Source organism: Hermetia illucens, chromosome 2 (genome assembly GCF_905115235.1).
Source record: "Hermetia illucens chromosome 2, iHerIll2.2.curated.20191125, whole genome shotgun sequence".
NCBI classification, from domain to species: domain Eukaryota; kingdom Metazoa; phylum Arthropoda; class Insecta; order Diptera; family Stratiomyidae; genus Hermetia; species Hermetia illucens.
Window position 1 is genome coordinate 6,436,764 of NC_051850.1, and position 144,179 is coordinate 6,580,942.

The 144,179-nt window shown below is 43.3% G+C and overlaps 1 protein-coding gene, 1 long non-coding RNA gene and 1 other non-coding gene across 3 annotated transcripts; 2 read left to right on the plus strand and 1 right to left on the minus strand.

Moving 5' to 3' along the window:
* Positions 1-18,638: 18,638 nt before the first annotated feature.
* Positions 18,639-87,031, minus strand: LOC119647893. Its single transcript, XM_038049192.1, has 2 exons — positions 81,404-87,031; positions 18,639-18,852 (listed from the first exon to the last, which is right to left on the minus strand). The coding sequence occupies exons 1-2, from the start codon at positions 85,567-85,569 to the stop codon at positions 18,789-18,791; spliced, it is 4,230 nt and encodes a 1,409-aa protein (XP_037905120.1). The 5' UTR covers positions 85,570-87,031; the 3' UTR covers positions 18,639-18,788.
* On the plus strand, positions 36,039-36,111 carry Trnar-acg. The gene has a single exon. It is a non-coding gene; the product is annotated as a tRNA-Arg (tRNA).
* Positions 87,032-88,951: 1,920 nt separating the features above from the next.
* On the plus strand, positions 88,952-89,579 carry LOC119650282. The gene is made up of 3 exons (XR_005249253.1): positions 88,952-89,084; positions 89,162-89,222; positions 89,293-89,579. It is a non-coding gene; the product is annotated as an uncharacterized LOC119650282 (long non-coding RNA).
* The last annotated feature ends 54,600 nt before the right edge of the window (positions 89,580-144,179 follow it).

A 144,179-nucleotide genomic window follows, 5' to 3' on the forward strand; every position in this document is an offset into this window, starting at 1 on the left:
TGAAACTTTCTACGACCCACGGGTCGCAAAAATTGGCAAAAATGCAAAATCGTCGAATTGTGCCCGGCAATGCCTCGTTTGAACGGGGAGACGTCTCCAAGGTCGAAAAAAACAGTTTGCTAAATAATTTGCATGGTCTTAGGTGACTGGAATAGGGTACGGATTAGGAATTGTCTGAACATTCAGACGTGACAAATTAGGCTTGGGGACCAGATGGAGTGAGAGTGAACAACAGCTGTTGGAAGACCTATGCATATCCTAAACAGGGTTTGGGGAGCTAGTAGTGTTCGTGTATGCTGAATATCATCCTTAACTGACTGCGAGATGCTACATCCGGCGATAATGTCGCGGTATTTCTGAAGAAGTGCGTGAATGCACGAACCGGCTGACCGTTGGCCTGAAAAATAATGGAAAGACTGTTGTTGTTTCATCGGGTTGAAATTTTCCCTGACGAACGAGGAGTGGTTGTTGGAGCTACCGGGGCATATGCTGCTTATGCACAAGCAAACTACAGTGGCTAAAATGGGGCATCGCGAAAAAATCCAACACAAGCCTAGATTTGCCTATGGCAATAAGTTTTAATTGGAACAAAGTTTGCTCCCGCTAATTTTAACTAACGCGGAAGAAATTTGTTGTGTCTGACAAACAGGAAGAGCGAGACTTCCGCGTCTGTGTCCCCTAGAAAATTGTCTCTGCTGAGAGGGTCGTATACTAATAAGTGACATTTTGCTTTGCTTCGAGTAGAGGGCGGTTCGTCCCCCAGCAAACTTTTTTTTGTCTTGCAATGCGTGCATGTGCTCCTGCCTTCAACAGTTCTCTATCTGAACCTGCGATGGTACCAGTACAAGCCAGACTTCGATGTAGCTTCACTGGGCTCGCGCTCCTATTCTAGTTGTCCGCGTTTCTAGCTTCTAGTTGCCGGCATATCCAGCGGACGTCATATAGATTTGGTTTTGGTGAGTAGTTTCTGAGAAAGGCCCCTTAATTTAAATGACCTCTTTATGACCCCGTCACTCCCCCGTTTCGCAATTGGCTTCAAAACTAAAACCTGATTTGGAGAGTGCCAATCGAGGTCTTTCATTTGAGAACGCACATGACTATATTCAGTGAAAAAAAAAATTGACACTCCTTTTTTCCTACACGGGGACCCCCTTAAGTTCCACAACGATGTAACTCACTGCATGCATGGGTGTTCACAGTTCCCAAGATTCCTTCAATTATGCCTCATTCGCGGCAATTTGTGATGCGGCAAGACAGCATGGAATCGAACCGCTGCTAATCAGTTGGATCCTTCACATGCTAGAGTGGAGAAAAATCCACAGGGAGGGGTTCTCTCTCCACTCTTATGGCTCTTGATAATGGATACCCTGCTGTGGCTCCTGGAGGACAAAAAAGTCTTCGCGCAAGCATTTGCGGACGACCTAGTCGTAACAATTACCGGCAAGTTCGCGGACACAGTATGTGACCGCTTGAATGCACCTCTGCATGTAATCTACAGCTGGTGACTCCGCAATGGACTCACGGTGAACCCTAGGAAGACTGGACTAGTTATGTTCATTAGGAACGTCAGGTGGGGCAGCTATACCCTACCCACCTTGGCAGGGGCGGAAATCCAACTGGCACAAACAGTCAAGTACTTAGGAGTACATTTCGACTCCAAGTTAACGTGGAAGCATCATATCCAGGAACAATATCAGAAATCCTGCAGTTTGTCTGGTGCTGTAGGAATGCGATAGGTAAGACCTGGGGACTTTCACCCAAACGGATATACTGGATGTATACATCCATAATAAAACCCATTTCGATGTATGCATGCATCGTCTAGTGGCCAAGACTGAACTTTGCTAACAGCAGGAAGCTGCTAACGCAGATTCAGAGATTTGATTGCCTAAGTATTACTGGAGCAATGAGTACTACGCCGACTGCGGCACTTGAAGCTATCCTAAATTTACCCCCATTCACTTTGAGGTGAAACGGAAAGCAGCCAACAACGCATATAGACTCGATACCATTGGGGCGTGGAAAGACGGCCAATCACACGGTCATGCGTCTATCTGGAAATTCCTTCAAAAACATCCGGTGGCCCTGATACCGACCGATCATATGGTTTCCAGGTTCGTCTTTGAAAAGACATACATTGTCGTAATCACCCAAAGAGAAGAATGGTCGACAAATGGCCATGAGTCTTTTCAGATTACAGACCTAATAATCTTCACCGACGGGTCAGTAATGGAGGATGGATCGGGCGCAGGGGTGTTGTCGGAGAATCCGATTATAGAACTGGCCCGACCCCTCGGAAAAATGATGACCATATTCCAGGCGGAGATATATGCCATTTTATTGGCAACAGAAGAATGTCTGCGACAAAAATGCAGGGTTCGCACCATTCGAATCTGTTCCGACAGTCGGGCGGCATTATCAGCACTAAATGGAAACGTATCAAGCCAGTTGGTGTCGAGTTGTCATCAGGTGTTGCTGAAACTTGGCCGACTGAACGAAACATTCCTGATGTGGGTGCCGGGGCACTCTTACATCGCCGGTAATGAGGAGGCCGACAGACTGGCTCGCCGAGGATCTGGATCCACAATGGTGGGGCCAGAACCAGCTCTTGGAATCCCACCATCTGCTGTCAAGTCTACTCTGAAGGGTGAAATTGGAAGGATTCACGCAACCGAGTGGAGAAATTTGGACTCTTGCCGTCAAGCGAAAATTCTTGTGAAAGAGCCTAGGGCCACTAGAGCGACATTTCTGTTGTCCCTTAAGAAGTGGGATATGAAAACCATAGTAGGGCTTTTGACGGGACATTGCTCCTTAAACTACCATATGGAAAAGATTGGGGTAGTGGTTTCGGCTATGTGCAGCCAATGTGAGAAGGAGGAGGAGACGGCCCTGCACTTTTTATGCAGCTGCCCGGCATCCTCAGATCTCAGACGAAGACAACTTGGCAAGGTTTTCTTCAAGGAAGAATCTGCACACTCTCTGCCTCTGGAGAATGTTCTCAGATTCGCTAAAGCCTGCGAACACCATAGGCGGGAAGCAATTGAATAGGCAACTTACGGGATAGTACAATGGGCCTAACAGTGGCCTGAGTGCTCGGAGCTGTGGCTCCCCCCAGTTAACTAAACTAACTCCTAAGTTTCCAACCAAATTTGGTGTCAATGGGTACATCCATTAGCTGCAAATAGATCTGACGGGTGAAGGATGAAAGTAGGTGATTCCGGACGAGTCCGTGGATTTCCTAATGGTTGAAACAGAAATTTTATTGGAATAGACTGACTACAAGGGGCCCCAGATAGTTTTCACTTCAGGCCCCAATTTACTCTCTACGTCTCTGGCTGCGACTATTCGAAAAAATAGTGATTAGACTGCAGAATGAGAGTGATATGACGTCATGATAACTTAATCGTTTCCGAGCCAATTAAAAAGCTTTAGGCTTGTATAGGAAGGATCAAATATCAATTCGGAGGTTGCAATCAGCTTTCAGAAGCTAATGCTGTTTGATGACTATCTTAGCTCAAATTTCAAGAATTTACGGGAGTTCATTAGCATGGAGAATTCGAAAGCCGAAATTAATTGCTAAGGGGATTTGTTAACAGAGAAGAAAACAAAATACTCAGAAATGATTACAATCGTCATTAGTGCTGATAAGAACCTGTTTCAAATTTCCAAAAAAAGAGATAAAATTTCAGAAAAGATTTAAAGTATAATTCTTCAGTTTTTTGGGAAAGTTTTATTATAAAAAGTTCTATTACTATGGAAAGTAATTAGTAATTTGCTATCCCTACGAAAATTTGTAAGCGCCTTTGAAAATAAAATCCTAACAACCATCCCCTTGTTTTCCAACCCATCTAATTTGTTCAGCCCAGTTTTGCCTCCCTCTCAGTTAATTATCGTCAGTCACGTTTCCGGCATTGACACCCAATTGTTCCACATATATAGCCTAGACATGAATAGCAAATCACCCATTTAATGCTGTCAATACGTTAAATCTACGAACATAATTTACATCTACTTGGAATCAACCGGCCTAAATCGCCACTAATCCACATAATCGAAGCGGGGCTCAGATCATGTTAATCACCTCCAATAAATCATAAGAGCAATAAATACGTTTACTCATTATCTTCTAGTCTAATTACCAACAACGATCGATTCGGCTTTATCTTGTCCTACCCCCATATGCCTCCCACCCTTATATTATAGTTTTCAAAAGATATTATTATACTTAACGCCCACACTTAGTCATAGCCTACTAAACTCTCCGTGTTTGGCCTCAATTTATTTGAAAGATGATTTCTTTGTTTTTATTATTTTTGTGCAAGCAGAGTGAGGATGACCTCAAAATCCTATTTGTTGTCCTTGTAATTTGATTATTATTCAATAGATTTGTTTAAAAAGAGAACAAATAGGAACACATATCGTGGCAAGCGAGGGCCGAAAAATTTGGGCTAATATAAAGATATTAGTTAGAAACAGAACAAACAGCACTGAACGGCAATGAACGTACGCACATGATAAATGAGACGAGCATTCTTATAAATACATTTCAAGGTAATAATAAACGATAAATATGTTAATTTATCTTGTCTTTTTTTTCCAACCAGAACTATGTGTGCAGAAATCATCAAGATAAAATTTTGCTTCCTGGAGACTTGATTAATGCCGAATTTCGCTTCCTATAAAATGATTAGTGACTATTTGCATGTACACGACTCCAACCTCTAGTTAAAAGGAGAAATTTGAGACGTTGCGATAAATAGCTTAATATCAAATTAACATAAACAAATTAAAAACCCACGCTCAAAGTTGATGGTTTAAATTTCAAATTAGCTTTGCGTTTGCAAAACAGGAATTTAGCACTAACACCAGGATTTATGCATAGAAACTTAAAAGTGCTCAGAGGTTCTGTCCCATAATTAGTTTTCAGGGTTTTCCAGAAAACAAGACCTTATTAAGATCCTTTATTCCATACAATCTTTTTTGTTTGTCCATTTGTGTGAGCTACGTAGCGAACTAAGAAATATCTGTATCTATCCATATTGCAAATTTGATATTGAGGCTAATATCGAACAGCAGGGAAACAAGTCGGTAAACCGGAAGCCTCCTGTACTTCTACAAATACCTAGAAATTCTGCAAGGAACCCATGCTCGAGATGGTGATCTGAAGGAAGCTCTGCTGTCCGAATTCCTGCGACGTGTAAAGCTGGTGCTGAAATCGCATCTCTCGGGGAAGAATAAAATAAGCGCGTTTCATGTATTCGCTATCGCTTCACTGGCTTATGCATTCGAAATATTGCCGTGAACGAAGACCGACCTGGAAAACGTCCAGCGGCGGATACGGACAACTATGTCCAAATTCCGAATGCATCACCCAAAATCTGCCGTGGAGCGGATGAACCTGCCTCGTGACATCGGAGGTAGGGGCGTGGTTGACGTGGCGGCACAACATCATTGCCAAGTCGACTCGCTGCGCGCTTATTTTTACAGTAAAGAGCAGGCGAGCCCCTTGCATGCAGCTGTCTGTAAGACAGACTGTGGACTGACTCCACTTAACTTGAAGGATCGATCTTTTAATCCTCTGAGTGGGGTGAAGTCGGACCAGGAGCAGATCGATGAATGGAAGTCGAAGGCAATGCACGGTAAACGCGTGAATTGTCTGTGGCAGCCATTTGTCGATTTGCATCTGTCGAACAGATGGCTGTGTGCTGGGGAGCTCTTTGCTGAGACGGAGGGGTTTATGTGTGCCATTCAGGATGGCGTGGTCGCCACCCGAGCTTATAAAAAGCTCATCATGAAAGGACGGGTGGAGAACGACCAGTGCAGAATGTGTGGTTCGGCGCTAGAGACGTTGGACCATCTCATTTCTGGCTGTACTGTTATGGCACCGGTACAATACATCATCAGGCATAATGCTGTATGTAAGGTTATCCATCAAAACCTTGCATACAAGCATGGGCTGATCACGGGGACATGTCCGGTTTACCGATATGAGCCGCAAGCAGTACTTGATAGTTCTGCTTACAGCATGTATTGGGACCGGCAAGTTCTGACTGATCGCCATACCGTACACAACAAGCCTGACGTGCTGTTAGTTGACAAGACGGGTCGCTCCGCGTATATTATTGATGTTGCTATCCCCCATAATAGCAACATTGAACGGAAATACGTGGAGAAGAAGGTGAACTATGAGCCATTGGCTCGGGAAATCAAAGAAATTTGGCGTCTCGAGCGGGTGGTTGTAGTTCCCATAATATTGTCAGCTACAGGTATTGTACCTAAATCCCTGACGGCTTCCCTTGATGTCCTGGGACTTTCGCACAGTCTGGTTCAAACCATGCAGAAGTACACCATTCTGCATACGTGTTCGATGTTGCGGGGAGTACTCGACGGATTCTCCCACTGACCTACCACCGGCCACCACCACCAGTGCCCCTTTTAGTTTTTAAGTAGGTAGGATCGTCCGAGCCTAAATGCTTGGCACTTAGTGCTAGTATTAGGTAAAATCCGGCATCTGCCGAGATTGTGATAACTCAAAAAAATAAGAAAATAAGTCAAATATCGATCAAGCAACAAATATATGGGATGCAGGCCCCTTCCTTTGAGAGCGCTTCAGGGGAGTAAATGAAGAAATGAATCGTCTTTAAATTTCAAAGAAAAGATGATTCTTATTGGAAAATTATACTTTGGCATAGTTACCACACTTCCTCAGATCAATACTTTAAGTTTGTCCCCAAGCCAACAAAGTTTATGTCCCTCGGAAACATTTTTCCGGAAACAACACTATCTGTTTCGAGCAAGAGATGTTCACTTGAATAAAATTCGAAGCTTTTCCCTTTTTTTCAATAATACACATTCATATGACCCAACAATGCTCAATGCTGAATGAATGCTGCTGTTTCCCCAATACGTACGGTTGCTAATCAGCGGAATCCGAAAGCGAAATCTGGTGCGAATCACCTATCAACGATAAAATAAAATTCCTACTTATGCAATTTCTATCTTTTATATATGCGTGTTCCCGAAAACTTTGGATCCGACACGTGTCCGTGGATCACAAGCAAAAACAGACAGGGAAAGATAAGGGCGTTAAAATGGAAGAAAAGGGGAGAATATTACATAGAAGATGCATTCCTTTTTAAAGTTTTGTGTAAAACAAAACCTTATTAAAATCGATTCAATGTCTGTCTGTCTGTCTGTCTGTCTGTCACACGCATTTTTCTCCAAAACGGCTAAACCGATCCGAACGAAATTTGGTGGACAGATGGGAACTATGAAATCCCACGCATACAGTGAGTGGCATAAATTTAGGTGGAGTTTAAAGGGGGGCTCCCCATACATGCAAAGGGGGGATTCAAAAATGTTTTTCACCGGATATAGTTGTGTAGGGTATCAAATGAAAGGTCTCGATCCGAAACTGATATTAGTTTTGGCATAAATTGCAAAGTGCGTGAGTAATGAGTCAAAATGTACGCACTTGAAGTGAGACAGGACTCATTTTCGGAAACTACCCAACCTAAAAATCCGGAAAAAAATCGTAGTGGTGCGCCTAGATGAAACCTAGGCCTCAAAATATGTCCCATCCCGATATCTGCTCAAATAAACTTACTAATAGTATATTACTGCTTTTTAGAAATTTACTGAAAAGCCGAATTTTGTACCAGCATGGAGCACAATATTCCGTATATAGCTGCTAAATTTCGCAGAAATCTGGCAATTAACGCCAAAGTTATAGCAGTTCAAACTTAGCAATTTCGCACGAATTTACTGCTTCCAAAGTCATGCAAATCAGATGCTGACGTCATAATTACCCGGAATAATTGACATTCGCGTGAAATATTAAAGTCGCATTTATGAAGAATCTACTTATCTGCAGCCCTTATGTGAAATCTAATCTTCGAGAGATGTCCTATTCCGGTATCTGCTCAAAAAATTTACTAATAGTATATTATCAACTTTTAGAAATTGACCCCCATACATGCAAAAGAGGGGTGTAAATTTTTTTTTCATCAAATATAATCATGTGGGGTGTCAAATTAAAGGTCTCGGTTAGTACTTTTCGAAGCCGGTATTAGTTTTGATTTTTGCGTAAAGGTGGGGAGTGCGGGGGGTTGAAAGTGGTCATTTTTTAACGAACCCATTCTCAGGAACTACCCAACCGAAAAATCTGGAAAAAATCAGGGGGCTGCCACTATATGGTGCCTAGGCTCCGAAATACCCTCCATATCGATACCTTTTCAAATAAAGTTAATAATAGTATATCACTATAATTTTTAGTAATTGACAGGAAAACCCCCCTTAAGTTCACCCTAGAATCACAAAATTTTGCAGCAATATAGGCTACAGTATAGATCATGATCCTGCCAAATTTGGTGAAAATCGCACTATTACTAACAAAGTTTTACTAGGTCAAATCTGCGCTCCTCTGAAAATTCAAGACTATGAATGTCAATATCAATATTCAATATTTTCACATAATATATGCATATTTTACTTGCTACATGCTAATGGGACAAATGCGCACCCAAATCTCTTTATAAAAGAAATACACAAAACCTTTCATACCTGAAGCGTCTAGCTTGTTGTTTCCCGACTTTTTTTATATTTGATGTTGGTTAAATTGTTGGCATTTGCTAATAATATTAAACTCAGAGCGTGAAGCGTATGATGTTGACCATTATCAATACAGGGCTTTCCATCAAATGATTTATTTAAATCGCTTGCTAGAGAATTGAGGGCAATGGAATTTTCCGCTATATTACAGGGAGCTGTCGTGCACTCGTCGCTCCTCAAATCCTTTTCTTTTTCTTCAGCCTTCAGTTCACAAGCGGAATCGGCTCGTGGTGATCGGTTTCGCCATTTTATTTTATCAAATGTCTGATCAGGATGTAATCGCGAGACCTTTAAATCCCCGTCCAGCGTATCAAACCACCATTCTTTTGGCCGGCTTTTTAATTGCTCACCATTGTTTTCGATGTTCTGACCAATACTGGTTGTTGAATTCTCGTTAGCGTGAATTACGTGATCACACCATCGGTAAACGCCTCTCGATGCAAACCTGTATCGATCGTGGATATTCTCACTTCAGACGTAATCAAAGCGTGTCACGCCACCAGTGCAATGCAGCATCTTCGTCCCCATTACCGCAAGACGCCGTTCATTGTCCTTTACAGTCGGCCAACACTCAGAACTATAGAGAGTGGCAGACGGACGACATTGCAGTAAATTTTAGATTTGGGACGTGCGCTGATACGTCGATCTCAAAGAACACCAGTTGGGGATGCCACTTCGTCCAGGTTGCATTAATACATAAAACAATTTCATTACCCAGTTCTCCATTGGCTGATAGCAATGGCCAGAACCTGCCTTCGAGATAGTTAAATCGCTCAGTAACCTGCCCAGAACTAAGCGATTTCAATATCTCGGGTCAATGCTATAAACCAATGGAGAACTACGTTATGCTCCTCACATAGGGAAACACAAAACCTTTTATACCTGAAGCGTCAAGCTTCCGGTTTCCCGACTTGTTTAAGGTTGTCTCTAGAAAAGGCGAAGAAAGGACTGCAAATGTGATAAAGACACGGACACCACAAACACGTGAATAACAATGACAAAGAGCAACACTTAGGAAGATTTTTTGTCTATTTCCTAACCCTCATTATTCCGGACTGAATTCAGGGAATCCATAGAGAGATTAATACTAATCTCACGCGAGTATCTGATTAGATTTGATTTGGATAGTTCGTGTTTGTATCACGGAACATACTGAAATTTATTCTTTAATTGTCCCAGACTAATACAACGAGGGCGAAGGTAAACGGTAGTCCCTGAAGACAAGGGCATACCAGAAGAAATAGAATCACCCAACTTAAAAAGAGGTAAATAGGGTATTAAGATTGTCCTTGAATTGATAGATAAGTAGCTTTCTTGAAACTACAATTTTTAGTTTTTAATGTAGATATATATTTCGGGAGCAGCTTACCCCCTTCATAAATACAAAGCTATTAAAAACAATTGCTATTATACGGTTCTTTTATACTTCATTAATTACTTAAATTACTTTCAAAAATTGTTTGAACTATCAACCTAATTACCTGTTAATTACCGCGGCGAGTCTTATTAATTTTGAGGGGCAGTTACCTAAATCTGTGTTTAATAACCGCATCGCGTCTTCTCTCAAAATTTCTAAACCTTCCCAAGGGTCCAAGATTGTCGTTTGCTTTGTATGACGCAAGAGCTCAAGATTTTCCCATTGAATGACATGGGCTTCTTGGATTATGTGCGCTGCCAGTGAAGCTAGTGTGGTATTCCTGAAGATTGGGCGACTCCGAATGCCTAATCCTGCGCTTCCAAGAATCAGATGCCAACCGAAAATCCAGATGGAGGGGGAAGAGATGTGAGAAATCACATGACTCGAATTCACCGATGTACAACGTCGCCAAGTGGTTGAGCAATGAGTGCCAAACCCTTGAGACGACGAATAGTAAGTATTCAGTTGAAAACTCCCATGAACTGCAACGCATTAAGAGGATGGGTGAGAACGAGGTGATGGTGTCGTTCAATGTGACGGCATTGTTTCCCAAGACGTCAGTGAAAAAGTCAATTTTCGAACTCGAGGGATGGCTGAGCCAGTTTGGATCTGGCCCGGAATGGAGAAGAAAACTTCATATCTATGCAAACCTTGCCAGGCTATGCATGAACGAAAATTATTTTAATTGTTTCGAAGGGAATGATGCCTAAAGTATAGTTTAGGTCGGTTGATGACGTATTTACGATTGTTAGAAGAGACGATATCGAGGGGGTCATCTCCTCTATAAACAAGCTTCATCATAAAATCGAGTTTAGACTAGAGGCAGAAAGGGATGGAGCTCTACTCTTCCTAGATCTAAATATCGTCAACTCTAGCGGGTAGACTCGGTATGTTAATTACCGCCTAATTAGATTCCTTCATCAATCAGTGTTCGATGAAGGCCTGCGCTAGTAAAGAGCACCATGCATACCAGTTTTGTACTGAAGTCCATAAATCCCAGTAGCAAAGTAAAAAGATAAACGTGTCCCCTCTGTGCTAAATGCAACTTAGGAAGCAAAGGGATACATCCTTTGGAGCAACATCGGTCATAGCACATCAAAGCCCCAATAGCTGGCACTGTGTCTAGCAAATGTTTTCCACACGGCAAGCTGGTCAGAACTAGTAGGCAAAACCTCTGAGTCACAAACCCACGACATCATTATGGAATGACTAGTTATGTTGTGAATATTGTTGATAATTACATTCCCTCTGAGTTAAAACATTCCTAGAGTGACAAGATAAATAGGACCAGGATTCGGACTCAGAGCAATAAGATCGAGGGGCTAACGTTTTACCTCTTCAGCCATGGCTCCGTTAAAATTTCCATTGAACATCTTACATTTCCCGTCTCTGATGCGCATAGAAAGAAAGATTCCTTGAGGACCATGAAAGGATATTTCCGATACATGGACCTGCTGGTTCTGTTTCGCTGGTAGGAATTAGGTCTTCAATGATTTGACCGATTTGCATTTTCAGATTCTTCCAGTTGTTTCTTGAGTCCAGCCCAATGGGTGAAGGATAGGCTTAAACTCTGGTAAATTTTGGAGAGTTAGTCCACCAATTTTGCAGGAGGTCCTTTATCACTTTCTCGGAATATCATACATTAGCGGTGGATGTAACTAACTAACTTTTCTTGATCGACGGATTAAAAGAAACACTTTCCACAATCTTAAGGTCTAATGAAATTTTTCTCGTCTTTCCACTTTAGGTTGGAAGAAGAGCCCGGTGGTATAGCCCTGGCTTGAATATCTCGAAAAAATCTTTTTTCGTTCCTGCTTTTCTTTTTGATGTGAAAGATATGCGTATTTTAAGTTTTTCCTTGAGTATATTCAATCACTTATGGGGATAAAATTTATTAACTAAATTCCACCGAAATGCGAAGATACAATCCGCTGCAGAGTCTTTATATAAAAAGACCTATTTTTGCATTACCTCTATTTTATTTGAAAAACAAAAAAATTATGATGAAGTATCTAATTAATTCTACACGGAACATTTGCTGTCTCCATGCGCTTTTTATAAAAAGGATTTATAATCCCAAAGAAATTCAGTTGATGTCTGCTGTGCGACGCTTGCCAGTAGTACATTTGTACGAAGAAATTAATACTATCTGATGCGTGCTAGGCCGAAATGACCTCGATAATAATTCATTCAATTCTATTTATAATTGTATCTCAATACAGTCTATTTAATAAATAGATTTAATTTCAAATTATGTGAAGAGTCGTTGATTTAATGCCATTCGAAAAACAGATCATTACGACCACTTTATCGAGCTATAAATGTAGCTGAAAATAACATTTTTACATGGCAAGGGTGAAGGGTAGTAGGTGCGCCTACGAAAGTGTGGATGTAGCTGTTATGAAGAATCGAGGATAGAACGTCATAATTGTAACTTGAGTAATTATCATTCGATATTTTCATAAATAAGAGATGTGCGTTGTGATTGGATATTTGGTACTTCGTGGGAATGACCTTTCGATGAAGAAAATGTTGAGAAGGCAGTTTTAGATCGAGGGTATCCAATTTTCACGTGGGGTCTACCAAAATTAGAACTTTACTGTCTTATAGTTGGAGACTTAATTCGTATCTGTGGGAACATTAGCTTGAAGGAGGTTTGTAAGCTAGTGTTCAATGGAATGGAAAAAATTCAAAAAAAAAACTTCGGGTTTTAGTTCAAATTCCCTTATTAATATTTGGATTTTGGGAACCAACTATCCCTTCAGTAGTGTGCTTCCTAAAACGAATATGATAACGAAGCACTTTGAAGGAAGCGTACTAAGAGAGACCAGTCTTCGAATGCCCTCATCTGGGGCTATCCAAGAAATTCTCCAGAATTTAGGACTGCATTGAAAATTTAGCACTACGAGTTCCTGTATTCTATCACTACATAGGTATCAGTCAAGTCATTCCTTTATAGAACTGCTGCCTCCTCCTCTGATTGCATTGAGATTTTCACTCTTAGGGCTCATACGCACTTAAGGCTAACCGCCTGGGGTTTGGGGTTTGATCCAAATCCAACCCTTTTGACATGAACATAGCCCCAATTTGAAGTGCCATCACTTTTTGAGGAGGGAAGACCGCACCAATTCTGTAACGAGATTAGAAAGAAGAAACTTCAACTTCCTTCTTCATATCCTGCTTATCCTCCCTTCTTCCCGGGGTAAGGTTGAAAATTCATTCGCTGCCTGGCGTCCATTCACTGAATGCGTGAGTGTTCACGGTTTCCACGTTTCCATCAAATTCAATGTCAATCACTATAACCGTTTCCGAGAAAAATGCGTGTGACAGATAGACTGACAGACAGACTCCTCGAGCTTAGTCCTGGGGATCGAATTATCACTGGACAAAGCAGCGGAGGTAAAAGTGAACCACAACTCAATGTTGATTAAGTGCAAGGACCTAGATGAGATCACCACAAAAATAGAGATCCACGAGACCTTAAAGACCCAATTTGGGCTAGATTTAATCCTTCAGTCCAATGTGACCAGACTATGTAATGCATATGGTGGTACCAAGACGGCCTTGTCATTCGCTTTAGCTAGGTCAGCTATCGACTGCAAGAACAGATATCGCATAAGAGGTGTTTCAAATGCCTAGAATTTGGACACATTTTGAGAAACTGTACATGCGTGAATGATAGGTCTAAGTTATACCGAAGATGCGGAGAGGAAAGGCATATTGCCAAAAAGTGCAACGCGAATCCCAAATGCGTGCTGTGCAGAGAAACATAGGAGAATAACATCGCCCATGTCACAAGCAGTTACAGGTGTCCGGGGTTGAATTTGAACCATTGTTAGATCGCTGCTGTCCCAAAGCGTACTTGCAAATAAAATTGGCGTTGCCATCATACGTGAATATTACACAGATCTCCACAGTAATATCAGATAGAAGCGGCAAAGAGGCAATCGAGACCTGCGGAAACCGAGCAACCGAAAACACGAACAATAGCCCAGAAAACGGATTCACACTAGCTAAGGTTCAGTTGCTACCCCAAGCCTCACGCTAGATTAATCTGTACTGATCATGGAAAGATTAGCTTCCGGAACAAGCCGCTAAAACCCAATAATAATATTTTAACACTTTGGCCGAAAATTGAGGTAATCGCGAAACAAATGCACGCTATTCCCGCATTGCTTGCAGTATTTTCACGTCTGAATGTCGTTCCAATGGCAGCTGAGCGACAAATGTACGCCCAGTGACCATCAGGCCATCATTTTCTAGATGGAGCGTAAAACCGGAGCAAAACGTATCAAAGAAACTGCAGTAGCCATTCGGGCATCCAAGGAAGGCAAATATTTGAGAAAATATTTCTGCAGGGAGCGATCCCGATGGGAAACGCAGGAGAAAAGTCATCTTTTCTGACGGGTTCTTGGGAGGACACAAAAAGCATGTGACACTTCCATGCCACGCCACAGTGTACTCAAGAAATGAATGGCCAACTTCTGGTGGAATGCCGAAAACGAACGAACGAACTTTGTAAAGTTTCCTTAAAGCCATGAGACACAGTCAGGGTAATAGAAACCGGCCTGAATCTGGGTTGCATAGTTGATATGAAAGTCCTGGGGGTTCGGACACGGATTGATTTTGGGGCTACAATCAGAGCCCCGCCATGCAAGCACAGCGGTCCTGGTTTATACTGAGTGCAGGCTTAGCATTCATACCAGTGGATGCGAGGCCTATCTAACACCTCTGCCGCAACTAAGGGGTACGGCGCCCGAGTTGTACAGCGCAACTCCACGCTTGAGCTCCGAGGAACTCTGCCCGCGATGTAGGCATAACCACAACCGCCATGAAACTCCCACTAGGGGGCCAACCGCAAATAACCGGGCCAAGAACACATCCTCCAGGAATTCTCCTGGAGCATATGCTCTCAGAGGACCGTCCCGGTTCTCATGGTACCAGATAACCTCCAGTGAGGCTTCGTGGCCGAAGCCACTTCAGATGAGTCCCTTGCAGACTCGAGTCTGATCGCCCTCCTCGAGTACGTGCATAGCTGATATAAAAAGCCAAGGAGAAAACTGTAAGTGACCATCTTTAGAAATAAAACTGAACACTTCAAGAAGTTATGCAAAGAAGCGAACTCCGGCCGGCATCAATCAAGCGCAGAAGGTCACCACTGATTACCAACCCTGATTTGCTGGGGGATATAATAAGTACCCTCTTTCGACAACTTTCAAATAAATCGAATCTGCCCACTCTCCAGATAAATCCCGATGAAACTGCCGATGCGTTCAATACTGCAAAATGGCGCAAAGGAGTGACAATCATTTGCTTCGCAGACAACGTCGGAGTAACTATCGTGACACAAGATATTGAGGAGATTGAAGTCCTCATAAATGAGGCAATTTTTGAAATAAGATCTCGGTTAAAAGATATTGGTCTGACGCTCGAAGTAGTTTTGATCACCAAGTGAAGGAAGCAACCGTCGATAAAGATTAGAATTAGCGAACCCACTATACATTCGTATCCAACGCTTAAATACTCAGAAGCCATGGTTGACCAAAGACTAAAATTCAAGCCCAATTTTGAGAATTTAACAACAAAGGCTTCCGGGATTGCAACCCCCTGTTGACAAGAATGTTACCGAATGTAGGCAGCCCTAGACAAGGCTTCTTATCCCGAGAGCTGGCAGCTCGAGTCTGGGCATCGACATTAAAGCTAGAAACAAATACAAGAAAAATCGCAGCTCCATATCGATTGAGTGTACTGCAAACGTCGTGCGCTTTCCGTACAACATCAAACGAAGCAGCATGTATGATTGCAGGCATGATCACCATCGAAACCTTGACGAACGAGGGTCGACGTCACTATGACCCATCATATGCAATCAGCGAGTCCTATACCTATCTTCGGCAATTAACACGAAGTGAAGCAATTATGGAATGGCAAAAACTCCTGGCTCATAGGATTATTCCAGATGTACAAAAATGGATCAAACGAAGGCATGGTGAATTTAGTTACGACCTAACTCAATTCCAAACCAGACACGGAGTCTTCACACCCGTAAAAGAAGCATGCATAATTTATTTCACCAAATATTGCCATGTGGGGTATCAAATGAAAGGTCTCGATTAGTACTTTTTCAGGCAGCTTTGATTTTAACATTGATGAGAACGGAGGGAGTACGGAAGTCCGAAAAGGATTAATCACATGGTTCTTAACAATTCCTATACCGAAAAATCTTGAAAGAAATGTGGTGGGGCACATGGTACCTAGGCCTCGAAATACTCTCCGTGATGATATCTGCGCCTAGCTTCCAGATTCTGATTTGTTTACCTTTAAGGTCAAAGTGGGTTTACTCTTTTAAAGTTTAAGCTGAGTTGACAAAGGGATTTCCTTTGTAAGTGGTAGTGGAATCTCCTAACAAGGTTACTTTAACAAATAAAATCCTAGAAAATTATGACATTTCGTTTCCCATCTAGAAAAGAGAGCAGATCAGCCATAGCTTGGTCGAAACCTATCATTGAGATAAGGGGTAGGATATAAGCAAAAGCTACTCTGAATTCGGCTGTTGGCTGGTAGTTTCAGCAATAATAATGTCAAAAGGCGGGTTTCGAAGCCTTGCTTGGTCAAGCCTTGACTTGATAATATATAACCAGGACCCCGTGGTATCCAAAAAAAAAAATATAATTGCCAATGCCCATTTCGTCGAAGGCTATCTTGTTTGGGAGGAAATAAATTCCTCCAGATTATCCTGTTTTCTTCGGTTTTGATTAGCGCACTTCGAATCAAGTCATTAGCCGATACAGTAACCCTGACCACACCATAACCGGTTCAGTTTCAATGATGTTAGCTATGTCGAGGTCAGCAGTCAGCCGAGGCTATGATATTGGAGTACTGTTTGAGTTGAGCAGTATTTGGCTTTTTTGAAAATTTTGGACTAGAAGACGCTGGACTGCCCGTGGAAGTCCTTGTTTGTTCTAGCTCCTTCCTTTAGATAATCTTGCCTTCATGACCTTAGGTTCCGGATCGAAAACCAACCAAGAGATCTTCGACACTTTTACATAATTCCATTAAATTTGGGTTAATTCATCCCCTGTTTTTTCAACTCCATGTGAAAAGCGTAACTACTTGACCCTTGCCACCCTTAAGAAGGAAACACCATCATACCAAACAGCAAGATCGAAGTTTACTGGGAATGTTGTCTGGTGTCACTTATACCTAACGTGTCCAGTTTGAAATCCGGCGCTTTTGAGAGTGATTCCTGGTCCTCCTGGTGGTCCTTAAATTTCCCTGAAAGTTCACGAGCTCCTAACAGTTTCACCTCCTAATGATGTGATTTGCGGCTCTATAATGATGTGGTTTTAGAATTCTGTAAGGTGGGAGGGCATTCAAGCTTTTCATTTGTGTAGATGATAGAGAGGGGCGGAGAATCTGATAAAACCTTCTATACCAGAAATCTAGATATCAGATAAAAGTTCGAGACTTTACTCCTTTGAATAATTATCACTTTGGCCAGAGAAATCCCAATCATCCCAATTTTAAAATTACAGTTTTACAAACTGGGGGTGTTTATGAAAATAAACGCCTTCTCTTGTTTCAGATTGTATCTTTTTATCGTGTTGGAAACGCTAAATAAACGTGCTTTATATCCTACGATGATGCTTTGTATTGTATTTAATAAAGTTCCGCGTTTGTGATGTATCACATCACGGTCTATTGGATTGACAAGCGCTAAGGGCATGCCTCTTTCTGGTTATATGAAAAAAATTTGCATATAAATTGCTCTTTGTAAAATAACTGAAACGGAAGGAACACAAACATAACGTGCCAATATCACTTCTACCCTAGCTACCCTTGAAACCATCAAAATGAGCAAACAGAAAACATTCAAACTCTACATTTCTAGTGAAATGTTTCAAACTAAAACGTACGCAAACACAAACCACCTCTAATGATAACCACCACCACTAGTGGTACTACTTGCACCACTAACCCCGCTATTCGTATTATTACGATAATTACTATAATCGTATCCAAATAACGGATAGGGATGGTGCGAGTACTGACTATTTCGTGATGAACTACTATTAGTTGTTGTTGAATGCATACCTTGTTGTTGATGGTGAAGGTGATGCTGTTGCATGGCCGCCGTCGTACTCGCCGAATGATGGTGGTGATGGTTGAATGATGAATGATACATGCCGTTGGTGTTGTGCAGCGCTGCAACTGATGAATGATGCGATTGCATCATGGAAGACTGTTGCTGCTGCTGTTGCTGATGTTGTTGGTGAATACCAATGGTTGATGAAGCAGCTGGTGAATAGCCGTTGTGATAGAAATTGTGATGTTGCATTGAGTTCAAGTTGTTGCCGATTGTTGAATGGCCGAAACCATTGTTGTAATCGGCATTGTTGCTTGCATGGTTATTGTGTTGCTGTTGTTGTTGTTGCAGTAATTGTTGAGATTGTAGTTGATGCTGTTGATGATGAATACTGTGCTGTTGGGCTGAGTTTCCGTACATCATGTTTCCATAGGTTGTACTTGTTGAATCAGAAGTAGACAACTGGTGACTTTGTTGCTGTTGATGAAGGCTGTTGTTGTTATTGTTGTAGACAGGAATGTTATTGTTGTTGTTGTTGCTGCTGCTGTTTTTACTGCTGTTGTTATTACTATTGATGATAGTATTGCCATTGATTTGACTAAGTGAATTATTGTTATTGTTGATATTGTTGTTACCACCACCATTCATTGAGGGCTCTTTTCGAGCCCCTATATGTCATTCGCCGGTCGCTGTCACGGTGGTCCATTGCCATGGACTTGTGTAGCCAGTCTTTTGATTGCTGTAACAGAGATAATAAAAGAAATTAGATTACACATAATTTATGAGAAATTTGTCAAGGTAATTGCTACTTTAAAATATATATTTAACATGGTTACTATCCAGTATATCACTCAATCAAAGTATTAGTTACTCGAGGAAACCCACCGTCAAACACTGGTTCAGTTTTCCATAGGTTCTTCGCGATTGATTAACAAATAACCACAAGCGAAGAGTCATTAACATAATCCTCGAAAGTGACATAAGTCATACTACAAATGACCCAACTGAGCAAATATTACCAAGGCGGTTTGGAGTCAACAGATTCATAAATTGCATAATTAATCAGGGTTTACAAAATAACAGAATTGTTCGAAAGCTAAATTCTATTTTTTTGCGGTACATAGGGTCACAGTGTAAATATGAAAACAAAAATAAACATTCTAAGCATGGTTACCTGGAAACCTTGTTTCAAAGTTCAATTTTTTTTGTTCAAAAGTCCATTATCAACACATGCCAATTTCGTTTAGTTGATAGCTGTCTTCAAGAACAAAAACTCCAACCATCACACATCACATCAACAATTACCAGAGGTGTTATACGAAACTTAAACGCCGCTCACGAGCCACCAAGTATACGAAGCACGCTCTGTCAAGGCTTTTCGAGATGCTTGAACTCATTCTCCATTGTTTTGCGCTAAATAGTACTAGGTTGACCTACTCATTGGCTATCATGAAATAGTAGATTCCACTGCATGGCATGGCAATATCACTACTTCTGTTTTTGACAGTTTTCCTTAAGCTTTGTCTGCCTCGTACGTCACTTGGCACACCCAGAACGAAGCTTGTTTGAACTCCATATCGCTTGTTAGCATATAGAGAAATGCCACCGGCAAATTGTCCACTAGGTCGCTTTCGGGATACTCATCCTGGAGACGAGAATTCGAGCTGTTACCTCAGTTACTACGCTCGCTGAAAAAGTAAGTTGGTGTAACGAATTTGTGTTCTTTGCCAATTGAGATCCCTATCAACTGGCAGACCAATCGGCTAGTCCATACTCGGGTGTTAGGACGCATAAAAGAGGCCGAATTCGCAAGCAAAGGTGGCAACCCACATATAAAGTCCGAGGTTGCCAAAGATGCAATAGAATAATGACACCATTTGTCATTGGATAACGCCGATATATCGCAGAAAATAAACGACACTAGGAAACTAGACTCATAAGAAAGCCTCTATATTTCGAAAATACCTCCGGAAAAAAAAGCTAAACAGGGACATGGGCAACCATTTTTCTGCTTTTGTTGAACTCTTAGGGAAAAACTCCGAGAAAGCACATTCAGATAATTAGGATATGATTGTTACAGAAATAGCTTTAAAAAATCCAAAATCATACCACAAATTTCAGAAGATAAAACATTGAGGAAGGGGAACAGTTGATCCCAGAAATACTGTATTTGCATTTATTTTACATAATTATTAACTAATAAAGGAAACTATCTTCCAAATCAATCATATCTCGCTAGTTCCAGACGTATTCCGATGCTGAGACAAGCGGGGGACGACTAACTATAATCAAACATTCAGAGGTCCTATAATATATGGCATAATTATCATATGCTAACAACACTAAGGCCATAACTCACAGCCTACGAGTATACTAGTTAACAGTTAGTCTTCCAGCCTAACTATCTTGTTCATCGTAGATCCTCTTCATTGGGCGTGCCTTTTAAATAGCCTCAAAAATGACGTTATCAAAAGTCTCCCTTTATCTCTGGAAGTGGGGCAAAAGTTACCTCAGCCATTCCTCTTCATTTTTCAATGTCGCAGCCAAAAACGTATTTCGGACTCCACACTGCCTCGTATTGCGGCGTCGCTGTTCTTTTCCTGCCTTCTAACCCAATGTGGACTCGAACCCTGAGTATCCAGACCCGATTAAATGAGTGGAGAATGTTCAGTATGCTAAGCCATTCCCATACCAGTTTGAAAGAAAGAATGTCAATTTCCCTTTCATTTAGGCAACTCCCCATCTCACTGGTACTCTCGGACATTGTGTGGCGAATCCATGCCATCTTATGACTCTCAGGTGATCAAGTTCACGCCTCCTAGTCAATGATGCTATGGTGGTTTTGGCGGGATTGATATGCAACTCCGCCTTGTTGCATCAGGCCCAATTATCCCTTAGTCCAATTTGGATTCTATCATATAAGGTGTCCTCATATTTGCCCCTACAGATTAAAACCATGTCATCAGCATAACCCTGGACGTGTATTCCAGTATTTATTAGCTCTCCCAGAAGTTGATCCACTATCATACTCCACATGAGCGGTCCCACCCTGTGGAGAACCTTGAGTAGTTTTCATAGCAATACAAACAAAGATGGTAAGTCAATTAAAACAAGTCGAGAAACCGAAAGCTGGACGCATCAGGTATGAAAGGTTTTGTGTATTTCTTTTATAAAAACATGTAAGCATGACAAATGTAAACTTGTCCCATTACAACTTCACATGATATATGCATATATTATGCGAGAATATCCACTTTCGCATGAAACTGACGTTCAAAGTCTTGAATTTGCATAGAAGCGACAACTATGACCTTTTATAACTTTGTTAGTAATAGTACGATTCCGAAAGTTAGGCATATTGCCGTTTTCGGAATGTTTTCGGGAGCTATAAGCATTTAATGGTGCGCCTTCACTACGCCGAATGTCGAGAAAATCACAAGGTATCGGTCTGGAATCGTCCGGGCATTCGCCATTCGGCATTGGGTTTTAGGATCATGTGAAATGGCAAAGACCAACAACTGTCTGAAGATCAGAAAATGCCCTGCTTAAGCAAACCATTGAACTATCTCAACACTCAACAGCGAGCTTCTGTAATGATAATGGACGCACTTTAGAAAAGGTTGGGTAGTATTGATGTGAAGCTGAATATCATGCTTGATGGGTTCAGAGAGACTACGCTCTGTGGGGATGTTGTGGCATTTTTAAGGAACTGCGCGAATACGTGGATTAGCAACGTCTTCGAAAACGATAGGGGATTGCTGATGGGGTGAGGTTATGGGGTCAATGACAACAGAAAATCTGCACATAAAATGGGATTGCTTATGTCCGCGGTAATGAAACGCCACGAAAACACTCGTCAAAGTCCTAGACCTGCCTGTAGCCATTGGTACGAATTGACGAGGAATTTACTGCAGCCAGTTTCAACGATTATGGTAATAAATTTTGACCGACACTTCAGCTCCTATATCGACTAGGTAGTTACAATGGCTCATTGGGCGACAAGTAGCCGCCGCCAGACTAGTTTTGTTGGTAAAAAAGTGCTGAGGCTGGTACATTTCATACCCTTTCCGCTAACCTACAATGACACCCGCATGCCCAGGAATTGGTTGAAGATCCGAGGACCTGCTACCTTATCCCCATTTCGAAAGGTGGATCTAGACCTTCAAATAGTGCTGCTTCCCAATTGCAAGGCAAGGACGGGCTCTACTAACTCAGAAACGGTGATTATTAATGTTGCCACCATCTCCTGGAGTGAGGCTACATGGCTTGATATGTCACGAGGCACCTCGCCAAAAACGGGTCGTACTTGGACATCATGGATTTTTCCAGCAGAGACAGCTAATGTATCCAGACACCGAATTCGCACATGCCAGAATTGCCTGGGTGCTCTCTGGAAGGCTAGGTAGCTACATACTTAAGAAGCTTGGTGCCGACTTTGTCACCACAAAACTACTTCATTTCACACAGCAGTTGGCTTAACACAAGACTACCTAGCGTTAACTTTATTAGTAACTGGTTAAGTCTGGTAGCCCCACTTACTGACAGGCGTTTTATGAACTGCTCTTTTAATGTTTTGCAGGAGCAATCCTCGAGAACGTCGGAGACAGGCTCCATTGTCTCTTCATCTAGCCCGACCAGCGCGTAATCGAAGCTAGTGACTTCCATTGTGATGCCAGCCAAAGCAAATTGGGCTCCGAGGTGGCGATATCATGCTTTTGGGCTCTTACGCCATAAAGGCGGTGTCCGTACGACCACGGTAATTGCCGAGGAATTTGCCTTTATTGACTCTCCCACTGACATCGAATAAACAATTTTCGCTGTAAAAAATTGTTTTTCGATTGCGTACAGTCGACACGTATGCTGGTCGCTCCACCACAGTGGCAAATGTCCTACTCTACAAAGGAGATCACGATATCAAAACCTTTTAAATCGTCAGCATCTTTCCACATTTGAGCTGGAATTTTGGTGGTGAAGGTAAACATTGTTTCCGAATAGTAGGCTCCCTATATTGCTAGCTCCATAAGTATCCCGATTCTCGCAGGTTTGACACCGCATTGCATGCTAAGATAAATGAGAGAGGACGAACTATATCATAGCTCGCATCCTACGAGTATACCTCGACCAATTGTTATTAAGTTTCCTCAAGATTTCATCCATAACTAATGACGAAAAGATTGGGGAAATGCTTCTTTCTAGAGACGTTTCTCTACGGAGTTTTCTAGTTAGCCCCGGTCTCCCAACCTAGATAAAATTATCTTGTGGCTCATAGAGTGAACAATTCCGAATTTTATTTTAATTTCCCAAATAGTGCAAGCCAGTATTGAACGGTATAAACGTACATTTCTTTCATTTTGTTGTTGTTTTCACAATGCAACGCTCCAACATAGCTAAGGGATCATTGTGTTGTTGGGTGCATTCACTAGCCATTCTTTTGTATCTGAACGAGGCATCGGGTGTTGTTGGTGTCGCTGAATGACATGAGATTCTAAGTGCAAGACAATGTTTATCGGAATCAGGATGAGCGGGACCAAGACCGGCTGATGGATGGACAGCTGATCAACTGGACCTGGGAGTTCATTGGGTGTCTTGGAGATAGTTGGGGATGTTTTTCTTTTGTGAAGCCCCCTGAGGACCTTAGGAAATTGTGTTGGAACTTTTGTTGCTGTGAGTCTAATAGAATATCCGCCGTGAGTTTCTAAAAAGGGAATAAAAAAATTAAACTAAATAGGAAAATCATTTCCGTCTTTAGTTGTGGACGAGGGGAGTTTTGGCCGTGAAATGGGGCTCAAAAAACTTCTCGGGATTCAAATGTCTGCATCCTAGTTTAATGGTATCGATTAAACGACCATAAAGTAGAATTAGAAGAGATTCAAAATTGGCTAGAGGATTTTCAGCGTGACCGAATTGTGCTGGAAAAGTGCAGGTTTTCAGCTGTAAAACTTGGAAATTAGAAATTGGGTTTCAATGCGGATAATGGCCACACAATAACTGCAATTCAGGTCTGTTAATTGTTGCCTTTGTTTAAATGAATCTTAAATTCCCTTTAACACTTATGGAAAGGGCATAACATTTCTACAAGGAGTTGGGACCAGAAATAAGTATTTTAGTCAGGAAAACCACAAATGAAATGAATACATTTTGATGTTCCTGCGCAAGCCAATAAAATCTTTTTGAGTAACTTCAATGTAATTAGTAAATTATTCGCATGACAAAGCCTTAAAAATGCCACAGATAATCATGAAATCACACTTAAAAACTTCGGAGATGATTCAAAAAATGACACAATCTATTCAATACTTAGATCGTTTTGACTCATCGAATGGCCTCATTATTTCACAAATTTCGAAATATTTTCTCACTTCAGATACAATGTTGATCGTCGTAGGATTATTGTAAAATGAAGTGTGTTCAGAGGAAAATAAGGGAAGTAAGGCATACCATGAGTCATCTTATAGTTAGTTGTACGAAAGATAGATTTTCAGCCTTTTTTACTTCGTTTTGCTACTTTAGACTTATGGAGGCATAGATACATTTTCTTTGTTTTACTATGCGTGAAATCTTGCAATCTCTATGAATCATTCTATGTTGCAATTGCAAACGAATTTTAAAATGAAAATGGAGATGATGAAGACAGGAAAGTGATTGGAGGGTTGACAGGAGAAAGAAGGTTCAAAGCGTATTGGGGTATATCCGAATAACTTCGAGGAAGAGACTTGATAGGGTAAGTATTAATTTTAGTAGTAAAATTAGGGATTTATCAGGCCTATGCATCCTGGTTCTGACATAAGTCAGGTCAATAACTCTTATATGGTCCTTTGTTGCGTTGTGAGCTTCTGATTAATTAAGATGGTCTGCGGTACAAAGAAATAAAAAGACTTCCTTCGTGAAGATTATCAGGAAAGCTGGGATCGGAAAGATAAGAATTCAGCAATCCTTAAGACTGCCGAAGCCTATAAATAGTGCCCAGACTAGTGCGTATCATGCGACCTTCAATAAAAGAAGTTCTGCCAATTTGGCTTCAACGTAAACACTTTGAGTCGCCAAGTCAGCACTTTGCTGTTGATTGTGTCACTACTGCAATTAGACCAACAACTTAATTCCCTCGAAAAACAAAGTAACCTAATCCAGTCCCAGCAATATTACACAACACAACAACATATTTTCCCACCACCCTAGGAAGAAGTCAGCCTTGCTTTCGTGAACCGAAAAATCATGATGGCGTCAGAAATTTAAAGAAAAAAAAAAAAACAGCAACAACACACAGACAGTTGTTGCGTCGACCTCGCAAATAAAATCTGCTTATAGATGTCCTTGAACTATTTAACGATCAAGTACTTTTCGATACTTAATGTGTGCACAATATGAGCATACAAGTAACTCACATGTTGCATGGCCACCGTGTGCCATGTGATTTTGCGTTCGCGAAATCATTTTGCACACACATGTGTTCCGCAGTAAGTGGTTTATCTCAATGGAAAATAAAAAGAAAAAGTCAAGAAATAGAAAACTGGAAAGTTATCGCGATTTTTCCTCGACACACCTCGACGATGTTAGGGATGATAAGACGAGTCCGAGAATCGGTTCTTATGATTCTATCCATGATTGGTGAAATCACACTAGAAATGACAGTTTGATAGGTTAAGGATTTGTCATTCAATTTAAAGATTGATTGATTCATTTATTAACATCCTTAGAAATTTGGATAACCTAGAAAGCAAAATCGGCCCTTAGTGGCGACTTTTCGTCTCCTTATCAATGGCGCCCAATGTGGGTAAAGCAAAGATGTTGACTCCTGTCATCTTAAAAAAGATAAAACTCCTGACAATTATGTTAATATCTCAGGACAGCTAGAAATTACGAAAATAAGTGACAATTTTCTCTCCTTTTCATTTATTGCAATAAGATTGTTTGGAAATTTAGAAATTAAAATTATTCATTGTGTTCAGAGCTTCCTTGCTAATACCGGCATGTCTTCCGACCGGAACAGATCTAAATTTTGTTTAGGAATCGACGGAGTCCTGAGCTCGCTATCTATTCGCTTACGGACATACAGCACTCACCTCAATATGGCAAAAGAAGCTGCAGAATCGGGTCTGCCAATCGAGCAACTTACCGCGAAACTACACCGAGCTTTTGAGTGTGAAACTATAAAGAGACGCGAAGTTGTTAAATAATGGTCTTTGTCTCGTTATGGACAAAGTCAAATATGATCAGGCTGTTGCTCGGAAACTCATCATCATCAACGGCGCAACAACCGGTATCCGGTCTAGGCCTGCCTTAATAAGGAACTCCAGACATCCCGGTTTTGCGCCGAGGTCCACCAATTCGATATCCCTAAAAGCTGTCTGGCGTCCTGGCCCACGCCATCGCTCCATCTTAGGCAGGGTCTGCCTCGTCTTCTTTTCCTACCATAGATATTGCCCTTATAGACTTTCCGGGTGGGATCATCTTCATCCATACGGATTAAGTGACCCGCCCACCGTAACCTATTGAGCCGGATTTTATCCACAACCGGACGGTCATGGTATCGCTTATAGATTTCGTCATTGTGTAGGCTACGGAATCGTCCATCCTCATGTAGGGGGCCAAAAATTCTTCGGAGGATTCTTCTCTCGAACGCGGCCAAGAGTTCGCAATTTTTCTTGCTAAGAAACCCAAGTTTCCGAGGAATACATGAGGACTGGCAAGATCATAGTCTTGTACAGTAAGAGCTTTGACCCTATTGCTCGGAAACTGGCGAGTGGAAATTTATTCGAATCGCGAGACAACCCGCTTCCCGAATCTATCAAAAGGGTTGATCAAGCATTGAACGAAGCTAGTGCGGTCTTCCCGACCATTGGGCGATTCCGAATGACAAATCCTGCGCTTCCAGAAACCAGATGTCAACCGAAAATCCACAAGGAGGGGGGCGAGGTGGGAGAAATCATTACCGATTCGAATTCACTGACATACAACATTGCGAAGTGGTTGATCAATGAGTGCCAGGTCCTTGGGGCAACGAGCAGTAACTATTTAGTGGCTAATTCCCATGAACTAATACAGAAAATACAACGCATTGAGAGGTTGGGCGAGAACAAGGTGATGATATCGTTCGACGTGACCACATTATTTCCCAACACGCCAGTGAAAAGTCAATTTTCGAACTCGAAAGTTGGCTGAGCCAGTTTGGATCTGAAGCGGAATAGAGAAGAAAAGTTCGAATTTATGCAAACCTTGCCAGGATCTGCATGAACGAAAACTATCTAACGTTTCGGGGCAGATTCTACAAAACCAATTTGGGAGTAGCGATAGGGAATCACCCCTCGCCGTTGCTCACTGAAAATTTCATGGCATCAATCGAAGAAGAAATTGAGTCGAAAGGAATAATGCCTAAAGTATGGTTTAGGGATGTAGACGACGGAGTCTTAGAAGAAACGATACCGAAAAGGTCATCTCCTCGACAAAAAAGATTCATCATAAAATCAAGTTTACACGGAAAGCTCGAAAGTTCGAAATATACCGTAAGCCAACAATAATCCAGAGAACGATACCAGCAAATTCACATCATACATTTTCCAAAAAAATGGCAGCCTATAACTGCATGATTCACCGACTGATCACATACCCTCTTTGGGAATACGGTTTCAATTAGGAGCGACAGCACCGCTATTAAGAATGGGTATAATCCTCAGACTCTTAAGAAGCTGTTCGTAAGGAAAATCAAACAATACAATAGGCTTGCCCCTACAACACTATTTTCGCAGCATTAGGAATCCACCACCGTGTTCCTACCTATTCAACCTCATCAGGAATTGGATAAAAAAGTTTCAACTTGAAGTTGTAGGTTCAAGTCAGTCGCCTACTTTGAGATATTTACTGAGAAGCGTCGAGGATCCTTTGGCAGCGGAGGAAAAAAGCGGTATCTACCGAATAACATGCACCGATTGTAGCAAAATATATATAGGACAGACTAAACGCCTGATAACAGCCAGAGTCAACGAACACATCAAGGAAGCGATAAGTAATGTCCGGAAACAAGTCGTGCATAAAATCATTAATTGCAGCGCACATAGTCGAAGAAGGTCATACCATTCAACGGGACAATTTTGAGCTCTTGTGTCATGCAAACCGAACCACAACATTGGACTCCTGGAAAAGTTTATGTCAGAACTTGGATTTGGCAAAACAGAGTAGAATGGCAAGGGTGCTACCCAATCGTGCTCTGTAATCTGATTCAGCCGCTGATTGGAATCTGTACAAAGAAGCCCAAAAGGCTTTAGAGAAAAGAATGAGGTCGGCTACAAGATGATCATGGAGACACTTTTGCGAAGAGACTAACTCTCTTGAAGCAACCTTAAAACAGAAGCGGATTCTTGTCAAACAACGTAGCCAGAAGCTGGCAAATAACGCAGCACCATTTTTACAGTGCAGGAGGTACATATCAAACGGTGAAGAAACATCAAACCGACTTGAATCTGGCATGCAGAGTCGTTTCACAGGAACGAGGGTCTGGTCCACGCTTATATTCTAATTAACTGACACCAAATCACGTGGCATCTATTCCTAAACCAGAGAAAGTTTCTGGCCGATCAGTGTAATATCCTTTCTACTAAAAGGACTGCAAAGGCTAGTAGATCGATTCATAAGGGAAACAGAAATTTCCAGATGAAAAGGCAAATCCATAGAAACAGTACTCCATAAGCTTACAATAGAAGAAACTATGTCCGAAAAAGGGCGCATCCTAAGTGCATTCATGGAGATCAAAGGTGTCTTCAATTATACCTCATTCATGGCAATTCGTGAGGCGGCAAGACAGCATGGAATCAATCCGCCTTTAACTAGTTGGATCCTCCTTATACTGGAGTGGAGAAAAATCCACGTACTAGTCGACCAGAAGTCTATTGAGAGGTTGCCCGTATGGAGGAGTTCTCTCGCGTCCGTTATGGCTCCTGGTAATATACACCTTGTAATGACTCCTAGAGACCACAAAGGCCTTCGCACAAGCATTTGCGCACGATCTCACCGTAATAATTACCGGCAAGTTCGCAGACTCAGTATGGAGCCACTTGAATGTAAGTCTGCATGTTATCCACAGTTGGTGCTTCCGCATTGGACTCACACTCGGAAGACTGGACTAGTTATGTTCACTGAGAACGTTAGGTGAGGCAGCTGCACACTACTTACCTTAGCAGGGCCAGAAATCCAGCTAGTACAAACAGTCGACAATTTAGGAGTATATTTCGACTCCAAGGACCATATTTAGGAACAATATCAGAATCCTACAGATTTCTCTGGCGTTATAGGACTGCTATAGGTAAGACCTGCGGACCACCGCAACAGATTCAAGGGATGTATATATCCATAATAAAACCCATTTTGAAGTATGCCTGCATCGTCTGGGGATTGCGATTGAAATTTGCTAACAGCAGAAAACTACTGCCCCAAATCAAAAGGCTCCATTGTTTACGTATTACTGGAGGAATGAGTACTACGCCGACCGTGGTGCTCGAAACCATCCAAAATCAACCGCCCATCCGTTTGGATGTTAAACGGCAAGCAGCTAACGACGTATACAGAGCTGTTACCATTGGCGTGTGGAAAGGCGGCGAATCGTACGGTTATGCGTCTATTTGGATATTCCTTGACAAACATCCAGTGACCCTAATGTCGGCCGACCATATGGTCTCCAGTATTCTCGGGAATGCCGATTATGGAACTGGTCCGAACCCTCGAAAAAATGACTACCATATTCCAGGCGGAGATATACGCCATTTTATTGGTAGTCGAAGAATGTTTGCAGCAAACATAGCGGGGTCGCACCATTCGAATTTGTTCCAGCAGTATCCCGACCAAATTAATAAGACTGACTACGCTGACCCTGAGCAATGTGCGAGGCCAGATAAAAGCAGCGGGATCACTCTCAAGACCATTCGACATCAACAACGGTCTACGACAAGTGGATGCGCTATCATGCGTCCTCTTTAACCTGGCCCTCGAGAAAGTGATACGTGATGCTGAGGTAAATGCAAGAGGTACGATCCTCTTCAAGTCCACCCAACTACTGGCCTATGCTGACGATATCGACATCATGGGAAGAACCACCCGAGATGTACAAACTGCCTTCATTAAGATCGAGCAGGCGGCGCGAGATCTTGGGCTGCACATCAATGAAGGCAAGACAAAATATATGGTGGCAACGTCAGCACCGAAGACGAATCAACCAACATCATCAAACGGCACTGGTCAAACGGGGAGAATAAGGATAGGAGAATACAACTTTAAGACCGTTGACAATTTCTCCTATCTAGGGTCGAAAATCACAACCGATAACAGCTACGATGATGAAATCCCCGCACGGTCAGCCAATAGAGCCTATTTCAGCTTACAAAGACTCTACCGCTCGAAACGTCTCACCATAGGGTCAAAGCTCTTACTGTACAAGACTATGATCTTGCCAGTCCTCATATATTCTTCGGAAACTTGGGTTTTAAGCAAGAAAAATTGCGAATTCTTGGCCGCCTTCGAGAGAAGAATCCTCCGAAGAATTTTTGGTCCCCTACATGAGGATGGACCACTCCGTAGCCTACACAATGACGAAATCGATGAGTGATACCATGACCATTCGGTTGTGGATAAAATCCGGCTTAATAGGTTACAGTGAGCGGGTCACTTAATCCGAATGGATGAGGATGATCCCATCCGGAAAGTCTATAAGGGCAATATCTATAGTAGAAAAAGAAGACGCAGCAGACCCTGCCTAAGATGGAGCGGTGGCATAGGCCAGAACGCCAGACAGCTTTTAGGGATACCGAATTGGTGGACCTCGCCGCAAAACCGGGATGTCTGGAGTTCCATATTAAGGTAGGCCTAGACCGGATACCGTTGCGCCGTTGATGATGATGACGAGTAGTATATCAATCCAGTTGATGTAAAGTTCCCAACAGATGCTGTTGAAACTTGGCCGACTAAACGAACCATTCCTGATATGGCTAGCACTGAAACATCGCTAATAATGAGGAAGCTGACAGCCTGGCTCGCTAGGCGTCTGGATCCACAATGGCGGGGGCACGAGCCGGTCTCTCTCAAGAGTAAAATTGCAAGGATTCACATAGCTAAGTGGAGAAATTTGAATTAATGACAACAGGCGAAAATCTTTGTGAAAGAAGCCGGGGCCGCTAGACTGGCATTTTTGTTGTACCTTAAGAAGTTTGACATGAAAACTCCAGTAAGATCCGGATTTGTCAAGAACTGCGGAACTGCGGAACTAGTCACGCCATATACGCTACGCGATTACTCATGTAGACGCACCATGAGAAGCATCGCCCTCTTCCGAATCTAGAGCTCAGCTAATGGAGAACTGGGTATTGAGGCACAATTACATATGAGGCCAGTCAAAATCTTTTACTAGAAAAATAAAAGGGTAGTCCTGCAATTTTGTTAGTCTTGTTGCCATTAAAGAGGAAGGGGCTTTGGAATACTGCAAGGTAATTTTACCAGATCCTACATCATATTTTGACATAAGTCTAGTCTTGTATATTAAGAAAAACCTCTGTTGACTAAAGAGTCTGTTCCGCCCAGCAAGGGGTTGCCAGATTGTTCCACCTTCCGCAAAAGATTCTGCTTCCTTGCGACCGTTTCGCTTTCTCTCGCAGTGCCTTCGTTTGCCGTTGGCTAGATGCCTCCCTGGATTCACGATGTTGGGGAGATGGATAGATTTGGGCTGAAATGGGTAAACTGTAGAAACGGCACTTATCTAACCTTTCGCAGTTTTAGTCTTGGGTTTCGGGTGATTAATATTGTAATCTAATCGATAAGTAATCTTTGATGTGCAAAAGATACAATCATAATCTATAAATTGTTTTGCATTCCAATGGGCCAAAGAGATAAACTGGCCCGACTCTTGGATGTAGGAGATCTACCTGTTCCATAATATGGCCCCCACCGAACAATCGCGATAGTGTACTTCTTATCATTCCGCCTCTTGACTGACTCTTCGGAATAAGATTATTATAAAGGATTAATTTCGTGGAACCACAATACTTTACCCCCAATCACCAGTTTCAATGGCCATCAAGCATAATGACGCAGACATACTTTGGGTTGGATTGATAAACGTGCAATCTTCGGATCTATAATACATTGAAACTTATCTCATGAAATTGATCAAAAATAATAAAAAATAAAAGATTTGGGAGTACTGGGGGGTTTTGCCACCAATTGTGTTGATTGTGAAAGCCCAAACGGCATATCACCTTTGAAACCATTTCTTTCGATATTTTGTAGGATCGGCAAAGCGTCAAATGGTCCGACTATTTTTTATTTTGTTAATACACGGTAGTGCAGATTTGATTTATTTATTGTTTAAGAAAATTAGATGTTAGATAGTTTTGACTGTCAGTCGTTAGCCAGCATTGATCGAATGCGTTTCGCATAAGTACACGTTAAACGGGTTAACGCTATTATTTTGCTATGGAAACAAATGGCTCAGTGGCTCCAACCAAACCTGCTAACAAACAGCAGGCTCCAGCGTCATTTAAGTCGCAACAACAACCGTCGCAGGCATTTCAGAGGAAAGAAGTGAGTACCACGACTTGGTGAAGCTGCCAGTCGCAATGACATCCTGCCGCAAAGCATTTCCCCTCCTGAGATAACAAACGTCCTTGCGAATCACTTCCTCGAAGCCCATAATTCCACCCTCCACATGCGTGACCAATGCTTGGAAATCGAAGTTAATACATCAATTGCTTCTCTTAAATCCACTTCACCATACTCCCAAACAAGCAACCAATCCGGTCTATTCCAGCATCCACTTTTTCCACCCAAATTCACTGGCTCTATCTCACCGATTAACTACGTTAAACTGAAAACAGTCGCAATGTTCATTCAGCAGAATAAAAACGAAAAGCCGTCTACTGTGCATGTTACTGGTAACATGAACTCTAGAAATTCAAGGTTTAGCGGGACCGGCTGACCGAGAGGCAGCTGATGGGCAGGGGAGATCATTTTTGACTGTTGAAATGAGTATGATTTGACAGTTGTGCTGTTCTCTGTGTCGACAAAACGATGAGGAGGATTGACCGCGTGAAATTACAGTTGGAAGTGAAGGAAGCAAGATTTAACTGAGAGATAACTTCACGAAGATGTTAAATTTCTGTAGTGGCAGATATTTATTTCGGATCGTTAAGTAGCGGTTAGGTCGTCATCCTTTGTGAAGTCGAACTCTCTGATCTATAGGAGTATCACAGTTGAAGCGGGAAATTAACTCCAAATTTAGAAACGGCCGACTAGGCCAATCGTAGTGTTTTGCGGTCGTTTTTTTAAGAGTTATTGTTCGTCCCGAAAATAAACAGAAGCATGGAAAGCAATGCTATTTATGCCTCCATGTGCGATTGAACCGTGTTTTTTTTTATTATTTTTCAGGTTTTAGCTAATGTTTTGGTTTAACTCATTAGGCCTACGCGAATGTGGTTATTTTCCAGATTCGGTGTGGACCGACGCTCTGGTATAGACAAAAAAGGACCTTCCACATTCCCGAGCCTGGCTAGCCCTGAGGCAAGCAAGCACTAGTCGACCAAGCGCTCCGACGGAGCTTCAGTATTTGCGGGCGGACCTTCACGATCAATTTCGCCAACTTTTTAGGTTTTGGGATGATGATCGTTTGACCATAGAAATTCCTTTAGTTCAGTACAAAGTTCCTATCAAACCAAATACTCTATGATTCCTCCCATGCGCCGCGCATCGATGTCGTGATGGCCAGATCGTGGTCAAAATCCTGGAAAGATTCAATCACGTCCCCATTCCCTAGTTTCCGAGCGTCTACGGATCGAAATCGATGAGGAATACTTCCTTCATATGAACCAGTTCCCGCAACTCCTTATTTCCTGTAACAGTGACAACCGACTGTTTGACAGAGAAGGTAGAGTAGTTCTCTATACCGGTCCCTATTCCCATTCTCAATATGTACCTCCAGTCAAACAAAACGGCTCCAAATATTCCTAATACACTTCCCTTCCTATTCCCAAAGCCTTCCCATCCCTTTAATCCCACCTCCTCAACCCTCCCATCTACAACGATTGGAGGTTTTTGGGTAATCTTTCCTCTTTCCTTCCTAACTACGGTACAAAAAACCCAATCAGATCTTATTAATTTAATTCCATAGCTGTAACCTTAGATAAAGTTAGCTGCTAAGGGGTAGGGTAGGTAGGAAGTGGGCTTTGTTGCGCCGTTTTGATGCCACAAACTCCAAAGACCGTGACTGTTGTTATGGGAGCAGGGAAGCAGAGTCCATCCGGCTCGAATCTTCAGAGCCAGCCCGTAGCATTCACGAAGGAAAGCAGCTCTCCCACCCTGCAGCTGGAAATCTCTCCCCAAAGAATGGTTTACCCAGTGTCCGCAGCCTGACTCTAGCCAGAGCTGGGCAATCGCAGAGAAAGTGCATGAAGGTTTCCCTTCCTTCTCCGCAGCTTCGGCAATGTGAATTGTAGGGTATGCCGAACCTAGCGGCATGGCCCCTATGGGCCAGCGCCCCGTGCAGACCGCCGTAACCTTGAATGCATTTGCACGCGTCTGGCACAGCAGCTCTCGTGATCGGGCTATGTTATAAGCGGGCCAAATTCTCCTCGACTTGGCACAGCTAGTAAGCCTTCGCCATCTTATGCCCGCGGCTGCTAGGTAGTGCGAGTAGACTCGGCCCCCGACAGCCGCCAGCGGAACATCGACCGTATTCGCCGAGGGACTGCCAAGAGCAGAGCCCGCTCATTCCCCTCTATGTTCCTATGCTGGGAACCCAGAGGAGAGTGACCTTGAGCGTGCCGCCCAGATGATTGAGCGCGTTTCTGCACTGCCCCACCAGCCGAGAAGATGTCGTCGTTGAGTACAAGACCTTGATGGCCGCTTGGCTGTCGGTCAAAATGGCTATGTTCCGCTTGGGGCTCGAATCAGGCTCCAGTCATCGACAGAGTTCCAATATCGCCAGTACTTCCTACCCTGGTTGGAAGGTCCACAGCAAAGTTTCTCGTGAAATTCAGCTTGCGTGTCACATAGTCCGTGGGGGATGCCAGATTTCTCGAGGTATTTCATCTAGGATGTTGCTGTGGTCGTAAGACTTCGCTGTCCAGCATCCGGACTCGCGTAGTCTGACGGCACTGCACGCTGCAACATATTTGATGTGGAGGTCTAGGGGGAGGAGATGCAGGAGTACTAAGGGGTATTAGGTTAAGTACTTTTTTCAATTTGTTGTGTCCACTATTTATAAATAAAAATGTTGTTTCCATGATTTTGATTGTTTCAGGACGTTCAACTGAAAACATCCGTTTGAAGTATCTTCTAGTTGCTAACTGCATCTGTTACTAGTCAATCGCTTGATACCCCCTCGCCACATTACATGAAAGTATCGATAGTCTTTTCTCATTCCTATCTCTAGTTGAGATACTTTTATTTGTAGTTTTCCCACACAAGCTAGAATACATACGTACATACAACATTACTAACTTTATCATTTCAAATGAAGGTCAGTTTAATTAACCGATAAAGTGCAAACTGACCCCTTTTGGGCCTTCAAAACTTTTAATTGCTTATTAGACACGGAGAAAAACCATCGCCAGATTAAACGAGAACATCTAATTTGGCTAAATAATTATAAAACCGTGTATTCATGTCACGTATAGATGTATCTGTGCGAGGAGAAAATCAGATGCACATGTAAAATTCGAAAGCTGGTGAATTGTAAATATTCAGTGAGGCTGGGTTCCAGCATTATCACTCGCGGTATCCGAATATGAAGTGAACTCCGGGCTCAATTGTCGATGTCACCGCCTTTATAGATGTAAATTATATTCTTTGTGAATATGTATGTACATACTGATTATAGGGTGTGTGTTTCTAGAATGGAAAACTCTTGATTTTCCGCTGCTTACTAGTAATGTGGTTGAAGGGAGTTTTCCCATGGGCCCTGTGGCGCAATGGATAACGCGTCTGACTACGGATCAGAAGAGTCCAGGTTCGACTCCTGGCAGGGTCGTGGAGTTTCGTTTTTTAAAATAAATTTTATAAAATATATTTATTGATATTTCAATGAAAATACCAACTGTAAATGTTTTCACAAAATCAATAAGAAATTCTGACCTTGATAAAATTTTTTAATGTAACTAATAACGTGATCATATAATAGATAACATAATATTTGGGACGGTATTTCAATAAAGTATATTCAGGGACGACCTTGGAAATAAATATAGATTGGGAGAAGTGGAATTTTTTTAAGATTAACGATTTTAAGTTTAAGGCTCTGGAAAGTCACAAGTAAAAATCAACTAAATCAATTTATTTATTGATCGATCTATGTACTTAACAACAAATAGATAAGAGCTAATTGGCTGATAGATTGGCTCCTTTGTATGTCAATCATTCACTTAATCATCATAATTTCACTTTCATTGCCGTGAAAAATATTTAAGATAGCCAATCATAGTGTTTGGGAGTGACGTAAGGTCCATATTATGCAGTGATTCTCACTAATTGTCTTGATAATATAAAAAAAAAATCTTTTTTAATTCAACTCATAAATATTACAACATTTTGATAACCAGTGTGTAGAAAAGGTGTTAGCCATATATACATTACTGGAAGCTTCCAGCTGCACAGAGGTAAGTACATATTCAGCGTAAAATGCTTGGAATACGACAAAATTTAAATGAAATAACCAAACTAAAAATCTATCATGGAAAAAACCCTTTTTGCTCAAATTTATTTAACTTCTCCTAACGACCTTGAACCTTTTCAAAACAACTTTCGCATAAGAGTTTGGCTTTATTCAATATCTTGGGAAACAACTTTTCTGTTATGCCCCGAAAGCGTGTATAATGTCCGCGGCCTACCAATAAGCCAATTTGACCAAATAAACTGTCAATAATGTCTAATAGTCTCTTTATCCTCACATTTTTTCTTCGACTGTAGTTCCCCAATTATCATTCTTTCTTTCCCAATCTGCATCCCGTCCTTCATTTAAATACAACACTTAACACTTCAACTAATTAAATTTTCTTATATTTTAAACAATCAAACAACCGGTCCCTTTCCCTTAAATTTCATAGTTCAATTTCACTTACATCATTTCAAATTCTGTTTTTAATAAAATTACTTGTATTGCATATTATTGAGTGCAGACAGGCGAGGGCAAAGACCTGCCGCACACTTTAGCAACAGTGTATGTTGCTGTTGACGCTGAACGGGCATAGACTTTTAAGTCTAAGACTGGAACGAAATTAGCGAGACCGAGACCGGCTAATCGATGGATAGCTGATGAGCTGGACCGGCGGTCGTCATTTGATAAGCGAGTCTAGTGAGTGCATTGCAGAGAAAGTGCGCTGTGTGAAAACTTGTAATTCTGCGAAAATACATCCGTGAGTAAAAAGAAGTGAAAACTTTCATATTCATGCGGTCAATGCGGGAAACAGATCGGATCCAAATTTCTGAGACCCTATCTAAGGTGAACATACATTCTGTGGAAAATATGCCACATTGGTTGGTTTAGAACCCGGTACCATGGATTTAGTGCATAGCCTGAATGCGCAACAGGAAACGTTCGTCTGCTTATGCTTGTATTTGCTGTGCTGCTCGCTTCCAAGACAATCTGCCCTTGGCTCCGTCCAGGGCCAGTACAGGTATGAGCTCGACGGAACCATTTATTCATAAATAATCCACCCACACTCATTCCACTTCTTACAGCCAGAAGTAGTGCGACCTAGGTAGTTCCGCATGGATCGCAGAAGAAATCACAGTAGCGGAAGGACTCGCGAGGAACAGTTTAGTCTGGCAAACCCCATACAACTGTGTTGCTAGATAGACTCTTTCGCGTCCATTAACAGCCGGGATACACTTTGCCCTGACCCTTTTTTTGACATGTGTCCTGCTGAATTCACATTTTCAATGAATTCCTTGGAGAAGTGGAAAAACAAGAAAAAGAAAGAAATATTGACGTATCTTCCGGGCTGTAACCCCAGCGATTCAGATTGAAATCTCCAAGTTGGAGTATTAACAAGTGTGTGAATCCTTGACTTATTATTTTTTTCTTCTGCTTATTGAACACTTTTCACTCTTTGGTTTTAATTGGTTTTTCATACACGTCACATCGAACAAATTTATGCGAGCTTTTCCGAAAAAGTTCACCGCCTTGTAGGACGAGATTAGAAGTTGGAGGAGACGTTATCGCCAGGACTCTCGAATGGGGTATTCCTCAAGCAGATTCTCGAGCCACACAGATTTTAGGGATGGCTACCAGGATAGCACTTATTGTCCTAAATACCGGTAGCACTCCAACATTGCACCAACCTGGTTGCGAGAGCACGATCCCTCTGACATAACTTTTGTTACGGAGTCCTTAATGTCAGCAGTCCAATTATGGTGCTGGAAGATTTCACGGCCAGTGATCATCAGTACATTTCCTTCGAAGTGAAAAAGCGCTCTTCCCAATGTTCTGCGGCCCGGAAACCACCGACCGGGTGAAACATCGGGAAAATCGACGTGAAAATATTTGCGGAAGCACTTTCAAGAGGAGTAAATCAGCGACAAGATACAAGTGCAGACAGAAAAACTGCAACTGAATCGCTAGTGCATTCAAAAATCAGATTTATTACCGCAGCTTGTAATGCATCGGCTCTCACAAACGAGCTCCCGAAAAATGACCCGCGTGCTGAAATCGCACGTCTACGAAGAAATTGTTCCCGACGTCCACAGATTGCTCAGCGCGTAAGAGGCCAAGACGAGGTGACGCTTCGAATCGCAGAGTATAAGACTGGGAAAAAAAACTCCGCCACGAAATCAACAGAGAGCATGGAGCCTTGGGTATAAGTGTCCATCCATCGCCCTGTTTGATGGAAGCAGCGAAGATGGAAGAAATCGTACTGGCTGTTTTTACTGGCCACCCCATTCGAACTGATGCTGTCGATGAAGGAGTGTGTACTGAGGAACGCCCACTCGTCACTGCAAAGGAACTAGAGAAGGTGATCCTATCTATGAAGGACCAAAAAACACCAGGACCTGATGGAATTCCTAGTGAAGTATTGAGACTGGTGTGTAAATACAAGTCGGACTTGCTACTCGGTGCATTCAACACATGCGGGACGGTTCAGGGATCTTTGGAATGCCTTTTACGATAGCCTTCTCCGACTCGAGATCCCTCATGAATCGCATCTGATCGGATACACGGACTATGTTGCGGTACTAGTTACTCTACGCAGGGTTGAGCAAGCTCAGCGCACACTGGGAATGGGTAAGCAGATGGATGATTGAGCATGGATTGTCCCTCGCTCTGAAGAAAACTAAAATCGTTGTGCTGACCAAGGAGAGAGTTCCCACGTTCCTCCCTATTCAAGTTGGTGAAACCATGGTTTTGTTGAAGCCGGCGGTTAAATACCTGGGCATCATGACAGAGACGTAGATGAACTCCTTGGAGCAAATTCGCAACACCGCTAAATGTTTGCGATTTGCCGGCTGATGTCCAACTTCGAAGGCGTCGCTTGCTGATGAGCGCTTTTCAGTCCGTCTTCCTTTACGGTTTCGAAATATGGACTGACCCAGCGCAAGTACAAAGGCGAGAGGCTCTGCGCGTTGCGTCTGCCCATCGTACTGTTTCGGAGTGACCTGTCATTGTAATAACGAGAGTTATTCCGCTGGCTCTCGATGCTGCCAAGGGGAGGCTTATATACCTTAGAAAAGGCGAATGAATTAGGGAAGCTGTCGCTTGTGAAGACAGAGCTCGTACTCTCTGCACATGGCAACAATCATGGAAAAGAGAATCGAAAGCACGGTGAGGTTAACTATTACCTAAACCAGCTGCTCAGCCGAGACGGGTATTTCCAATCTTACCTGCACACAATCAAGGAATCACGGTTACCCGACTGTATTTATTGTAAGGGCGTGATGGTTGCCTGCTACACTTTTTTCACCTTTTGATTGAAGGATGTCCCCGGAAACCATAATTGAGGCTACGCTGCGCTGATTGGCACTTTACACTCAAGGCATTCTTAAGATGAAAAAGACGAGGAAGGTAGCTGAAACTTCCTGAATCAACAGGGTTTTGCTCCTATACTGAATCGGCCTTACCTGAGGTAATGTGTCAAAAGGTTCCGAGTCAGAGTCCTGGATTCTCCAGGGAAGTGTTTTAGCCGCTAGTCTGCTGAGGCAGGAGTCTGGCACTTTATGGGTAAATGGATTTCACCTCCCTACTCCGAAAAAGGTGGGAGAGCGGGAATGGTAGCCGGCAGTAATGTGACAAACAGTCCCAGAAAAGTTCTCTGATGACCGGAAGGGACTTAGTTAGTAGTTCGGCGGTGCATAAATACATTCACCTAATCTACTCTCCAACCATGCCCACCATGAATTCCAATCGACCTGTTTCAATAACTGCCAATCATCATTCTAATCAGGTAATGTGTGTTCACATATATCGACTTTCAAATATTACATGCAATTCCTGGAAGGCAGTTACTGAACCAGAAAGATGACATGAAGCCAAAGGGAAGAAGATATCAGAGGTAACACAATGAAGTCTGGTATACCCAGGCAATGGTTGAGTAATTTACGACCTCAATTGATTTTCTCGTCACTTTGATTTCCAATTAAACTTTCTTCTGTTCGATACTGTTGGCTCATCAGATACAAACCTTCGTTAAAGAAAATGCGCATTAAATATTGTTTTATTCGATAAAAAATTAAAACAATTCGTCATGTTATGCCTGTTTAGATACAAATATCTGTCTATCCGTACTTGCTCTATGTACAACCTTGACTGTTTCCCATACTATTAACCATTTTTAACCCAACATTAATGTAATTTTCTCCATATAACTCGGTTTTTGCTTTTTTCGTCAATATAATGTGAATAGCGAATTAATTGAAAATATCTATTGTGTTCGTCAAAGTATCAATTTAGTATTTGTACGTTTTATATGTCATGGATTCCATGAATTTAACAATATTGCCGAGTGGTAAAAGACAAACACTTGGAGGCGGGGGAGGGAACTTAATTGAGGTATTGTTTAGTATTTCGTAATCTGGGGCCCACATGAATAAAATAAGAAGGTTGACAAGCGTAGTCGACTAATTGTGCGACGAGATGAGGTCATAGTAATTCTGATTTCAACATATTTGGAAAATTACAAATGACCTGAATAGGTTGGATACAGTTGGGTTTAATCGATTTGACATACTTCGTTTTTAGTTGAGGAGGAACGGAAAGAGTTTGGTTTACTCAATTGCCTTGAAATATCAACTTAAGAAATAAGCAGATATCTGAAATGCTGGTAGGGGGAATATGTTTTCCAAATAGTTTGCTACTTCATATGAGAAGATTCTTCAATAAAATATCTTAAGGGTGTGAATTCTGACTACCACAATCAGAACTCCCAGATACCCCACGCTTGCGTCAAGATCTTCCAGTTGATTACACCTAAAATGTTCTTGGCATTTTAGTACATGTCCTCATCTTACGGCAAGCCAAACCTTCCCCGCTTTACTAGCCCCTATAGGGAAAGGGTGAGATTCCCCCGGACTCAGAGTTTTCTCGGAAGCTTGAATAGAAATTTCAATGCAAAAAAGGGATAATCTGTGGCCTAGATCATGTTCACCCTTGCGCCGTATAACCTTCACCTCGGACCCAGTTCACCTAATTTTCATCCCGAGATTTCCACTCTACGCCTCTGCCTAGAGTCTTTCCGAGCAGAGTCTTCCGCGTCCATTTGGACTAAGTGACCTTCTCTTCTACTAATACAAAGACTCAATAACTCTTGAGAATGATGCATGCATGTACACCACAGAAAATTCTCTTACCTGTATGCTGAGAAGAAAAAGAAAAAGTGTTTTAAAATGTGATTAAATTTTTACTCGCAACCTCTCACTTCTAAAAAGATGTAAATCCACAAGTTCAACTTCCGCAAAGCCAATTTTGACGGTCTGAACTCAGTTTTAGCGTCTTTCAACTGGGTACATACAATCTCTCCCTTTTATCAGTCTCGCTAACTCAGCTGCCAACTCCCCACAACAATCCTGCGACCTTCTCTGCACCTACTTCTCTTCCGTGTTTTCTCCCTCGAGCTCTCCACCCTCTATACTTCTCATAACTGCAGACTGCTCCGAATCTCTGCCATTGGTAATCTTGACCCAAATGGCGGACCCAGCCTCGACGCGGTTCTTAACCTCTTCCTACTTCCTAGTAGAAAACTCATTTCCCTCCCCCTGAGTATAATCTACAACAAAATTCTAGATGAATGCTACTTTCCCCGTCCCTGGAAAGAGGTCCTTATCATCCCTATCCTCAAGAGCGGAGACCTTTCTCTTGCTGTGAACTACCGCCCCATTTCTCTTCTCTCCTCTTGCTCCAAAATCCTAGAAAGATACGTCAACGCCTGGTTGACCGCGCACTTCGGTCACCTCCTTGTCAAAGAGCAGCATGGTTTCGTGAAACATAAATCTACGGCTTCAAACCTTCTGGCCTTTAATACCGTTGACCATAACATTCTCCTCTCTAAACTTCCATTACTAGACTTCCCTCCCTCAGTCATCTCCTGGCTTTCCTCCTACCTCTCATACCGTTCATGCAAAGTTTCTTTTCATGGTTACTCATCTCGTTCCTTCTCCTGATATTCCCCAAGGCTCTATTCTTGGCCCGCTACTCTCCCTATTTTTTATCAATGACCTCGCCTGCCCGTATTTGCTTTACGCAGACGACTTTAAATTATTTGCCTCTGTTTCGTATCCGTTGGACTGTGCTCTCTTACAGTCCAACCTTGATAATTTAGTCCGTTGATGTTCGATCAACAAGCTAACACTGAATGTCAACAAATGTCACTGGATGTGCTATTCGCTTAAACCCGCCCCAACATCCTTTTTCTTATCTCTCAGTGGAAAATCCCTTTCACTACTGACCTCCTTCCAAGACCTGGGTGTAATATTCGACGACAAACTTCGTTTCAATTCCCACTTCGTTGACATCATCAATAGAGCTTCCAAAATGTCTGATTTTATCCTACGTTCCTCCTCCGACTTTACCCCAATCCAGCCCTCCTTAACACTCCCTCAATTCCCTTGTCAGAAACATTCTTGAATATTGCTGTGTAGTCTGCTTCCCCTTCCGAATTCGTGACACTGCCGCGCTCTTGAAGTTGTACAACGGAAATTCACCCGGACCCTCTTTTACAAAAAGAACCTTCCACGGGTTGATAATCCGTCACGACTCTGCACCCTTAATCTCCCCTCCCTACAGCAACGCCGTATGATATGTGTACTCTTTTCAAACTCTGCAATTTTCTGATGGACTGCTCCGCCAACTCGGATATCACTTTCCGTTTCGTCTCGTCTCATAAAACAGGTAGTGCGGACATTTTTGATGTACCCTTCGAGATTTACTTCCACGCTCCGATACCGAGGCTATGCCGGTCCTACAACGTCCTACAGCTAGGGTCAACCAATGACTTGGTTTATGCTATGTACTAACCGACCGAGAATACTGGTGAACCATTTTTTCCAGAAATTCTGCACCCGATCCAGACCAGGACTCCTCAAATTCTTCCAACTGTTTATGGATCGTCAAAGTTTCTCTTCGGTAACATCCGCAAAATTCATGCCCGACGTAACATTACTGGTGCCTTCGGCGGTAATCTTAAATTCCACCCCAATATTCTGCTGGGCGGATAACCCTCAAAATCCACCTCAATATTCTTTCATTTCCGTTACGGACGCTCAGTTGGGATTCGTTGGTCGATTTGAGAAAGTTCCGCTGGTTCCTCTGATACGTTCCATTCTGAACACGTCTGAAGTCACTTTCGCTATATCGTCCCAACCGACAGCATACAACAGAAAGTTCATGCCTGAATGTGTCCAGAACTGCAATTACACGTATCTGACCGACAATGGCCTAGTTCCGGTGAATCCTCTGCACTTTATTCTTCCTGATTCTGCGAGTTGTCACCATCTCGTCAAATGGCGGATTTTACCTAATCATAGCACTTAGTGCCAAGCATTTAGGCTCGGACAATCCTATCTACTTTAAAGATAAAGGGACGCTCGTGGTGGTGGCCGGTGGTAGGTTAGTGGGAAAATCCGTCATGAACTCCCCGCAACATCTGGCGCATATGCAGAATGGTGTACTTCCCAGCACACCAAGGGAAGCGGGGGGAATTTAGGTTCTCCTTCTTCACCACGTATTTCTGTTCAACCCTGTTATTACGAAGGAGAGCAACATCAGTCATATACGAAGACCGACCCGTCTTGTCAACTAACAGTATGTCAGGCTTGTTGTGTGAAATGTGGCGATCAGTTAGAACTTGCCGGTCCCAGTACATGCATGGTTTTTTCAGATCATCTTACATACAGCATTATGCCTGGTGATGCACTGCACCCAGTGTAAACCAATGCAGCTAGAAATGAGATGAACCAACGTCTTTAACGCCGAACCACATATTCTGCACAAGCCGTTCTCCAGCCGATCTGTCATTATGAGCTATTAGTAACCTCCGGTAGCAACAACGCCATCCTGAATGGCACACATGAATCCCACCGTCTCAGCAAAGAGCCCCTCAGCACACAGCCATCTGTTCGACAAGACAAATCGACAAATGGCTGCCAAAGACAGTTCACGCGTTTACCGTGCATTGCCTTCGACTTCCATTCATCGATTTGCTCTTGATCCGACTTCTCCCCCAATCACAGGATTGAAAAATCGGTCCTTCAAGTTAAGTGGAGTTAGTCCACATGCCTTACAGACAGCCGAATACAAGGGACTTGCCTGCTCTTTGCTGTAAAAATAAGCCTGCAGCGATGATGTGTGCCGTCACGTCTGCCAGGGTCCTACCTCTGATGTCACGAGGCAGGTTCATTCGCTCCACGGCAGAGTTTGGATGATACATCCGGAATTTGGACATAGTAGTCCGTATCCGCCGCTGGACGTTTTCCACTTTGGTCTTCGTCTACGCCAATATTTTGAATGCGCTTATTTTATTTTCGTCCCCGAGTGATGCGATTTCAGAACCAGTTTTACACGTAGCAGGAATTCGAACAACAGAGCATTCTTCAGATCACCAACTCGAGCATGGGTTCCTATGGAGGCCACCAATGCTATGTGCGGCATGCGGCTTGTGATGACCTGTATGGATGGCTTGGATCCTATATTGGACACTTGTCTAATCCAAAATCCCATTCGAATATCACGGCTAAACATGTCTATTATTCGCAACAGACTTCTAAGGTGATCGTCAGTACCAGCATACAACTTGATATCATCTAACTCCATTAAGTATGTTAGTGCCCACTTGGCACGTAGGCCATATTTGATTGCAAAACCATGACCTTTAGTATCACTCAGTAGTCATGAAAAGAGTTCAATGCCATGCAAAACCAAATTGGACTCCACGAATCTCTCTGGAAGATGCCTCTCCGTATATGGATAGGCTATGAGGTGTTGGCACCCTCAGATAAACACACTGAGACATTGGTATGCCACCCTTTCATAACTGTCGCCAAAAACTTTTTTAGTTTTGGATGCAATATAGACGTAGGACTTTGATTAGCTAGGTATGCGGGACGCTGTCGAAAGTTTTGGCATAATTGTAAAGTCGATAATGAGTTGCTTTTTGCAACCCCTTGAGCCAACTCGGTAGTCTTTCTGTTCCTTGAAGAGAATGTTGTTAGTCTCAAGGTTCGCATTGAAGTTAAGGACTCCCTTCTTTTCTGCTCCTCCTTAACCCCGCAAAACTCTTCCTTTAAAGGAAACTTCGAACTTCTTCCTTTAAATGGAACTTCGAAGCCCGCATTTCATCTCACATCTAAGGCAGGAGGAGCATTGATCGAGGATATGATTCGTGGTGGATCCTCCCTTTCGATTGCGATACTCGAGTCTGGAGTTTCACGACTCCATGCATGTGGTCGAGCCATAATTTTCTCTTTGACTTTTCCGATTTAGCTCGCGTATTGGTCATTTGGTAGGCTCGTGTGAATCCTCTTTTTGTTTATTTTTCAGGATCCACACGTGGGTTAAAGTACACGTGATTTTCTGTAAAACGACATGTGGAGGATCGAAGTGTTTGAAGGAATATCGCCCCCCCCCATATTTGCGAGCCTCGCTAGTAGAGACACATTCAAGCACAGCAAAGATAAATTGAAAGAGCTGTTTCTGACAAAGGGTACCAGAATAAATTTCTGTGCAGTACGCTACCGCTTCTGAAGATTTACCTGTGCCCTGGTAAGAAACCGTAAAACCGTCTTTGCCTAATAATATTATAACTTCAAGTAAAAAGTTGGATAAAAGTCTTATCCGGAGGTTTCTAAGATTTTTAAGATCAGTTTGGAAGAAGGAGACGTTCCTTGATATAAAATAAAATCGAATCATTATTAAGATTTTAAAGAAAAAGGAAACTGCCGAAGAATAGCGATACCACAATTGTCTGGTTGTGGAAAAAATCCGTAGGCGGGTGACCTAGTCCTTTTGGGCGAGGATGATTCAGCATAAAAAGTCTATAAGGGCAATATCTATGAGAGGGAAAGAAGACGTGGCAGACCCTTCCTCGAATGGAGCGATTGTGCAGACCAGAACACCAACACATTAAGGCCTTGTATTCAGCGACGACATCCTGCAGCCTGATGGGGCAGTGCAGAAACGCGCTGAATAGTCTGTTCGGCATGCTCAAGGTCACCCTGTCATAGGAACATAGACAGGAATGAGCGGGCTTACGAATTGGCCAGGAAGCACTCTATTCTTGGTAGTTCTTCGGCGGTTACAGTTGGTGTCTCGCTTGCGACTGTCAAGGGCGGAATCTACTCACACTAATTAGCAGCCTTGGACCTCAGATGGCGAAGGCTCACCACCTGTGGCCCGCTTATACCAAAATCTGATCACGAGAGCCCCTGTGCCAGACGCGCGCAAATGGATACAAGATTAGGGTGGTCTGGCGAGGCACTAACCCATATGGAACCGCCAGACTCGAAATACCCTACAATTGGCATTGCCGAAGCTGCGGAGAAGAGGGCGAAACCAGTAGGCACTTCCTTTCCGATTGCCCAGCTATGTCTAGAGTCAGGCTAAGGACACTAGGTAAATCATTCTTTGGGGACCCCAGAGAGATTTCTAGTGCAGGGTGGGAGAGCTGCTCTCCGTCGTCAATGCTACGGGTTGACCCTGAAGATCTAAGCCAACTAAACTCAGACTCAGCCTTCCAACTCCAATAACAGCAATCACGGTCTTAGGAATTTCTGGTACGAACCGGAAAGGATATATTGCGATATATTGGGGCTGTTGGGTGAGTATTTTGCTAGACCTTTGTGAAACGAAATAGATATGCAAAGTTCCGGGAACGAATGTATTATAAAATCTGAGAGTAACGTTAAAAATTTACTTAAGAAGCCACGAAGATAAAGTTTTATTGGTCAGCATTCAAATCCTAAATATTCGACATGCTGAACTAAATAAAAGATTTCTCAAAAAGTTGAAACTAGGTCTTGGTTGCGTTAATTTGAATTGACACCGCATGAAATAAAGTTAATATTCTGTACGTCCCATTGTACCGTATTTTTTACATTCCATAGTAACAGAGAAGGTCTCAGTTACATACAATCTACACTTACATCTACCAACTATGTATAGATACTTTTCGAACACATCACTTCAATGGAAGATACAAATATCTTGTATCTAACTACGACGAAAATGTGTAGGCGTAATGGGTAGAGCGGAGAAGGCCCATGGTTTCTTCAAGTATACTTCCGGCATTCTTTCATTGCACATTTGCGTCACATTTATTTGAAACGTTCGCTTTACTGTGCGCAATAAAAGTATGTATATAAGAGTGTAATATTATGTACACGAACCTTCCCCGTGGTTTCCGCATACCTTCCGTAAGAATGGCAATTGTACACAATCGCATAAATATTTGCATTGAGCAAGTTGAATTTTGCTATTAAAAATAATATAAAAAGTTTGTTTTGCAAAATATTAAATTTCAGAGAGAAAACTTTGGATATTTATTTTTTTATTCTGTTTCTTTTCATTTATGACCGTGGATATGAATATTTAGCACAAGGTGACATCAAAGCGTCCATTCCGAATTGCAAGTAACAAAAATCTAGTATTGGCGACACAATTTTTTTTGGCGTCAGATCTCTATCAGATAAACTCAATTTTCGATAATGAGAAGTCAACCAATCTGCCTTTGTGCTCATCCATTGTCTGTGGAAGTATTTCAACGTTTACACAGTTATACTACGTATATATGATGGAATGTCAACCCAAATCACGTATTTCGTCAGACATTCCATCTTCATTACTAGAAATAATTAAAAATAGTAAATTCTGAAAACTAACAGTTTCAAGATATAGTAACAGATGTTCGTAATCAGTAACAAAATCTACAAATTAGTATTTCATCAATTAGATCCTTATAATTTAGTTGAGTTTCGATATCGAAGGCCGAAGAGAGTGTAATTCATAGAATCTCTCCCGCCCAACCATTTTCCCGTGTATCATCACTCAAAAGAACTATATACAATGCCTCAACTGTTCACCTAGTTAGCCGTATTGCCAACAACAGCACAACAACAATGAGAAAAAAACCCAGAAAATATAGTTAGGCAAATATTCGATTGGGAAAATTTTTAGAATTAAAATAGCAGCTTGAAAATTAGAAAAAAAGGATTTTGGTTAATTCTATAATAATTTCTTATAATTTTTAATTTCCTACGCTATTAATAATAACAAAAAATATGGTTCTGCGACTACATTTCAAAAGAATTTCTGATAAGATTAATTATACACATGTATTTATTTAAATAAAGATTAGAAAACGAAAAAATCATTTATTTTAGGTTGCCAGGTTTGGCAGACCCGGTTTTGTCCCTAACATTTTGTATGGCAATAATTTTGGATTCTGATATATATTTCTGCTTGATAGATTTAATTTTCTCTGCATGTTAAATTCCAGATCTTTTGAATCACATTTAACTTTTGGTCCCTCCAGTTTTCGACTGGAGTTCAACCAAACTCAGCCGTTTGCCACAAACGCAGACTTGATGCTCTGAATAATGCCGTTTTTTTTGCAGGACGAAGCGGATCCTGATACAGCATTAATTTCATTCGAGGACGATTGAATGGGACATGTCTCGTCCAGACTGTAAAGGAATACGGACTCTGGAGCCAGGCTAACGTTCCTGCACCTAAGATGCGACGAAAATATCATCGGAGTAAACTTTGCGTCGGAATGACTGATCCTGTCGGTGGACGGGTGGCGAGCTCTGGAAGACTTATCTCCAAATGACGGTCAATTCATCCCATTCCAATTTGCTGACGCTCTTTATCTGCGTTCACCAGACTGGCGCTCTCCCTGCGCGTGGAGTATTGTAAAGATGGACATCGTTGAAAATCTTGGAACAGACAGAGCTGCGCTGGATCGGGAGGTTGTATGGTGTAGCTGACATTGTCGTAAATTCAGTGATGAATCTGATAACGGTGGCCTGTAGAGCTTCCATGCTCGCCATGACAAGCAGTGAAAACTACCGACCTTCGGAAGAAGTGTCATAGCCTTTGGCACAACGTTTAAACGCCCGGGAGGAAGCATACCCACAATGACAAAGTATCATACATATCAGCTAATATGTCGAATAGATGCACCACATCGTTCGGGCATTATTTCCCAAATAGTTCGTACGGGTTGATGACAACTAATTCCCTTCTTTTCACCATTGAAAAGCGTTCACTATAAAAACGAAGAAGACGCCAAGTGCTGATGGTATCGCGGCGAAAGTATATAAACTTGTGTTCTACCAACGGTCAGGCCTACTTCCACCTGAAAGCGGGCATTTTCCTTATCACTGGAAGATGGCTAGACTAGCGCTGATCAACGAAGGGAAAGGAGACCACTGCTGTCTGCATACCGACTACTGCGTATTCTTGACATGGCCACAAAACCGCTCGAAAAACTCGTCTGGAGTAGACTCGCTGAAGCAATATGTGCCGCCGGGGACTTCTCCCCAAGGTGGCTCAGAGCAAGGAGATCAGCGGTGGATGCTATTTTGGAGGCTGTGAATGGAGTTCGTCAAGCTGAGGCACAGAGCATCCAATCTTGACGACTAGTGTTGCTGGTAATACTTTATGTCAGAAATACCTTCAATTCGATAAGATAGACAGATATGCTAAACACACTAGAAAATTAATTTCACATGCCCAGCTATCTCTTGCGGATATTAAAGGATTATTTGAGTAACCGCTCCCTGATCACGTCACGGCTAGCACCGGGATCCACTCTAGGATCGGACAATTCTTACGATAGCCTGCTAAGAATTGATATGTCATGTCTGGTCGGTTATGCAGATGCTGTTAGGATTTTCATTGCCAGACGTATTGATAGGCAGGCACAGAGGAGCTGGGCATGTTGATGCAACGCGTAAACGGTTGGATGACTGCTCATGGTTTCAGCAATACGCCAGGAAAACACGGAATCAAAAAAAGAGAATCCCAACCTTGCGAGCTAGGAAGGTACGATTGACTGACTGTGTGTTCTGCAATAAAGTTGTGAACAACGTCGACCACATCTTTTTTTTTTGTGGAAGGTGGGATGGAATTCGTGAATAATTATATGCAGACTCATGGGAAGTTCTCCCCAGATAACATTGTCAGAGTAATGTTGAAGAACACTGGTGGATGTAGCCATGTTGCGCATTATGTTCGGGTTCTTCTTCTTGCGAAGGATATTCACCTCGATCGTTGGGACCCGATAGCAAGGGGTTCTTTGAACGAATAATGACGATTTGGCGATGGTTAAGCCAAACTCCTAATTAGGTTATGACGGCTGACTGTTAATATAATCAGCAGTGTTCAGTATAGCCTTTGCAATATCTATCTTTTCAGGTTCTCTGGAACTAAAGCGCATTGGGACGTGAATGAAGTGCCATTATTGACGGTAACGTAATGTATTTCTTCATATAGAGTCGCTCTCCTCTAATTTACGGGAACAGAGGACCCACCCGTTCGTATTGATGGCAACAGCGTGAAAGGCACCGAGGATTGCCCACTGGAAGAATCAGTCCTTTCTGTGAAAAAGAAGAAGGCACCAACGCCTTACGGTATCCCGCTCATTTTTCATTGTTGCTGGAGACCCTGCACTGCCGTATACATACTGATCTCCGTCTCCTTGACATAGCCCGAAAAATGCTCTAAAAGCTCATGAGGGAAAAATTTGCCGTCGACACATTGCGATTTTAGAGCAGAGAGATCCATAGTGAATGCTGTCACGGAAGTCGGGGATGCTGCTCATTGAGCTAAGGCGCACAGCCGTTTACCCCAACGAGTTGTACCCCTTTTAACGCTTGATATCAGAAATGGCTTTCAATTAAGTACCTTGAATTGACGATTTTCGAGCAAATCAAAACAAGAAAGAAGAAGGCTCCAACTGAAATTCGGTTTTAAATCGGCTGATGAAAAACATTAGGTGTACTTTTACCTCCATCAGGAGGCGTCTTTTCATGACTGCAACCCAGTCCGCTGTGCTCTATGGGGCGGTGCTCTTGTCAAGTAGGGGTATCACAAGCCTCTTACGCAACTGAAGAGACAGGGAGCTTTGCAGGTGGCGTTTGCCTACCGCGCTGTCCAGAACCGCCTGTGTTGCTTATCGCGGAAGTTACCCCTGTTGCCCTCCCCCTCAAGGAAGGAGGCTGCTAGTGACAGACGCCAACATATACTACATAAGTGGCAATTCTCTCGGCAGTAGGACTGGGTGGCTTATCGACAACTTAGATCCGTGGCTGAAACGAAAGCATGGTCAGATTGATTATTTACTTAATCAACTTCTAAGCGCGCATGGAGGCTTGCAGTGTTACTTGTAGAAGATTGGGAGAACAGATTCCCTGACTGTCTGCTATGGGGTGGGGGGCGACGCTGATCATACTTTTCTCTTGTGGAAGGTGGATTGGAATTGGGCACCAACTTTATGCTGATACAGGGAAGACCTTTTCAGACAACGTTTGTCAGATACATGCCGAGAAACGCTGACAGATGGGTTTTTCCTCTCGCGAAGAGGTTTGAGCTCGACCTAACAATTCCCTTCCTCAACTCCACTTGCCTTGGTGAATGGAATTCCCTAAATTGCAGGCCTACTAAAGCGGGAGGGCTAGCCCGAAATAATGTGTGAAACGGTTTTTGGCAATTGCTTTGATAACTGAGAGGTATGCAGCTAATAGTGCGATGGCTTACCGTTGCATGAGCTCAATCTCAGTGCGTAAACACATTCACCTACCATACCAAAAAAAACCGCGAAATAAAACATAAGAAAGTTTCTTCGCCTAATATGATAGCAGCCCTATAGACAAATTGTGGAGGGAGGGGTTACTGTAATTCTTTAAAATAAATGCTATAAAAATATCAAATTAGGAAGAAAGTGGGGAAACTCGGGGTTGGAGATAAAGAGAATCAAAAAAGAGAAAGGACAAGCAGGAGAATAACTAGACCTGCGTTTTAAGCAACAAAGGAACAGGGTGGGAATCCTTTGCATGTTATAAGAAAACAGCGCATAAATCATTCTGGAAGAATTTAATGTCGACAATGAATTGAAATTTTTGGAAGACAACTAAAAATAAAGCCCTGAAAGCATTGAAAGGATTTAGTTGACGAAGTCTGCGGTGAATTACTTCAAAGACTAACAAAATGAAAGATAGAAAACATCAAATGGAACACTTAATATGTATGGATAGCGAAGTTGCCTCTGAACCTCAGGTCTCTGCCCATAACGAAGCAAGTCTGTCAATTTATCTTCCGTTAAGTAATTTTCTAGCCTATTGCCAAGCAAACCCACAGCTTTTTTGTAACTGTTGAAATTTTCGGATGGATTTTACATTCGGTCTCAGATCAGTTCAAGGATATCCCAGTCTTCTAAAGAGTCCTAGAACCTCGAAGGCCCCCAAGGCAGGGGAACCATTGATTGAGGATGCGATCCGTCGTCCATTATCCCCTCCGATTACGGCACTCGGGTCCGGAGTTTTAGGGCTCCACGCGCGAGGTCAAAATGTTGGTAATATTTAGGAGTTAAAGCTTGTTGTTGACAGAAGTTGACAGAACTCTCTTTTTAGATGTGCCTTTAGCGAAAATCAGGTTGCCAGGGGTCGGTTCAATACAAATTTCTCCCATAATCTGATCAACATCGATATGCTACTGTCCTCCTCACCTTTAGAATCGGGATTTCTAACTCGGCCGTCAGAAATGCAGTCAACGTCTCTTCAAATTTGCTCCTTCACTCTTACCATATACAACAATGATTTATTTATTTCATGTAGTAATAATATCTTTATCGTTTTAACTGTTTGAAACTGAAAAACTTAAAATGCTGAAATTATATTATTAGTTGCTTTTTACAAAAACTGTCCAAATGTTGTTACAACATTGCAAATTTCATCTCTTATTATGGATCATGGCCTTTGTGCTTGTTTACTATTATTTTCCTACAAAAACCTTCATTAGTAATAATGATTCCGAAATTTCAGGCTCACTGCAATTTCTAGCTTTGTTAAATCGATTAAGTATATAATTTGGTTACCTCACTCAAGTGCAATTCTACTTGATTGCACAGATATCCACTCGATATGTGATTCAATTATTTACAATTGTATCCATTTTTAATTAAGATAATGATATATAATGTATTTCCTTCAATAGTTTGTAAACGTGAATCTTTATTTTCTCAATAAAATAAGGGGCTGTTGCCAGATTTGAATATCTTTATTTTTATTTCTGATTTCATTTAATGTTCGTTTTGTATTATCACAGAATGTCAGTACCACATCAAACAATCTGAATATTCTGATATGCATCATCAAAGCATCTTCAAATCACCAGAAAGTATATTTCAAACCACCAGAAAGTTGATCTCAAATCTCAACCAAAAATCTTTCAATCAATCGTTAAAGTTAAGCGTTGTTAGAAATAGTGAGTTCTTTGTTTGGGAACTTTTTTAAGTTTATCCCTAATTTTGTTTTTTAGCTTAGCTTTTTGGAGAGTGTCAGAATTGACAATTACATACACCACAGTATATTTCAATTACAATAACTAAAAACAAATTTATAGGCTGAAATCTGAGATGTTAGTATTTGGAGACCATTATATATTTTTTAATTTCAATTTTGCAGTATCAGTCAATTGTAAAGTAGATACACTTCCACGAGAATAGGCAAAAGCACATACATTAAAATGATAAATAAAATACCTATTTTTCATCTATCTTTTGTACCTATTTTAAAAGCGAAGTTCTTTAAATGGTGGTTGAATGATAACTTTCATAATGGACTGGATCTACGGCTCCCCAGATTCATCATTTTTTAACGCCTTCGATGATCTGCCCGTTAATGTATTATAAATGGAAAGACTGCCATGTTACGTTGCCAACCTACTCCTTCAAATCTTCATAGTGATTCGAAGGGGTGTGGTCAGCACAGGAAGATGCAGAACGGAAACCACCTTGCTCTCTGCCTATCAAACCTTCAAGGTGCTGTTTGACACGTCCCGGGAACATTTAGTTACAATCTTGAAAACAGTAAGAAGCCCGAAAATACCACTCTAGTTGTTGATCTCAAGATAGATGCTCTTCTTCAGAGTCTTAACGAATATCCCTTTCTTCCACTTGCTTAGAAAAATTGTTGATACCCTGGAATGACAAATAAGTGAATGTAGCAACTTTTCAGAGTCTGCAAGACTTGCATGGGAAAGCTGCACAGAGAAATCATAAAGCATGATGACTTTACTTTAGCTGTGAACTTCGCTGGCCGAAATGAGTCACTCTTGTTTGAAGGAGAAGTCCTCATCTATATTTTATGATGGCTGAGAGGTCGAACTTCATCGAATGTTATATGATTCACAATCATGGTGAAGCGCTCCGTCCTCCATTTCAGCTACTCTTCATCCTGGACGAGAAGATGGCCATAAACGTCCTCACAGGACTATTGAAAGATTATATCCACCCGCAAACTCTTTCCTGATGCGATATACGATGGTGAAATCGTTGATGTTTGCTTCTCTCACCAATGAAATTGTGAATTTTCCTTTTTCGTGATAGCGAAGCTCCCATGTGTCACGATCAGAACTTTCAGCCGATTATGATCATAGATTCGTCTTCGACGTTCACTGGCGGCCAACTGAAACCCATCTTACCCTCTGGCAGTCGCTTTGTTCGAATATTGTGCCTGCTATAACGAATGGTGAGAGCTGCAAATCTATAAAGCTTTCACAATTGTTATTACGGTCGTCAAGACCATGACTCCCTACCACATACCCGAGGGAGGTGTTATCAGACCCCACCCACCCACTATCATCACAATGTCACTGTCAATAAGTTTTCTTCATATCGCGGGAACTGCGGGATTAGATCAGCGAATATGCAGGCATTTAGACGAGCAATTAAGGTATTCTTCAGCCCGGCGGCTTGTGGAGGGTTGCTGCATGAAGGGGCAACTAGTCCGTTTTGCGCACATATACCATTCATGACTGACAGTTCATAGTTAGATTCTGCCCCAAAAAAAGTCAACGTCATCATCCCCAGGAAAGCGGAAGCTTCTTCAACGTTCTTATAGTTTAACTTCGGTTTGGAAGTAGAGACAGAAAAACTCGCTCGTTGAATTCAGTATCTAGCTTAGCCCCTAAAGCAAAAAATCCACTGAATTTACTATGTCTCCGTTATTCCCCATCAGAAAATCAGAAGAAATTGATTTAAAAATTTGTCAGATAACCATTTACCACTTGGTAAGGCGCGTCAACCACACCTACGCATCACGATTCGTCGTTTCCTGAAATGCGTTTCACCTAGATAGATCGTTTGTAAAATCAACGCGTCAAAGGTGCAATTGATTGATTAAAAATCGATATTACTTCTGTCTGTCTGTCTGTCCTTCTTTGTGAGCGCATGGTTCAGTGGTTGCTCTCCTCTCTTCCCTCTCCATTTTCTCCTCTTTCCCTTTTCTCCTCTCCGATCCTCTCCTCCTCCTTTCTTCTCTTTTCCTTTCCTCTCTCCTCCTATACTCTCCTACTAGTAGAGTATAATCGTTGCTGGATATCGGATACCAGTCGACCCAGCTGTGAATGAATACTTGACTCAGAATTAGGGTAATAATCACAGGCAAGCGCAATGCTGACCACATTGCTGTCTACAGGGTACCTTAACTTTATAGTGGACCATAACAGTCTTGAATGAAGTGCTTTAATACACTTCAAGACCCAGATCCAATTTGACCCTCACATCAACGATTATTATTATTATTTCTATCTATGCTGGCTTGAAATTGGGTGCCCATTCACCCTAAAATACCTCGTTCAATAGCCACTCTCGTATGTTGAAAGACTACCCTTAGAGCTCTGACGGGAGGGCGCGGAGTCTCACTTGGGGATTGAAAGGAGAAATGGAAGTTTTATGAACTCTTTTATTTAAGGATCAATTTTCCTTCTCCTCTTAACACACCATGAAATCTGCAGCACATTAAATAGGCATCCTCAATAGTTATGACCAGAGGATGCGAAGGTAGGGTGAGAACCCGAAAGGGCATTCCTCAATAAAATGTGAGGCAAGGGAAACATCGATTGAGAATGCAATCCATTGTGGATTTACCTTCTAGATCGCGACACGAGAATTTTTATTTTCCATTTTCAGCTTTGCGTTCGTTTCCGTTTCAACTTCAGGGGAGGTTCCACTTTTGTATTTCAAGCTTGCATGTACCCACTAAATGCTGTTATGACGTGTAACCTACAATCTAGTGCGATCGGACTTTTGCTGTCAATTTCGCTATTTTTTAGGTCCCAGGAAGTGCAGGTTTCTTGATCGTAGCGAATGGAAGAAAGAAGTTTTCTTTTTTCAGAAAACCTAAAAAAATAATTGCAATTTATGGTTAGGAATAATGAACCTCCCCCCACTAAAATCCATTAATCTTGAATTTTTCTGTTAACCTAAATGCTATTAATTATACGATTGCAAACATTTGGTACCAATATGACCAAAACTAGCAATGCTACATACATTTTCATGCTAGCGCACAATTACATGCATTTCACCAAGCGAATCGGTGTAGCCAATCGTGAAATATTCATGAATGTAATGAAGTGGATTTGTCGGATATTCCTAGGAATTTTTTTTCCTGTTTACAGAACCCGAAAGGTTTAATCGATTGCTCAAAGGACCAGAATTTTAGCATTTGCTTAAGGCAACTAATCGGTTTCTTCACCTGATTAGGAGAAAGTTTTTGTACCAAAACGTGAGTAGAACACAAACCAAGCATTACGCTGGCGTGCGGGGACCAGTGTTAAGATCTATGGTCGTTGGCGCATAAAGGATTCTCCACGTCAAAGTTGTTATCACAATGTGATGCTACCCCGTTCGGAACCTCAGGAGTTAACAGCGGCGGAGTTAAGTCAACAAACTGAGATGGACCGATTCTATTTAAGTGAAGTACCCATGGGATTCAGGAAGCATGACGATGGACAAAGCACCAATTATATACGAGGTTGATTCGAATTCTCCAAAAGGCTACTCGTTTACGGAGTTTACCGCCCCCACAGGACAAAGAGGGATATAGTCTGCCGCGGAAGTAACTACAATAAAAGGCCGACTTCCCTCGGTAAGTTATCAAAGTTTAGTAGGTACATTTGATCAAAGCAGATGAGGGGAGTTGTCCTGAGTTGAGAATTATAAGAAGTTTGCTGCGGATGTGATAAGCAGAGCTCGTTTGTGAAAGCTGACTTCATGTGATACTCGCGACGTATGGTGTCTGAGTTGGGGGAGAAGCAAAGTCTCTGCGCCTTCAGACCGTGGTGGGCAATTTTCCTCAAACTTTTTTATTACCTGCCCCAGCTCAAAAGAGGGTCGTGAAGTAACGGGAACCTACCGTCCTTGAGTGATAGTGATTGATATATTTCCCATGTGCAAATGTGCCTCAAAATAACAATATCATTTTTGGCGCCCAACGTGGGTACTTTTCAATGACATGTTATCCACTTGAATTTTTGCGGAAATCCTTCAGGAGTGTAGGGACCCCACTGTTTGTCTATCTGCTCGACATACTCTGCCGCGGAAGTAAATACAATAAAAGGCCGACTTCCCTCGGTAAGTCATCAAAGTCTAGTAGGTACATCTGATCAAAGCAGATGAAGGGAGTTGTCTCGGGTTAAGAATTGTAAGAATTTTGCTGCGGAATTGATAAGCAGGGCCCATTTGTGAAAGCTGACTCGATGTGATACTCGCGACACTTCAAAAAGCGGGGATACATTTTGAAATTAGCACGCATTGTCGCATGACCGTAGAGGAGCTGAAGTATCCAAAAGACCCCCTCTCCCCTCTTTCTGAGCGTGCCTAACACAGATGTCGAAGGGACACTTCAGCACGGATCAGCGATATCAACCTTTGACACTTTTCTTTAGGCTCTTGGAGTATTTCTGTCCTTTCTGCCCCTGTCAAAGTCAATCCGGACGATAAGTCCGGCCCATCTTCTACATACGTTATACACTTTCTATTGCATCTTATTACGAAAAGAGTCGACAGTTTCGAAACCTGGTCATATTTGTTCTGAAAAACAGTTTCAGATACTTTTGCGTAACATCAGATAAATAGCAATTGCACACTATAAAATCCGCAAGCCATTACCAAGCGTCAATTCAATTTTGAACAATAATTCGCCTTGAGACTTCCTCACCGATTTTCTCTCCGCACATTATATCTGAAGGTTGTTTTTTAGCAATCAATTAGTAAATGAATTAAATCAATGAACGCATAAATAATTGAATACTCGGATGTTTACTCTCGGTAGCCATCATAATTCAGTGCTTTATATTCGTCGACCCACGGTCTGTCTCGAATAAGTTTTTCCCCAACTGCGTGGATGTTTTGAAAATTTTGCTGCCAGTCATTTCGAAACAGAGACATCATGCCTGGATCAACTGTGAAGGTTCTGCACACTCTCAAGGAGTAATTCTTGTCTGTTTTGAGCATTACCGTGGTCGGCAATTCACCATATATTGATAATATCATAAAGAAGGCAATCACAAAGGTTATTTGTAGTCCCATTCAGATGCAGCGGATTGTGGAGACTCTGTGCTTTGGACCTCGGCGTCAGAGTCTGGTGAGGACCGAATGTGATGACGGGTGGAAAGACTAAAGGACGGTGGGAAACTCTTTATGGAAATCCCATCTTTAAAGTTGAAGTACTGTCTGGGTTTACAGATGTTCTGATTTTATAATGTTGGATATTGACTATCTCATCCTCATGTTAGTATGCAAGACCAAATGGTTCTCTATTAGATCTTTCTAACCACGACATTTAGGTTGGACATTAACTACGTTCTATCTAGTCTGCAAAACTTTCACCTCAACACGATCCTACAGTCTTAAGCTCTTTAAGGACCCAGCGAGTCTACTAATCTATGACTCGCTATACCACACACCGTACCATTCTGTCTTTGCAGACCTTCGTGCCCGCATTCACCCACTAAGATTTGAATAAAAACCATTGCAATCCCGCAAAGGCAATCACGTCTCCAGAGAAGTACTTTTGCTGGTTGCACTTCATGAGCAATGCAATTCAGATTCATGCGACATAACCACGACTCATACTCATACATGCAATGATGCCACCATCCTCTACCGCAACAAACAAATTGTTGTGGGAAAATTCTCATTCGTCGTTGAAGACCGTTCGACTGAAGCGCAATGTTCTTGGCCCCTTGAACATTCATAATGGACACCCTTCGTCAGTTCTGTCTGGTTCTGTTGTTTTTTCGTTGTTTCCCTTCTTTACTTCAGCCATTTCTTGGTTTTTCCTCTAGAGTCATCAGAAATATCGTGGGAAAATGGAAATTCGGAAAAATTCGATAGTCATGGAAGTTAATTAACTGTTATCGGTTTGAAAAATGATTAGAGACTAAATTGAATTCTTATCTCTTCCAATTGTCTTTGAGTTTAAAAGAATTGTGCGGGAGTAGAGATAGGTTTGTCAGATAAGGAAGATGTCCCTGCGAATTTATGTAACGCATCGAGTACTATAGAACGCATAAATAAAGTTGGTTAATGGATCATGGAATAATAGACGTGGTCCTCGTTGTTAGAGTGAAGATAGCTACAGTCATGTGGGCTCTCAAATACTTCTTGCTTCTTGGAACTTGAAGAACTATTGAAGCTTCTCAAAAGAGAATTGATCAATGAATGCAAAAACAGGGTTTTCTTCGAGCAAAAGAAGCTGTGAGAGACACGATCATGATATTTAATCAAGGGTTGTTACTGCTGGAGGGAGCTGACCTCTGATCACTCAAACCGTGGTGGTCCTTGAACTTTTTACTCAAAAGACGGTCGTCAAATAACGCGAACCTAGTCTCCTTGAGTGATAGTGATTGGTACATTTCCCATATCCGAATGTACTTCAAAATAACAATAACAATTTGGCGCCCAACGTGACATGTGTATCCACTTGAATTTTTGCAAAAATCCTTCAGGAATATACGTGCCTCACTGTCTGTCTATCTGCTCCTCTACGAAATATTTTCTAACCTCAGGAGACGCTTCTAGGTGTTAGAAGAAGGAATGAGATGGAGGGAACCAACCACCTTTTCAAAGCCTCAAGTTAGATCGAAACTGGACAGAAAGACGGACGTCAAGTAACACGAACCTAGCGTCCTTGAGTGATAGGGGTTGATATGTTTCTCATGTGTGAATGTGCTCAAAAATAATAATTATATTTTTGGCGCCCAACGTGGGTAGCTTTCAGTGACAGTGTATCAATTTGAAAGTTTGCAGAAATTTTTCAGAAGTGTACATGAGTACTCCACTGTCTGTCTATCTACCCCTTTAAAAAATATTTCCTAGCCTCAGGAGACCCTTCAAGGTGTTGGAAGAAGGAATGAGATAGAGGGAACTAAAGGCCTCTCCACAGCTTCAAGTCAGTTCGAAACTGGATAGAAAGACGGACGTCAAGTAAAACGAACCCTGCGTCCTTGAGTGATAGGGATTGATACGTTTCCCTTGCACGAATGTCCCTAAAAATAACAATAACATTTTCGGCGCCCAACGTGGGCAGCTTTCAGTGACATTTATATCCACTAAAACTTTTACGGAAATCCTTCAGGAATGTATGTGCCGCACTGTCTGTATATCTGCTCCTCTCAGTAGACACTTCAAGGTGTTGAAAGACGCAATTAAATAGAGGAAACAAAACGCCTCTTCAAAGCTGCAGGATAGTTCGAAACTGGAAGGAAGGCATCGAAACCCAGCCGAACCGAATCTGCATATATGTAAGTCCAGCTCTTAGATGACATCCTTTTATGTCCTCCGATTCATACCGAATCACATCAAACGAATCTACAGCAGTCTACAATTTTCGCACCAAGAGCATCAGTTCTTTATCACTGGCAGATGCGTTTCCCTTCAATACGCCTCTAAATACCAAACTTAGCCAGCCCATTAATTGGGCTTCCAAGGAAATGATACAAAATTAGCTAGACCGAACATACTTCCATCTTTCAGTCCTTGTCGATTTGTGATATCCAGAGTTAAAAAACCATAGGGACTGCCTGAACTAACTTCATCTCTTACCAAGTCGACAACCATGTTTGTTGCGTCCATTAACAAGTGGGTGCACGCAAACCCATACTCTCTTTTGAAGGGACCATTGCAGTTTTAACCGATGGGTAGAAGCCTGTTGTCAGTGATTCTTATTGTCATCCTTCCTACCGATCCAGCGTTCAAATAGGGCAAGGCGATGCTTCACCCACCTAGTGGGACAGGGAATATCTCTTCTTTTAAGCATGCCTTAGTATTCGCGAATAGGGCTAGCGTAGTCTCTGCTGCCAGCTTCAAAGAAAAAGGCGGGGTCTATTATCACTGTTTCCCCCATTTTTCTTGACTTTTTCAAAAACAAAAATGCTGACAAGGTACTTGCAGTTTGTTTTCGCGATCTTTACATTACAACCTGGTGGGAAGATCCTCAAAGGTTGCTATTAGCTTCCCAATATAGCATGATATGTAAGCACCACTTTTTCCTCTCCTAAGCCACTGGTAGGAGCATCCTGCGCAAAAGTATTCGACTTAAAACACTGCTATTTGGCTACTTCACTAGTAGTTTAGTTCGCATCTGGAGACCAACAGCTTTCTAAGCGTCACATAGATATTCGAATAAGAGTCCCGCTGGCCAGTCTGGCAATGGGAATTCGTAGAATCCAGCAAAGCAGTAACACACGCCAAATTCTTTAACGATAGGGGAGAGAATTGCCTTTTAACGAATTCCAACCCAAGACCTAATTTTGCTGCCTATGAAAGAGCTAATAATTTTAGAAGGGTTGACTTTTGTCAGCGTTATTTTAACTTACAGCTGAGGCATCTGGTCATGCCAAAGACACACTTGACATCCACACTACTGGATGAGAGTCCCATCTACCGGAAGCCAGTTAGAAGAAAAACTAACTCTAAGTCGAATTCAAAATGGCTTGAACGTGACCTGCTAATATAGTATAAGTGAAATAAGGGTGAATCCTCCTGCGATATTTTTCCCCAAAAAAACAAGAGGCTACATTATCTGGTAGACGGTGGTGATGGAAGCAAGTAGTTAGAAAAATGACACATTCTAGTTATCCTACTCTTGAGTGGAAAAGTTTTGTTGAAGAGCAGACCGGCAACATCTAAATTAGGCCCGGGGGCCACAAAGCCATGGAAAGCCTCCTGTGTATTTGTGTACGCTCCAGAATGACAGTACAGGTCATGGACGACTTGCGGTTTTTTCCAGAGCAGAAGTAACTCAGCAGACGCTGTCTCTACCATGGGGGCAGCATGACAGAAGTGATGACTAGGTATCTAAAGGCAGCGTCTGAGGAGTTGCCTCTGCCTTGGACGAAACCGCAAGATGTCTAGTTTTGAACAGGGACGTCCGGGGATTAGAAACCGAGAAAGAAGGTGTCGCCATCAAATGGATGGCGAACCCAGGAGTCCCTCATATTCTTAAACAAAATCTAGTACAGGCCAGCTAGAAGGAAACTCTGCAGCAAGATAAATAAAAGCAACGCTTGCTGCTGACTGAAGTTAGTCGACGAGGTGGATGGTGATCCATAGGCACTTTGTAATAAGTTGGTTTTCGAAAAAATCGGGCTTCCGCAGAAACCTTGTTCCCTCAATGTCGAGCAGGTATATTGACATTATTCTTTGTCCAATCCATTCGGGATGATGACAGCAGCGTAAAGAATGCCAGGGAATACCCACATTTTACCATGAAAGGATTTTCCTATGAAAAATAAGAAGGTGCTACGGCCTGAGGACATAAGTTCTCAAACTGGTGTTTCATTATCAGCCGGACCTACTGCATGGCGTATTTAACGATTACCCGAAGGGAAGTATTTTTCCTTGTGCTTGGAAAAGGAAGCCCTAAGCTACCGTTACCATGCCGTTCACTTCGCATGCTTGACACAGCGGGGCGAAGGTGCTCGAAGAGCTTTCCGAAGCGAAGGTAAAGCAGTTTTGTTTTAGAGCGGAGAGATCTACAGTGCCATGGAAGCTGCGGATGTAGGTTACCGACCTCAACAGGTAGTATCCGTAACGATTAGATATGTTAGGTACACTAAAAATTGATTTTCATCTGGCGAGCTTCCTCTTTGGTATATTAGGGGGTTACCTGAGAAACAACTCCTTGCTCCATGATACCCTGAAGGACCAGAAAAGGACGGAGGATTGCATCGGGGTTGGCACAGTAGGCCATTTTTGAGGTGGGTCTCTAAAACGTTTCCGAAGATAATCAACTAATATTCAACATGCCAGAAGAGTCACGCCTTATTGATAATGCAGATGATGTTGCAGAATTGTTTGAACATCGCGCCCATTCAACAGGCACAAAAGAGATAGTGCTTATTGAAGCTATGAGTGAGCGGAAAAATGACTGGTTTCAGCCTTGTTACAGGAAATAATCATCCTAATTAAAAAGAGAATTCAGACCTGCAAGTGATCATAAAGTCAGGTGATCATAAGGATTGACTCTCGACTCGAAGATTAGTATTTTCTGGCAAATCGTAGCACCAGAAGGATGTTTCAGGAGTGTCGACTTTAAATCGGCTAATGAAAATGTTGGAGGGCTCTACATTCAGTAAGAGATGCCTTCTCATGGGCGAGATTCAGTTTGGTTTACTCTGTTCTGCTAAGGTATGGGCTGATGTCAACGGTAAGGAGGTGTATCGTAAGCAACTTCCGTAAAAACAGAGATGGGCAGCTTCGTGTATGCCGTCTACCTGCCGTACGATCTCAGAGCCACCTGTAATTTCAATCACCTTATCACCCTCCTTGCCAAGGAGCACAAGACCATCTACAAGGAGAGGATTCAAGAGAGGTAGTTGCTTATTAGTAATGGCGAAATACACTGGATGCATAGCAGCTCTCCTTGGAAAAATAGTCGATGGACCACGTGGTTCATTGGAGACTTATGTCAAGTCGTAGCTGCACATACAACATAATGAGATTGACTAATTGCGTAAGGAAATTTTTAAGTGGGCGTAGAGGTTGAGCGTCCTCTAATAAGGTGGTGGACGACGCGAACAAATCTTTTTATTTTGTTTGGAGTGAAATTGAACTCGGCTATAACAATATGCAGATATAGGTCAGCTGTTTTTGGACAAAATTGTCTGAGACATGCTGAGAAGCACTAACTAAAAAGTATGGCAGACAGGAACAGACAGGATAGGAGTTACCAGATCTTCCATCAGGCGCACATCGCTTTCTAGAATACTCATAAGAAAAACGCAGAAAAATGGGCCCAAGGGAGAACGATGGGCGTCAAAAGCAGTAATGGCACCAACCACATCCAAGCGTAAGAGATTAGGGGAAGCTACGCAGGATCGAAAGTTAGATCCGTTTAGGAGAAGCGGAACGATTATGAGATCTCCTCCAATATCCAAAAGACCTGTTTGATCTGAAAGAGTTATCCTTCATTTTGCTTAAAGCAAAAATTGTCGAGTTTACGGAATCTATCAAAGATAACGAAAGAATTGGAGGAGAGCCCCAAAATTGCTTAACGCAGGTGACACCCGACCATATACTCGTCAATGGGCCAAGGAAAAAGAGGGTTCGAGAAAATGAAGACCAACATCCGGGAAATCAGCAGGTTTCCAAAAAACAAAAGGGGGTATCACCCACTTTGAGGAAGCAGCCTAACACCTCTGTAGGCGGAAAATAGTACATAAAACACTAGCGTCACCACAGTAGGATTAAGGACTCAGCCTGTAAAGAAGGAAGGGAAAACAAGGAGCCATCCCGAGGCGGTCATCATCTCAAGGACGGGTAATATATCCTACGCAGACATATTAAGCAAGGTAAAATCTGGCCCCCAAAGCTGGATCTCAAAGGTTGGGGGGAAATCTAAGCAGGATTCGAAGGAAAAACTGGAAAAATCCGAGCAAAGTCGAAGGTTTCAGTAGCCTAGAAAAAAAGCTACTGACAGAAGCAGCGCAAGGAGCACAAGACCGCAAGCTGCTAAATATCGGGAAGGTCCGTATTAGGTGGGTGGAAGGAATGCTTCATATGTCTCTCGTACGGACAACTAGCGAGAGTATGCCCAAGTGCAGTTAATCAGTATGATCAATGCAGACGTTACAGCGAAATGGGTTACATAGACCGGGAATGTAATAAGGATCCCAAAAGCATATTGTACGATGAAAAGGAGGACCTGGACAACAAGCACATTGCCGGAAGTGGCAAGTGTCCTGAATTCGAAAAGGCGCTAAATGCTGTGGAAATAAGGTTGATCCAAATCAACTTCAACCACTATAGGGTCGCTCAAGGCTTGTTTTCGCAGACTACAGGAATATGTGAGGCAGCCATGCGGGGTTCGTATGGGAAAAAATAGACGGCATATGCGTCTATGTTCCTCAGAATCTGACGTTGGCTGAATTCGAGGACATATTAGACAGATTTGTTTTGGACGCAAAAGGACAGAAACGAAAAGTCATCGCCGGTGATTTCAATGAATGGGTCACAGAATGGGCAAGTTACGTCAGTGAACATACACCCATAATGATCATCAGGCAATAGTCTTCGACCTGAAGAGCAAGTCAAGCGGCTGGAAATCTGCTCGTACAAAAATGAGGAGCATGTCAGGCTAGTCTGCGAAAGTAATTGACGAGCAAACATTCATAGATGTGTGGTTGGACCAGGACAGTATTTAAGGTACACCATTAGAAGAGTACTCCACATCACGAAGTGTATCCCGAAGGCATGCGACTCGTCAATGCCGAAACGTTATACTTTCCCCAGTAGAAGGCCCAACTGCTGGTGGAATAGTGAATTGTCAGATCTGATCGGTCGGTGTACCATCGGACCAGACGAGCAGCTCAGAAAGCAATGGATAGAATTGACCAGGAGGTGAAACAGCGAGTTTAGAAGGAAGGCCGAAGATATTTGAAGTTGGCTATACAGCGAAGCAAGAGGGACTGCTTCAAGCAACTCTGGGCAGAGGCGGATATAGACCCGTGATGAAGCGCCTACAGGGTTGTGATGGGGAGATTTAGACGTCAGGCAGCTCCACAAATTACATGTCCCGATCTCCTATTGAAAATCGTTCAGGGTTTGTTCATGGCGGATACCGTAAACACTTCTATAGGTTTAAACAAGACAGTTCAACTAACTGTCTCAGCTGCGATGGAATTCTGGGCGACTCGGTGTATGTTTTTTTCCGTTGACCTACATTCGCAGAGGAAAGAAAGAGAGCTATTAAGAGGAGCAGTAGCACCGAAAAATATAATTAGGAGAATGCTTGCATTCCAGGCAACTGAAATGCGGAAGGAGAGGCTAGAGCCATGCCCACTCCGTGACGAAATACTTTGCGGTGGTTCTGGGGGCAATAGGAGAGGAGATAGAGGTGGTTTTGGCGGGTGAAAGTCCCACACGCTGGCACATATGTATCACTATGTTTAGAAGATTTGGATTTAGATTGCTTGAACTAACAACTTTCTTCCACTTGTCCCTTTCCGTTAAGAACTTGAAGCGGTTTTAGATGAGTTCTTTAACAATGGGGAATTCTTTGGTTGGTAGTCCGGAGGTGTGGCGCTGCGAGAACCTAACTGTCAGCGCGTAAACACATTCACCCGCCATATCCAGAAAAAACCCAACTAAATTGAGCATATGGGGTTTTCCAAAGCAACCCTAATTGAACTATAAAATGAAGTAGCCCGGAAAATCTATCAAAAAGTCAATATGAACTTTGGCAAGTCTATCGAAGCAGTGGAAGTAGACCTAGCTCGGGATGCGGTGTCTTTCGGTAAGTGTTATGCGATAATAGCGCTTTGACACAACTGGGTGTCTCTAGGCTAGAGACACCTAGCACCTAGCTCGACAAATTACCTGTCAAGGACACTCGTATGGTACGAAACGCATGGGGACCGAAAAAGTATATTGTTATGCCACGAGTTTCTGAAAATTGCATATTGGCGCCTCGTTTTTGAAGCCTGATGTACGACGAAATGCTTGATCTTAACATACTGTACGAGGCATGGGTGACTGATTAAGCTAGGTTCCGCAAGGATAGAGACAAAAGGGGAATTGGGGTGGTTCTAGTTTGTATGAACTTCACACGCTGTTGCAACCTGACCCAAAAATATATTTCCAAGATTTTCATCTTTATTCATTAAAAATAGGTGAAGCTCCAAGGAGCTATTTTTTGGGTGGAAACGATTATTGCTACGGTGGAGTATTGAATCACCGGTAAGTAAGGTGACCCTGGATGAGTTCCAGTCCTTCATTTTTAACTTGCTAGGGATCGAAATAATTATAAGAATCGAGTGGGAGGGGGAAATATTTTCCAGGGCAAGGGTGTCCTGGGGGCTCTGTGTTTCAACTAAAGGCACACCTACAGACGAATGCATTGGTGCCTAATGTAGAAGCATCCCTTTGATATATTAATGAAAACTGTAGACTTCGAATACCATCCCCTTGTAATGCAGTTCGGGTTCAGCCTCTAATTAAATTTACATCAACGACATGAATAGACAATCCAGCCTATAATCAACTAACGTGCGTGATAAATTTTTTGAAGCTATCAAAGTTTTATAGATACAAATGTCTATTTAATTTGTGTTTTGGATATTATTTGCTATTAATTTAGAAGCGCGAAACACTGTTACATAGTCAAAGTGTACACACCATGTTTGTATTAGATTAGAATATCAAGTGCTGGATCGATAGGCCAAGAGCTTTGGCGTGATATAACGAATGACAAACAAATAAATATTCTAATAGCAACCATTTTTGTTTACATAATGATAGTTTGCGTTCTACCAATTCCCAGATGAAGTGAGCAGTGGAGCATGTGTCGTACGACACCGAGAGCCAACAACAAATGCAAAGTTCTGTTGTCTTTTTGGAAACAATACAAAAGTAAATTGTATCTAGTTTTCGTCGACAGGGAAAATCCCGGGGAAGTATCTATTGTGCTTTGTTGTCTTTAAAACAAAAGATAAATGGTTTAATTTTGAATATATTACTCAAGCGTTGGTGTTGATAGAGCCATTGAAACAAAATTGCTTCCAGGCTTGAAACCTTGAATTCCGCCAACCTGAAATGGGGGAATACGAAATTATTCAGTTCAGATTCAAGGTTCAACGAACCCTAAGGACAGACTCAATAAATCTGAATATTCCGCCTAAACAACTGTTCAGTGTCACATTTCATTGAACCTGTCGTTTCCTAGAATCCTCATACAATTTTCGACTGCGAAAATCCTTAATTCCAGCTTTTTATACAACAGAACAGAACATCTCCCCGAAAATCATCGCAACTTCAAAAGCAACCCCAATGAGACATTATCAATTCGCCCACACATTGCATCACTTTGCCAAGGGAACCGAATCTCCAGACAAAATATCGATTACGTCCTTTGCAAGGATTCCAGCATCCCCCACAAGTTATTACTCATAGGTTGGAGGCGTCTCTGAATTGATACATTCACGAGACTCAGTCGTAGTGGGTTTCCAAGAAGAAAAGTCAAATGATGGGGGGCCTAAAAATAAAACAGGCGAGCGAGCTGTGAAAATGTGGGATTTGGACAATATGGAAACGTTTAACTCCTGCAATAAGTGGCTAAAGGGTTTGCAAGGGATCCTGGTTTTTGATTGAGTGTTAGGATTTCCGGGTGGTTTAGGAAGGAGTTTATCCTTCAGGTATCTTGCGGGTCGGTGGACACCATATGGTGGTTGAGGACTATTAGGATATGATAGTCACCAGCAGATTATCTTACGCAGTCATTTGTAAACAATAAGATTTTTTGCAGGCATCCTCCTGAGGAAACAACTTTGACCTTTCTTTTCAGTTTGAATGGTGGAACCCATTGTTTCCATAGCATCCAATTCCTCATAAAAAGTGAAGTCAATCGGTCAAACAAAGGAGCTCCGCACAACCGGGAGCCATTCAAGTCTGCGGTTCATCTGGCTCAATTACAAAGTGTTTAAAAATCCCCGAACATAAAAGGAAAGTCTAGACGGAAGTCAATATTGCAAAATGGTTGCTGGGATGCTGTGCGCTCTATAAGTTCCTCTCAATATTCAATTCGCATCAACGCAGTTTCCCTTCCTTCATGGTTCGCTCCATATGTTGTACTGCTTCCTGTTTTCCACCGGGAAATTGGTTAGCTTTTTTTTTCACACTTTTCTCGGAAGAGCCTGTGAACGAATTGTGGGTTTCACGGACATTCAGGGGGTTGAGGTGAATCATCGACTGGAAATGACTGGAGTTCTTGTTTTTACCACGATTTGACTTTCCCCATCCAAAGTATCTACTGTTTTGCATGCTACGTGTTGAACATGTGACGACTTGGGAAAATGGTGGGGAGTTCCGCACGCAATCAGAACATGTAGGATGCGAAGATAAAATTTAATAAACAAAATGCGGGAATTAACCCGAACAGTAGATAAGACGATGTTTTGATAAATTGCTCACGTTGAGGGAGTATCTTGTTAGATTAAAGATGAATCATTGAAAACAAGACAAATTGTGAGATATTCAGCTCCTTGTATTGGGCATCTAACAAAAATAGATATTGGGAGTGAATGCTGAATCTGAGTCAGATAACAGCATTGAAAAAGGGAAACGGCGACCTGAAAGCACACTTAATAAAGTGCATCCAGCGGATGTGATGCAGATGGCTTTAGCTCCCATGCCCGTAAAATATATGCATATAAGCTTCCAACTTCCGCTTGTGATGCTATGAAAAGGAAATGCGTGCCTTCCTACTCAGAGGACAGAGTGTTACGAATAACCTGTGCTATTTGTTGACTAGTTCAAAAACGGATGCACGGAGGAAATGAGGAAGTGCACTTGAGTGATTGTGGAGAAATGACTAATGGAACTGAACATGCATCCTCGTATATCTGAGATCCTTTTTAAGGCTTGTTAGAAGATTGAGATAACAATACCAGCGATTTGTTTGACAATTCTTTCAATCTACATGTTTACCCTTGACAACTCGAAGGAATGTTCAGGAGGAAACTGCATCACAGTCCTATGGAGTTAATATTTTTAGTTCGAATAGACTTAATTTTGGAACAGATTAAGCTCTCGAACTAGTTTAAAAAAGGAAAGAAGACAGCAGAGCTAAGAGTCTTCACTTCCCGCTTCTGAAGCGAGAGTCACAGTTCGGCGCTTAATATTGGGTTGGGGGAAAAGAAATGTCGTATTTGTGATCGAAATTTGACGCTTTATTTAACATACTTAGAATTATCCGATTTAAGTCAAATATGCGCCATTTTGCTCCCAAACTTGTTGCCATTTAGAAGCCCCCCCCCCCCCCCCCTCCTCATTTGAAAAAAAACTCAGACAGCAAGCCCCTTTTGAGGCGAAAGTAGCACCAAGACCGTTTTGCATGGGCCGGAAGAGGTGGTAATCATTTCATGCCAGGCCGGGACTATACGATGGGTGCGATAGGACATCTCATCCGAGCTCCCGTAGCTTCTGGCGGGTCATCAAGGATGTGTCAGGCCGAGCCTTGTCCTGGTGGAACAGAACACCATTCCTATTGACCAATCCTGACCGCTTCTGGTCAATCGCCTGCTTCAAACGGTCAAGTTGCTCACAGTAGAGGACCGAATTGAGGGTCTGACCATAGTTGAGCAGCTCATAGTAGATGACTCCCTTCCAATCCCACCAAACACACAGCAAAACCTTCCTGGCCGTGAATCCGGGCTTGGCGATGGTTTGGTCCGGCTCGCCGCGCTTCGACCACGATTTTTCGCTTGTCGTGGTCAAACGGTAGTATAGGTCCCAGGGCGAAACGTGGATTGGTACCAACCATGTGCTCGGAGTAGATTTCTTAGTCAGCCAAAAAATGAAACCTGCTGTTATCGGTTTTGAAAACATAAACGAACAGCTATGCACTCTGCGCTTGCGAGCCAAGTTTAGAAATATAAGTCTCATTAACGTTCACGCCCCTACAGAGGAGACTGCAGAATCGGAGAAGGATACCTTCTACAAGGCAGTAGAACGAACCCTTGAAGCCTGTTCCAGATATGATATTAAAATCATACTTGGGGATTTTAAAAGCCAAGTAGGGAAGGAGCCCGCATTCAGGCGATACGTTAGCTCCCATAGCTTACACGAAAAAACAAATGATAACGGACTGCGGATTATTCAATTATCAGGGTCACACGAAATGGTTGTTGGAAGTACCTGGTTTGCGCGGAAAGCGGTTCACAAACATACGTGGGCCTCTCCAGACGGGACCACTTTCAACCAAATTGACCACGTGTTGATCGAACGCCGCCACCTCTCAGCCTTGATGAATGTCAGAACATATAGAGGGGCCAATATAGACTCGGATCACTATCTCGCTGGCACGGTGTTCCGAGCTCGAATAACAATACCACCTAGAATCCCCTCTGACAAACAGGTCAGAGTGAACACTGAAGCCATCCACAACACAACCCTCCGCGACACTAATAAGAGGGAAATGTATGCCGCAATAACCGCAGTCAACAGAGGACCTGGAGATGAAGCATCAACAAATGATCTTCACAATCACCTGAAGAACGTTATCATGGATACGGCCTCAAACATACTTGGCCCCAGCCGCAAAAGGAGTCGATACGGCTGGTTTGACGATGAATGTAAGGTAGCAACGGAACGGAAGAATGCTGGATACCCAGTAATGTTTCATTCTCAAAGAACGCGGGCACCCGCAGAGACTTATCACGAACTCCGTCGAGCGGAGAAGCGACTTCACAGACGGAGAAAGGAAGCCTGGGAGGACCAACGAGTCTGTGAACTCGAAAAGTACAGGGAGCAACCGCACCAGGTGCGGAAGTTTTACCAACAAGTCAGCAGGATGAAGCCTTATACACCTCGATGCTCATCCTGCCGAGACAAAGAGGGAAATCTGATTTCGGACAGAATGGGCATACTAGAGCGATGGGTTGAGTACTTTGATGAGCTACTGAACAACCAGAACATCGACGAGTTGGAGGTCCCGCCAACTGAAGACGACGGACAAATACTGCCACCACCAAGTTTAGGAGAAACAGTCCGTGCAATTCATCGGCTTAAAAATCGTAAGTCGCCAGGAGCAGATGGAATTACAGCCGAATTGGTTAAATATGGAGGCGACCAGTTACACCAAGTGGTTCATCAACTTGTGCTCAAGATATGGGACAGCGAATCAATGTCTGACGATTGGCAACGAGGCATTATCTGTCTCATTCATAAGAAGGGAGATATCACACAGTGCAGCAATTATTTAGGTAACACGTTGCTAAGTACCATCTATAAGACATTCTCCGCTATCTTGCTAGGCCGGATAGCCGCATACGCCCAGAACATCATCTATCTATTCATCGACTTTAAAGTCGCCTATGATAGCGTAGCCAGGGTAAAAATGTACACGGCCATGAGAGAATTCGGTATCCCGACGAAATTAATAAGACTGACTAGGCTGACCCTGACCAATGTGCGAGGTCAGATAAAAGCAGCAGGATCACTCTCAAGACCATTCGACATCAACAACGGTCTACGACAAGGGGATGCCCTATCATGCGTCCTCTTTAACCTGGCCCTCGAGAGGGTGATCCGTGATGCTGAGGCAAATGCAAGAGGTACGATCCTCTTCAAGTCCACCCAACTACTGGCCTATGTTGACGATATCGACATCATAGGAAGAACCACCCGAGACGTACAAACCGCCTTCATCCAGATCGAGCAGGCGGCGCGAGATCTTGGACTGCACATCAATGAAGGCAAGATAAAATATATGGTGGCAACGTCAGCACCAAAGACGAATCAACCGCACCAAACCGCACTGGTCAAACACGAAGAAGAATAAGGATAGGAGAATACTTTGAGACCGTTGACAATTTCTCCTATCTAGGGTCGAAAATCACAACCGATAACAACTACGACGATGAAATCCGCGCACGGTTGTTGTCAGCCAACAGGGCCTATTTCAGCTTACAAAGACTGTTCCGCTCGAAACGTCTCACCATAGGGTCAAAGCTCTTACTGTACAAGACTATGATCTTGCCAGTCCTCATGTATTCCTCGGAAACTTGGGTTCTTAGCAAGAAGAATTACGAACTCTTGGCCGCGTTCGAGAGAAGAATCCTCCGAAGAATTTTTGGCCCCCTACATGAGGATGGACGATTCCGTAGCCTACACAATGACGAAATCTATGAGCGATACCATGACCGTCCGGTTGTGGATAAACTCCGGCTCAATAGGTTACGGTGGGCGGGTCACTTAATCTGTATGGATGAGGATGATCCCACCCGGAAAGTCTATAAGGGCAATATCTATGGTAGAAAAAGAAGACGAGGCAGACCCTGCCTAAGACGGAGCGATGGCGTAGGTCAGGACGCCAGATAGCTTTTAGGGATATCGAATTGGTGGACCTCGGCGCAAAACCGGGATGTCTGGAGTTCCTTATTAAGGCAGGCCTAGACCGGATACCGATTGTTGCGCCGTTGATGATGATGATGATAGATTTGATTTTGGAACAGATTAAGCTATATCAAAGAAGACGCCGAACTAATAGTAATAATGAAAAGAAAGACGAAGACGGCTACGGTTTCGTGCCAGGGCAGAAGCAACTCATCAGACGCTGCCCCACCTCTGCCCTAGAAACAGCGTGACCGAAGCGGCACGCAGGTGTTGTACGCCCTTTTTATAATTCGTAAAACACAAGGGTACGAAATATATTCAACGTAAAACCGCCAATAGTTCAGACCAAAGCTTGGCCGAAGCTAGACAATTTTTTTTAGGAATTGAGAAGTCCTTGGTCCGCATCCACTTCATGTCGGACCAGATCAAATGGAGAGCAACTTGCTCCCTGGTACGAAACGGTAGCCATCTTCGTCCTTCTTTTCATTTTCGAACTTTTGATGTTAACCCAAAAAGAGGAATCCTTGGACCATAAAGAGTGGGAGCAAGTTGCTCTCCATTTGGTCCGGTCCGAAATCCAGTGGATGCTAGGTCTGCTAGGTCAACTCCTCAATCCCTAAAAAAATATATAATAATAATCGTTGGTGCGACCATACGGTTGCATTTGCACCTTGAAGTGTAGTGTAGGGCAATGCTCAATATTATGGGTATTACCTGCAGGAATATTTTAAAGACATTTTGGGATAACACGGTATGTCTTGGGGAGTGTTGACCCCGCAGTCTGTCGGCTTGCTCTGGAACACCCGAGAGCCCCATTTGATTCTCCATATCTTCCTGGTTTCGTTTTGTGCATAAAATCTAGAGGTACGATTCCCTTGACTTAAAGATCTCATGCGTCTATTCCCTATTTGGTTCCATGATTAAGAAAATTAATTTTTAATATTGAATTTCGAAATTTTTGTTACCACTGTGTTATGCATTGTCGTAATGGCATTTAGCATGATGCTTCAGGTACAAAAGGTTTTTGTGTTTTCCAATGTGAGGGGCATAACGCAGTTCTCCATTGGCTGATTGATTCAAATCACTCAGTTCTGTCAGCGGTGGTGACCTGCCCAGAGCTGAGTGATTTAAATGTCTCGGCTCAATGCTGTCAGCCAATGGAGAATTGCGTTATGAAATTGCTTCATGCATTAACGCAACCTCGATGAAGTGGCGTTCCACAACTGGTGTTCTTTGTGATTGACGTATCAACGAACGTCTCAAATTTAAAATTTACCGCAATGACGTCCGTCCTGACGCTCTATATAGTTCCGAGTGTTGGCCGACTATAAAAGAGAACGAACGACGTCTTGCTGTAATGGAGACGAAGATGTTGCGTTGAACTAGTGGACTGACACGTTTTGATCACAGCCGATATCCGCGACCGTTATGAGCTTGCACCGATCATGGAAAACTTGCGAGAGAGGCGTCTTCGATGGTATGGTCACGCAATTCGTGCTAGCGAGAATTCACTTGCCAAGATTGGTCTGAACATGGAAGTCGATGGTAAACGACCAAAAGACAGGCCGAAACATCGGTGGCTTGATACGCTGGATGGGGATTTAAAAGCCTTGAGATTGTACTCAGAACAGGCATTCGATAGAACCAAGTGGCGAAACCGATTACGACGAACCGACACCGCTTGTGAACGGGACAATGGCTGAAGAAAAAGAAGAAGAGTGAACTTAAGATTTCCAGTTCTTCATTAAATCTCTATAATCCAGGCTTATGTTGCACTGTGGATGACCTCTCACATAAGTCCCTAGGAACTTATTAGATTTTTGTTACTACTTTTCAGCTTCTTTGGATCACCTTCTTTGTGCGAAAGATTCATGTGGTCTCATTTAAAGTATATTCGATATTACAATAGGGCTTGCGCTGAATACAGAAAAGAGGACAGAAAAACTCATGATCATGAAGGACAAGCATCACAATCTTTCAGTATCTCAGAAAATGAGTAACACAACTTCTCGAGCTTTTGGTGTACTTATGATTGTCCTTACCCTTCAGCCTCCCCTCCTCTGTCATGCCTGTCATTCCCAACGGATGAATCCTTCTTAACTGAAAGGTTGGAGGCTCATTAATGTATGAACAGTCAAGAATGGATGGCTAAGCAGTCCTGGAGGTAAAAAATACTCGAAACTAAAGATTGAATTTTTCAAATTTAAGTGAAAGAAATAGAAGCATACGCAAATAGAAACGGTTTAGATTATAGAGGCTAGATAATAAGAGAGAGAGATATTGGAGAAGAGGGTTGAAAATTTGAAGATGAAAGAAACTGATCGGTTTAGTTCCCCACATTGGGCGCCATTTAAGTAAATTCTATGACTGTCGACCTCTTCCGCCTTAAGTCATTACGAATGGCATCGAACCTGGAGCTCGAACCTACAACTAAGATTAAGCTTAAGAATTCTCGTATTTTAACGACACGAGTCCCTCAATTATTGACTCGATTAGCTCAGCCGGTAGAGCATAAGACATAATCTGAAACTGAAATTTTCCGCAAGGATGAAAGGAAGTGGCCATTCGAATTTCTGAAAGCTCCGAATTAAAGGGGCATACTGCATCAAAAAAAAATCTCATCAACTAAAACCTACTAAAGGCAGAAGTGGCACCATCTCTACATCCTCAGACAAAATATTTTGGCAAGTTTGGGGGGCCTTAGTTTGACGATCTTAATGACATGCCCCGTTTTGGAATCCCGGCTATAGTCATGGATGTTTGTGATCGTCTAAAATGGTTAGTACAATGTGCCTACTAAGGGCCAGAGTACTGGAAATACGATTCCCCCTTTTATGAAAAAATATCTTCACGTCCCCCAGCCCCTATTCACTCGCAAAAAGAGAAAAAAAATGGAAAACGTTGTCCAGATCACATGGATTCCTTCATTGCTATTTATGTTGTTATATTAATCCCTCGTTAACCATCCTGGTTTGCTACGACTATGTTTCCAATCCGCGTCTGATTATATATTACATGAACGATTACTGATAAGAGTGTGGTCAAATCCAGCGATAAGATGAATTCACAGAATAATGAAGTTGCTTCTGCATAATACATTCCAAGGACTTCTTAGGAAAATAAATTAATTTAGAACTGGTTGACCCCCATCTAAGGAGTTCGGCAGTTGATATCACCATCGTAACACAGAATAATGATTTCATTCTCTGAGGTACGTACATCGGAAACTTCCGATATGAATGACTCAGGGACTCGACTAATTCGGATCTTCGTAGATGATTGACCTGCGAAAAGGTTTTTTTCTTCATATCCGGTCCAGATTGCACAACCAAATGTTTATTCAGGCTTTTATCTGAAGGTGGAGTTGATGCGGTAGGAAATTGCCACTCACACGTCAAGGGTAGCTTAGGGAACTCTCGGACTCTAATTTCATCCACGTATATAAAAAGCAGAGAAGGACAAGTAGATTTCCTTGTATTCCAGAACAGTTCAGGACTTCACCCCTCTAGTCATTACTGTCAGTCTCGGGGCTCCAACAATACCATTCTCATTCTGGAACTTTGAAGATAAGTAGGCCAGTCGCGAAAAAATCATGAAAATATCTACTTTGGGCCGGGATGTGACCATTCATCCCATTGTTCAGGAATTGACGATTAGCCTGCCTAAAGCTAACTTCAATAAGAACCTCGATGTATCGGTATGACAAGAATTGAAGGAAGACGACCTTTTGGGCCGCACTGATGTATGACATTCTTTCCTGCAGCATGACGAATTAGGTTCATTTTTGAAGCAGATGTTAAGTGGTGATGGAAACTAGGTGACGTGTAAGGTATGCAACAACAGTTGAAAAAAATCATGGTCCGCCGGCGAAGGAGGTTTTGGTATTTTTTTTTTGCTGGGATTGCAAGGGAGTTTTTCCATCTGACTAAGTTTCGGCCTCTAATGTTCACAACAAATCTTTTCAATTTTTTTAATAGTTCAAAACTGAGTTCATAAGCGGCTCACTAAAATTTTGCTGGCCAATTTTTTTACTGGTAGGGACGTAAGCTTCTTCAACCACGGAATCATGACTGAATGTCAGAGTGTTAACAGCAACATTACATGTCGTGGCACATTTTCGTTTTATAGGGATGTCAATCCTTATGAACAATGAATTCAACACATGAACCTCCAGACTTGAAAAATTGAAAACTGATGTCATCAGTGGAATATATGCCAATCACGGGAGCTCTAAGGACTACCTAGAGCCGTAGTATGAGCAGACAGGAAATTGACCTTATTAGAAAAGATAAAACTTCAAATATAAAGAAATGTTGAAAAACCGGTGGATGGGGGTGATTTTACCTTGGTCATGAGGTCCCGGAGGAAACGCGGCAGCTCAGTAAGGTTGAGCCCAGAGTCACTAGAGAGTCTCAAATTCTCCCTGTATACTGGGCTGTATGTAGGCCCAGTAGAACGAAAGGCATGACTTGGGACCACGAAGAGCCATCGTCTGTCATTATAGCGGTCCTACGACTGCGTTCTAGCATCCCATTGGATTCCAGGTGATACGCAGTCGTCTGATGGCATACAGAGTAGAGTCGAACTTCAGTAGTAATTCTAAAGCGTGCGATCATTCTCGACACAGGCCATCGCCGCACGAATGTCCGACAGAGACATTGTCTCAGGCCACCTCGTGAACCTATCGATGAATGTTAGGCAATACTCAAATCCATGCCAGTCTCGCAAGGAGCCAATTATGTCGATGTAGATCGAGTGAAACCGTATGGTAGACCGAGGGAACGAGCCTACTTCTTTCTGTACGTGCTTGATGACTTTACACTTCTGGCACGCAATGCACTATCTGCCCCAGGAGTTTACATCCTTATTAATTGCTAGTGACCTGCCGCTTCGTTGTCCAAATGCCTGTTTGCGCAAGATGGGGTACTGCATGAAATACTTCCTTGCAAAATGTGGCGGGAATATGTAGCCTAGGTCCCTTTTCGGAGGTCTAGCAGAGTATTTCGTAGGTTGAGCCGAAGTTGGAAGTTTTGACGCAGTTACTTATAGCCAACGAAGGTGATGTAGGCATGGAAAACGTACGGAGAACTGCATTCAAATCCGTTGCCAAGCAACCAGTTTTAAGCTATGAGGAGAACTGCAAGGCAGAAAACCAGCATGCCTCAAAACAGGAAGGATTACAGGCTAGCTTTCAGAAACCATTGATAAGTAAACCTTCAAATAGGTCTGGATAGATCAATGTTCACAGAAAGAACCCTTCATCTGATGCATCCGTGTCAAAGGTATACACGTTTTCCAGTAGAAGGCCTTACTACTGACAGAAAAGAGAAATGATCATATTTTGATCGGCTTGCCGGCGAGCCAGACGAATTGTCCATAGATAGAGGCACATCTATAAGGAAAAACGGAAACCTCAATTTGGCTATACTTTTTTAAGGATTGCAGAGTCGTAAGTCCGCATCCACTTGAGGTTGGACCGGACTAATTCGCCTAATATACTCAATCTGACAGCTGAGATAGCGAAATATTTGAAGGTACTGTGCTCGAAGGTGGACGTTTTCCCGTGGGAGAACCCCTGTAGGGTTGTGATGGGACGATTCAGAAAGCCGTTTGTCTCTGAAGATCACATGCCCTACCTGCTGAAATTCAGCCAGGATTGATTTTCCCAACAAGAAAAGAATGCTGACAGCTTTCAGACTCCGACAATTTTGACGGTAACTTGAGACAAGCTGCTGGACGTCTGCAGTAGAATAGGAGGCAACAAAGCTCCGACCCCGGACGGCATAGCGAATTAGGCTCTTAAGGTTGCTGTAAAGTCTATACCGGTCATGTCGCTTAGTTTTTTGAAACGTACATATCCAAGAGGATGTTTCATGGTAGCGACAGTGATTGGTACTACGGCCTGCGGCTGATAAAACTCCAGGCGAGCCATCCTCTTGTAAACCCGTGTATCGTCTAGATATAATAAAGAAAGTGTTGCAGCAAGTCATCTTCAACAGATTTCGGGTCATCTGCAATAAATGACTTCCAGTTAATGATAGGGGTCATTTTAGATCATTCAGTAGACTCCATAAAGTCAGATGAGCCTATCATGCCATGAAATTATTTCCTGGCTGCAGTTCACGGAAAGAATAGTGTCAGCAAATATTGCGGGGTGACAACTATAAACGCGAGGATGGCAATCAATTCGATCCATTAGAGTCTAGCAAATAAATCCTTCACGAAGATTGCCATTCCCAGCCATCTCACTGCTGTGGCCTTTTGCTATTTAGCAGACAGAAAACTCTGGTATAACCCTGACAATGGACCCCAGGAGCAACATTGCCGCAAAAGATGTTTCACAAAAGAGTGAATGACGATTTCGTCGGAGGCGAAGGTAAAACCAGATGCTGTTTCATCCTTGACCTGAGAGACGTGTGACTAAAAGTGGTTGCTGAATATTGCTCGCTTCCTGGTATATTACCAGCTGCGAGGATTACATGGAACGAAACTAACCTTCACGCCTAAGCTGGACAAAGTGAATGTGTTGTTGAAACAGTTTCTCTTCTCGGTCTGGTCCGTTCTCAGTCCAAAAGCAGAGTTGAGTTTTTTACGTTTCTATAACAAGACGTCCTGATGAAGCACCATGTGTGGAGAAGGTGCTCAGTTCTACCGAGTTGACAGTGCCGAAAACGGTGGTATTCCACAAAACTTCTTCCTTTTTTAGGTATTTTTTTACGACAAGCAGTGAATAATTTAAGCATATTCTCAACCCCAAATTTACAGGGGGTATCCCCTTGGTGTCTTCTCAGTTCGAGTGAGGTTGACTCCACCTACATCCTGAGATACATAGATGTTACACGCGCTGTCCTCTCTCAAACGGACTCAAGACTATACTACGGTCTAAATGGGCATGAGGTAGGACAACTGACAGTAGGGTCTACAGTTTCCGGAATAACAAATCAATAGAACAGTATTCCGGGAATTTTTAATTAAGGTGGAGGCAGCAAACTTTTCCAGTACCAGCGAATATCTGATGAAACTTCGAGGGTTTCATCAGGAGGGGTGGTAGGTATTCTATTTCTGTGAAAAGCTGAACGTGCCTACTATGAGAAGAGTTCAATTCTTTGACCATGATTGAAACTCAGTTGACGCGAACAGTACAATGACATTTCCAGAAGTCTGGAATCATTGACGACATTTGGATAAACGAATATAACCAGTAAAGGAAAGGGGCCTTCATGACTTCTAGGCCGTATTCAGCCCCTAAAGATTGTCTCGTTGCTGTAGACCATTCGGTCTCGGGTAGTATCTAGGCTACGTCAGAGGCTGTGACTCATTCAAGACTCGAAGTAATCCTTCTTTAGACAACACCAATAAACTGCCGGTAAATGCCACCTACCAAGTGACACTACCTCCCTCGAAAGCAACCCAAGATTGAAAAATATCTGAAAAGTAAAAACTCACCTTCCAAACAATGGATGCCATAGCGGTGCATTAGGATCATTCATCATATCATCCAATCCATTTGTGGTACTACCAACTTCCGGTATTTCGTCATAATTCAACAATCTCCTCTGCATCGCTGCGGGATCCAAAAGATGGGCGCCAGGTTTCACCTTCAGTTTACCCTGGAGCTGTGGTTGCGCCTGGGTTTGTTGCTGTTGTTGTTGCTGCTGAGGATGTTGCGGATGTTGTTGATGTTGAGTTTGGCTAACACCGCCTGCAGTGCTACCAAATTGACCGAATTGATATTGTTGCTGTTGCAGCGATTGCTGATTTTGAGTGAAATCAAACCCAGGCATTGCCATTAGATTGGCCGACATTTTTGGATCACCTTGACTAAGCAGACGTTCGGGTTCGAGGAGATTCGACAGGGATTTGAGAGTGACACGAGGCTTTTGTTCGCCACTGGGGTTGGAATTTTGATTTTGCTGCGTTGCCTGATGCTGACTTTGCTGGGATTGCTTAGTGGCTTTACTACTGGGTGACAGGAATTGGTTGTCTGTTCGCGAAGTGTTGTTCCCTTGCCGATTTGGCATTCTATTGAACTCCGTCCTGAATGGATTGATACCGTAGTTTGTGCGAGTCTTTTGTTGCTGTTGTGGTTGTTTGTTTTGTGCGAGCAGCGAGGCTGTCATATTATGTTGTTGACGAACATTCGGTTTGGCGTCTGTAGGCGTTGTTGGCTTTTTGTGAGTTGATTGTTGGTTTTCGCGCTGCATCTTTAGCGCCTGCTGCATTTGAGCTTGACCTAAAGCCTCTTGCCACATGGCAAGCTCTAAGGGATTCTGGAATGCCATGGCGTTGGCATTGAATTGGGGGTTGTACAGATTGCGCGGTTGCTGTTGTTGTTGATGCTGAAGCTTTTGCTGTTGCTGCTGCTGTTGTTGTTGTTGCTGTGCCAAGAATGGCAGAAGCTCAGCAAGGTTAGCATTATTCGGCAGTCCTGCCATGGCCTTGAAAAGTTCAGGAGCCATTTGACTAAGATATGGGAGCCAGAACATTTGGTTGAATGCAGCCAGCGTAGCTGCATCTATATCATTCGCTAACCCAGGTGTCATCAGTGGGGCCAGTGGATTCAACATGTTATTCTTGTTTCTGTTATCAACGTCATGTTGCTGAGCCTGTTTGTCTTGTCTTGGCCGGGTGACAGGCTCTATTGTAACCTGCGGCACTGGAGTACTCTTAGGTCGTGTTATCTCGACTTGTTTCTGAAGAATTGCTTCCAATTGTGCCATTGATATAACCAATATGTCTGGGTCTTTTAGAATTGACGGATACGCAAATGCCTCGGGTAACCTTAGTTCTGGCCTAGTGGTGAGTAAAAGCGGTATTTCGCGAGCAGGCGACGCCAGTACGGCACTCAACCGATCCTTTGGCACCAAAATTGGATCAGGTACTTTCCATTCAGGATTGCTTATAAGAAGTCTTAGCTGCGTTAGAGGATCAGGATCCTTAGCTGGTTGAAGTAGGTCAGCCAAATCAGAGTTGTTAGTACCGTTCTTAGGATCATTTGTTGACACTGGTTCGGTTTTGATTCGCTTGTGAACTGGTTCATCGCTTGACATGGTTCGCTTAGCCTCCTCAGAACAGGATACAGTAGGACTTGCCGACTTACGATGTTTACCCAAGTCGAGGGGTTCTTTCTGTTGTGCGACTTTTGTCGTAGAATTTATCATACTTACAGGCGTTACCGTTACTGAGGAACATATCTTAGGGCTAGTAGAGTTTTGGTTTAGAAGCTGATCCAAAAACATGCTCTTTGTCTTATTGGAATGCACTATATCAGGTGATGGTGGAACAGCAGGCAGACCGCTTGGCTGTGGCGATTGTATTGCATCCGAACTTCGAGAATTCGTTCGTTGCGGTTGCGGTGGCATCTGCTGCTGGTGAATGTTGTTCTGAGGATGATCTTTACTTTTCGTAAGAGCTGAATTTTCAGAAACCTTTTTACATGTTAAATCTTTTGGCAGTTCATCAACGCAGGAATCTGGTGAGACAATGGTTGTCGTTTCGGGAGCTTCATTGGGAGCCTGCTCAACGGTCGTTTTAGCTGGGATAGATTCAAGATCTTTGATAGTGATTGACAGTTCTTCCAGTGTGTTTCGACTGTTGAAAGGATCGCTTTGGTTTGATGAGTTCTGAAAGAGTTCACCATGTAATCCTTCAATTTCCCCAGCTTCATTGAATGAGAGACATTTAGGAGATGTGGTCAGGGATTCTCCCAGCCGTGAGATGATGTCTTCAACTGGTTCTGGACGCATCAATATTTCTTCTTCTTCGTTTTCGAAATCGTCTGTCAAACATATTGTTTCTTTGATTTGATGTTGGTCCTCCTCTGATATGTGGTTGTCTTCACAACCTCTTTTCACAAGAGAGTCAATGAGTTCCGCTCCAGTCATGCCACTGTCACAATGACTCAGCAGGTCCTCATTATCAAGCAGTTCTTTCAAATGTTTTGTGTCTACATCGAAACTTTCATTCAGGTCTGCCTCGCTATTTGTTAGGTCAACAGTAGCGGATTGTTGTTGACCTACTTGGTCAATGCGTCTGAACTCACCAGTTTCAGGACATAGGATCATTTCTGGTTCAGAATTGCCAGGCCGAATAATAAATTGCGGCATATTCAGTTCCATATCATCACTGAGTTGAGTTAGGTTTTTGGTTAAATCAACAGTTGAGTCATTGTTGTTTGGTTCTATCAGTGCGGAATTTTCATCCGCAACATCTGAATGACCCACTTCCATTTGCTCGTCCTGCTCTGATTCGTTCCGTTCATGATTGGTGCTCTCGTAAATGACAATATCGGCAGGAGCGGGTGAAAGAATTTTTGGAATATCTGATAGCGGATCGACAGAAGCTGGTGTACATGGTTCATTCCGCTCTTCTTCTGTCGCAGGTTTTTCGCTCTCTCTTTCTTTGTCTTCATCGTGTTTCCTTTTCTTCTTCTTCTTTTTCTTTTTCTTGCTCTTCTTTGTTTTCATCGCTTCGTAGTCTTCTTGGGATGAACAAGCAGTTTCAGATGCTTTTGAAGGGTCGCTTTCAATAGAGGTGCTCTGGAGTAGGTCCGGTTTTGGTTCCTGTTTCACATGAACCATAGGATTTGGGAGAAGCTTGACCACTCTGGAGCTGGTTGGATCAGTTCTGGGTATTGCACGCCAGCCATTGGCCGTTTTTGTAAGTCTTATTCTATTGCGTTTATCATAGTCCTCACAGCGAACTTCGACGATTCGCGTGTCATCTTGTTTTACCCAAAGGAAAATTGGATTGACACGCGGTGTTGTAGGTGTAGAATCTGTTGTTGTTGGTGTTGTTGCTTCAGGTGAGGTTAAAGCCTCTCTTTTTGTTGGCTGTGGTATTTGTAGTTTAGGCGGAGGCTGGGTTTTCCCGGCCCGAGGTCGACCACGTTTTTGTGGACTCCGCTTTGTTTGGCGACTCTTTCGGCGATTGGCTGGATGCTCCTCAAAGAAGAAGAATATGTCACGGCCGACTCGCCGACGATCGGATTTGCGGTGCTGGACCATAGGTTGGTCTGGTTGGAGTTCTTGCATTGCCGATGGTTGATCACTTGGTTCGTTAATGTTACTGATGGTAGTATTACTAGCATTGCTTTCAGAGGCAGCTATTTGATTGTCTTCGGTATTTACAATAGGCGGTGTAGCTGCTGGCGAGAGTTGTAGTTGCTCTATTCCAGATTCCACTTCTTCCGCTGTGTTAGGTACTTCGGTCGCCTCCTCAGCACATCCATCGGAATGTTCTGAAGAAATAACTTGTTCTGCCTCGTTCGAGTGACTAGATTCTCCTGGGTCTTCCTCCTGCTCGCCTTCCAAGCCAGATACCTTTTGCGGATTTCCCGGCAGGTTTGACAAATTCACACTGGCTTTTCTGATGGGTATCAAATCAGGAAGGGGTGGTAGGGATAAAACTGAACTTGTTGATGGTGAATGTATTTTGTTAGGCAGTTTGACATCTATAACTTTTAAGGTATCTGAACATTCGTCTATCGGTATCGTCTCTAGTTCTTCTTTCTCGTCTTCAGAGTCCTTGGCTGTACCACTCACTTGCAAGCTTTCCAACACTTCATTATTGGCAACCCATTCATCATTCACCTCGGCATCCACGGAGCTCATACTTCACACTAATTGCGAGACTGAGCCAAGTCCTTCTCAAAATGCGTCCAACTCAGACTCAAGCGCGCTTTTTAGTAAGCAAAGTCTAAGGCCCATTCTATTCACCAATGAAGGAGGTATCCTCCGACATTATAGTTGTAAGCAGCGTTGAAAAATGTCTGTAAACAAATTCCGTGGGTTTTGGTTCCATTATATTTCTAGATTGTTTGACAATTTCAGTTGCACTCCATAATTAACCCCTACCGTTTTCGCGATGGGGGCTCGATTTTGTATTCATGTATAAACACTTGCTCGCTGTGTTAGCTTGACAGACACTTGCCAGCCATCTCCCTCTTTCACCAATTTCTCATGCACTATGGATTGTATAAGGGAGCGAGATGGTAGGATTAATTTCACACACTAATCGAATTTATGGGAATTTTTTTTGGTTTACCAACTTATATTGAAAAATTTCCCTTTTGCACTTGATTACTGAAATTTTTTTTCTGTTGGTGTATGGATTGGTGTTGGAATAAACACTTTTTTTTTCTCTTTTTCACATGCACACGAGAGCCATTGAACTGACCTCTTGTTTTTCACTTACTCTAACGCAATAATCCACAATGTGCGAAAGAGCTGACACTTATTTACATTTTTTTCCTTGTTGGTGAGATTGCTGTGTTGTGTTGGTGAAATGCATTTGCATCGGAATTCTCTATGGTGGAGATTTTTATGATTTCGGGCACATATTCTAAAGGGATAGAGGTTTTGAAACCTAATTACACTGAACACTTATTCTGGGAGGATATTGCACTTGGGTTTCACCAATACCAATCTTATTGGTGTCGAAAATTCGAATGGAGATGTAATTTTCTTCCGCGTCAACGAGGGCTATTGTTGAGAAAACTCGCATGAAAATTTTCTTTCGGACGAAAATTCAACGACAGAGCTCACAACAGGCTGGGAGAAACATATTTTGAAAAGGAATATGGCGGAGATTCAATTCAAAACGATTGATAGAGATAGCATGCTTCCCTTCCGTAGACCTCAAGGCGAAAAATCTTTCTGCTATAAGATAACTTCACCACCGCCCGATGCATACGAAAGATACTTTTTATTTGCCTGACAAGTTTGCTGAACCGATTTTCATAAAACTTTGAATTTCAGTAAAATCACACTTGGTTTAGTTTCTCACGTATTTCGCGAAAGTAGCTTTCTCAGAGCTATCTTGTTAAATTGCTTCGCGAAATTCCTTCATTTAAATCCATCTACTGATTTCTCGGGTATCTACTTCGCCTCGACCGCGACAAAGTCGCCTAGAACGAGACGGCAAGCGTACACTGTTTTTTTTTTCAAATTGCGAGTAAACGCGATATGTGCACGCCAGAGTCGACTACTCTTGCACAGCATAGGGAGTCTAATGGACTGTTTTGACCGGGACACCCTACATTTTCGACAAAAACACGACACGATCTCTAGGCTCTACGGTTCGACCAGTACTACTTTTTAGCTGCCTGACATGACCGAGAGAATGCCAATTGGGTTTCACCATGGTTGTGTTGGTAAGCTAGTTGTGAGTGTGTTGAAATGCATTTCAAATTAGAAGGAGAGGAAAGTCGGGCGCTCTCTTTCGCCACTGCGCATAACTGGTTTGTTTTAGTAGTGGTACCAAGGCATTCATGTTGCCTTCAAAAGTGGAGCACGCTCCTAGTTGGTTTTTTTGGCACACCAACACTTGAGAACCTTAATGTCAGATGCAATGTCGGTGAACTGCATATTTACGTTTTATATTCAGTTGGTGTTGTTCGTCCTTTAATACCATTGAGACTGCAAGTTGCCACTCTGTGTGAGTGAAGCACTAGCCCAGAACAGCTTTTCATTCCGGTCAAAATCAGGAGAAACTCATTTTGGCTCAATGCTTATTGGACTTGAAACCCAACGTGATGATAATGAACCATGCAGGGACGTACATATGTGGTATGCCGTGAAAGGTTCAACCTGTCTATCTTCAGTCAAAAAAATCTGTTTCGCTTTGGATACATTCGAACTTCTCAGTGATATTTGAAGTAATTAACTGGAACCTTCCTGTCAAAGTCTAGTTCCATCCTAGCCTTCCCATGCACTACCTGTCATTATAGACACGTGCTCAAACACGAGTCTTTCATCTGATTCAATAAGTCATGGACACTACTTGGTAAGTTTATTTCGAGGGCAAAGTGAAACCGTGAGATGGGTCATGACCGGTGACCGGTCTAGACCTGCTTTAATAAGGAACTCCAAACAACCCGGCTTTCTACCAAGGTAGACCAATTCAATATTCCTAAAAGCTGACGCCGGTGACCGGTCTAGACTTGCTTTAATAAGGAACTCCAAACAACCCGGTTTTCTACCAAGGTAGACCAATTCAATATTCCTAAAAGCTGTATGGCGTCCTGGCTCACACTGGAACCATTTTTTTTATCAAATAAGCCACAATAGCTTCGTTGCAGTTCTTGTCATCCATCCGCTGCATATACATAAATAACTGAGTCGTTATTACTGGGCTACCGGTCCTCCAACGCCCCTGAAAAATAAAAAAAACATTTTTCCACTGAGTTCCCTTATTAGCCAAACTTAGGTACCTTCAAAATCCATGCACCAAAACCGGTACAATTCGGCGCTACTGATGCTTTCATTGCGACCCATCTGAACTGAAAAAAATTACAAAGCAAACTGAAAACATCTAATTCGAACACATGCACACAATTTATGCTCAAACGCTGTCAAATAAATCTCATGCAATGAAGTATTACAAACGTATATGGACAATTGTAAAATGCACACGAATATATTTTTCTAACGCTTGTCTCTCACCTCCCAGCCAAACGAGACCATCAACAGTACCCACACACATGCGCTTGGCAACTGAGCGCGATTTTCACACTCCATTCAATTCCTATCTAGCATACAACCTAACCGTAAACAAACCATCTAAAGATACGTTCAGCGCAAATGACCGAAATATCTCAAAAACGTGAGTGCGATGTGGTGCATTTCCTTGGTTGCTCTCTGCATCTCCATGAGGTTCCCAGCTCTCTTCTCTATCTCTCTCTCTCTCTTTCTGCTATCTAGTCCATGAAATGCACAACTGTATCTGAAAGATATTTCCCCAAAGATACTTTTCTCATCAAACCAACTGTCAACCTGTCTCGCTCTCTCTCACAGGGAAACTCGCAGAGAAGTTGCATTACCGGTTCTACGTCATCAGAGCACTGAAAATCGATTTAACTCCATGCGTTTCTTGGCCGGGCACATCACCCCTTCAAAACGAAAACGAAAGCGAACTGTCAGGTGATGCATTGGTGTGAGTGTAGGAATGACAGTTCAATAACAATCTTCAACCCCAACACAAGTTTACGAGCCAGAGAGCCATGTCATTGCCCGGTTATCACCCATGCAACACAGAAGCACGCTGCTGGGCGGAGTTTCGACTGTTTTAGAAATTTTTGACTCTTCCCCATTGGTCAACGCACACAACCGCGCGACAACAGCAACCTGTAAGTATTGATCTATGTGTTGTAACCTTATAATTCGCACTTCATTCTTGATGCTCTTTTATTTCGATTCATCATAGAAGGTTAGAAAAAAAACGGAAGTCCGATAAAATGATGGATCTATGCATCTCACGCTCGATGGTAAGTCCTAAGCTGCGTCTGGAATCTCTCTCTTCGCCTCATTAGGAACTGCTTCTGTATCTTTTTACAGAACTTTAATTCCAGCACATTTCTTCGTTTGGCTTTTGTTTTTCATTTCCGGTTTATTAATTTGTATTGGAGCGAGAAGGAAGATGCGCTTCGATATGTGTATGCATATAGACTACATGTTGAAAATGGATTTCGAATCCAGAAATTTTTGATGGACAGCTAGAATGCCGGGGGGCGACACGGTGGAAGCAGTGAGGTGTGAAGGAACAAATTGATCATGATGACTTGCTATACCATCAGCGAAGAAATGGAATTATGTGCGACTTCCGTTAACCAGGTCAAGGCGGATAGGGGACCTTAGTTTTTGCTTCTTGGCTGTGGAGGTATTTTTAACTAAACTACATGTTATGGAGCATATAATATTTTTTCTTTTATTTATTTGCTTCCCCCATTTCAGGATCCACTTAAAAACAAAGGACGACAAAGTAAGACGTTCAACCAGACTGTATCTCCGAAAGCTGGCTGGATGATGCCATATTAAACTCCGACCTCGCTGTGGCAGAAACCGGGACGCATCCCATAAGTCCTAATTGCAATAAAAGATACACTCTTCGCCGAACTCGTCTTCTCTAATTGGCTTGAAATTTTCACCGAACGTTACCTATCGTTGTAATGCCTGCTGCAGTACCACGCTATCTGATGCAATTCAACTGCTGCAACAACACACTGCGACTCTAGTGTCGATTTAACATGCAGTTTCAAAATCATCGTCAATTCTGCTTCCTCAAGGTACAGCGTCATCGAGCACCGGCGTAGCCTCAGCTCTCGAGATGCTGCTAACTGGCTCTGCTTATACTCTACCGGAGACTGCGGCCAACAATACTGGCGCCATACCTAAGTTGGCCCGGTCGATTAATTCTCTGCCTCGCACTGTTCCACTGCGTCTATAAATGATCGTACCAGCTCGACGTCGTCCACTAGTGAACTTAAAAATCTTCCTCCATCCGAAGAACATGTCCCCTACTCAACAACGGCTGCGCTACCCAGTTCTAACGATTGTCTTACTGTCGCTGCATTAGCACCATCACACGCTTCCTCCTGTGCATCATCGACGTTCGACACTGCTGAACCGCATGCCCTTCCGACCCCACGCCCAATTGAACGTCGTCTCGCCGCCGAAACAGCTGTTCGTATCGAGGCTAGCGTACTCCACCACTTCCGACGAAATTCTAGCCTATATCAGACGCAAAGCCAACTATACTTTATAACCTCTGTCGTGTGTGATGCAGACGAGGGACGACTATCCTGACCGAATGATAGCTCCCTTCAAAGTGACATATCCATACAACTTCGACGCTATCGTCCAGTCTTCCTTTTGGCCACAGGGGGTCTTCGTCAAGCCTTACCAGAGGGCTAAGCTTCGTGAAAATTTACGGCCCGCCCGCCTGCCTCGCAGAACTTTAATGATTCACTCTTTTATCAAAATATAAGGGGTCTAAGGACCAAGCTGTCGGATTTCAAACTGTCTACCTTAGTATTCCAACATCATGTCATCTGTATTTCTGAAAATTGATTGGATGACAGGATTTTAGATTCCGAGCTCCTCGAAGGTTACTCTGTTTTTCTTTGTGACAGAAACTGCGCTGCGCTTGGGGAAAAAACCGGCGGAGGTTCCCTAATAGCTGTTAAGTCCCCTCTCCGTGCCGAAATCATCTTTTCCTCCTCCACCTAGATCTTGTCACTATACGAATCATTCCACCAAACGTATGCCCCTTTATCATATCCTGTGTATATTTTCCCTGTCTTAGCCCACCTTCTCTGAACGAGGATTTCTTTGACAGATTATCAGAAGTTCTAATCGTTTTGTTTTCTTCACTTCCTTTCACCCTCTTCCCATGCTCTCCTGACCTTCCCTCCCTCCCTAATAACTCCACCCACCCTTCCCCTCCTCTATCCACTTTCATGTACACCTGTGGCGCCCTCCAATTTAACCTTTCTGAAACCACTTAGATCCCACCACCTTGTCCTCTTTAACCTTCCTGTATTTTGCTTTTATCAATCCCTTCATACCCTGTCTTACGTTGCCTCTGACGCCGATCATCCTGATCTCGACATCCAGACTCCACTCTCCCATCGCTCGCAAGCCTACCAAGTTCAACTTTCGTAAGGCGAACTTCGAAGGTTTGAACTCAGCCATGGCCGCAACCAACTGGGTTCCCCTCCTCTCTCCATTTACGTGTGACCAAGTACTCAACACCTTCTATACCATTTTATCTCATTTTCTTCCTTGTTAGGTCCCCTCCTACCTGATCCTCTCCTAAGTGCTTACGCTCTTACGCTGTCTGGTTCACCACTGAAGTCCACAAAAAACTGCGTCAAAAACACACTGCGAGGAAGAAGTTCCTGTCTTCTAGAGCCTATGCTGACTTAGATTTTTTTTCAAGTGTCTACATTCCTCGGTCAAATCCTCAATACATAAGTTCAGAAACGAATATTTGACCGGTGTTGAAAACTCGCTAACCTCGAAATTTCTGGTCCCACATTCGCAACTCCCGCTGTCTTGCCCAGTTATCCCTTCCGTCCATTAAATTCTCTAGCGCCTCAGCTAACTCCCCCCAAACTATTTTGTGATTTATTCTGCAGCTACTTTTCCTCAGTCTATGTTGTCGCTCCTTCCTCCGAATCGCTCTCGATAGTGGATGTTGCCTGTCCCGCATCGCCTGCCATTCCTTGTCGAGTTCATCATTAGCAAACTTGATCCCAATGTCGAACCTGGCAACGATGGTCTTCCAAATTTATTTTTGCTCAAAACTGGTCAGTCCATCTCCCTTCCTCTATCTCTTATTTCCAACAAAAGCCCCGAAGGGAATCATTTTCCCGGCTTGTGGAAAGAGGCTCTCATTTTCCTAATACACAAAAGTGACGATCGTACGCTCCCCGAGAATTACCGTCCTATTTCCCTCTTCTTTTCCTGTTCCAAAATCTTGGAAAGATATGTCAACAACTGGTCGTCCGCCCACTTTGGCTACCACATAGTGAAAAGGCAACACGGTTTTGTTAAGCGTAGGTCCACTGCCTCCAACCTGCTTGACTTTACCAACTTTGTCGCCAAATGTCCAAATTCACGGTTATTTCCACTGATTTTGCTAAAGCCTTCGACATTGTAAATCACAAGATACTTCTATGCATATTCTCGTCTCTAATCGATCCCATACCAGTAGTTTCATGGCTTGCCTCTTACCTTTCCAACCGATCCTGCCGCGTCTCTTTTGACGGTTGCACTTCCCCCTTCTCTGACGGACCATGGGGATCTATTCTGCCCCCCCCCCCCTACCCCTCCTTACTTGTCCCTGTTTGCTCAATGCATACGACCTTAAACTTTTCTCCGCTATGTCGTCGCCTATGGATTATGTTTGCCTTCAATTTAACCTAGACACTCTGGTTCGTTGGTGCTCGACTAATGGTTTAGCGCTAAACGTCAGATAGTGTCACTCAATGTGTTACTCCCTGAGATCCTCACCCACTTCTTTCTCCTACTCTTTTAACGGACATTCCTTATCCTGCTTAAATTGCACTCAAGACCTAGGAGTCACTTTCGACAATAAGCTCCGCCTTGACACCCATTGCCTCGAAGTCACCAATCGACCGGCAAAATTGTCAGGCTTTATACTTCGCTCCTCTTCTGATTTTGACAGCATCCAACCCTCCTTAGCTTTCTTCAATTCTTTCGTGCGGAATACCCTCGAGTACTGCTCTGTGATCTGGTCACCTTGCCGTAACTGTGATTGTTTTACCCTTCCCTTTTTGTTGGGCTTATGCCGACTCCATATCTTGCCCACAGGTACACCTTTCGCAACGCTCCTTCAATAAAGTTGCTCATAATGGACGGAAACTTCCCTGACACTAATATCACCAAGTTGTGGGCATACACCATTACCTTCACCCCGTCCAATATTCGTAAAATCTCGTCCATCAGCATTAACGAGAGCACCGGAGAAGAGGAGCCACCCTGGGGCGTGCCTCTGATCACAGTTCTGGTCAAGTGGTCGCCTCCCTGATCCAACTGGATTATCCTGGTACTTAGCATGGATATAATCCAATGCGGAAGATACCCCTCCAATCCGATACTGGTCAAGACTTCCTTGATGGCGTGGGTACTAACGTTGTTGAATGCTCCTTCTATATCCAAGAAGGCAGCAACGGTATACTGCTTGTACTGCACAGACCGCTCAAACGTGCCAATTACCTCGTGGAGAGTGGTCTCTGTGGATTTACCTTTGAGGTAGGCATCTAAGTCCCAGACTTAGATAAAGGCGTTCTCCCCATAATCGTCCTTAAGTGGATGTCCAGGAGGTGCTCTATGGTCTGCAGCATGAAAGAGGTGAGGCTGATTGGTCGAAAGTCCTTCGCGGACTCATGCCACGCATGCCCGCTTTCGGTATGAAAACCACTCGTTCGCGTCTCCAGAGATGTGGTACGAACAACAAGCCACGGCACAATCCTTCCCTGCTGCTTCTGTAGCATGAGTGGCGTTACGTCATCTGGGCCCGGAAATTTATATGCGGAGAAGCTGTCTATAGCCCAGCCGATCTTATCCTCGGTAATTACCAATTTGATAGTCACGCATGGCTGGGATGGCCGCAAGTCCCCCAAGCAAGGTTCTGACTCACAGTCCTCCTCACTGGCGGAAAAGTGCGTCTGAACCAGCAACTCCAAGGTTTCACTAGAAGATTCCGTCCAGGAGCCTCCTGACTCCTTTAGAAAGAATGGGCTCCTATGCTCCTTGGACAGAATCTCACTGAGCCTCGCGGATTCGCTGGTGCTTTCGATGGTCTGAAAATAGTCCAATCAAGACCGCCTCTTGACTCTCTTGATCGCCGACTTGTACGTCTTCAGGCAGCCCGTGTTTGACTGCCAATATTTATGCTTGTAGCAGATATTGAAGATTTCTCTGGTCAGCTTCCTGAAGCTGGAGGAATCTTCATTCCACCGCGGTGGCAGTGACTTCTTGCTGTATTTTGCAGGGCACGAGAATTTAATGGCGGTATCGAATGGCCTTTACAGAGCCCCAACCTTTGACTCCAGATCGTCTACCGTGCATTGGTAATTGGCATTACGAATTTACGCACCGAAGTGTTTGTTCTAAATTACTAGAACAAACTTTCTCCAATCGATCCTCCTGGGGTTTCTGAAAAATCCGGAGACCTCTGCGGCGAGATTTAGTCTAAAAACTGTGATCTGAGAAGGATCTCTGGTCAGATATCTTCAGTTTACCACCCTAAGAATCCCATTGTCGGTTAGCAGGGTGATATCAAGGACTTTCTCCCAACCCCCACAGTTCTCCGAGCTGGGGAAATGGAAGGTTGTTGTACTTCCCCTGTTAAACACCGATAGGTTTGTAGTAAGCATAAAATTAAAGAATGAATCACATCTCTCGTTGAGTTCCGAGCTGCCCCGAAGCGTATGCCTTGCATTGGCGTCGCAGTCTATCAAATGTTGTAATTCTTCTGGCGGATCTGATCGGTGGTGAGCCATTCGAGCCGAGGAAATACATACGTTCTTTACCCCCGCCTGCTCCAGTTTGACCAGGACTAGGTCACTGGAACTCAGGTCCGGACAGACTATTCGCGAGGATAGATGATCTAGGTCTGTCTTGACCAGCGTCTCCTGTACGCTGTCGCTCCAACCCAAGGCTTCTATATTAGTGCGATGTCGACGTCTTCCTTTAGGAGGGGGACAAGCAGATTAGTCAAAGTTCACTTCGAGTGCTGCAGATTTATTTGCGTTACCTGCGGCATGATCTGCTTGCGTGGGGGGTTCGTCAATCTCCGTCAGACCGTCGACCCTCATCTACTACAACAATTTGTTGGCGGCGTCAATTTGATCAAGGTCGTTGTCCGGTTTTGCAGAGCAGTTTATAGTCGACCTCTTCAGTGCCTCCAGGCATTCTCCGTTCGTAAGGAGAAGAAAAGTTTGACTGTTTGTGTGGGGTTCCTCCTCCTTGATAACAACCCAGTCGTCTATCGGAGTTTCGGGGTTTTAAAGGCGCAGGGAGTGGAGGAGCTTGTCCTTATCCATGCGGATCTTAGGCAACAAAATGCGACCGATCTCCTGGGAATTTAGTCGTAGGGGATGACATTGAGCCCTCTCAGGCGTCGTTTATCTTAGCGACGCACGAACCGGGAAAGTCCCTGGAGAATTGGTCTTCGTAAGCTATAACGTAGAACCCACGAACCACCTGAGCGGGATCAAAGCAGGGGATGGATCCCGTGTGTTCGCCTTTGGGGTCCAGGAGATGCTCAACGGCCATCTCCAACACTGGTCCATAACTTCGGCGTTACCCGTAAGTGGCTCCTGGCTACGTCGCTTACTTTTCTCAAGATATTGTTTAACGTCCGAGCCCTTGCCCATTCTGCTCCACTTGTGCTCTTGTTCGAAGTCGTCTTGAGGTCAATTACTTTTGAGAACGGTGGGATTCGCCTTCTGCTAGCTTGCCAGGCGTTTGCCGCTGTGTTCCTCAAAAATCGCCTGGTATTTAGCAAGCTGTTCTTTATCCCGCTCGTCGAGAGTACTGGCCTCCTTATTCTTAACAGTTTTGGTGCGAATATGCATGGTTTTTGATACTGGTTCTTGAGCGGGACATCAATGAACCGTCGCTTCTTAGCCGGTTTCTGGTGACCCACATCGCATTAGGACCACCATGGTTGGTACTCGCTACATTCAGCTTGACGGCAGTGGGTTCTAGGCTGGAAATCATTAGTCCATCTGCCGCGTCGCTCCGGGGCGTCCCAGCGGTTGGTTTGAGCACAGTGATGCTACGGCTGGAACCAATTGTGCTTCTCTCCCCTGGCTGGATGGCAACAACTCGTCCTCCGGTGATCCGCCTGTCATCGCCACCTCTTCTTCTATCATCGGTTTGTTTTTTAATAATTGAGTCCTTGTCTTTGTCCCACAAGTAGTCCGGGAAGAATGTCCATCCTGCTTAGCCCGGCCACCAGGGTAAAGGTCTTATTTGAAACCGAAGGTGCCTAAGGTATTCAGAGTTCGCATACTAAAGACCAAGCTCCCAATTGCCCAGACAGCCCTCGGCGTATGCTGTTCCACCCTGGCTTGGGGTCCTATTAGCACCTTCTCCAGTGCAGGAAGGAGGCTCCTCGGGCTGTTGCTTCGGTCCATCCCCCCGCCAGATCCACTTGCTCCAAACATATGACCAGTGACCAGATGAGCCTACTCCCATCCTGGCTCTACACACCCTTGGCCCGTCCGAAGAGGGTTTCCAGTGGCTACCGCGAGGAGGTCGTGGGAGAACTTTCCGAATTATTCAACTTTAACCTGGAGCCTAATCAGACCGGGCTGCGGCCAGAAATTCAGGTCATTTTAGAGAATTTCCGGTGAAAAGATAAAAAGATTTTTGAGAGAATTTCCAAGTAATTTTTCAAGTCTTGCATTTGGTGCCACAAATTTCTTCAGATCAATAAAGAAACGATGGAATTTCCTCTCCTAATTTCTTTACAATAAACTCAATTCCAAACAATTAAATGACGGAAAATAAGATACAAAATAACATTCTTTGTTCATATGGAAAGTTTCCAAAAGAAAAGAAAATGCTCATATTAAGCTTATCGGTATCTTCCGGTCGTTGCCCTTTCAGCTCGGGTGTGAATACAATGACTACATACATACAGTGCATTGTATGTAAGCAATTTATTAATTAAACAGACCACTTGCTTCAACATTTCAGTTTTATTTAACCACGTTAGTAGCGTCGTAAAATATCCGCTGTTGATTGTACAGCTCCGGAGTGCATGCAGTACGTGCTGCATTATGACATCTATTAGTTTCTGCTTATGAAAAACTAATGCTGTAGATACGAGTATCTAAGATATATGCATACACCTATCGAATACGGCTACTGGCTTGACAATTTGTTGCGAAAGAAAACATTGGCGTGCTATATTAAGTAATTTGGTATTATCTACGTAGAATTAACTATCTTTTGGATGTATCTAAATATATGAAACAATCCCATTGGAATTGCTGAGAATAGATAAACATAAAAAGGTTTCAACATGACTTCCTGTTTTATGAACCATTTCAGGGGCTTATCGCTGTTATGACGCAATGACCGGGATATTTCCATTGGGAATAACACCGTAGTGCCCTTTTAGTGACACACCCCAACTGGTAAGCCATGGGAAGTTAGTAACCAGGTAAACTCAGTTGAGTTCTAATGCCCCCTATCCGAGAGATTGCATCAGTTAATACAAGCACGAATTGGGGTTGGAAAACTTTCTTGCATAGAATACTAAATGTGGACAAGGGGGGTGGAGGAGATGCAGTTCCAAATGTCCTGACGTCTCCGAGGTCACTAATTAAGACTTTTCATTTGACACCCCACAGCAATATATAGGAAAAAAAATTGTCCATGCCTTCCCCGTTCGTCCTGTGGTTGTATGGCTTCGTACGCTCAACCTAAACTAAGTCATTTGTCGTATTGCCATTGTTCCATCACTTCCACCAAATTGTGTGTCACTTACTTCAGAGGATCAGACCTGAGTCTGTCACGGGCTCACCTGAAGTGGCCTTTGTTAAAAAGCTTATTTGGTAACATCAGATTCGGGATTGCTTTCTGAGAGCATATCCTCTGGGAGAATTCTGGAGGGATGTGGTTCGCCTCGGCTATTCGCGTTTGGCTCCCTCACTTTAGAATTGGGGGCCGTACTCCTTAATTGCGGAAGAGCTGTTAGATAGGTTCGGTGTGTACTGGTTGAATGCTAAGCCTATACTCAGCACAAACCAGCTCCACTGAGCTACTCACGGTTATTTATGATCAAACGCCTAGGACTTTGTCGACGCAACTACTTTTGGATGAATTACCCAAGATCCAGGTAATCCAGGCTTCTTGGAGGAAAAACCCGATATAAGTCGTGAATAGAAAAATTGAAGGAGTGAAGACGGTACTCTAGCTAGGCTAGCGTCAAAATGGGAGAACCTAAATCCTCCAGAAATTTGCTTCTGACCAGAGAGTATATATTATACACATCGAAGGAATGTGACAGCGCATAAGCGGAAAATGTCGATAGCCTGTCACCTAAGTGGGATTCGAGTTGCTAGTGCGTTTAGACAGCAACTTATAAAGCAGTATTTGTGGTTGCGTTCCATGATGTAGTGTTAATAATGGTTTCGCCTGAAGCAAGGCGGGTCGTCGTCGTCGTCGCCCATTTCGAGGCTTGATATTTCTACCTTCTCAGAAAAGCAGCGAATAGACAGGGAACAACCCCCTTCTTCCTTCCTTAAAAACAGGAAAACTTCAACCCAACAAGGTGAAGTTCGAATCATTAGGTACGAAGAAATGTTATTCAGAGCATCCTTCAACATCTAGGTCTCAAATGGGAAAGTGGACATGATACGATCGCTCTATGGTTCAGAACCTGTACAAAAATGGGTTCTGAGCGGACGAAGGAGTTCCTTTCATTTCGTTTATCCTAACAAGGAAAATGGTCGTATCGACTCGGGGAGAATTTTACTTATCTCTGCCGAATCCGGACAGCCCCTCCCCATCAATGAGATTGATCGATTCTTAGAGAATAGATATGTGGGGATGATTCCTTCCTGGGATGGGATGATTGGTGGATCCAATGCCGGAAATTCTAGTCGCAAAAAAGACCATAAGCAGAGAAAAGAAAAAATGCACAAAGTGCTTTCTGTGCGTGGGAAAGCATAGCACTGCCCAGTGTTCCAAACTTGTTGAGAGCGAAAACAAAGAAAAGCTGCTCCGTCAGTACTATTCATGCATTTATTGCGCTGCTAATCCTTGTGGAATGCCTGCAGGATACTGTGCGGGTCAGATGGAGTTTCACTGATGCGAAAAGGGGTTGACAATCGCATTGGTAGTTCAGAATTAATCTGACAATGGGAGAGTTTGAAGGTGAGCCCTTCGTGCCAGACAGCGTTGAAGGCTTTCTGGATGTCAAGAAGGCAGGCGATTGTGGCGATGTTGTTTTTCAGTTGGGATAGGATGTCAGTTTTGAGAATTAGGAGGGCGTGGGCTGTGTCGTGGCCGCAACTGTTGGCAAACTGGAATGGGGGAATAATGACGTAATCGAAAATGTACTAGAGCATGTCGATGTCGTAGATGACGTGCTCGAAAATTTTCGAGGTGGAGTTGAGGAGCGAGATGGGGCGATAGTTGCCTGGGGAAGCCAATGGCTGTTGATTTTATGATGGGAACAATTTAAGATTTCTTGCATGGTGTGGGAAAATGTGCTGATAAGAGGCATAGGTTGAAAAGTTGAGGCTGAGGGTTTTCGCGCATTTTTCCAGGATGATGATAGGGATGTGGTCAAAGCCGGCGGGGGGAAAGGATGATGGATTCTATTGTAAGGGGCACGACGGCTTGTATAGGTATAGGAAGAGGTCAGTTTGAGGATGTGTTGGCGCACCAATGTTTCAGTGGAGTGGTCGGACATATGTCGGGTAGTGTGATGAGCGGCAAGAAAGCTATTTGCAATGAGGTCGGCATGAGCATACGAAGCATTGTGGGGAGGACACTGTCTAGACGAGGACAAGTTCCACGGAGTTGTTTGCAGGTCTGCTGATTGAGAGAAATACTCGCATGGTTAACTGCATAGTGATCAGCGTATAGTGTCTGAACATGGGGAATGAATTCGGGCTTTGAGGAAATTGAATTTGGGGAGCGTATCTGTGCCGGTGGAGTTGGCGTCTTAGGGTATTTTTTTTGTTTGATGAGGTCAAGGACGTGGGGTGGAAGGGTGATCAGGCTCTGGTAATTTAGTGGTCTGAGAGGGATGGTTTCGTTGCAGCCTTCGTGAACTTTTGCGGGAGGCAGATAGCCGACAGTGGATGACAGTTCGGTTAAGTGACACTTGAGTCGCCTGTGACGCTGGACAGTAGGCGTGCGGATATATTCCCAGAAACTACCCACCTGGAAATTTGAAAAAAAGAAATCGTGGTGCTGTCGGTATATGCAATTAGATCTGAGAAAACTTATGGCGGGTCATATAGAGGATGATACTACCAAGTTTGCTTAAAATCGTAATTTTACTTAGGAAGATATAATAAATGTCCCTTGACGGCGCGATAGTTGGGAGTTTAGAGTGCTGGCTTGTCGATTCAATTCCCCTGGGTCCGACTACAAGCCATCGTTGATTTTTGCATTAATTTTGCGTTTGTCCTACCGCTGTGAGCTTATCAGCATTCAGTGTGATGGTATGCGATGCTAAATGAAACTGTCGCCCAAAAAACTAATATAACCACCCACTTACCCCTTTTCTCGTTCTTTAGTTCAGAGTAAGATAACTTTTTGGTTTATCTTTTCATCATGAAAGGATAAAACCAGCTACCGGCCTCGCTACATTTACTTTGTAAGTAAATGACTTCCTATGAGATAGGAAATGAATACAGACAGCTCATTTTTTGGAAATTCATGATATGAATGAACTTTTATCTTTTATCTTAAAAATACACTTTAATACTCGTTTCCCTCGTCCCAAACCCTTAGAAACGCAGATTTGCAATTATTAAATTACCAATTGTCCTTGGATCAATTCTTGAATACGATAATGAATGGGATTGCTTGCTTTTGGGTTTCTTCCCTTGTCGTGGATTTGTCACTATCTAATCACTGGTTTGCAACATAATAAGGTAATATAGAACCCCATACTCCAAGTCAAACTGCAAGTTAAAAAAAGAGGCAACAGCACACACCTATGTCAAGTTCAATGTCCAAATCAAAACCTCCAACAATTTTACAACATTAAAATTGTAAATTGGTAGTACCACCATATGTGCGTGCCTTTCTTAGGCATACCCCCCATTTCTTTGTACACACACTTTTTCTATACTTCACGAAAACCATTTTCTCCAGTACTCCACTCACGGGAAAATTCTAATTAAACGTGACATTTTGATTTCCTGGCATGACCTTTATAAATTCATTATGGTCTGGGACTATCCTATAACAATACGTAGATACGGATCCGTCCAACACACAACGTGGAAGAATGAAAGAAGGCGAGCGTTGAAAGAGCACTTGAATGTGAAGGCGATTGACCGCAAATTTTAGAATTAATCTTTTCCAAATGGTGGTAACATAGCATGGATGGATGATGGCTGAGCAGGAAGCATTAGTTTTGTCTTGAGTGTACTTGGAGTAATATCTTAAGGTGGGGGAGAAGTAATTGCGGCGTTTTTGTATCATTCTAGCAAGGAACAACTACTTAGGATCCTTGGACAAGTAATATTAAATTTGCATGTAAAATATTATCTGATTAACGAATAGTAAATCCTTTGAGCGTTTAAGGCATGGACACTTTTGCGTTTTTGCCCTTTCCCATTTTTAAGCTTTTGTGTAAATGCAAAATTTTATTAAAATCAAATTTCTGTTCATCTGTCTGTTTGCTTTAACATGCGCTTTTCTCGGAAAAGGATCACATCTACTGAAATGATTTTTAGTGCACATATACAGATTATGAAATCGTATTAGAGTGTCCAGTGACAATCTGACGAGAGAGTGCATTTGCTACTATGCAGCATTACTTTATTTTTTTTCACATGTTTGCTTTTCAAATATACTCCTCCCAATTTCCTAATCTGCATCCTGACCTTCATTTATATGAAAAAATTTAAGTTTTAATTGAGCATCGACCAATCCCATTATCACATTACAAATGGGGCCCAACATTTCCTAAATTTGCGCGCGATAGATTCGGACCTGACTATATGTACGATTTTTATGAACTGTACGATGATGATTCGCTTTTGGGATACCAGGCACAATCGCTTAATTCTATCGCAGCGGATCGTGTCTATATTACTATTGTATCCTCAGCTGGTATGGGGGGGGGGGGGGGGGTTTGACAGCACAATAGCATCTTCGCCAATGAAACAGTTTCTGTTTCGCGTGGAATCAATGACCCATGCAAACTTAGAAGAGGATTTTGAACTAATGGCTACTGGTCACATCCTTTCCAGTGGTTAAGTAAGAGACTGGTACTGGGACTACAACAAGTCTGCCGGACAAATTGAGTGGACCTTTTTCGATGATGTTTCTATCCGCTATTAGCTTCCTAGCAATTGTTAGGCACACTGTACTATCCTCGTAAATCGCCTATTTAATGGTTTCCCGCCTACGGTGTTCGCAGGCTTTAGCGAATCTGAGCACATTCTCCAAAGGCAGAGAGTGTGCAGATTCTTCATTGAAGAAAACCTTGCCAAAGTGTCTTCGTATAAGCTCTGAGCAGGCCGGGCAACTGCATAAAAAGTGCAGGGCCGTCTCCTTCTCCTCCTCACATTGGCTGCCGAAACCACTACCCTAATCTTTTCCATATGGGAGTTTAGGGAGCAGTGTCCCGTTAAAAGCCCTACTAGGGTTTTCATGTCCCACTTCTTAAGACCCTGGTCTCTTTCACAAGGATTGTCGCCTGCCGGCGAGAGTCTAAATTCCTCCACTCGGCTGCGTAAATCCTTGAAATTTCACCCTTCAGAGCAGACTTGACAGTAGATGGTTGGATTTCAAGAGCTGGTTCTGCCCTCACCATTGTGGATCCAGACCTTCAGTGAGCCGGTCTGTCAGCCTCCTCATTACCAGCGAAGTTAGAGTGCTTCGGACAACTCAGATAGCTCAGTGGTTAGAGCACTAGGCTGTCATACGGAAGGTCGTGGTTCAAATCTCACTGGTGGCAGTGGAATTTGCATCATGATTTGACATCAGATACCAGTCGACTCAGCTGTGAATGAGTACCTGAGTCAAATCAGGGTAATAATCTCGGGCGAGCGCAATGCTGACCACATTGCCTCCTAGTGTACCGTTACGGTCTTTAATGAAGTGCTCTAACACACTTCAAGGCCCTGATCCAATATGGATTGTTGCGCCAACGATTATTATTATTATTAGAGTGCTCCGGCACCCACAACAGGAATGTTACTTTTAGTCGGCCAAGTTTCAGCAGCACCTGAAGACAACTCCACACCAACTGGCTTGATAGGTCGTTGCTATTATATTATATCTCCATATATATATCTAACGCAAGATAACTTGATTGAGTTGCTACGTTGTGGGCTCAGATCTAATGTTCAGAGGCAGGTTCTCTACTTTCCGAAAAGTAGAGTTCACGAGCTGCATAAATTAGAGCAGCAGAGCGAAAATTTAGGGAAGCGTCCATCAAGCAAGCTGTCTGACCAATTGCACAGCTATTCTGCTGAATCTAGAGAGAAGCATAAAGGTGGAAAGAGGGAGGAGGAAGGAGGAAATTTTGAAAAGCATGAGAATCAAGACTTTGGTATTGCCGCCAGATTGGATATTTGTACTTGCACTGTTTAGAAGATTCCAAATTCTGTCGCTGCTTTCTAAACAAGCCTAGGCTCTCATGTCCAAAATGTTAAGTTCCAAAGAACACTCCCAGTCATTGGGGCGTTATTGCATCGGATGCACGTAACTGCGTGGAAATTATGATAAGGTTTTCCGTGTTGAAGCAGTTTGACACTTTTGATATGACGAACACGATTTGAAGCCAAACATTTCAAGAAAACTGATGCTGTCGTTTCTGAGGCCGTTGCACGTAAGACTGCAACAATGTTGATCAAAAAAAGGGCCAATTTTCGAAGTAGCAGAAATGATGCAAAATCCGAAGCGCTCTACCCTTTCCCTCCGTCAATAATAAGCAACCGTCATCTCTACTACTCCCTCTTCTTTCAGTCCGCGTATATCAGTCTTGGGTGAACGCGCCTCAGGATTGATCGATACCGGAGTCATCGTCGCCTAGAAAATCATTAGCGACGGCCAGTACCGATCGGGGATATCCTCATTTCGGATGTGATCAAAACGTGTCACGCCACTAGTCCAACGTAACATCTTCGTTTCCATTACCGCAAGACACCGTTTATTGTCTTTTATAGTTGGCCAACACTCAGAACCACAGAGAGCGACTGGACGGACAACATTGCGGTAGATTTTAGATTTGAGACGTTCGTGGATACGTCGATCACAAAGAACACTAGTTGTGGAACGCCACTTCATCCAGCTTGCATTAATGCGTGAAGTAATTTCATAACGCAGTTCTCCATTGGCTGATAGCGTTGACGCGAGGTATTCAAATCGCTCAGTTCTGGGCAGATCACTGCCGCTGATAGGAGAAATTATGTATGGATTTCAGGGCAACCGCCTGAGACTAGAGATTCGAGAGTAGGTAGGCTCGGTTGACCTGACATTTCGGATCGATGTCGTTCCTCCTGATCCTTGGTACTGATTTTGTGATCAAGACAAAAGATTTATATGCACCTTCAGTTTGTTCAAGAGACAATGGCGAAAATGTCAATAAATACCGGTTGACGACACACCAGCGAGCAGGCGTCGATACTGTCTTCTCCGTCTTTCAAATTGGAGAGCTTATCACATACAATTCTAACGACACACGTCGTCGATGTTGTAGCCTCTCACGCCATCGAAAAACCCTTCAATGAAGAGATTGATCTGATGCTGGCTTTGGGAATCATTGAGGAATCGCAAAGTCCCTGATTTTCGCCAGCCACCCTTGTGAAGAAAAATGGTAAAATGCGTTTTTGTCTCGATTCGCCTAAGGTGTCCAGTATTACCTTGAAGGACGCTTATTTTTCAAACCTCATTAAGGGGAATTTCAATCATCTTATGAAAGTTCGATTTATTACAAGTCTAGATCTAAAGGATGCGTTTTGGCAAATTCCACTGGATGAGGCGCCTAAGGATAAGACTGCCTTCACAGTTACAGGGTAACCCCTCTATCATTTCGATTTGTGATTCAGAACTACAAGGGCCGAGGTGCATTCCCAGATAATAGGATTTATATGCAGAGAACGTAGAATGTTATAAGAGCTATTTGGTCTGCTAATATTTGATGTCTAACTTTGTTTGTGGGCAATTCCAATCAACAGGACTTTCATAAGGGTAGTTTTCTAGCGTCTACCTGGTCGAGTGGTCACACGATGGGGAACGGATTGCTATTTTTAGAGGATGTTAGTTGACGTTTGACGGAAAATGCTTTTTTATTTAGTTTTACATTTACTGGGAAAAGGTTTTTGACTAACTGAGTTGGTTTCTTTCAATATATGAATAACGTTAATATTATTATATTACTAACAATATTTGATTGTATAAAAAGGGGAAAGGCTAGCTTCCATCTGAATTCCTCACTAGCTTTCCTATGCGATATTTTTCTGGTTTGATAGGAGTACGCAGTCATCTCGGTAGGATCCTCTTTTCTTCTCTTCTCTTCCATTCGCTAGAGGATCATTCCCACAATAACTCATACCGGCTCACCTAATGTTTCCTTATACGCCTACATACCTTCAGTTCGATTAGGCAGTAGTGTCAAGCGTACCCTCCCTTCGTTCCGTTCATAAAGGGGCCGCGTATAGTACGATGAGTTTCACCATTTCTACCATAAGCAGCTTGTGCCTATATGTTGGACCTCCAATATTAGGGATCATTCTCGTTAGAGAACTAGCCTTCACAGCGGACCGTAAAACAAGCTCGTCGAAAGAAACACTGCCTTTCTGATAAATCTTCCACAACATTTTCGCACGATCCAAATGAGCTTATGACCAATCGAGGCTGCCCTTAATAGCCAACATGAGAGCATTTTTCGGAATTCCATTCAACGCCAAATGCTACTTATCTCGAGTTCTTTCGCAGATCCCCGGCAGTTTCTCTCCAGTAACATTCCTTCCCGTAACACTAAGGTACAGTTGTCTGTTGCAATCACCCTTTGTCGTCTTAAGGCTACTTCTTCAAACAGCCGGCGTTTCGGTTGAGCTCTTCCCCTTTGGCAAACTCTCTTCACTTGCAGACACAATAATCACGAGATTCCTGATTTCACCGGGAATTCCTCTGACATTGCTGAGGTTCCATTTTCTTGATTATTCCCTCCCACTTGTAAACTTCTTCTAAGGCAGTCAGGAATGTTTTCTCCTTGAAATTCTCGAAAGACTCCAGTTGTGCCAGTGCCTAAGGCTCACAAGAATAAAAAACACACTATTGATCTACCTTAAAGTGTTGAAGAATTCCGGATTTCATTTCTTGGAGGAAGGATTCGGTTTTCTAATAAAGGGGAAGATAACCTAGGGGCCCTTGGGGTACAGTGCTCTCTCATCCACTAGACCATCCTTCTCACCAAAGGTACTAAAGTATGTCAAGTGAACGATCTCTTTACCTCAGAAGTTCAACGTTTTCTAATGCGATGTCCTGAGCCACAATAGTTGCGGTTGGGATATAACTCTTGGTGTTCGACACTCAGTGAGGTCGGAACACCCAAACGTTGAAATTCTCAGCAATGATATTAGGATTATTTTCTCGAACATTCGACACTATATTGTTTAGAATTGTCTCATATTGTACTACGCTGTTGATTTTTTCCTAGGATAACTGGCTCCCAGCTCTTTCTTGTATGACCTACTTTAAACATGGTTACATCGCAGAGGTTGCAGAGGTTCTAAGGGATGGAGGAAGACCTGAGTCTACATCTACTTGATAACGGGCCAGACTAATCGGAAAGAAGCTTTCTTCCACTTTTTTCATTCGACATATCCCTCTTTTGGGGCTGGGGATCCAACTTTTTAAAACACGGCAAATGACAGCTCCGTCCAAGGAAGAGCTACCGTAATCGGAAGTGCGAACACGACATGGGCGTAAATTATAACCAGGGCGACACAAACGTCAATCATGCCTTTTAGAAAGTTGATTGCTTAGGCCAAAATGAGGTGTCCGTGGATCGAAAACAGTGAGACAAAGTTTTTCTACGATTGAATCGGTCGTCGATCAGCAATAAATGCAGAAGTGATCTTCTGTATGTTGGTGACGAGGGAAGTGTTGGTATTGGCTTGGAAGAGGACCATCACCCCCTTACAACCTTTGGGACCATGCCGTTTGAATTCTGCCTGTACCTCAAACCACGCAGCGGCTGATGGACTGGTCACTAGCACCATCAAGTTTTCATAGAATTGGATGACTTCCTCGTCATGACAGAGACTCACCACCAGCAATTGCTGCTTTTAAGCGAAATGGCTATCTGTATGAGGCACGCTGGCTTGACAATGGACGAAGAGCGAGTTTGTCATGAAGTAGGTTCGATACTTGGAGCACATCATTGGTAATGGGACGATCTGTACCGATCCTGGCAACGTACGTGCTACCATCAATTTTCCGGGTCCACTAATTGTCAAATAGCTACAGCGGTTTCCTGCAAATCTGATCGGTACCAACAGGTTCTGCCAAATCACGGTTCGCTGACTGCACCGTTGACAGACATGTTTCAGAAGAAACGTCAGTTTTGCTGGTCCGAGGAAGACATCTCGGCCTTCGATGTTCTCTCTTCGGCTCCGATCTTGCATAGTCCTGACTTCCCTAACCTTTTCGCAACGATTGTTAAAGAAGTTAACATGACATAGTAGCAGTGCTAAAGGAAGAGACAGAGAAGGGTGATGAAGTGCCTATAGTGAACATGTTGAAGAAGCTTACGCAAACTCAGCGAAACTAAACTGTCACTAAACAAATATGTTTGGCCGTGGTGGAGGCAATGCGGAAACTCCAAACACATATAGAAGGCACAACTTTCGAAGAAGTAACTGACCACGATTCACTCAAATAGCTGATGAGCCACTAATCAGACTAGCCAGATAGGCATTGAAGCTTCAAGGATTCTTGTTCATCATTAAACACAGAGCGGAGTTGGATGGCTCAAGACCGTGCCTCATTGTACAACTGAGGCAGCAGTAGCATTGATCCATTCTGGATCCTCCCCCTCGATCGCAGCATTGGGGTTCGGAGTTCTACCTTTCTGGCGAGCCGTTTTTTTTCGCATTTGTTTAATTTCCAAATTTAACTCGCATGGTGACCTTTCGGTTGGTTCCGAGGCAGGCCCATGTTTTCGTCAAGGACACGTGAAATTGTGTTAAAAGACACACGAGGTAAGTAAGTGTTCATTGAAGCACAACCCTTCACCCCCCCCCCGCATCCCAAGCGCCTCTTCACTGTCAATTTCGCCCATTTTTTTCAGGTTTTGGGACAGCTCTCCCCCATTGGTTGCCTCCGGCCGCTAAGGATGCTCGTTAGGCCATTGCCTGGAATCATTATAAGGAGAGAAGTTTCAGAGTTTTTACATTCATTAGCGTTGGAAAATGGTGTACTAGTCACTATCAGAATAAGGACTTCATATTCGAAACATCATTCGCAGGTGTTTGGAACTATTACACGGAATGTCCCTAATCATGCAAGAAGAATAGAAGGAATCGATTTCAGTGAATGGCTTATTTATTAGGACCTCTATACCCTTTGGAATGATGTAACAAAACAGGTTCGCCTTCAAATAAACCACAAGTGAAATATCTGCAAAGTCATAAAATTGGCTTTTCTAAGAAATGCGAAAAAATTCATATCATCCCAGCTAATAGAGGAAATATTCAATATCCTTCCACCATACATGCGTATTTATACATCCCTTCGCAACCTGCTCCTCCATCCTCGTTTCCTGTCCTGTACCAATGGTGAATATAAATCAAAATTTTACCCTTAAATTTTATTTCCTGGCGGGAGATTAAAACCATCCCTTCCGTTCCTTTCCATTCACGTAAGGGTATTGAACACTTCGGGCGAATTTCTCGGGTTGAAATTACGTGGCAGATACGGGGTGGTGCCGATGGGAAGGGCGCGTGTGTACGTGTTTCCGAAGTTATTAATCTAAATTGCATGTTAAAGGAGCCAATTAAAGCAGGCGGTCTGTTTTGCAATATGGAGGTTGCTATGTTGATGAATTTTTGGGAAGGGACAGTGAAGTTAGTGAGTAAGTTGACACTGCTTTATCCTTTTCCATACAATCCTTGAATCTGCTCGACCATGAATAACTTTATGCTCACCCAAAACTCCTTTACCAACTCTTTACACTCTCACTTTACTTCACAAATTGATTGATGAAAAAGTTTAACAACAGGACCTTGGGGTATTTTCAATATCATTTCGTTGAAGCTGCAACCATCCTTCTTTCCTCTAAGATTAACATTACATCTTAAATCATGTGTGAGATTGAGAGATGGAAGCTGTGGGGAGCCACTATCGCTGTCGTCTGTAGATTCCTTAAACTCATCTTAAGGACACACTTAGCGATGTGGTTATTCTAATGATTTCGTTGCTAATGGATAGGGAAGCAGTTGGTTAGGGATAGTTGGGTTGTGGATGGAGATTCTCTTCTGGATTAGATTTTATCTGAAAGATGCATGTGTTTGGGGTTGTATCGTTCTTGCAAAAACTGGGAATTTCATAGCATGTGCATATATGCGCGTAAGAGATAAGGTTAAGGTCAGCTTAAAGATCTATTTATTTGGCTTATGATTATGTAGATGGGGTGCCAAGGATAGTGCCGTAGGGTAAAGTTTTAATTAGATTCCTTTTTGGATGGTTTTCCGCTTGGAATTGCACGTTGGAGTTCTGGCTTTCAAAATGCATAGAGTAAAACTTGCAAGAGAAATTTTAGGACTATCGTAGTTGGAACTTCTTATGAATTAATCCCGGTGGATATATTGTCCATTATCTGATACGAAATAGATAACCAACTATTGAAGTATTAATATCCTCAAAGATCTCCATCTGGCAATCAGATTCCGGCAATACTTTGAAGAAAAATATGCAATGCACTCTCCCGTAAAGTCCCCCCTCAATCTCGAACCATATTAACTACGTAAGGCCACTCTATTGGAAATCACAGTAGCAAATTTTGCCGATTTTGACATCGATTAATTAACCTCCGCGAATTCTAGCCTAATAGCCAAGCCAATGCCAGAGGTTACTACGCCAATTTATGGAAATACTTCACGCTACTCTTGAGGTTTTCCGTTGAAGGCAAGTTTACTTACACTGACTGATCCTCCATGATGGATGACTGTATTCCCTAGAATCAGTGCAGCTTAATATTATCATCAATATGCAGGAGTTTCACCCTAGATTTAATCTTCGAAAACATTACGCATGTGCCTAACATACACTAACTAAGTGTGACGTTAATTATCTTCCAGGAAATTATTCTTTGCAGCACCTGCAGTTTTTGCAGAACTGCTGGTTTAATGAAGGAAGGAGACGTCCGTTAAAATGCTGAAAAGGGGCCCAAAACTTCAGTGTAGTAATTGAAAGTGAATTTGGGTTTAGATCCTCACCACCGCAGTGTTCACTTCCAAAATCTCAAACCGCACGACACCATAATATTTCAAAATGAGGTCCGGCCACTCCCTATTAAGGAGAACCCCAAAGCTATCAAGTTTGGTGACAACGTCATCGTGGTGACCCGAGGAACATCGCGCACTGCGGAATTGCTAACTACACCACCCAAGTAATCCTGCTCAATCACTCTAGTCAAATCCCAAACGGTTGCACCTCACCGCACTGCCCGCAAGGCCTGAAAATCCTCTGAAAACAGGGAGAAGGTCAATCAATCCGTTCTTGAAGAAGCGTCAACGTCTGTTGCCCGTCTTCGACGTATTGTAGCAGGGCTCGTACGAAATACTAAAGGAACACCTAATACGGCGTCTATCAGCAGCTGGCTGGGGACATCTTCAATCTTGCTGGTCACCGCGGTTTCCGGAAGGCACTGGTTCTACTTTGGCATGGAGCCGACTCTGCTCCAATCTTTGTGGCTACAGCAACCACCGGAGGGCGCTCTAGTTCGCTGGACATGCTGTCAGCAATCGCGGACAAAATTCATGAGTGTACCTTAAACTCGCGCAACTACAGCAGTCAATGCTGCCCAAAACCAGCCAACATTGGTGCTGCTTTCCATCCGGGACGGAACTCGCGAAACAGGTTGAGATCCTCTTCTCGAAAAAGGTGCTCGGGTAGTAGCGCAGCAGGACTCTCGACAGGCACTAAGATATGTTCGTAACACCGAACGTTCGCCGAAAAGGCCACAAAATATACAAATCCTTGCGGCTTTGCAACGAAAAAAAACCAAAGCTGTAGGTAGCATTCGCAACAGCTACCCGAAGCACAACACCACGTCGTCGTGATCCTACTAACAATCTTACGTCATCTGCAAAGATTTCCACCTGCCCATCTAACACTCTATTCATCACTTTCGAAGACGTTGCCGACCCCGGTTTTTTTGCACTTCTTCAAAAATATGGCAACATAGCTAGCGTGCGTAGCCCCTCCGAGCCAGTAGAACATAATATTCAGTACCAAATCAACCTTACTGGCTCTCCTATATCCTCTAAGGCGGATTCCTTACCAACACAGAAGCGCACTGTTGCGCGGGGATACATTGAAGGGCTCCTCAAAATGAACCCCTAGCCGTTTTCGTGGATGCCTCAGACATCACTATTGATGTTGCTCTTCACCAAAAGGTGGAACAAACCTGGCTGTTGAGCTACTTCTCGAAATAGTTGAACCCCGCCCTACGGGGGTGAGTTATTAGCCGCATATCGCGCAATCACTTTCGCTATTCCCTAGAAAGCAGTCCGTTCACAGCGTTCACGGACCATAAGCCTCTTACATTTGCCTCAAAAGAGAAACCCGACAAGCATCTCCTCGTCAACTCAGGCTCCTGAGCTTTATAAGCCAGTTTACATCCAAGACGTACCTGGAAAAGACAACGTAGCTATTGAGGCTTTGTGTTTCCCGGCAATCGCAGAGGCGCAGAAGGACGACGCAATTCTTCAAAGTTTGGGGACTAACTCCAAGTACACTTTCGGAAATTTTCCCATTTTCAGTTCGACCTCTACATTATGATGCGAGACCTCAGAAAAGGGAACAAGGCAATCCATTCAAACCGCTTTCCGGTGCACCCAGGCAGCCGGACAACGAATCGGTTAGTCACTGCGAAATATTTCTGGCCGTCCATGAACAAGGACATCAATTCTTGGGCCAGACAGTGCATCGCATGTCAGAAGTGAATAACTCCAAAGCAGGTGTGCTCCCCAGGTCCACCAAAGACTTCCGCACCAGCTACCTCGATATCATTGGCAGATTGCGAGACTCGCTCGGTCTTAGGTATTGCTTCAGAATCATTGATAGATTCACGCGGTGGCCTGAAGTGATACCTCTGAAAGACATTACCGTACAATCTTGCGCTGAGGTCCTCTGGCGAAAATGGATTTCACGCTTTGGTGTGCCGGCCTGGGGGAAAGCGAGAGCGGCGCGTCCGGTTCAACTTGCTAAACTGAGGGAGTTACGCTCTAGATTTTTGCTTAAATCCCCTGATTTCTACTGGGGGTCGAGTACTGTGTAGATCACTGTAATAAAATCTGCAACGGAGTACTAGAGCGGGGCACACTCATAGCCCCCAATTTGGCGAAGACAAATTCGTTGGATCCAACGGTGCAGCTGCGTTCCCTCTATGATGTTATGTGGGAGCTGCACAAAGAAAGTGGCCGCCCTGATGGACTGCCTATTTTCCGCATCCCCTCTCAGAGTACACGTATTGCCGACATTTTAAGAGCTCGACATTTATTTTCACTCCACCTCCCCCCGGGTCCTTCTATAACAGTCCTACAACACCTTATAGCTTGCGCTCTTTGGCTCAGTCCTAGATTTAAGCGAAAGTTAAGCCATTTACATGTTCCTCCCTCCCTTTGACATTCCTGGACATTATTTGGAATCTTTGCAACATCCGATTCAAGATTATGGAGTTCAACAAGTCAACAAAGAGATAGTTGCTATATCACATAACCAGAACTTATGATTATCAGTGGTTAGCGCCAGTAACTATCAAGGACAAGCTGATAATAAACGGGTGTGGAAAACAGGAATAGATGGGAAAGAAGAATGTCCAACATACGGAATCACGCATGAATGGCAGCAGTTACGCAGATCCTCCCATATTTCAACACACTTGGATTCTAAACACTAACAATTGTAAAATAGAACTACAAAGATTTTGTGATGTCCTATGATTCGGTGGTCATATATATCAAGAGCTGGGTTACATATTTTCGAACGCTATTCCGTCCTTGAAACTCTAATTGAAGTGCCTGCAACCTGCCTCAGATTTGTTAATAATTTGAGTCCTCCTCGAGGACACAGGAAAGCCAGCTGATTGACCAACGATGAACCGAATAATGCTTCAGCGAAAACATTTGGAATTGGGTAAGAACAGTATCTTGTGGAAACCAATACCTTTAACTTCTCCGCGCTTTGTTATGGGACGCCACACACACGCCTACAAAAGGACAGTGAGTCCTAGGGGGTTTTACGTGAGCACTTGCCTCGTGGACTTAACCCCATGGCCTTCTTAAGACACAGATTGATTTTGTGACCACAATCAGAGCCCCGCTGTGACAAGCAACAACGGTACCAGTCTATACCAAGCGCATGGCTCATGCTCATACTGGTGGATGCAAGACCTACCTAAATCTCTACCGAACTAAGGAGTACGGCGTGGTGTTGAAACGCAACACTACGCTGAGACCCGAAGGTCTCTGTTCGCTTGAACGCAACCACAACCCCCATGCAGCTCCCACTAGGGGGCCAACCGCAAACAACCGAGCTGAACACACATACAACACGAATTCTCCTAAAGTATGTGAGTCCAGGGACTATTGCGGTTCCCGTGGTACGAGTATACTCTGGTAAGGTTTCATGACTATTGCCACTTCAGATGAATCCCCGTGCAGACTCGGGTCTAATCGCCCTAATTAGGCCTTTGGAGCATTCACCTACTGCATCACGGCCGGCAAGCCAATGCGATACATCGTCTCCTGGTGCCACCACTATGGAGGTTCTCGTCGGTCACCTCTGAGCATCTCTACAAAAGGACATCAAAAGCGCATTTTTGACGAGGTGAAAATAGTTGCAACCTCTGAAGAGCTTTCTATCATTTTTTCACAAATCGAGGCTTACCTGACCTCGTGACTATGAATACCGGTTTCTACCAGTCAAGACAACCTTCTAGCCCTGACACTTGGGCATCTTCTGATTGGTAGACCGTTTCTTGCATTTCCCGAGTCGGTCAATGATGTTTTGAAAAATGTGGTCAACAGAGTATTTGGACACTTTTCAACAATGCGCCAAGTTGACGTGAAAGATGGAAAGTTCAAAGATCGGTGACATGGTCCTGGCCAAATAAGTTGAGGATGCCTTCAATGAAATGGCCAAGATGGCCGAATCAGACGAACAAGGACGAGTCATGACAGTTAGGTACCATGGGGATTTTCTCAAACAAACTGCTGTGACCAATTTGTGCCAGCTCTCAGTGAATGCTTCCCCGAAAGCGGCGCATGACCAAAGTTGGAGGTAACCTAAAAAATTCTGAGGATTGTAGGAAGCTGTCCTGTATAAGGAATCCTTCAAAATTGAAACGAAAGCTAGGTTAGCCTAGGGAAAATGAATTAAAAAGGAGGAGTGTTGTTCCATGTTCCTGGGCAATCTGCCGACATATTTCAAAAGTGACAGGTGGTTTGCTTTGAACTTCTGTGAAATGTTTATTTCGAATTTGAAGCTCAATAAACTGGAAACGTAAGGAAGAGATATGTATGCCACTAGTTCAAACTGTACCATTTGACAATGAATACAAGAAATAGAATTCTAATTAAATTGTTAGTGCAAATAAAATGATAGTGATAAATCGATTTATGGCCGTGTTTCAATTGAAGGTAAAGGTAAAGGTAATTGAAGGTAAACAAGAAAAAACTTCGAATTCCTTAAATTGTTCGAAGGGATCTAACCCTTTTCAAAGTCCAATGTACCACTTGTTGCATTTACTTGCAATACTCCTTGGCTCGGGTAAACAACCCTCTTTTGCCGCATCAGAGGGCAGTCGATAGATAACATGCTAAGCAGGTTGTTTGAAGGGAATTCAAACTCTCCCCAAGTACAATTACCATTTGTTCCCTTCAGAGTTTTGCGGCTTCCTGAAATTCTTCCCCAAAACCATGCTATTTGCCCAGAGATGAATGGTTCATGTCGAATTGTAGATGAGCTGAAAATAGGTAGCAGCTCGCACTTAATTTAATTTACACCCAATGATTTTTGCAACCCTCCTGGCAATGTCACAAATATACCATAGATAAGGAGACAGAAGGATGCAGTGTATCCTTGTTAAAGGTTGATGGTAGTTTGGTAAAGAGACATTCAAGTTTCGTTGCACAAAACAGGGACATTGTTTTTCGCATATCGGAAAAACTAAAAACAGGAAAAAATGATACAAATTTTAAGGATTCAGAAAATATTTGGGCTTGCTTACAAGGATAACTACTGACATTTACCAAAATAGCATTTTCAATTGATCAAATGGAATGGCTCAGCTTACCCCTAATATTTTCGTCCTAAATGGGTGCAACAGATTTTTGCGCCCTTCCCAAAATTCCAGAAAAGCCGAATGTGAAAACCACATCCCCTGAAGTATCCTCTCAGTCCTTCAATTTTCTTCTATTTTTCCCAAAACAAGAGCAAACTTATGGATAAATTCGAATCCCTTTGATGCTATCCCAAATCGGATCACGAAGATGATGAATGTAATCAAAATGAATTCAAATATGATGAAAGCTACCCTTTTTTGAGAGTGATGTCTCTGTGGTTAAAAGCAATTCCTCTGTGAAATCGTATTTTGTTCATTATTTTTGATAGTAATTGGGGAGATACGTCCTTTTAGATGGGCAATTCTGGATAGGATTGAATTGGAATTATTGAATTTTCCTTATGAAGTCGTAATCATTAAGGTTCCTTAAATTATGCATGGGAAACTGAGCATTGGTCGAATTAAATGTTTGCTTGGTTTGAAGGAATAGACCTCAGCTTCGTCGAAGATAAATGGAAGACTGTATTCTCCTGGAAGATGTTTAATCACAGGCTTTTTGATTACATGACGTCTGGAACACCCAGTAAGACGCTAAAAAGAATATCTGGGCCTTTCTGCTGGAAGAAAAAGAACAAGAGGATTGATGTGTGTAAAATGAAGCTTTCTCGTACGGGCTGGTATCTCTACCGATCTTATATGCTTGTCACTGACCTCTCCGCGAATCGTAGCACGTCACTATCATTGTCCGTTTCTTGGCACAAGTCCGGGAAGTCTACATTGACCATATTCGGCGCGCAATGCAGCTGTTGCTCTTTCGTAATGTGGGACCTACCCACTGCCACCATCATGTTTTGGTCAGTATGCCTCCCCCCGCTTCCTTACAAGTTGAATTGGGTCGGAGTGCCTCGATCATTCAATGGAGCCAAGTGTTCACCTAGATTTGGAGCTTTCAAAGGACAGTGGCACCTACTTTCCAAGCGCTTGTCCCAAGTATCATCATAGAAGGAACATGGAGGGTGAACAACCCCGACTTGATGTTGATGACGAAAAAATTCCTCCCTACATCAAAACAGAACCCTGGAGATGGCCCCAATAAGGAGTCCCAGAGATTTAAAAAAGTGGGCACTTTTCCAAAAAGAGTGGTGAATGCACTAAATGTGGGAGTCAGCTGCTCCTCTAAATTAATGCAATCCGCCATTCCAACTAATGCCAGAACGAATACTGCGCCCGCATGTTAGGATTCATACGCTGTATGCAAGGCAGAGTTGAGGGAGGCGTGAAGAACTGCCTCTGTGTCAGCTATTTTCGAATTTCAAAAAGGAAGGTTATGTTAATGAAAGGGAGGAATCTTATCAATTCAAAAATTGAAGGGTCGCCAACACAGTCCCTCTTGGGAGCCTACTATGCAAGCATACTTGAAGATTTTCACGGAAGTATCAAAGGTTCGGTGACAAATGGACTAGTTAGTTGGCATTCCGGATGACCATGCGCACCAATAAGAATGGCTAACGGTAGCTAGTCACCATAGAGAATTTAATAGAATCAAAGCTCCCACAAGAGGTCGTTGTTGTTGTTTGTCCCCTGGGACCCGGGAGGCTAACACGTCCAAAAAAGGGAGTTGATACCACCCGCGAAGTGCATCAAAGATAGCTGACACGGGGCGAACGGATAATTCTCTACTAAAAACAGCGACCCGTTGAAGGAGTAACCGAGAGGACTAAAGATAGGTCGCTGAAGAGAAAGGAAAAGGGGAGGGGAGGAAATGCTGTTCTGCGAAACTGTGAAACGAGCCCATATGCGTCATAGTCTGACATTAGCCTCCTTAAAGAAATATAAACGGTCATCAATCATGCACAATCTCTGCTGAAAAAGATTTGTTCAAATTAAAAAAACTTATTATACCATCTACACTTAACCCGGAACCCCTTGATTTAAGGCTCTCCACGGCCCTGCCACATGCAGCCGCCACGCAAGTCATAGGACAAGATAACCTGAAGCTTATTAGAGGTTGTGGGAATAACATTGGGAATTACAATATTGACCAAGCATTGGAAAGACTTATAGAACGAGGACAGACCATTGTCGGCAATCTGGGTTTTGCACCACTAATTGATAGGTTTCAGGATTCCTTTTCTTAAATTTCAGAAGTTCCTTGGTTGCCAGAAGAGACCTTCTGAAACGAAGTATAAAGGGGTGGTTCTGGTCATCCCCAAGTATCTTCTTAAGATATAAGTAGATTTTGAGTTGGGTTAGTTTTCAAAGTACTTGTGTAGTGGAAGTGGCCAAGTGGCTCCCTACCTAAAAAGGTGATGGATTTCACATGGGTGAGGGTATGGGCATTAAATTTAATGAGAAGGGGTGTTATCCTGGTTCTTTTAAAGGAGGTAAATTTGCATTTGGTTGGACTAATCGGTAGTACCCAATCTATGGGATTCGAACGCATTCACCTGCATTTGCAAACATTTGGAGGTCGAATTCCGGTCTTTTCCAGCGGCCAATCTGAGCAATCGATATCGGGATACCGGATTGGTGGACCTCGGCGCAAAACCGGGATGTCTGGAGTTCCTTACTAAGGCAGGCCTAGACCGGATACCGGTTGTTGCGCCGTTGATGATGATGATGATGAATGTGAGCAAATCGTCTGAATATTGGAATACTTTAATGCTGTCAGAGTATTTTTTGTCAGATCATGATGCCTTAATTCCATTTCAGTAGATAGTGTTTCTAATAAACTCACGCTTTCCGATTTTTCATGGCGCTCCGACGTCTATGTCCATCAACCAGTTCCTTTTTCCCATGGGAAGCTGTGGTATACTAATGTACACCCTCTTTTCAGCCCTTGGAGATAAAATTACCTATAAGTCTTAAGACATACGTTGCTGTTGTTGACAGGAGTATCCCAAGTGAGCAGAAACGTTTTGTATGCCAAAATCAGATACTGGCTTAGGGAGCCATTGGGGAATCGCTAAGTGCTTGCTCTTCACCGATCACCCTTGTGATGATACGTGGAAAGAGCGCCTTTGCGTTGATGAGCCTAATCATCAAGGGGATTTTCCGCCATATCTCGATGGCTTGATTTATAATAAGTCGTACGCCCCCTGGAAAGTTCCACTGGCTGAGAAGACCAAGGATAAGACTACCATCAAATCCCCAGAGTGATCTGCAATTCACCTCAAACCACGCAGCGGCTGATGGGAAAAGTCATTCTTATGCAATTCCGCCACCAAGTATTCGAGTCTTGGATGGAGGCCTTCGATCAGTCCTTACTGCTCTTAAACGAAGTGAGCCTCTATAAGAGACCCGCTGGGCTAACATTGAATATCCGGAAGAACAAATCTGCAATGAAGAAGCTTCGATATTTGACGCGTATAATCTGTGAAAAATTAACCGTCCTAATCCTGCCTTCTCTTATTTTCCGGGTCCAAAACTGTCAAACAACTACAAAGGTATCTTGAAATGTGTGGTTCATGTCGGCGATTTGTACGGAATTACGTTTCGCGGACTGCACCGTTGAGACCATTCTGACCTTCGTAGCACTAAAAACGAGTTTCCCTCTGGCTCCGGTCTTGCAAAATTCCGAGTACTCTAAACATTTCGCCATAGAGTGTGATGCAATTCAATATGGCAAAAGGAGCACGTGAAGGTATTGTTCTCTAGATTATACACTTTTAGGGTGTGCAGTGAAGAAAGCAGTAAATCAGTTATGCGTATCGGCAACCACTTTCAATTCTGCTAAACTGGGGCGAGTACCGCTCCCCCATCATCTTCGTGGCAACCCGATATGCCATACAGTGTCTTATGTAGTTGCCGGCGTGTCCGGCGGGGGCGCTCATTGCTCGACGTGGGTAGTGCTATGAAGCGGGTGACAAGTATCGCTTCGCAGAAGGACTCTGCCTTAAGTTGAAACCAAGGGGTTTTGGCGAGAGGACCCCCGGCGAGGTTACCTGGCCGCGACCGACTGGTGGATGTTGAAATGGACGCGGTGCTAAGGCTTCCTTCCTGTGTCATCTGCCTCCTAAACGAATGGCCTCAGTCTGCCCAAGAAAACTGTCTTGAGCTTGCCCCGATGTCCAGACTAAACGCGTGCTCTCCAGGCTCAATGACTTTATAGCGGCCTTCGTATGCTGGTTGCAGCGAGTTTCGATTGACTTCAAGCTCCGTAGGGGTATGAACCGCTGGCTCCGTAACGAAACGGCGGAAGCGACATCAATTTGGGGGTTTGGGAAGGGTTGTCCGATGCCATTTGAACCCAAACAACTTTTCGGGCTCTGCGAAGAGTATAAATTCTAATTGCACTCTCTGGTCTGCAATGATTGGGACGGGGATACCGAAACACGTCCACTCTCGACAGAGGTCTTTAGCACATGACCGCGCTGTAATATCCTTTAGATATATTGCCTCAGATCCCCACGTTAATCAATCAATGATCGTGAATAAATACTTGTAGCCTTGCGATTCTCACAAAGGGAAGCACTCTGCCAACATAGCGAATACTCCTAGATCCTTTTTAGCATGCCTAGTGACCTTACACTTCTGGCATGCAATGCATCCTTTAGCCCAAGAATTCGCGACCTTGTTCATGGACGGTCAGAAATACTTACTGGAGGCTAGTCGGCTCGTTGTCCGAATGCCAAGTAGCGCAAGATCATGCACCGAACGAAGCACTTCCTTGCGAAAAGCTCCCGGAATATATAGTCTATTTCTGCTTAAACTGGTATTTGGAGTCCGATTATAGATTCTGAGGAACTGCATTGCTCTGCTGGGCCACAGCGATTGACGACAAATCGGCTGCGGCTGTGATGTTGATCTCATAGATCCAAGTCAATGACTGAATTGGCTTATGAAAGTTGACTGCTGTAGTTGGTGAGGGGATGGTTTGTCAGCCTTTTGCCATAAGTCAAAAGTTAGAGGCTTATGATTCATGACAAGCTTAACGGCCTGCGTTCAATGGAAAAACGGCAATACTTGATGCTGGTGGTAAGTGCATTAGTCGTACTTCAAGGGATGAACTGCAAGAACGAAAGCCTGGCAAGGTCTTAGATACTAGAGGAGCTGCCGACACAGATGGTTGCCCCTACCCGGCATTATCTTTCAAGTGCATATGGACCAGGGGAAGGGGGGGGGGGGATTTGATTCTATTGTAGTTCTATTGATTCGAAATCGTTTTCCAGTTCAAGGACTACATTCGCACCTCTAAAAGTTGCGAGACGTTAAAACTCCCAACCAAGCTCTGTGACCTACAATGGAAACAAAAAGAAATCGCTTGGGGTCAAATTTGGAGAATAAGGTGAATTTGACCGGTGCGTTGTCATGGTGGAAGATCAGTTTTTTCTTGGCCAAATGGGGCCTTTTCTCAACAATTCGTCGTCGAATCGGCCCAATAACTCCGCTTAGTAGAACTTTGTGACCGTTTTGCCTTTCTCCATGTAATCGGTGCAGATCACACCTTGTGAATCACAAAGACGGTGGCCATCTTTCTGGCCGATTGGACAGTGTTCACCTTCTTCGGAGCACGTTCGCCGGGTGAAATCCACTGTTTCGACTGCTCCTGTTCCTTCGGTGTATACCGAAACGACGCAGGAGTAGACTCACCGTATGCAGCAGCCAAGCGCTCTTTGATTCTACTGCGCGATTTCCCTTCCAAAAACAACTCGAAACATCGCAGACATGCCCACTTCCATACGCGGTCAAAACAGTAAGGCAATGTTGGGTATGGTCCTCGGTAGCCGTGTCCGTGCGCTTAGTCCGTAGAAGCTGTTATCAATGGCCGTCGTGTGACTGTCCTCGTTCGCTGTTCGTCCACTCGAAGGACGCGTTGAGGGTTGCCCGATGGCGGTGAAAGTGTGGCGCGGAATCGTGTTGTGCCAGCAGATGGCGCTTGCCGCCACAGTACTTCCCCGTCAGTGATGAGGTGACTTTGCAGATTTAGATGAAGATTCCAAGATAGAGTGGGGATCACAAAAACCGCGCCTCACTAACATCCAAGGTAGGTGAAGCATTGGTTGAAGATGCGCTTCGTATTGGATCTTCGCTCGCCATCGTGATTCCGGTTTTCCGACTCCACGCGCGCGGTTTCTTGTGTAATATTCCTTTTGTATTTCAGGTTTCGGTGCGGTCGCACGCAACGTAAGAGGGAATGACTAATACAGAAATAGCACTTCAGCGAAGTTGCATTCAATTGTTGGGAGATTTTCACGACCAACTTCGCCATTTTCTTTGGGTTTTAGAGTAGCTTCAGGTCAACCAGGACGAAGTAAGCCCATCATCATCCTTGAAGTTTCAAAATTCTTATAAGTAACACCAATAACAACAGCAACCCATACTTTCCACATTATCGTCCAGATAATCAATCACGCTATAAAAAAAAACTTCATCCTTTCATGCTACCTTACATTCGTCCTGCAGGATGAATGAAATCCATTACCATGTTCCCAGATTTCTTCTTCCACGAGCAAGTTCTCGTGATATCTTTGCCTCAACATTCCGCAATAAACATATATCAGGTTCGGTCACGCCAGATATTGGAAATAAACGAGATGTAAGGTATGGGGATGAAAGCTGTTCCTGGGAGTACCTACGTTCTCGGCACCGTCAAAACCACAGTACACCTACGTGAATTTCACTTTGACGATGGATTGCAAGCACTAATTATATTTATGACCCACATTCCATTTGAATGTTTGAATTGATTTCGGGCATTGCCGGAAATGGTTGAAAGGACGATTTGTGATAGGAAATTGTTTGTGGTAGATATGAAGGAGCAATCACAAATGAAGTCCAGGCTTGTAACTTATGGGGATGCACAGGCAACACTCAGACGAAATGTGATTTGATTGAGTGCAGAATGCAGAAGCCACAATTGCCTCAAAGGAGAGTAATTACCACCAAATACCCGAAAACTTAAATCCCTTTCGTTGCAGACCCCGGTGGAACTTGTTTCCCGACATTCTGTAGAGCTACAACCCCATCCCTCCGAAAGAAATGGCTTGTTATGGAGCTGTGTTGAATGGGCCCATGCGATTTCTGCAAGTAATTATTATAAGATGGAACGATAAGAAAACCACCAGCATTAGGAGCACCAGCATTGGGAATTGGGGCGTTGAAAGGCAGACGACAACGGATTCAATGTGGGCGCAGTGAGGAACCTTTTTATTATTAATCATTAGAATGGGAGGGGAATACGATTAGAACGGAAATTGTGTAATCATTAGGAGCCATTACTGGAGCTATGTCTTCGAAAATTCTTGTTTATTATTGATTATTTCTAATGAAGTTGCCTCGGGGTAGGGTCCGTTACGGAAGGATTTGCCATGATTTATTCAAGATATAAATAACGTTTTGCGTCCTTTGTTTGATTTCTCAGAAAACTAGCTTTCCATTTCAAATAAGGACCCATTTTCAGCATATCCTCCCCGTGAAAAAATTATTTGTTTTGGTACTTTCTTTTCCCCATTCAAGGACTCTGATTAACTTTCCTAAATTTGCCTTTCCCCGGCATAAGGCAAACATAAACAATCACTCCAAGCCACTCAGCACAACCAGAACAACTTTATTACAATTTAAGTGCAAAACATCTGCTATTTATGTCCATCTTGTATCTTTCTTTAGACGGAAAATTCCATAAAGAAATCTTGGAGTTTTGTATCTAATTCTATTATTGGCCAGTTACTTGGCTCGGTTCGTCTCGTCTCTTTTTTGAAAATTACATTAGCCCCATTATGAGTAATGCGAAAATCGATAAAAGGCCGCATTTCTTTGATGATTTTCATTTCCATTGCGAGAGCTAAGAAGCGAAACGAGATTTTTCCCCGTCATGGCCATGTTCGTTGTACATCTTAATTCACGTTTTTTAATGAGACCAATTGCATGCTTTGCGTTTCCCTATCTAATTGATGACTTGCCTTAAGTAGCATGGATAGATGGGGATAGTTGGCTAAAAGGTAGGGGGATATAGTCGGTATTTATGTCGGAATCTTCGCAATGAAAGCTAAAATTGTTACTGAACGAACATCTTAGATACATACATAGATTGATATTACCGGATTAAGGACGTATTAAAGACAAGGACTAACATTGATTTAAACTATATGCTGAAAAAAATCAGCATCTTCGAATCCATGTTTTAAATCATCCATCAGTTAGCGGCACTTTAACTACTTTCTTTAAGTACTTCGTAGTTGGATATCCCCGATAACCGGCCCAAAAGATACATAGTTTAACAAAAAGAGGAGATATCCGCATCTTTTCAGTTCTCTGGAATTCGCCGGGCATTTTTCCCTTCCTTAGTTTGGCGCCGGCTCATCAGTGATTAATTACAATTAATTACAAATCTAGATTCAGCTCCATCCTTTAATTATGTATCTTAAATAACTTTAAATTGAACTCCTGGAACCTTAAAAAAAATTTAATTATGTTACTAAAAACCCAACACTTCTGTGTCTGTGTCCCGTTCAGAATCCGGGTTGTCTCATCGTGATCGGATTCGCCATTATGTTTTATCAAAGACCTGATCTAGATACAGTCGCGGGGGCTGCATATTCTCATCCAGGCTATCAAGCCATCGTTGTTTCGGCCGGCTTTTTAGTCGTTTCCCATCCCCAAGGCAGAATCTTGGCAAGTAGGTTCTCGTTAGTGTGAATTATATGACCATATTTGCGAAGATGCCTCTTTCGCAATATTTCGACAATCGGTGCAACCTCATACTCAACCATTTCGCCTCGATTAGAGCGAGGCGCCGTTCATTGTCTTTTATAGTCAGCCAACACTTGGAACCATAGAGGGCGACTGGGCGGACGACACTGCGGTAAATTTTAGAGTTGAGACGTTTGTTGATACGTTAATCACAAAGAACACCATTTGTAAAACGCGACTTCATCCAAGTTGCGCTAATGTGTGAAGGAGTATCATAACCCAGTTCTCCATTGGCTGATAGCATTGACCCGAGATATTTAAATTGCTCAGTTTCATAGGGAACTTCATCAAAAATTCAGTTTTATTCAGATTCAATCTGAGACCGTGTTGCATGAGGCGATTACTCCATTGTTTGACAAGTTCAATTCCGCTATTAGACGCTAGGTTTTGGACGTTGGATGTCCCGGTTGACATTCTCCATAACAAGAACAAAGAGAAGTGGCGGAAGGACCCTTCCTTGATGAATACCAACCAAGCCACGAAACGATTTTGATACACCCGCCACACTTCGAACTTTACTTTTCCTATTATGGTACGAGAATTGAACCCAGTGCCCGAGTTCTTTCGCCACTAAATGTTGTCATAGTCATACCAGACGAGATTGAGTGGCACACTATCAAACGCTTTCACCAGATCAAGAAATCCAATGTAATGATGGTGATGCTTCTCACGGTGTTCCTCTGTTTTCTTGATGAATAGCCGAGTAGAATGTATTGTGTCAGTAGTTCCGCAGTTTTTGACAAATCCACTTGATACGGATGTCAAAAATGCGTTCAAAAAAGTGGAAGAGTAACTGGTTTGGACGGCAATTTGAACATTTGCTGGACTACCGGACTACCTTTCTTTTTTATATTGAAACTGTGCTACATTCTTGGCAGTCAGATTATTAGAATTCTGTTAAGGGAAAGTCGAACCGCGTCCTTAAAGAACTATTGTGCCCCTTTCACTGGTTATATTGTATCTATTAATCATAATATCTCAAGCAAGCCTATAACCGTCAGGAACTTTAGTATATTCTTTATTTCCAGATCTTTCAACTTGGTATTTGGATTTGGATTCTATCACATACGGTATCCTCATATTTGCCCCCTACAGATTAAAACAATGTCGTCTGCGTAACCCTGGACCTGTGTTCCAGTATTTATTAACATGTCCAGGAGTTCGTCCACTACCATACTTCACATAAGTGATGATAGTACCCCACTCTGTCGACAACCTTGAATAGTGTTCATGACAATAGAATTTGTACCCGTCGATACAGGGTGTTTCCCACTCCCTTGTGGCTCAGGGCATATTGCATCCTTGTGTGCAATGTGTTGTCGAACGCTCCTTCAATATCCAAAAAGGCACACAGTGTTATTGCTTTTTGTTTCTATGGACTACCCTAGTACATACGTCAGCTGATACATTTCCCTTACCACTCTCAGAAGAGACTCTAAGATGATCCTGAGTCCTCTCTGGATTAGTGTTGGGAACATGTCATCTACTCCGGATGATTTCAGTGGTTTAAAAGTTCCCATAACTCACCTTACCCCACCTCTTTTGCTAGTTTCCGGTATTTCTTTCTTCCCCTTTCATTCGTTGTTGGGATGTCAGGCAGACTGTTGTCGCCTGCTGCCATGAGTTCTGAGAAGCAGGTATACCCTGTCCTCCTCTTTCTCGGTAAATGTACTATCTTCTTTCTTCCAACAGACAAAGGATACTGCCCTTCTTCGGCTACAGCCTTGTAAACCCTGGTTGCGTCGGTGATCTGTTCGATCCCTTCACAGAATTCCCTGAAGCTGCTCCGTTTTGCTTCCCTGATCGCGTTGCTAAACACAAACAATGCATTTTTGTACATCTGCCAGTCTCCGGTTTGTTTCGCCCGGTTGAAGAGTTTTCGCACCTCTGTTCTCATTCTGGCCAGGTTCCCGTCCCATCATGGTACATCTTTTGATAACTTAACTGTCTTAGCCGGACAGCTGGACTTATATGACGACTTTGTTGATATTTTCCACCACTGTTTCTAGTTCCAGTTTGCCCCTGATGACATCATCCCCTTGAAGGTGGGCAATGTTGTTGCTCAGATGCGTTGCATAGGATTCCCAATCCGTTTTCCTGGGATTCCTTATTATTCTTTTTATTTCGGAGTTGCCCTCAATGTCGAATCTGATGATTCTGTGAACAGACATGGAGGGTTCATCCGACACCCTCCAATTACTGACCAGCCCGTTCATTAGAATATTTCCAGGAGTTATGTCTAGTACCTCCTGCTAAGAATAAATTCAAGAAGGTACTCACCTCTACGATTGGTCTCGTTGCTTCCCCAGACTTCGTAGTGGGCGTTGGCATCGCAGCTGAGGAGAAGTGGTAACGCCCTCTTCTCACAGTACTTCACCAGTTTAGCGACTACTTCCGATGGAAACCGGATGTCGCGTCCTGGGGAGTAGCCCAATGCCACGGCTACCTCTCAAGTGTTCTTCCCGGCTTCCAATGAGGCTAGGATAGCTACAAGGTCCCCGGTCAGGAACAATGAAAGACATATATATTTTACATTATGTTTAAGAATTATGCAACCTCTTGGTTTTTCACAAGAGGATTCCCAAACTACCAGCATGCTTCCTAATTGTAAACCGCGGATCTGCCCCCGGTACACTCAGGGCTCTTGAGCCATCACTATTCCAATGTTCTCCTTAGAACTTGTCTTTGCAATTAGCACAGATGCAGCTTTCGCATGGTGCAGGTTTATCTGGGTTATCTTTTTGCTGGCCACTGGCTGCGTTATTGTTTGGAGCTCTTCTCCACTGTCGGAGTATCGCCCTCCTCCTTGGACATGGCGCTTTTCTGTGCGTCGTTGCCCATCCTCAGCCCTAGAAGTCTTAGGTCTAGGTTGTCCAGCTTCTGCCCTTCACTAGGAAACAGGTCTACTTTCCTGGTTGAGCCAGTCCTTTCCGCCTCTATGGCTTTCCAGACTTCTTCGGGGACGTCGGTATGCTTCTCACCCGGTGTCTCCTCCGAGGTATCTTTCCTCGGCTTTTCCCAGTGCACATTCATGGGTATGTTACCAAATCGATACTTCATATGGCAATTCCAACGTTTGGTTGTCTCCAGGAATCGGTCATTTACCCCGATCGTGAGGAGTTTACCCTTGTCCTCCTCCTTGCTTCTGAAGATTCCCCATAATGGCTTATGGAGATCCTCATTCTGAGCGATTAGGAGTCCCATGAAATCTTTCCTCTCTTTTGTCGCGGCTTCTGGGAGAAAAACTGTCACCACCTGTGCTCCTGGTATATGATCCCCAGCACATGTTGACAGTTCTGCTCCTTCCCAGCCTGGCAATTTAGGAACTATGGTCCTAAGCCACTCTGCATTGCACTCTCCGTCGTATACGACCTGCTCGAAAGCGTATCCCGTTGAACACAAGTTTCGCAGTCCATCCCTTGCACATTTGCCAAATGACAAGGCCTTCGATGGTTTTCTGCTCCGCACGAGTAAATATTTGCTCGGGAAACCTTTTTGGTATTATGTCCAGTCGAATGCCTTGATCGCACTAGCATAGCTAAAGGCGGGGTACCTGATTCCAGCCTGCACCGCTGACGTGCCCTGGTTTTCTCTCCCCTTGGGTTCAGGTTTGGATTTTTATGAGCGTTTCCTACATGCGGGCTAATCTCTGTTGCTCCCCGCTTTCTTGGCTCCGATAAGGATGGCTTAGGTCTATCCTGAGCCTTCTTAAGGGCCTCTTCTGGTTTCAGGCCTTCATTTAGGCGCTTTTGCTAGTCTCTGCTTTTTGAGCAGTGGTGTTTGTTGAATCCACTGCTTGACGTTCCAATTTGTCCCTTCTTGGGTGTAATCACCTGGCTCTAAGTATTTTGGAGATGTGCCTGCGCCTGGTTAACCAATTTGTACTGTTTTGGCTGTAGTTTTTTATTTTATTACTGATACTCATTTAATGCCAACGAGTATGGGGGTTAGGGGGTCCGCCGTGCCATGACCCCCGTAGCACGTTAAGGTCTAACTTACTCACTGAGGCGACCAGGTATCAGTGAGGCTCCGTTCGAATACAGTCAGTTACGCCCGACTGCAAACTATCCAATGGGCACAGTTCGCATGACACCCTCGATTGGGGGAGGTGTTTTTCGACTCCCTAGTCTAGATCCGTAGTGTTTGTTAATAGAACGGTCACCTTGTACAGGATGTGGTTATCACCACTCACTAACAGTCTTAGTAGATGAGAGGCTTGGCCTCTGAAAAGCCACACATCGCCTTAGCGGAGAGGCAGCTCACTCTCAGAGAGAGAGAGAGAGGTTGGCTACAGGGAGCTATATTCTGCGGCAGTCTATTCTGCAGTGCACTACTTGACCCCATATCTACTAGAAGACGTCTCCGTATGGGAGCGGCGCAGTCGGTTCTGCTCCATGGCGCGGAAGTATAGGCTGATGTCCTTGACAAGGAAGTGCATCATAGAGCGCCTTGCTCAAGTGCAGAGGCGGGGAGCTTTGCGAGTGGCGTGGTTGATCCGAGAGAGAGATTGATTACTTCCTTACCCAACTTCTAAGTGACCATGGAGGTTTTCAGGTTTTTATCTGCACAGGATTGATAAGGCGCGATGTTTCTGAACACACCTTTTTCTCATGTGAAAGGTGGGACAGCTTTCGTCAGCAGCTTTATGCAGACAGAGGGAAGCTCTCTCCAGACAACATTGTCGGAGAGATGCTGAAGAGCACTGGCAGCTGGAATCCTGTTGCGCATTATGTTCGGACGCTTCTTATTGCGGAGAGATTTCCTGAACTGACAACTCCCTTCCCGTGAACAGGACAATGATCTATAGGGAATCATGCTACCAAATTGGCATACTCTACAATTCCTATTGTTGAGATTGTGGAGAGGAGGGAGAGACCCTGAGCTACTTCCTTTGCGATTGCCTAGCTTTAGCTAGATATAAGCTATCGACACTAGGTGAACAATTATTTGGGAACCTTAAAGGGAATATGTGAGGTGGGCTGCTATCCTTTCAAAATGCGACGGGCTGATTCTGGAGACCTTGATCAGATAAATATTCTTGCCCCTCACAAAACAGTCAAGATCTTCTGAGTATATGCTCTTAAATATAGTGTTAGGACTTAATGGAATTGAGCATTACCTAGAGGGTCGTCCTGGAAACCACTTCAGTGGAACTCTAATATTTACCAGCCGAACTTCGTGGTCAATTTCGCCGAATTTTTAGGTTTTTGGGACGGGAGGGCTCTTGGTTGACTTTGACGAACCAGGATCATCTTTGGATCAACCTAATTAAATCATTACAAAGTGCAGCGCTACTTTGAGGTGAAGAATCCGCCACTAAATTTATTGTCAACTGAAAAAGTGAATTTTGTCAAGAGTATTGTGATCGTTAGTGCTGAGGTGCGCAGGCAAAGTGGGAACCGAATTGTTGTAAGACTTCTGTCTCCAGTGAGTATCTTATACCCAGTAGGTGTACTGTATACAAACTGACTCGTTCATAAAGTAAATATGTATAAGCAAAGTGTTGAGGTTCACTCGACGCGACACATTTATTGAAATTCCGAATCATTTGCATTAATTGAATTCAGAAAAAACTACTCAAAACGGTTTGCACATCGCAATTGCAGCTTTTGCAAGCGAAACGAACAAAGGCGAAAAGCAGACTATTTTTATTGTTATAGCAAAGAGAAAGTGTGTCATCTACAATATCTATTGCATCTTTTGCAAATATGCATTGTTCAGATTTCACCATTTAAACATTCGCGTTTTGTTCACTTCTTGTATTCGGAGCTCTTGAGCTCAACATAAGACGAAATAACACGATGGAATGCTTGGGTAATTTCATCTGATTTGTGTGGAAGAAATATTAGATGTAGCGGGAGACCATTAGCCATGCTAATTTAATAGTACCAGATAGTATCCTTTCTAGTTGTACGGTGGCACTCGGATGATAGGGGAAAGTATGCAGGATATGACCACACCAAAGTGCATATGCATTCGAAAGGATGTCACCTGACTATCTGCATCCCGAAGATAACTTAATATGTGCGTTCACATCCGCATTGAGATGCATTTGCTGTAAATGCCTTCGGAGGAAATGTATGGTACGCTTCCTACTATATTAGATTTCCTGGAAATCAGAGAGAATTCACAAGTGGGAGGATATTGCAATCTTTTCTGGGAATATGGTTGACAGCTATGTAGTGCTTAAATGACGCAATAAATTTCTGGGTTTACCATATTTTCCCAGCTTATCAGATGCTGTAATCACAGCTCAACAGCATCTGCTCGTAATAATATTGTGTTCCCATAAAAATAGCAAAACATGCACATATGACAGCAACCAGGTGCCCTCCACTGTGTGCAACAGACCTCTCTGGCCTTGGTGACTCCCCGCAACATTGGCGAATAAACAAATTTGCATTTTATTTTTAACTTCTCAGCACTTTCCATATACATACTTATATACTTGCATATGCTCTATAAATAGTCTCCGTAAAATTAGAAAAGTCACCCAAGCATTTCAGATTGTTTACGATTTCCCTCCATAAAATGGCTTTAATCCAATAAAAGTGAAGAGAAAAGTGTTTATGATGCTGAAAGAACGGGGAGAAAAAAAAATTCAAGAATATTCGCTATTAATTGCTCTTCTGAACTCAAAAGAAATGAGGAAAATTCAATTAGTCTAAAGACCATTAAAATTTTTCAATTTCATCTTTTCGTGTAAAGCGATACACATTAAGATTGAAATTCCACATTTCAAGAGCTGAGTAAGTACCCGATGAGTAAGGGAGTTTTAGCGGAACAAATGATAGACAGATAGCAGTGTTCAGTCAGATTCTGACCATATGGTGGGGAAGATACTAAGTAAAGATAGAAATATTATCCTGTATCTATTTTAATACCATAATAGGAAGGTCATCACTCAGCGCATATCCAAGTTTTTAACTTTGCTAGGTGAAAACCACCATTGCCAGTGCCAGGCATTGTCAACAACTGAACTGACACGATTTGATTTTAAAGGGGACCTGCCTCCGGTTTCGTCTATTCAATTCATCTTCGAGTACTTAACCCACACACTGCTTAGATTTGAAATTACCTTAGATCTGAAGTTCATCGGTGGTTACAGTCAATAGGCAGAAACCAAGCACAATAAGAAAAATTCTAGCCTTGACTAATGTACTCCAAGATATTTGCAATTTCAACGGCTTGAGCGGAATGTTTGAGACGTCGCAGTAGGACTAGCTTGACAAACTTTCCTCTCTATCAATATCTTTGATTTTGCTGCTCATTCACTTCACACTTGAAACGGACGGAAAGCTGTGGCAGTTTGTCCTGGTCAGAAGGTCGAGCTTTTTTTTCAAATGTCCATCATGGCATCTCCCAAGGGACTCCGATTTTCGATTTTTCGCCATTTTTCCAACCCGGGGTTCACCAATATTTTCAATTTTCGTTCGCCTTGAACTGAGTGGATTTTCCACGATATCTTGCGTTTCCGCTGGCGTAGTATCAAAAATTTCGCATTTCCTGAATCGGGGGCGCATCCCCTTTCGAATGAGGTATCTCCCACAGGAATCCGACGATTTTCGATTTTCGCCATTTTCCCATTTTTCCCACAGGAATCCGACGATTTTCGATTTTCGCCATTTTTTCGACCTGGGGATCAGTAAAATTTGCAATTTTCTCCGATTTTTCGTAGCCCCGAACTGAGTGGATTTTCCACGATATCTTGCATTTCCGCCGGCGTAGGATAAAAATTTTTGCATTTCCTGAATTAGGCTCGGCTCCCCTTTTGGATGAGGTGTCTTCCACGGGAATCCGACGATTTTCGACTTTTCGCCATTTTCCGACCTGGGAAATCCGACGATTTTCGATTTTTCGCCATTTTTAAGACCCGAGGTTCAACAAAATTTTCAATTTTCTTCAATTTTCCTTAGGCTTAACTTCGATGGATTTTCCACAATACATTGCGCTTCCGCCGACGTAGCATTAAAAATTTTGCATTTCCTGAATCGGGTTCGCATCGCCTTTCGAATCCGACGATTTTCGATTTTTTGCCATTTTTGCGACCCCGGGGCTCAGCAAAATCTTCAATTTTCTTCGATTTTCCTTAGGCATCCTTTCGATGGATTTTGTACGATATCTTGCGTTTCTACCTGCGTAGCATCAAAAATTTTGCACTTCCTGATTCGGGGGCGCCTCCCCTTTCGAAAGAGGTATTTCCCACGGGAATCCGATGATTTTCGATTTTTCGCCATTTTTCCGATCCGGGGTTCAGCAAAATTTTCAATTCTCTTCGATTTTCCTTAGGCTTAATTGCGATGGATTTTCCACGATATTTTGCGTTTCCGCCGGTGTAGGATAAACAATTTTGCATTTCCTGAATCAGGGGCGCGTTCCCTTTTGAATGAGGGATCTCCCACGGGAATCCGATGATTTTCGATTTTTCGCCATTTTTCCAACCCGAGGTATCTCCTACGAGAATCCGACGATTTTTGATTTTTCGTCATTCTTCCGACCCGAATTTTCTTCCATTTTCCGTAGGCTTTATTTTGATATCACGATATCTTCCGTTTAAGCCGGCGTAGCATCAAAAATTTTGCATTTCCTGAATCGGGGGCGCCTTCTCTTTCGATTGAGGTCTTTCCCATGGGAATTCGACGATTTTCGATTTTTCGCCATTTTTCTGACCCGGGGTCCAACAAAATTTTCAATTTTCTTCGATTTTCCTTAGGCTTAATTTCGATGGATTTTCCACAATATCTTCCGTTTCCGCCGGCGTAACAATTTTACAATTCCTGAATTACGGGCGCGACGCTAACCTGCTGATGTGGTTGTCACAGATTGTAGCGAAACAGCGGCAGCAGTCAAAGCAAAGCTCCTGGTCATCGTGGCGCCTAGTCGTCGAAACACCCTAAGATTAGCAGTTTCGACGCCATGCTGTCCATGCTGGGAACCCAAGCCAGTCACGAATTCAGACAACTTCCGCAGGTTATTCGTGATGGACTTTAAACCTTTCTTCTCCTCGTTTTTGGTGATGCATTTTATCCCTAACTGTCAGATGAGGTGATAGCTTCGTCAGTGAGTAAGACGGCAAAGTTCCTTCACTTTCCTCACCTACCCCTTGAGACACTGCAGTGGCTTACAGCCATTCAAACTGAAGCTATCAATCCTTCCTTCCTTCTTTCATGACCAGGGTTGGGACCGGCTATGGCGGAGTTTTTTTATTTTTATTATTTTCTTTTATTTTAATTAGTTTTTATTTTTATTCTTTTGATCCATACACGAGCGCAGACGGTCCATTATTTATTAATTTTCAGATTTAGCTTGCGTATTTCGGCAGGCTACCCCGAATTCCCACGATGACATTTCAGGATCAGTAAAGGATACGTAAATTGGAATATTGGAGTGTCCGGGCATACTTGCAGGCTGCTTAAGTTTAAGGGTGGTGAGTTCCATCTTGCTGTATGCAGCCCCTGTATGGGGAATAGCACTGCTTTTTTTAGGTAACGTAAGTAAACTAAGTCCGGTCAACAGAAAAACCGCGTGGAAGGTATATTCTCACTTCGCAATCGTCTCAGACGAAGCCTTTGGCATCTCGGGAGTGATGCCGATTGAAATTTTCGCAAACGACCAGTCAGAAAAGGGTTGTAGTACACACAGGTTGATTGCTACAATCGGGGAATGTTTTCTGAGAAAGCAGGGGGATACCAATTATAATCTCACCCAGTTTCTCAAACATCGCGTCAGTATCTCTACAGGATTAAACTGGACACCTTACCTGAGTGTCCAAACTTCAATGGGGTGCCATTGAGGACCCAGCGCACGTATAGCATTCTTCCAATGTTCAAGATTCGTGGAAGGAAGGAGAAACTTAGAGCAAACTCCAGGCGAAATGCAACATCGAAAAATCTTGTGCGGAGAATCCAGTAATCTAGGATAAATTACGAAAAATAGAAGGAGACACGAACGGCGCTAATAGAAGAGCAAAGATCTAATTTAAATGAACTCCACCCCGCGATGTAAGGTATCCATGGGCAGGAGAGGCAGGAGATAGACTTTTTTATTGGGTAAAAATCCCACACTCTGTCGCGTGTAGGCCGGAGTCATTTGAAGAGTTTCACCTCCTTAAAAAAAATCGCAGACAGATAGGCAGACAATAAACTGACTTTAATAAGGTTTTGCTTTACACAAAGCCATAAAAAAGACCTGGTTCACGGTGGAGATGGGAAAGGTATAGATACGACAGGGGCTATCCCCGTTCTTTCTAAGATCAGTATAAGATGGTGTGGATTTTGAGGGAAAATATGAAGGCATACACTTTGGCTTCAAAGCATGGTTTACGCATATGGACTATGCTTTCGAAAAGTGGTTAGTTAAAAAGGACATTTGCTTTTTCGGTAGGTGAAAGGTAGGGGGCGGGGGAGGGGGTAGGATACTGTTACGACTAACAGCTTCATCAAGTCGGAAGGAATTCTTCCACATTCCGCTCCGAGCACTCAGGCCATTGCTAGGCCTATTGTACTATCCCCGTAAATCGCCTATTCCATGACTTCCCGCCTACGGTGTTCGCAGGCTTTAGCGGATCTGAGAACATTCTCTAGAGGCAGGGAGTGCGTAGATTCTTCATTGAAGAAAACCTTGCCAAGGTGTCTTCGTCTGAGATCTGAGGATGCCGGGCAGCTGCATAAAAAGTTCAGGGACGTCTCCCCCTCCTCGTCAGATTGGCTGCACATAGCGGAAACCACCAACTGGCTTAATATGTCGTTGCTATTTAGTGTTGATAATGCCGCCCGACTGTCGGAACAGATTCGAATGGTGCGACCCCTCCATTTTTGTCGCAGACATTCTTCTGCTGCGAATGAAATGGCATATATCTCCGCCTGGAATATGGTCGTCATTTTTTCCAGGGGTTGAGCCAGTTCTATAATCGGATTCCCCGAGAACACTCCTGCGCCCGATCCACCCTCCAGGACTGACCCGTCAGTGAAGATTATTAAGTCTGTAATCTAAAAAGACTCATGGACATTTGTCGACCATTCTTCTTTTTCGGTAATTACGACAGTGAATGTCTCTTCAAAGACATCAGGTCGGCATCAGGGCTACCGGATGTTTTTCAAGGTATTTCCAGATAGACGCATGACCGTTTGATTGGTCGCCTTTCCACACCACGATGGTATCGAGCCTATATGCGTCGTTGGCTGCTTTCCGTTTCACCTCCAAGTGAATGGGGGGTAAATTTAGGATAACTTCAAGTGCCACCGTCGGCGTAGTACTCATTGCTCCAGTAAAACTTTGGCAACCAAGCCCCTGAGTCTGTGTTTGCAGCTTTCTGCTGTTAGCAAAGTTCAGCCGCGGCCACCGGAGGATGCATGCATACATCAAAATGGGTTTCATTATGGATGTATACACCCAAAGTATCTATTTTAGTTAAAGTCCCCAGGTCTTACCTATCGCATTCTAACAGCACCAGAGCAATCTGCAGGATTTCTGATATTGTTCCTGGATATAATGCTTCCACGTTAACTTGGAGTCGAAATGTACTCCTAAGTACTAGACTGTTTGTGCCAATTGGATTTCCGCTCCTGCTAAGGTGGGTAGCGTATAGCTGCCCCACCTGCCGTTCCTAATGAACATAAGTAGTCCAGTCTTCCTAGCGTTCACCGTGAGTCCATTGCGGAGGCACCAGCTGTAGATTACATGCAGAGTTGCATTCAAGCGGTCACATACTGTGTCCGCGAACTTGCTCTTCGCAAAAGCGTCTCCATAATGATGAATAGCCGATCTTATGCTCTTCTTTAGAGCCTTCTGTGCCTCTTTATAGCGATTCCAGCTTCAGAGCACGATTGAGGAGCATCCTTGTCGTTCTCTTCTCTTTTGCAAATCCGAGTTCCACCATGGTGTTTTACCCTTCTTTGGCATCTTGAGTGGACAGCTTTCTTCGAAAGCTTCTCTCATGCTAGTTGTGATCACCTGGGTTGTCTTCTCAATTCCAGCAATGGATTTGATGTGCTTCCCAGGGATCGTGACTCGGGCGCTCAATTCTATTTTATACATCATCCAACCTGTCTTCCGCGGATTCCGAAATGGAGTGGGTGGAGGTGGATCCATGCCCATTACGAAATTAATGCGTCTGTGATCCGAGAGTGTGATATCGTTTGATACTTTCCACTCTCCGATCAGAGCCGCGATGTCAGGAGATGCCACCGTGATGTTGATGACCTCTCGTCTGACCACGTTGCAGAAAGTGGATCTGCAAATCGGTTCCTACTAGATACTCCAGTAGTCTCGATCCTCTTGCATTGATGTTTGAACTTCCCCAGCATATGTGGTGAGCGTTGACATCACATCCTGCTATTACCCCCATGCCTCAACTTTTGGTATATTGGATAGCTCTGATGAATGTTTCACTGGGAACGTCTTCTGTGTCATAGGGAAAATATTCAGAGCACCATAGTATCTCTTTATCTCCCTGTTGACTTTTTATGGTTAACTTAGCCGATGTGGTGCCGCCATCACATAGGTCGTTAACCAAATTAGCCTGGAAGTCTTTTGAGACTACCATGCAGGAGCGGGGTCGATCGCTTCCATTGGCATACAATAGGTCAGCATGTTGGAAGTTTATGTCCCTGATTACTCACCAACAACCCACGGTTCTTGTGTGAGGTATATAAATGTCTTGCAGCTATTGATCCGACGACTGATAAGTGCAGTCGTCGCTTCACAATGCTGCAAATTTATTTGGGAAATGTGGCATCTCATCTATGTTTCAGATGAAGGTGCCGTAGGCTGCAGGTCCCTTTCAATGGTTTTAGGAGCCGATACTTGTAACGTGACGGTCCCTAGCCCATAGTAGAGCCGGCAGCCCGATTTTTCCCGAAGCTTCTTAACATCGGCTTCGGGAACGCCGACAGTGAGAAAAGTTCGGGGCCTATTGGGTCTCTCTCCTGTTTTGCTGCCTAGCAGCACCCTGGTGGAAGTGTTGAGGTTGTTCTGCATACCAAGTTGTCTGCAGTCCTTACAGCTAGGAGGAGTTTTCTCTTAAGCACTGCTCAGTATCGTAAGCGGATGGATTAGAGTCGTCATACAGGGCCCATCCATCGGCTTCGATAGCCTTGGCTGCAAATGAAGGCCTAGCCGTTGCCGGCCGAGCCCTCTTTGATGCCTTTTGTGTCGAAGAGTTAGGATCGTTCCAGGACCGCTGCCGCTTCGGTTTCCCCTTAGCCGTAGGTGCCCCGAACGCTCCTTTCTCCTTAACCTTGGCACAACCCTTGGGTTGTGCGTTGCCCGGAGGCGGTTTGCCCGAAGGCGGTTTGCTCGGAGGTGGTTTGCCCGGAGGCTGTTTACTGTCCGTGGATAGGTGCTTACCCATGGGCAAGACTTTAGCCTCAGAAGCGCCGATTGGAGCCTGGGGCCAGGAGCGCTGACAGAATGGGTCTACAACTGAGTAAGTGGAGAATCTGAGTCTAGACTCAGGTTGTCCATCGATCAGCTTAGGGTTGCCCCTTCACTCGGGGTTGGATCGTCACGATCGAGGTTTAGTTGTGTTTGCTTAACAGGGTTATGTTTTTGTTTTTTTTATTTTTTCACAATTGGCTGTCATGGCCTCATTTTCATCGGGGAAAGTAAGTCGATCTCGGCAGAGCCCCTTTTTTCCGAGACAAGGCGAGTTGAAACTGGGGGCCGCCTGGTACCCAGAGTTCACCGTTTACGGCCACATCTTAACATCTGTGACCATTCAGCCCTCGGCACGGTAATCACACCTTGGCTTGGGGTTTTGATTACCGCTTGGCTTCAGGTGTCACCTCCCGTTTCCTGGAGGATGTTCCTTACTGAGCCCCCTTACCACGATAAGGTAGGTAATCGTCGGTGGTGGTAAGGAAGCTACACGGTAATATCGAACGTTACCTACCTATAAACATATTAAAATAAGACCAAATATGACATGTATTTTGTTGCCGGTTCACTTAAGATAAGGAACCCAAAACTGGTTCTGACACCTGAAGAAGCAAGAGAAAGTAACTTCGTGTCTTCTTGGAATAATCAGCGAAACGGGAAAGGAAGTGATAGTTTGCTTTCCAAAACGATTGCTTCAGGTCGTTCGCATGAATAACTAGCGGAAACAGCGTCGGATCAGTGGAACTTGGCTAAGCACTGAGAGGCTCAGAACTTTTGTTTCAGCCACTTTCCGAACTCTTGAAAACATCCAGCCATTACCCGTATAACTGGTACTAAATTTATATCATGAAAGCACTTTCACGATAAATATCGCGATAAATTCTTGAAAAAAGCGCTGCCTGGAAAGAGTACATTGTCTGGCCTTTCCAGTTTTAATGTTAATTTATTCTTATTGCAGTTGTGCCCTAATTACGATGCCGCATTAATTTTCATAATCGGATTTCGGAGTTTATTTCGAAACAGACATTAAAGCGTGGCTTTACCCCGGACTCAGTCAGTTGGCCAAATTGGCCATTTTAATGTCGCTTTTTGAGTTATTACCATAGTTTATCGATGCAGTGCTGAAAATTCCTTGTTGTTGGCATTGTTGTCGTTTGTGTTATTGTTGAAATCATGTTTCAAGTATGCTATCTTGTGCAATTTTACATACAGACGCACAGATACAATGTATGCCAGGCATGTCCCTGGATATTTCCTATTGTATCCGATATCGACGAACGTGGCTATGTATACACGTATATAGCAGGCAATTCGAGGGTAATACATTATGTGCTTTCCGCATGCAATTTCATTTGTGCATATATAGGAAATTATGTACATCGCTAGGTAATAGATTGGAGTATAAAATGAAAACTTACATTATGAACTTTTTATGACTATTAAAGATTTTATAATGTCGTTTCGTATCAGCAACGACCGTTTCTACTTTCGAGGTCGTAAATTGTTTTATTACGCGCTCGACTTAAGTACGGAAATAACGTCAGTGTTGCGTACAGCTGAAATGAAGCTTTACAAAAAAAAGGTCAAATGAAAAATATACATTAAAGGAAAGATATTTGTATGTGGTTGGGAATGACTCACCCTAGGAGAATACGGAATGTTTTTTTCTGGGTGGGGTCCCGGAAAGATAAGGTATTGCTCCCCCTCCCCACCCTTTTGCCTACTGCGCTCATTGCGTGTTAAGCGTAGGATTAGTTTCGGTGAATAGTTGAGTGCTAACTACAGTTGTCCGCTGCGGTGCTTACATAGACCTGGAACCTAATAAATCTAGAACCGTAGATATGAAGGGTTTTGTTGAATTCTTATGTAAAAATATTTGGGTACGTTGGTATGATGGTTCCATTGCACAATTTATTCCCTAGGAAGTGATAATTTGCCGCGAAAGATCTAACTTTGACCCATTACAATTTTGTCAATAATAGTATGGTTTCCACCAAACTTCACAATATGATGCTTCATATCCAAATATTACCACAACATTTTATGAACCTAAAATGAACTTAAGGGTAGTCGGAAGTAAGTAAAAATTCAAAATTTAAAAATATACGATTATTAACTTTATTTGAGCAGATATCGCAACGGAGAGTATTTTGAGATTTTCCGGTTTCTGGGAACTCGCCTCCTTCAGCAAATACGACGCTTTTAAGCCTTGGATGCATTCATCGTCGATCCACGCTAGTGACGGTCGAATCAGAAAAAAAAATTAGATCCAGTTCTGTCAAATTTCGCGCTTGACAGCTGACCACTTCAAAATTGACTTTCTATTTTTAATTTCACCCCCGGCTTATACTTTTCAATTGACACTGGCGCAAACGTATCCGTCATCCCTAAAAAACATAAGCATCAAATTTGCCAACAAGCATGATTTCACTAACATCAGGTCGCACAGATTGCAGGTGTACACGCTAGATTTGAGAGTTCACCGTGCCTTCACCTAGGGATTCTGCGTCGCTGACATCTTCTGTCCTGTCATTACAGTCAATCTACTCAATCATTACAAATTGCTGATACATAGGCATAAGGGGCCACTCCTTCCTATATTCAGGGCGAAACTCTTCTCGACAGACTCCTGAATGATCTCTGGCCTGAGTGTTCGGGGCTACGGCTCCCCCAAGTTAACTAAACTAACTAACCTGAATGATCTCGGGGATTTTTTCAATCGAAGGTGTTTTCTGTTTCGACGACCTTTTGTGTAAATTTCAGAACATTCTCAACCTGACCACTCAAGCAGGAGCAAGTAGTGGAGCCTAACTCTATCGGAACCTCTGGCCTGCCCAAGAAACCACGATGCCTCCCACGGCAAAACTGGCTGCTGCAAGATCTGAATTTAAATACATAATGGACAAAGCCTTCTGTTGATCCTGAAAAAATTCTTCGTCAAACACTTTGCATTTCATCATCTTCAACGACGCGACAACCCGTATCCGGTCTAGGCCTACCTAAGTAGGGAGCTACGGAAACCCCGTTTTGCGCCGAGGTCGATATCCCTAAAAGCTGTCTGATGTCCCGACCTACGTCATCGCTCCATCTCAGGCAGGGTCTACCTCGTATTCTTTTTTTACCATAGATACTGCCCTTATAGACTTTTCAGGCTGGATCATCGTCATCCATTCCGATTAGGTGGCCCGCCCACAACCTGTTGAGCCGGATTTTATGACCATCAAATAATCGTGGTATCGCTCATAGATTTCATTGTTATGTAGGCTGCAGAATCGTCATCCTCTTCGGAGTTTTGTACAGAAAGAGCTTTGACCCTATGATGAGACGTTTCGAGCGAAATAGTTTTTGTAAGCTAAAATAGGCTCCGTTGGCAGCCAACAACCGTGCGCGGTTTCACCGTTATAGCTGCTCTCGGTGGTGATTTTCGACTCCAGATAGGAGAAATTTTCAACAGCCTCAAAGTTGTAGTCTCCTATCTTTATTCTTCCCGCTTGACCAGTGCGATTCGATGTTTTTCGTCCGTTGGATTTTGGCACTGACATTGCCACCATATATTTCGTCTTGCCTTCACTCATGTGCAGCCCGAGATATGTCGCCACCTGCTCCATCTGGACGAAGGTAGACTGTATCTCGGGTTGTTCACCCCATAATAACAATATCGTCAGCGCAGGCGCAGGACGCACGATAGTGCATCCCCTTGTCGTAGACCGTTGTTGACGTTGAATGGTCTTGAGAGTGATCCTGCTGCTTTTATCTGGCCCCGCACATTGGTCAGGGTCAGCCTAGTCAGGGTTATCAATTTCATCGGGATACCGAATTCTCTCATGGCCATGTACAGTTTCACTCTGGTTATGCTATCGTAGGCAGCTTTAAAGTCGATGAAGAGATGGTACAACTGCTGGCCACTTTCCAACAGTTTTTCCATCGCTTGCCGCACAGAGAAAATCTGATCTGTTGCTGATTTGCCTGGGGTGAAGCCGGTCGTCAGGCATTGATTCGCTATCCCACAACTTGAGCATCAGCTGATGAACCGCTTGGTGTAGTTTATCTCCTCCATATTTAAAAAATCGGCTGTAATTCCATTAGTACGGACTACGCGGACTGTTTCTTCCATGCTGCCTGTACTTTTCGAGTTCACAGATCTGTTGATTCTTCTAGGCTTGCTTTTCCGTCTGTGAAGTCACTTCGTCACTCGATGGAGTTCATGATAAATCTCTACACGTGCCCGCTTTCTTTGAGAATGCAACATTAGCCAGTATGCAGCATTCTTCTGTTCCGTTGCTAGCTTATATTCAACGTCGAACCAGCCGTTCGGACTTTTCTTGTAGCTGGGGTCAAGTATGTTTGTGACCGTATCAATTATTACGCTCTTCCGGTGGTTGTGAAGATCATTTGTTGATGGTTCATTTCTTTGCATCTGGTTCCGAAAAAGGATGTATCTGGAGCGATTACAAACGACTGAACGCTGTTGTAAAGACTGACCGATGGCCGATTCCTGGGAAAACCGTCTTTTCGAAAACGATACGTTAAAGGCCTACCACCGATTCTGTTACTTAGAGAATCGGACAATCCTTGTTTCATTGGACCCCCAACATCGCCCCGATTTTTTCAAATACTGTTTGGCAATTCTGGGTCGATTTTCTCGTTGACTCGAAGCCACTGCTATTCCAGACCATTGGTCATCCCTACTAAGCAGGGCTCGCAATGCAAGTCGACCTTATTTCGGTCGATTAGTAAGCTATTCGAATCCAAATTATCCCGCAATGGTTGCCATCTTGCCCACCTGTCTTTTTAAGGCTGCGAAATATCTTCAAAGATGTTCTCCACGCCTCGCCAGCCGAACTAATTTATGAAGCAACTCTGCGAGTATCCAGAGGATGGTTTCTCCAATGTCACGGGCTAGGTTTATCAGCTCCCCGGCAGAACTTGTTTAATGCATCCCGAGTTTCCGTATCCGGACCATTGAAGAACTCCCCCTTGTTTAGACTGAGTGTGAAACTCTGGGGTCTCCTGGTAGTCTCTATGATTGTTTAAACATTAGAATAATAGTCAAAACCAGCATGGGAGAAGTCATTGGAAAGCATCACCCGACAATCCGAATCTGTCCCCTTTCAAAGAGTAAGTACAACATGCTGGGGAGTTATGAAATTCAGGGAAAATTGGGAACATTCGCTTTTCACGATTGGCTGCGAATGATCAGGTCAGATCAAGATTACTTGATCCGATCATTTGGCTACAACCATGCTGGCTGAACGCATGAAACCTACATTGGAGGCACATTTCGTTCTTGCAACATGGATTTGAGATCTTGTCGCACTCCTTGGCAACATACTCTTTCTCTTAACAACTTCTGAACCGAACGGACCGGCCAATACTCTTTGCATAGTTTCCCGAAGGATATGAATGCTTTGACCATGACCGTAGCGAGATGGTGATTTGAAGGCTTCACGACTACATCCAGATCAGGCCTTTGACAAAATAAACTGGCGCAACCGATGACGAGCAGACCCCGCTTGTAAACGGGTAAAAGACTAAAGAAAGGGAAGAAATAGCGTGGAAATAAGAGCTCCTCTATATTACTAAAATATTTCGATTTTTTTATTTCAGGGTCTAAGAAGACTCCGACCCTCCGACTCCCGTCAGACCTACCTCGAAACGCTGCTGAAAGCTTTCGCGAAAATGACGAAAAAGAGGTAAAGTCGGAACTTAAACTGCGCAAGTTCTTCAACAATGATCAGCGGGTTCTTGCCATTTTCACTACAGGAAAATTCATAGCGAAAGGCTGCGAAGGTTTTTGGGTGGTCTTTGTTATGCAGCGGCCGCAGTGCGTCAGTAGTGGGAACATTGGCTACTATAGCGTCTTATATTACAAAGGCACGGGGGGAATTAGAACTGCTTCCATCGTTGGACCCGTTAAGGACAAGCTCGATCACCACCCTTATGGGCAGAAGCCCCCGCAATTGAAGACGCTACCACCAGTGAACAGTATTTAGCGGGAGGACACATAATGAAAGAAACTTTGAGGCGGAACCGTCTGTGCGATGTACATATTATGCTGCGACCAATTAGGAGTTGCCTTTATTACGCTGGAATAATAAGGTCATGGAACACTCCGAATTCATTAAAGAATATCGAAATTTTCACCAGAATATAGGGCCCATGATAAAAAACATCAGCTTGGCGCATGATAAGGCTCACGATAAAAGATGTTTGAAGGGGTCAGGCAAAAAAGCGAGCCAAGCGATACAAATGACGCTAGTTTAAAACTAAAGAAACAAGAAACCGAGGAGGAGGCTGCGACTATGGTTGAACGAATGAACAGGCCAGCAAACCGTGAATGGAAAAAGCTGTGGAAAAAGTTGAGCGAGTGAGGATGATGGCTAAAGCTGCGATTCCTGCAAAAGGAAATGGATCTCATAAGGAGGATGTGGGGGCCTGGAAAAAGTTGCCGCGGATCAATTCTTAAGCAAAAATGGCGAGCGCAATCCTGTAGTGTATCGTTACGGTTTTGAATGAAGTGCTTTAACACACTTTAAGGCCCTGATCCAAAATAGATTATCGCGCCAACGATTATTATTATTATTATAATTATGCATGAAGAACAAGTACAAATCGA

Excerpts from the sequence above, each read along its gene's own strand:
- LOC119647893 (XM_038049192.1), bottom strand. The coding sequence starts at position 85,569 with ATGAGCTCCGTGGATGCCGAGGTGAATGATGAATGGGTTGCCAATAAT. Across the intron at positions 18,853-81,403 it reads TGGCATCCATTGTTTGGAAG|CAATCAAAAGACTGGCTACA; the intron begins GTGAGTTTTTAC and ends TCTCTGTTACAG.